The sequence below is a fragment of the Caretta caretta genome, chromosome 1, assembly GCF_965140235.1.
Source record: "Caretta caretta isolate rCarCar2 chromosome 1, rCarCar1.hap1, whole genome shotgun sequence".
NCBI classification, from domain to species: Eukaryota; Metazoa; Chordata; order Testudines; family Cheloniidae; genus Caretta; species Caretta caretta.
In genome coordinates, this window is record NC_134206.1 from 221,985,712 (window position 1) to 222,129,890 (window position 144,179).

The 144,179-nt window shown below is 43.7% G+C and overlaps 2 protein-coding genes across 10 annotated transcripts; both read left to right on the forward strand.

Moving 5' to 3' along the window:
* Nucleotides 1–31,105: 31,105 nt before the first annotated feature.
* Nucleotides 31,106–53,362, forward strand: LOC125630340 (very long chain fatty acid elongase 4-like). 6 transcript variants are annotated; one of them, XM_075120922.1, is made up of 8 exons: nucleotides 31,106–31,449; nucleotides 33,165–33,231; nucleotides 35,629–35,816; nucleotides 37,915–37,995; nucleotides 38,997–39,056; nucleotides 40,798–40,912; nucleotides 41,797–41,924; nucleotides 53,312–53,362. In XM_075120922.1, the coding sequence occupies exons 1-8, from the start codon at nucleotides 31,270–31,272 to the stop codon at nucleotides 53,354–53,356; spliced, it is 864 nt and encodes a 287-aa protein (XP_074977023.1). In that variant the 5' UTR covers nucleotides 31,106–31,269; the 3' UTR covers nucleotides 53,357–53,362. The 6 variants fall into 6 exon arrangements, with proteins under 6 accessions (XP_074977023.1, XP_074977017.1, XP_048692089.2 ...); XM_075120916.1 differs by lacking the exon at nucleotides 53,312–53,362 and adding an exon at nucleotides 43,561–44,938; XM_048836132.2 differs by lacking the exon at nucleotides 53,312–53,362 and adding an exon at nucleotides 43,561–44,938 and having other exon boundaries at nucleotides 39,000–39,056.
* Nucleotides 53,363–54,869: 1,507 nt separating this feature from the next.
* LOC125623865 (potassium voltage-gated channel subfamily A member 5) lies at nucleotides 54,870–85,539 on the forward strand. Of its 4 annotated transcripts, XM_048823866.2 has the most exons (5): nucleotides 54,870–57,069; nucleotides 57,788–58,485; nucleotides 81,576–81,707; nucleotides 83,715–83,771; nucleotides 83,967–85,539. In XM_048823866.2, exon 1 carries the CDS (start codon nucleotides 55,148–55,150, stop codon nucleotides 57,041–57,043), a length of 1,896 nt encoding a protein of 631 aa, XP_048679823.1. In that variant the 5' UTR covers nucleotides 54,870–55,147; the 3' UTR covers nucleotides 57,044–57,069; nucleotides 57,788–58,485; nucleotides 81,576–81,707; nucleotides 83,715–83,771; nucleotides 83,967–85,539. The 4 variants fall into 4 exon arrangements, with proteins under 4 accessions (XP_048679823.1, XP_048679804.1, XP_048679813.1 ...); XM_048823847.2 differs by having other exon boundaries at nucleotides 54,871–58,485; XM_048823856.2 differs by lacking the exon at nucleotides 83,715–83,771 and having other exon boundaries at nucleotides 54,871–58,485.
* The last annotated feature ends 58,640 nt before the right edge of the window (nucleotides 85,540–144,179 follow it).

Consider the following 144,179-nt stretch of genomic DNA (forward strand, 5'->3'; position numbering starts at 1 on the left):
TGCCTGAACAAACACTAAGTAAGGACTCCAGGATTTGGCCCCAGAATAATGATGATGGTGTCCTTCCTCTAGGAGGATCCCAATGAACTTTAGTTGAGTGAACTCCAGTTGAGGTCTTATCAGCTCTGAGTGGAGTGGAAGAATTATTTCTTGTATCTTGCTTGCAACATTCATGCTAATACATCCCACTATGATGCTCACTTTTTTTTTTTTTGCAACAGTGTTACACTGTTGTCTCATATTTAGTTTGTGATCCACTGTAATCCTTCGATCCTTTTCTGTAGTACTCCTTCCGAGGCAGTCATTTCCTATTTTGTATTTGACCAGTTGATTGTTCCTTCCTAAGTGTAGTAGTTTGCATTTGTCTCCATTGAACTTCATCCTATTTATTTCAGACCACTTCTCTGAGGTCATTTTGAATTTTAATCCTGTCCTCCAAAGCACTTGGAATCCCTCCTAGCTTGGTATTGTCCACAAACATTTTAAACATACTCTCTATGCCATTATCCAAATCATTGTGTGAAGATATGGAATAGAACTTGACCCACAATAGATCCCTGCAGGACCCCACTCGATATGTCCTTCCAGCTTGACTTTGAACCATTGTTGTGCACCCATTTTACAGTAGGTTAATCTATACTGTATATCTCTAGTTTTCTTATAAGAAGGTCACATGAGCCAGTATCAAAAGCCTTACTAACATTGAGATAGATCACATCTACTGCTTGCCCCCATCCATGTAGGTTTACAGCACCATTGGACTTGCCTACTTTGTAAAATATTGCCATCTTTGAACGCAGCTGTGAGCAATCTAGTTAGATCACACAAGGCTAAACATGACTTATCAATCAGGACCAAACCTATTCAGAATCATCCGCTAACTCTGATTAATACTCCATTAAACCTCCTATTGGCACACTCTGACTAGTAAGCCATGGCTTTGCTATCATATTGCAATGTAGATATGTCCACACAGAGAGAGAATGGTAGCTCTACTTCTGATTTAATTCTTTGCGTTACCAAAATTTCACTGAGATAGCAACACACTTGCGTGTAAAGTACATGACTAAAGCTGCCTGGAAGGAATGAGGCTGTGCTGAGTAACTAATGTACCTTGAGGTGACTCAACTTCACAGGGCATAATTTTCTAAATATAAACCCCACTGAACTGTCTTACATTTATTTTAATTTAAAATAAGGCGTAGGGGAGGTCTGTGCCCTTCCTCTTTCTGTAGGAGGGAACATAAAAACACTCCAGTACAGTGATGTGCCGGCCTTGAAGACTTTAGGTTCACATAACAGAGGCTTTACCTTGCTGCACAACGAACTGGGAATAATGAACAAGACCCCAGATCCAGGGCTCTAGCTAATCTGCACAGAGGGAAGTTGCAAGGTTGGCATGTAGCTCACCTTTACATTCCCCTGATCTTGGCCCTCTCCACTGACATGGATCAGCCAAGGGGTCAAAATGCAACCAAGCAGTGGCATGGTAATAGGGGTATCCTGGCCATGCCTCCTTCCCTGATACTCCTGCAGTAGTGAGGGGCAAGCTATATCAGTTTTTATGGATATAGCTACACCTGGAGCTGGGGGGTGATTCGAAGCTCATTTAGACACACACACGCTAGCTCTTGTCAAGCCAGCGTGCTAACAACGGTAGTCTATCTCAGTATGCCTGTGATACCATAGTTCTGCTACTCTGTTTAGTGTGCTAGCTCAAGGAGAGCCAGCGTGTGTCCACATGCTCTGGGAATCACATCCTCAGCTCCAAGTGTACACGTACCCTTTGTGTCTACACTACTCTTCCAGTGGGGTGGCCTTTCTGAGGACAGTTAAGCTGGTTTTAAGGCCAGTATATGGTAGTGACAAATTTAATCTCAGTTCTTCAGATAAAGTTGCACACCCAGTCCTTATCTTTCATTCTGTCCTGCAGAGTATTTCCAGAGCTGTATGGTGAATGCTACTGAATAACTCTGAGTTCTTGTGAACAAATATTCTCCGGTGTGAGAGAAGGCATTTTAAAGTTCTGCCTGCGGGACGGTCAGAGTCATTTTGGCGTGAGGCACTTTCAATCCTGCTTCATAGGGCAATCCAGAACCAGACACAACTGCCAAAACCAAGTGGATTGTGATGACCAGTTTGGGAATGCAGCCAGAGCTGATTTAGCATGTCGCCCTGGCAGCCTCAGCCTGTGTGGTTCCATCAGGCTGCAGTTTTAATTGGCCCTTCTCCAGCAGACCTCAGTCCTGGGGGTGAGGTCATGAAAACCCTGCTTGTCCTCCCCTAGGATGAATCCCCTCTGAGGAACAGCTCCCTCTTCTGGTTTACATGGGTGGTGTGCGTGTGTATAGAGATCACAACCTTTAACTATCTTTAGGGGTGCATCTATACTGCATGCTTTTTTTTGAGGCATGTAGAGTATGTACCCATGTAGGACTCCCCCACCCCCAGCACAGGTATAAATAGCAGTGTAGATGGTGAGGCAGGGCTTAGGTGAGTAAAGTGGAGGCATAGCTGAAGGCAGAGACTCCAGCATCAGGGAAAGGCTTTGTCAGCAGGGAGACAGTGGGGAAAGGCTCAGCTCCCCTGCCAGAGGCTTTCCTCACTGCAGTGAAAGGCTCTGGTTACGAGGAGCTGCTGACGCCTTTCCCTGCTGCCTTACCTCTGCCAGAGCCTCTTGTGGACATGTGTAGCTACGCACCACAATGTGGACGCAGCCTGCTTTTAAATGAGGCACGTAGCTATGTGTACGCTCCACACCGCCGAAGGTGCTGTGTAATGTAGACATAACCTTAGACCGCCCTGATCCTGGCGTCATACTGGTGCTGTGCTGGTCCCCAGCATAAATGAGGGCAGTCTGAAGGCTGTCCTAGTCTACACTCACTGCCAAGGGCCCCAAGAGGCCATTTTGGCATCTGGGGATCAGTTTGGCACAAGGAAGACTCCTCCATGCTCTCTTTTTCCCTGGCCACATCCTGGCAAGGAGTGGTAGCATAAGAGCCACCCAAGTTGTCCCCTACACAGACAGAATCTTCCAGTGTGATGTGAAGCTTCCCTGTGTGGCAGCAGGATCAGGGATATTATCTGCACAGTTGTAACAAAGGATGTTCCAGTGATTAGGGCACTAGCCTGGAATTTACAAGGCCTGTATTCAGTTCCTTGCTCTGCCACAAATCTCCTGGTGCGACTTAGGGCATGCCACATAAACCTAGATCCTCAAAGATACTTAGGCTCCTAACTTCTGTTGATTTCAATGGAAGTTAAGAGCCTAAATATCTTTGAGGATCTGGATCTAAGACACTGCCTCAGTTCCCATCTGTGAAATGGGGCTAACAACACTGTCCTGCTTCACAGAGGTGTTGAGAGGATACCTGTGCTAAAGATTGTGAGGTGCTCAGATACTGTGGTAACAGGGAGGCCATATGAGATAGACAGTTGGCATACAATCGTGCCTTGTGATTTCCCAACACTTTTAGTTTCCATGTGGCATTTTCTTACTGTGGGAAACAGTGAGAGCCAGAACTGAATGAGCCAGTGATGTATTGTCACAGGAACCTGATTCTGTACACTTGTGACTACACAAAATCTGTTGGGTGTTAACCCTATACATTACAGCATCAGAGAAAGCACAAGGGAATTCTGTTACAACGTGAGAGGATCGGTGTGTGTTAGAGAAACTGAACTGTGTATACTGTGAAGGGGACCTGTTTCATTACTACATCAGCCAAAGTCTCTCAGAATTATATACCCGTGTGAAGGGAACAGGTTGGGTTACAAGGTCAATAGAAGTCAACTGGATGAGCATAGCTACAGGAAGGGGACTGATAACATTACCATGTCAGTAGGAGTTCATAAGAATTGTAGTTCGTTGTGATGGGGATTAAGAATCCCTCCTGCAAAGTTTAACAGGAGAAGATTTGATAGACCCCTGTATTAGTGGAACAGGAAGAGGATTTGGTGGTGCAATGTACAGCAGAGTGATACGTTACAAGTATCTATGGGCTAACCCTCAGCCCAGCACATAGCCTGTGGAGGTGGGTTGGGCCCTGGGGAGATATGAGAACAAGCTATCCTTCCCCTGGGCTCTAGATCAGCTACAGAACTGATCTGTGGCTGCTACTGCAGCACTAAAACTGCATTAGTCCCCATGGTCCTAATGTGCCCCATCTCCAAGAGAAGACTGGAGGATAGGTATAGTGACTGATTCAGCATCCCTGCCATTCTCCCCCACCCTTGTGTGCAGATATGCAGGATGCCCATGTGGAGGTGAGCTTGGAAGCATTAGTGATGGGAGCTACATAAAACCATACATTCAGCTGGCATAAACTGGCATAGCTCCATTGGAGTTGGTGGAAGTATACCAGCTTAACACCTGCTGAGTATCTGGTGAATAAAATATAATAGACTAACTCTACCTCACACAGGGGATGCACAAACCTTACCACATTCTCCCCCCTTCCCCCAAATACTGTCCCCTCTTGAGCACTGAACGGCACCATTTCTTCTGCCAGAGGCATTCTGCACCAGCAGAGACTTGTCCCTTAAGCTGTTGAGGCTGTTTTGAGAAGAGGAGCATAGGGGAGAATTGTATTAAGATGAAAGTTTTTAGGACTAGAGCTTCAGCTGGTGTAATTCAGCTTAGCTTCATTGAGTTCCGTTTGGGATTCTGACCCTCAAACTATTAAAAACCAATTAGTCTCTTGCGCTTTGTGCAGCAGTGATGCATAGTGGATTAAAAAATAAGTCGTCTTAATTTTTTTCTGGATACAATTCAAAAAGATGCTCCAAAGCTGGTAGACCTATTGGCGTGCTCTTGGCAAAGGGTCTTGAACTTCATGCCAATAACATTTAACGTTCCTGACTCTCAGCTGTCTGCACGGTATATTGGAAAGTTTGGTTATTTTCACTTATTGTCATGTTAAAAGGGCTATTTCACATTAGAAGAAAAATCCTCAGACTTAGATTAACACAGTGGTGGCAAAGGGCTCCATGTTGCCACAGAAATCGTACAACATTTAGCACCATGGTGACACACAAAGACTCTTTTCTTTCACAAAGGAAATCCTACAGGCTTTGACACACAAATTATCACAACATATGGCTCCCTGTTGACTTATAAAGGAAATAACCTCTATAGGTCTATGCAGTTAATATTACACAGAAGGATTCCTTCTGACAATAACAGAAGCACTTGTCTTCTGCAAGAGTCTGTGAAGTGCTGCAGGGGGTTAGCACAGGAGTCTCTTATTTCTAAAGACAGAAGATTTCATTCCACCTACGTCACAAGTGCAGTGGGTCTCATCCCCATCCCTGTTCATTAAAAATCCACCAAAATTGGTTGTGATTGGCTGTCCCTGACCATGAGACGCCCTGGACTGGAATAGCTGGGGTCAGGTCAGGACTGAGGTAATAACAACAATATTTTGTTCCTAGGTGCCCAGGGCTGTGGACCATTGGGCCCCTTAGCAAATTAAGCTAAAAGTATCTCTTACAATAACTGGGCAACATGTCTGAGTAAATCTCAGAGCAGGAACCAGGTCTGAGGGGAAAGAAAATCATCCTCCCTCCTCCCCTCACCAAAAGAAACACTCATACTAAAATGAGAAATGAAAAAGGACTGGACCTGATTCTGCCTTCACTTAGACTAGTTTTACCCAATTGACTTCAGTGGAGTGACTCCCAGTTTACACGGGTATAAGGGCTTGTCTCGAGGAACAGTTAGTGCAGAGCAAGCTGGGGTGTAAATCTACAGTGCAGTAGCATGCCGCACACTAACTGCTCATGTGGATGTTGTTACCGCCACTTGACCTACTCCACTTTGAAATGGAAGTAGGTCAGTGCCCACTGAGTAGGTTAACATGGGCTAGAGAACTTTTAGTGCGTGGTAATAGGGTAACACAGCCAGTTAGTGTGTGGCATGATGCTGAGCTGTAGATTTACAGTCCAACTTGCTATATACTAGCTGTTTGTCTGGACCAGGGGTTTTCAACCTGTGGGTCAGGGACCCCTGGGGGGTCTGCAGACTGTCTAAGATTTCCAAAGTGGTCTGAATCTCCATTTGAAATTTTTAGGAGTCCTCAAATGAAAAAAGGTTGAAAACCACTGATCTAGACAAGCCCTAAGAGAGCTCAGAATAGAGACCATGGATTCTTGACCTGAAGGTTGACACCAAGGTACTTTTGCATCTCTTAGGGGTTGAAAATTCCACAGCCATGGTCTCTCCATGGAGAAGGCCCTGCCTTGTGAACTTGGTACCATGGGATCAAGAAACCATTCCAACCCCAGAAATCTAAATTGCTGCACGAGGACACAAGGCAATAACTGCTGCTTACTCGGGTATTCAGGGCCTAGACTGCTTATGGTCTTCAGTACTAATGATTAGTTCTTGAATTTTGCTATAGGAATTTCACTATATAGGAATGCAAATTGCAGCTCATCAGTAGTGTGGTGTAGGGGACCAGGAATGAAATCACATGGGGGGCCTGGCTGTCAATACGAGGTGCATTAGCAGAGCTGTGTGGGGAACACTGGACTGGAGTTGGGAGCTCAGCTGCAGGTCCAGGCTGAGATGCATTGGCGGCTCTGTGTGTGTGACAAGACATGGAGATACTGCAGGTCAGGACTGAAGCACGCTGGCAGAGCTGAATGGATGCTTACACAGCACCTGCCCATCTTGAACCTGGCTCAGACCAATGATACCAGCCCATGACTTTTTGTGAGGTCTAAATTTATCATCAATTTAAACAGTCTGTAGTAATTCAGTGTCAAATTTCTCCTGCCTCTCAGAACCCATCAGTATCCTATTTTTATGTTTCAAACCTCTCACCCCAGTGACTTTGCTGAATAGGTCTGGAGTGCTAAGTCTAGACCCAGGGGAGCAGAATGCTGCATCTTTGTTAAATACTTTATTTGTTGAAGTGAACAGGAGGAGATGTCCGCTCAGCAGAAATTTCTTTCTGCTATTCCCAGCTTCCACTTCCTCGGCACCTGGCAGATGGAAAGACGTGTGGGTGACCGACCAACCTGGTTTGCTCAACAGCTGTGGCCCTTCTATGCCTGCAGGCCAAATGCAAACCTGGTGTAAGTGGTTGCACTCCATTAACTTCACGGGAATAGCATCTGCTTCCATGAGACTGAACTATCCTTTTAACTTGCATGACTGAAATGTGAGGGGGCCGGTGGAGTAAAATCTGCAATTATATGCTATAGCCCTGGAAAAAATATCTGTTCTCCGACTCTTTACTATAATGTCGATAATTATAATGATGTGTGATGTGAAGCTGCCCTGTGTGGCAGAAAGATCAGGGTTATTATATGCAAGTAATTCCCACACTTTACAAGGCTGGTGTGCGTGTGTTTTGAGATGGTGTTTTTAAATGTGCAATGCAGTGTCTGCCTGTACACTTAATTCAAGAGCTGTGCAGTCTCTCTTTGCCAGGATGTTTCATGTGCAGGATTGTAAGGCTGATCCTTCAAAGAAAAAGATCTCATCATACGAAACGTTTGGTGACGTACTGACTACCAGTAGATAAACAATGGCTGAGTTTACGATCTAGGCCAGGTGTCACTCTGGTGCACTCTTTTATCTGCAACATACCACTCTGTCTGTTGACAAGCTTCTTTACCCAGAGTTCTGTTTAGTTTATGCTGGCCCTTCCCCATGAGCTAAGCACCTAACAAAAGGCCAACTTCCTACCTTTCCCCTCATTTTGTGACCTATAACTACCCAAAGCACAGGCATATGTGTAAACTGGTACAGCTTGTTCAGTGTCACTTATATCTCTGTAAACATCTGAGCAATGTTTCCTTTCTAAGACGTTTACAGGCAAGGAGCCTTTTTCCCCCTCTGCTGCTGGACATGTGAAGCAGGGTGGGGTAGGAGACAAGCACTGGGTTGAGAACCAGGAACTCTTGGACAGAGATGTTTAGTATGATGGTTAAATCAGACCAGAAGCAGAGAGATCTAAGATCTATTTCTAGCTCTGCCAGAGACAAGAGATCTAAGATCTATTTCTAACTCTGTGTGACCTTGGACAAGTCATCTAACTCCATGCCTGAGTTCCCATCTGTACAATGGAGACAGACACACTTGCCTACCTCACAGCATTACTGAGGATTAATGTTTTTTACTTTGAAGAGGGCTGATGTAAAAATGATCTTTTCTTACTGAAGAGATCTGCTTGCAGTGTGTGTTCAGAGCCAGGGCTTGTCAGGGCTGAGCCCCAGCACCTCTAGGCTTGGCAGTTCATTGCCCCTGCTCCTCTGTGCTTTCTGCCTCAGTTATGAAAATTTAAAAACAATCGCTTGAGCCCCAGCACCTCTTTCATTACAAATTAGGCACTGGCTCAGAGTCAGATCTGCTTGCCTGCTGACCAAAATAAGTTTTCACTATGCTTCGTCTCTGCAGGGACAACACAGCTCAGTGAGAGAGAGTTGGATTGTGTTTCTTACTGTGCATCATCAGTAGAATTGTTACCTAAGTTCCATTTGCAGGACCGATTAGTTCCACCTGTGCAAGCTAATGCAGGGGACAGGGGCAATGTTATTGTACAGGTGTCACCAAGGGCAGGATCTAAACTATAAAACCTTTGGCTGGTGATGATGTGCAAGAAGAAAGCCCAGTTTGACTCCCAGGCTGAGTTTGCAGGGTTGGCAGTTATTTTTTAATTTGTAAACTTGACACATTGATTTTTGGAGTCGCACACACAGAGACCATAAACATGGAGTCCCATGATACGACTCTTAGTCACCTTTCCAAGTAGAACTGCTTTTTAGTTTCTAAATATTTGTGAAGTACCTTGTGATCCTCAGATGAAGGGTCATATAGAATTATCAAGTATAGTAATTGCAGCTCCGCCACAAAGTTGCTGTACTGCCTTGGGGAAAAACACTCCACCATCTGTGCCTTAGTTTCCCCATCCATAATATTTGACACTGTAATGATCTCAAACAGGTGTTTGAGGATGAATGGTTAAAAAGCTCTGAAAGTGGGAAATTATGCTGAAGACAACAAACATGGAAATCATATGTTTCCCAAAGCATGAATGCAGTAACCTTGGGTATGTTTGCCTTGCGGTGCTGAGTATAAATCCACTTTAAACAAATAAGAATCAGATTTGGCCAGAAGATATTGTTGTCATGTAAGATTTTTGGGATAAAATGCTCAAAACTACCTAAATGAGGTAAGATCTTAAGAAGCATTTTCAAAAATTGCATAAGCACTTGAGAGTTGAGCTGGGTAAGAGATGGGTTTTCCCATCCCACAAGCATTTTTGAGATGTCAAAACATTTGCCCATCCTGAATCTGGATGAAAAGTTGAAATCTCAATTTTTTGTGAACCAAAACTCAGGAAAAAGTGTTGATTCGTGTAAATCAAAAGGTTTCCCTTTAATTTTTTTAAACCATAACTAGCTTTAAAATGTGAAATCAAAAGTGGTTTCAAACCAGATTTTTTTTTCATGTTGAAAAGGTTGACACATTTGGTTTTGACAATTTTTAACCTTTTTCAAAACTTTGTGTCAAAACATTCATTGAAACCAATCCTTTGCCATGTAAAGTTTGTTTTGATTAAAAGCATTTTCCGATGAAAACGTTTTGTCAAAAATATTCTGACCAGCTCTACTTAGGAATCTAAATTTAACCGAATGTCAGTAGGACTTAGGATCATGGGAGCCACATTATAAAGGTATTTGGATGCTTAAAAATGCAGATGGGCACTTTTAAGAATCTCAATAGGCACCAAGGGCTCAAAATCCATGGGAATTAGGCACCTAGGTGCCCAGTGAGATTCTCAAAAGTTCCTATTTGCATCTTTAAGCATCTAAATACCTTTAAAAATCTGGTCCTAAGTGCCTCAATTAGTTCTAAAAATGGGATTTATGTTCCTAAATCACCTACGTACTCAAGAAAATTTTTCCCATTGGCATCTCAATGTGCAACGGCAGTCAAGAAAGCAAACAGAATGTTGGGAATCAGTAAGAAAGGGATAGATAATAAGACAGAAAATATACTGCCTCTATATAAATCCATGGTTCACCCACGTCATGAATACTGCGTGCAGCTGTGGTCATCCTTCTCAAAAAACAGATATTGGAATTGGAAAAGGTTCAGAAAAGGGCAACAAAAATTATTAGGGGTATGGAATTGCTTCCATATGAGGAGAGATTAATACAATTGGGACTTAGCTTGGAAAAGAGATGACTAAGGGGGGAATATGTTAGAGGTCTATAAAATCATGACTGGTGTGGAGAAAGTAAATAAGGAAGTGTTATTTACTCCTTCTCATAACACATGAAATAGGGGGGTCACCAAATGAAATTAATAGGCAGCAGGTTTAAACCAAACAAAAGGAAGTATTTTTTCATACAACGCACAGTCAACCTGTGGAACTCTTTGCCAGAGGATGTTGTGAAGGCCAAGACTATAACAGGTTAAAAAAGAACTAGATAAGTTCATGGAGGATAAGTTTATCAACGGCTGTTAGCCATGATGGGCAGGGATGGTGTCCTTAGCGTCTGTTTGCCAGAAGCTGGGAATGAGCGACAGGGGATGGATCACTTGATTACCTGTTCTGTTCATTCCCTCTGGGGCACCTGGCATTGGCCACTGTTGGAAGACAGGATACTGGGCTAGATGTACCTTTGGTCTGACCCAGTGTGGCTGTTCTTATGTTCTTATCTGATTTGTTGGTTATGGGCCAAATTCTCCACTGCCTTGTATCTTGTGCAGTCATTTACACCTGTGCAAAGGGGAGGAGGAATGGAGCATCACCCTTGTGAGTTTAGCGTAGTTTACACTCACTGTGCATAGATATAAATGACTACACAAGGTTCAAGGGAATGGAGAACTGGGCTACACGTTTCTACCTTGGAGAAATCATGTCCCATTAATTGATAGGATACGATATTGCAAACTACTAGATTACAGGACAGTCAGTCTCTTGTTGGAAATGATGGAATCCCTAGCAATTTGTACACTTAAAATTTGACTTTGCAAATCTATGGAGACTCTCCCATACTCAGAATCCTGCCCAGGTGGTTGGACTAGATGACCTAACAGGCCTGTTTCACCTTTAGATAAATGCATGTAAATCATGTTAATAATAAGAGCTAGTACTTGTGCAGCATCTTTCAGGCCGGGATCCCAACATGCTTTATAAAGAGAGGGCAATATTATTAACTTCTTTCAATGAGAAGTTAGGGGATTGGTCAAGATCGCACATCAAGTTAGTGGCCAAGTTGGTAATAGAGCCCAGACCTCTTGGCTCCTTGTAGAGCTGGGTGAAATTTTTTAAAATTTTTTTGCTAAAAATGAAGATTTGGCAACACCAAAACATTTAGCTGATTTGTGTCGATTTTTGCCAAATTGTTTCGGCAAAAAAACCCACCCTTGATATTCTGAAAAATTGAAACATTTTCTAAATAAAACATTCTGATTTTTCAGTTTGAAATGATTTATTTCAAAATTTCATTTAGTCTTATTTTTAAAAAAAAATTAGAAATGCTCAATCAAAACAAAACATTTCATTATGGGTTGGACTAAATGTCTTATCCGACACAAAACAAACTTGTTTTCAACTTGTCAGTTAATTCCGAAATGATTTTTCTCTTTTTTTTCCAATTGCCAGCAAACTGAATAATCCACTATTCTCCTAACTCTAGCATCCAGTCCTTTGCTTTAACCATTAGACAGCACTGCCCTTTTAATCTGTGGTTCTTGTTTTGCAGTGCAAAGACATGAGAGGAGCAACTCATGACTGAGCAGTTGCATGTAGGTGGTTTTGTTTTAACCATCAGGAGGAGGATGATGATGATTGTTATATTGCCATAGCACCCAGGAGCCCTACTCATAGATCAGGAGTGCAATATGATAAGTGCTATATAAACAAAGAACAAAAAGACAACCCCTGCCTCGAATTACACTTTTTATAAATTACAAGGAAAGAGCTGACATGCTTATTTAAACCATGGTAATTTTGATTCATTGAATTACACAATGTATGTACCAGAAGAAACAATGGGACAGGAGTGGGTGGGTGAGGTTTTATGGCCTTCAGTGCTCAAGAGGTCAGACTAGACATGGGGTTCTCAAACTGGGGGTCAGGACCCCTCAGGGGGTCATGAGGCTATTATGTGGGGGGGTTGCGAGCTGTCAGCCTCTACCCTAAACCCCTCTTTGTCTCCAGCATTTATAGTGGTGTTAAATATATTTAAAAGTTTTTGTAATTTATAAGAGGGGTTGCACTCAGAGACTTGCTATGTGAAAGGGGTCACCAGTACAAAAGTTTGAGAACCACTGGACTAGATGATCATGATGATCACTGCCTTAAAGTCTATGAGTTTGTGAGATTCTCAGCTGGTGTCTACTGACTTCACTGGAGCTACACCTGTGTACATCAGCTGAGGATCTGGCCTCCTGTGTGCAAACCTAAGCTGTTTACGTAAAGGTGTCCTCTACCAAGCCAAAGAATTTTATTTTTGGCCTAGAGAATGGACGTTTCCGTACTTGCCACATATTTATTGTTGTGTTTACAGTAGGCTACTGACAAAGTCTTAAAAAAGCCTCCCCAGTGGTTCCACTGGTGTCCGCAGTCTTTAACCAGACCAGAGTGAGTACAGAGAATGCTGACCTTGCATTGCAAGGAATTAGAAGCTGATTAGCTTGCCAGGGTCATTTGTCCTCTGACTCTTCTACACAGGCAGAATATGTAGGTACAAATTGGTGCCAAGGATGTTTAGACTTAGATGCTCGCTAGTGAAGATGTACTTTTGTACCCCTCAGTTATCACACCAGATCCTCAGCAGTGAAAGACTCCATTGAAGTATTTACTTCAATGGAGCTATGTTGTTTTACACCAGCTGAGGATCTGGTCCCATGGGTTGGTTTATTAGGTATAAATTATTCAAAATGAAAATGCAACACATTAAAATACAACTAGAATGGTGCTTCATTTCAAAAGACACATCTACTGTGGGTGGGGAGCTAGGGCAAGTTATCTCAAGTGCCTATTCACAAATGTAAGAAGCCTGGGAAACAAGCAGGGAGAACTGGAAGTCCTGGCACAGCCAAGGAATTATGATGTGATTGGAATAACAGAGACTTGGTGGGGTAACTCACATGACTGGAGTACTGTCATGGATGGATATAAACCATTCAGGAAGGACAGGCAGGGCAGAAAAGGTGGGGGAGTTGCCTTGTATGTAAGGGAGCAGTACGACTACTCAGATCTCTAGTATGAAACTGCAGAAAAACCTGAGAGTCTCTAGATTAAATTTAGAAGTGTGAGCAACAAGGGTGATGTCATGGTGGGAGTCTGCTATAGACCACCGGACCAGGGGGATGAGGTGAACGAGGCTTTCTTCCAGCAACTCGCAGAAGTTACTAGATCGCAGGTCCTGATTCTCGTGGGAGACTTCAATCACCCTGATATCTGCTGGGAGAGCAATACAGCGGTGCACACACAATCCAGGAAGTTTTTGGAAAGTGTAGGGGACAATTTCCTGGTGCAAGTGCTGGACGAACCAACTCGGGGCAGAGCTCTTCTTGACCTGCTGCTCACAAACCGGGAAGAATAAGTAGGGGAAGCAAAAGTGGATGGGAACCTGGGAGGCAGTGACCATGAGATGGTCAAGTTCAGGATTCTGACACAAGGAAGAAAGGAAAGCAGCAGAATACGGACCCTGAACTTCAGAAAAGCAGACTTTGACTTCCTCAGGGAACTGATGGGCAGGATCGCCTGGGAAAATAACATGAGGGGGAAAGGAGTCCAGGAGAGCTGGCTGTATTTTAAAGAATCCATATTGAGGTAACAGGGACAAACCATCCCAATGTATAGAAAGAATAGTAAATATGGCAGGTGACCAGCTTGGCTTAACAGTGAAATCCTTGCTGATCTTAAACACAGAAAAGAAGCTTACAAGAAGAGGAAGATTGGACAAATGACCAGGGAAGAGTATAAAATATTGCTCGGGCATACAGGAGTGAAATCAGGAAGGCCAAATCACAGCTGGAGTTGCAGCTAGCAAGAGATGTTAAGAGTAACAAGAAGGGTTTCTTCAGGTATGTTAGCAACAAGAAGAAAGTCAAGGAAAGTGTGGGCCCCTTACTGAATGAGGGAGGCAACCTAGTGATGGAGGATGTGGAAAAAGCTAATGTACTCAATACTTTTTTTGCCTCTGTCTTCACGAACAAGGTCAGCTCCCAGACTACTGCACTGCACAGCACAGCATGGGGAGGAGGTGACCAGCCCTCTGTGGAGAAAGAAGCGGTTCGGGACTATTTAGAAAAGCTGGACGAGCACAAGTCCATGGGGCCGGATGCGCTGCATCTGAGAGTTCTAAAGGAGTTAGCGGATGTGATTGCAGAGCCATTGGCCATTATCTTTGAAAACTCATGGCGATCGGGGGAGGTCCCGGATGACTGGAAAAAGGCTAATGTAGTGCCCATCTCTAAAAAAGGGAAGGAGGATCCTGGGAACTACAGGCCAGTCAGCCTCACCTCAGTCCCTGGAAAAATCATGGAGCAGGTCCTCAAGAAATCAATTCTGAAGCACTTAGAGGAGATGAAAGTGATCAGGAATAGTCAGCATGGATTCACCAAGGGCAAGTCATGTCTGACTAATCTAATTGCCTTCTATGATGAGATAACAGGCTCTGTGATGAGGGAAAGTGTTGTTCCTTGACTTTAGCAAAGCTTTTGACACGGTCTCCCACAGTATTCTTGCCAGCAAGTTAAAGAAGTATGGGCTGGATGAATGGACTATAAGGTGGATAGAAAGCTGGCTAGATTGTCGGGCTCAACGGGTAGTGATCAATGGCTCCATGTCTAGCTGGCAGCCGGTATCAAGTGGAGTGCCCCAAGGGTCGGTCCTCGGGCCAGTTTTGTTCAATATCTTCATTAATGATCTGGAGGATGGTGTGGATTGCACCCTCAGCAAGTTTGCAGATGACACTAACCTGGGAGGAGAGGTAGATACGCTGGAGGGTAGGGATAGGATACAGAGGGACCTAGACAAATTAGAGGATTGGGCCAAAAGAAATCTGATGAGGTTCAACAAGGACAAGTGCAGAGTCCTGCACTTAGGATGGAAGAATCCCATGCACCCCTACAGACTAGGGACCAAATGGCTAGGCAGCAGTTCTGCAGAAAAGGACCTAGGGGTTACAGTGGACGAGAAGCTGGATATGAGCCAACAGTGTGCCCTTGTTGCCAAGAAGGCCAATGGCATTTTGGGATGTATAAGTAGGGGCATTGCCAGCAGATCGAGGGATGTGATCGTTCCCCTCTATTGGACATTGGTGAGGCCTCATCTGGAGTACTGTGTCCAGTTTTGGGCCCCACACTGTAAGAAAGATGTGGAAAAATTGGAAAACGTCCAGCGGAGGGCAACAAAAATGATAAGGGACTGGAACACATGACTTATGTGGAGAGGCTGAGGGAACTGGGATTGTTTAGTATGTGGAAGAGAAGAATGAGGGGGGATTTGATAGCTGCTTTCAGCTACCTGAAAGGGTGTTCCAAAGAGGATGGATCTAGACTGTTCTCAGTGGTAGCAGATGACAGAACGAGGAGTAATGGTCTCAAGTTGCAGTGGGGGAGATTTAGGTTGGATATTAGGAAAAACTTTTTCACTAGGAGGGTGGTGAAGCACTGGAATGCATTACCTCGGGAGGTGGTGGAATCTCCTTCTTTAGAAGTTTTTAAGGTCAGGCTTGACCCTGACCTTAAGCCCTGGCTGGGATGATTTAGTTGGGGATTGGTCCTGCTTTGAGCAGGGGGTTGGACTAGATGACCTCCTGAGGTCCCTTCCAACCCTGATATTCTATGAAACACCAAAGCATCACACACGACTGTTATAAAACACACACACGCTGGTGGCAATCCGAAATAACTCAGCTGAAGGTCAGTGAAGCTGCATAAGTTCACAACCAGCGTGAGTGAGATCAAAATCTTTAGAATGGCCCTGGTGATTAAATTAGACATCTCAATCAGATTCTCAGCTGGAGCTATGCCAACTTATACTTGCTGAGGACGTGATGCTTAACCTGACTGAATAAGTTAACTGCTGTTTGCTATTGTGAGATAAATGTTTAAGAAAGTTTTGTTCTGTGTTTGTACAACACCTAGCGCAAAGGAGTCCTAGTCCCTAACTACAGCTTCTAAGTGCTGCTACAATACAGATTATTATTTATTAATTATAAGTGAGCTTTCATATCCTAGTTACAAAATTCTGCTCTCAGGTCTCTACTGTGGTTTTTTTACTCCCTTCCTGTATATAAAGGTGTATGGGACTTCTACACAGGTAGGAAGAGCAGAATAGGGAAGCTGATCTCTGTTGCATAGATCTCAGAGCGGCATTTTTTCCGCTACATGCCATATCACGTGTGACCATTGGCCAGTGATTAGATCCCTGGACTGGGTTTCTGGACTCATGTGGTCTAACTTTCCACTACCTTGCATAGTCATTTACACCTGAAGCTAAATGGATAGAAACTAATGTTTCAATCCTACAAACACATACACATCCGAGTAATTTTAAATGATCAGATCCATTGATTTAAATGGAACGATTCAGGTGCCTAAAGTTACTCATGTGTGAAAGTTTTTAGTGGCTAAAAATTCTCCCTTATGAACTTGTTAAACCCCAGTATTTGACTTGGTATTTCAGTCTTTCTAAGTTTAAATTAAATGCACATAAAATCGTATGACTGAAAGTGACCTAGAGAGGTAATCTAGTCCAGTCCCCGGCACTCAAGTCAGGACTAAGTATTATCTAGATTATCCCTGACAGGTGTTTGTCTAACTTGCTCTTAAAAATCTTCAATTATGGAGATTCCACAGCATTCCTAGGCAATTTATTCCAATGCTTAACCACCCTGACAGTCAGGAAGTTTTTCCTCATGTCCAAGCTAAATTGCCTTTGCTGCATTTTAAGTCCATTGCTACTTGTCCTATCCTCAGAGGTTAAGGAGAATTACCCTTCTCCTCGTCACAACCTTTTATGTACTTGAAAACATGTCTCCTCTCACCTTCTTAGCTTATCTTCTCCAAACTAAACAAACCCATTTTTTTTCAATCTTCCATTATAGGTCATGTTTTCTAGACCACTAATAATTTTTGCTGCTCTTCTCTGGACTTTCTCCAATTTGTCCACATATTTTCTGATGTGTCTAGAACGGACACAATACTCCAGTTGAGGCCTAATCAGCATGGAGTAGAGTGGAAGAATTACCGTACTTCTTGTGTCTTGCTTACAACACTCCCGCTAATCCATGCTAGAATGATGTTTGCTTTTTTGCAGCAGAGTTACTCTGTTGACTCATATTTACCTTGTGATCCAAAGAGACTTCTTTGGAAATGCCACTTACATTTCTGCTAAGGTGCTGTTGTATCACTGACAGGATGAGTTGGGTTTTGCTGAATACACAGAACATCACAGTCCTCTAGTGGTAGAAAATAAAAATGTATAAACCGGCTATTAATGTAACTGTTCCTGGTGGTTATTATTCCACTCAAATATTGTACACTCTTTTAGTGGTTGGGACTGATATTTTAATTACTTAGGTAAATAGAAACTGAAACTAAATAGAAAACTAGATGTTTGGCAAAGTTTTCTGATAAACTGGAAACTTTATTCTTCATTTAAAAATAACATGATTTTAAAAAATATTGTGGATTATTTTGATTCTCCTGAATTTCAGTGACTATTATCACTATCCAGAGAAACAAGGGAAATTCACGGAGAACTGTATAAGAAGTACAGTCTACATATCACCAGATTGGCCTGCAGAATCTTAACACCCTGTCTAACATGCAGCATCCTCTGGTATTACAGTTTTGGACCATTCTCAGCACCGCCAATGTCCAAATTCTGGACCCAGATCCATAGTCATTCTGTGACCTCACGGGGCTTTGCCACTACATTTGAGTGCTAAACTGCAACTATGTTTGTTTTGCACGGGAAGAAATGACTGTACAAGGTACAAGACAGGGAAGAATCAGCCCCTCAATGATTTTGTGAGGTAGACAAATAGCCCCTAAATGTTAAGGATGACCAAACAGATCTTCACTTCTAACCTAAATCAGATGTGAATTCAGTGCTCCCTGGATGGACTTCTGTATTATCTCTGCTGCCTACTCTCTCTCTCTCCAAATCTGTATATAATAGAAGAGTAGAAATACAGCTGAAATACTCAAATGGAGGGAGTGAAAATAGCACCAATACAGTTCAAGAAGTTTCAGATTGCATTAAATGTGAATACCAGAACAAAGAGATGGGCATAATCTGCAGCACGGAAATTTGGCTGCATATGGTAAGAAACTATGTCTGCTAAATTCACCATCAGTGTAAGTAGGTACTACTGCCTTGATTTCGGTTATATGACCTCCTTTGGCTTCACTTCTGCCACAGATGTTGACCACGTATACCAATGGTGAATTTGACTTTAGAACTTCAGGCAATGGAACAAGCTGCTAAGGGAGATGGTAAAGGCCCCATGGGAAGAGAGATTTAAGACAGATTTTCAAATTCAGAAGGGATATATAGGGTGGTCTAAGTTAGACTCTCTGATATTCAGATTCCCTTTGGCATACTTACATCCACTTACCACTGAGTAAGGGAGTCTCTCTAAGCTGGGGTCATTTACATGTCAAGTAGATATAAAGGGGTAACCTACTTAGACATTCTGACACCCTCCTATAGTTTGTTTTCCTTGTTAATCTCCTCTCTTCTGGCCATTTGTAGACTCCCTCTACACTTAGCCTCACCTCTGAGTTCAGACACCGCCTGTAGTGGGATGGATGAGGGTTAATTAAATGAATCTTACTGCAATATGAATGGACTGGAGGTCCCTTCCAGCCCAATGGATTCCGTGTGAGAGTGTGGGAAATCTGCCTTACTATTAGAAAACATCCTGATGGGTTAAGATGCTTCCTCAGCTTAGTGTCATCCCTTGTGCTGCAGCCACCATACTACCTTTAAAAAGAAAAGGAGTACTTGTGGCACCTTAGAGACTAACCAATTTATTTGAGCATAAGCTTTCGTGAGCTACAGCTCACTTCATCTGTAGCTCACTTCATCTGTAGCTCACAAAAGGTTATGCTCAAATAAATTGGTTAGTCTCTAAGGTGCCACAAGTACTCCTTTTCTTTTTGCGAATACAGACTAACACGGCTGTTATTCTGAAACCATACTATCTTTGTTATGCCAACTCACAACCACTTTTTCAACACATGGCTGTATATCTGTAGAATCTTCACTCAGTCAAATATCTGAGTGGGGAAAAAGGGCAAAGCTGTAGGAAACGTGCTTAAATACTCATGTCTGCCATGTAAACAAATACTCTACGAATAAAGCTGCCCTCATGCTCCAGCCCTCTATTTCGCCCTGCTTTTGTGGCTGACTTCTGACTGGCACATAGGGAATGCATTTAGCACAATGCTAAATCTGTGTGGCAAACCTTAGCTCCAATATTCTGCTTGCCCCGCATGTTGGGAACTCCTTGGAAGTAGTTCTTTGGTACTGAAGTGGGAGTGGGGAAGACAGTAATTCTATTAAGAAAAGATCAAAGGGAAATGCACAGTGGCCTCCTTGTGAAAAGACTTCCATAATTCTGTACTGGTGCTGATTGAATTCCATTGCTGAATTGCTAGCTTCCCAGAATATTATGGCAGACACTAGAGTGTGAGTGTATGCTCTTAGCTCACCTTTTTTTTATACAGTGGCAGCAGTTGCTTGGCTGAGCTGCAGGCTCTAAGAGCTGTGAGGGGGAAAGACCAAGAGCTAGTAACATGAACTACTAACATGCTACCATGTATTTGAGTTGTGGGGGGAAGGGCAGATTAAATGGCTCTTAGGAGCCTGGCAGGGAAAAGTCACCCAAGAGCTCATTGTGTCAATGTACCCAAACAACGAGCCAGACTGGAAATGCTCTTCTTTTATTTATATGGCTTCTGCCTTTGCAGGGAGTGGAAGGGAGAAAACATTTATGCCTGTGCTTTCCCCTTACCCACTATTGTAGTTTAGGGCTTGTTGTTAGAGTTGGTCAGGAATTTTTTGACCAAGTCTTTTTTCATTGGAAAATGCCAGTTGATCAAAACCAAACTTTTTGTGGGACTGTGTCAGTTTTCAGAAAATTTTCATTAGGAAGGTTTCTTAGATCAAGGGTGGAATTTCTGGTCAAATTGGAAGGGATAGAGAGAGAGAGAGAGAGAGAGAGAGAGAGAGTGTATATGGGGTGTGTGGGGGGGAGGATATCTCTCTCAATTTCACCTGTTGGAGCTGTTCCACTTTGCATTAATAGAGAGAGAAGCTGGGTGAAGTAATAGCTGTTGTTGGCCCAGCTTCTGTTGGTGAAAGAGACATGTTCCGTTAAAGGATTTAAAGAGACTCTTCTTCAGCTCTGTGAAGCTCAAAAGCATCCTGGGACCAACGCAGCCACAATAGCACTATAAATATTCATTGGGTCAGACAGAGAGAGACTGGCTCTATTGACCAGCAGTTATGGGTAGGACACTTTTGTCTGGGATGTGGTGAATCAGGCAGAGGAGAGATTTGAACTTAGGTCTCCAACATCCTAACCACCAGCTTACTGGGTAGGGTGTCTCTGGGTGGGGTGTCAGTTTACTGGATGGGGTGTCTACTCCACCTATTCTGGTCTTGGTTTCATCCCCCTGCAGAATAAAAACAAATTCTAAAACCTCAAAGTTTTTCCTGAAACAGAAGTCCAGTTTTCTAGCCAGCCCTACTTGTTTTGGCCACCAGGTCCTGAGACAGAGCTTCAGCATATTATATTAATCTGAATTCAGATGCAACAGGAACTTACTGAAGGTGCATGGTCTCTTGGATAGGGCACTGGACTGGAAATCAAGAAACCTGTGGTTCTAATTCTGGCACTGGCTGACCTTGGGCAAGTCACTTTGCCTTTCTGTGCGTCTCTTTCCCTTATGTCTCGTCAATTTAAATTATAAGCTCTTCAGGGACTATTTGTTGCTATATGTTTGTGCAGTGTTTAGCACAAAAGAGCCGTAAAGTTAGAGCATCTAGGCTCTTCTGTAATAAAAATAAATAATATTTCAAAACAGAGGACATGAACATTACTGAGATGACACTGCCAGGGGCCTATTTACAAATCTTAGTGGCTCCTGCAGGAAAAAATGAGGCCCAGAACCTAGCATGGACACTTAAAAAAACATGCTGAAAACCGTTCTTTGCTTAGCTCCAGCAGGAGCTGTCATTTCCAGATACAGTCTGATAATGAATCTCCTGAGCTAAAGGGAAACCAATTTAACAGGGAGAAAAAAATTAGGGCAGCCAGCAATACTGATTAATAAATAGTTTAGCACTGGCTGTGATGCCAGGGACCCCAGAGGAGTTGTGAACATGATGGGGATTGAACCCTGGGAGTAAAGAGACGGCGGAGAACTGGTTACTGAGGCCCAGAGGTAAAATGTATCCCAGTAGCCAGTTCTCAGCTGTCTCTTTACTCCCAAGGTTCAGTCACCATCACGTTCACAACTCCCAGAGTCTGGTCCCCATAATGATCTCCGCTCCAGGTCTGTCTTGTGTCCTTATTGCTTTTGCGCTCCCTAGATTTAGTCCCCCTACAATGCTCTAAGCTCTGTGGACTTGTAGAAATCTGACATTTCCTGGCAGCTCAGCAACTCAGTTTTTAATTTCTCCTCCTTGCCAATGTAATGGGCTTGAGACTATTGTTTGCCAGATCTCCAATCTGTAACAAGTGTCAGACAACACAAGTAGCATGTAGCTCTATTGAGGTATCCCTGCTACTTGAATATTTCCTAGCAGCACTGAAAAGAAGAATAAAACAGTGCAAAACATGGGCACTCTCTATAGACAAAGAAATTCCCTTCCACTGTAGATCCCTGGGCTTTTTTTCCTTTTCCACTAGTTGCTGCAGTCATTTTCATACGCTTGACTTGTACAATCTTCTCCTGACAGAAAGTCATTTGAAAGGCCTCCTTGCTCTCTGTTAGACATGAAGGGGGCAGTCGTATGCAACCATTTCTCCAACAGACAAATGAGACAGAGGTATGCGATCAGCATATTAAATAATTAGCCATTCTTCCCAGTGTCAGTTACTGCTTCGTGTTGCACTGTGTCCTGTTACATGGGACAGATGAGTGCTTTCCTCTCTAAAATGTGCCAGGTTGCTTTCAGATTAGATACATAGTAGGAGTATTAGGAATGCCTTTGATTTACTAATAGAGACTAACATGGCTGCTACTCTGAAACTAATACATAATGACTTTTATCCCAATGAGTCATAGAATCGTGGGTCCAATCTGACAAGGTTGAGAGCATATGCAAACCCAGCAGAGCCAATGGGCCTCATACTTCAAGGTCCTGGGCACCTACTTCAGTAGGTATCAGGGATAGAAGGCACTCAGCACCTTGGATGGTCATGGAGTGTTGAGTTGAGTAAGAGTTACTGGTGCATAATTTCACTCAGGATTTGGCCCATAGACCATAGAGATGAAGAAGATTATGGCGCATCTAGTCCATATCTGAGTCACAGCAGAATTGTTTTCTACAGTATGCTATTTTATTCCAGAGGAAAGCACTGTCCAGTGGACACTTCAGCAGTCAGCCTTTTCCTGTGTGATACTCTGTGTAGTTTGTAGCCACTTTTGTGTGGATCACACTAGCCTACAGCAGCAGTAAAAATCATTCTTTCCACTTGCCTTTTATCTGAGGATCTTGAAGCATCTGTAAATGTTAATTACTTAAGGTGCCCACCCACCCTTGGATACGCTTCTGGAATGCACCATGGCAGCTGTTTAACAGCACACAGATAGACCATACTGGCTGAATTTGCCATTAGTATAAGGGGATGCAAATGCATAGAAGGCAATGGAGTTGCAGCCAATGACACCAGTAGCGAACTAAGCCCTGTCCGTGTGAGAGAGTAAATATATACGGCGGTATTGCTCTTCAGTGCTGGTTTCAGTACTGCTGCTGAAGTGTCATAAAGAAAATCCAGTTAAAATTCTCCCCATGAATGTGATCAAAGTTGCAGAGAGGCACAATGTCCCACTAGTGGACTCCAGAGAACCCTGCCTTCTGGTTCAGAAACTGCCCCAAACATCTCATCTCTGCTTTTTCAGCCAGTTACACAGCACAGGACACAGTCTGACCCAGGCAAAAAGCCTGGTAAACCTGTTTGCTTCTCAAAAGCAAATCTGGCTCTTTGATGTGAGTTTTATTAACATGGTGCAAAGCTTTCACACTTCCCTATCACGCAGTGCACAAATACATACCAGAAGTGGGACATCACAAAGCAGAATTCCTTTTCCTATTGAAACAGCCAAGGGAATTTTTGGGGAATGACAAGCCCTCTCTAAGTGGAATTTCACCAGCTGGCTAGAGAATGGAGCACAGAAGCCTGACTTCTAATCACAAGACCACACTGCTCATCCCTGGTTTGTGAGGATGGGGAAGATGAGTTGAATCATTCATTTCCTTCCTCCTATAAATATCAGCCATCTTCAGCTCCAGATAACTGGGAGCGTATGCACCAGAATTTCACTAGAATTTCCTAGTCCTATCATTTCTTGTTACGATAAGTGCTTAGGAATCTGGGTCTCTAAGATCAGTTTGTGGTGATCATTGTACAAACTAGTAACATGCAAGAGAGTCCTTGCCCAGATGGCTCACAATCTGTATGTCACACAGGATGCAACAGTTGGATGGAACAGACAAACAGGGTTGTGGTGGGGTGGGAGGATGTGATACTAAAGTGACCAGAGTTTAAAAACAAGTCAAGGCTTGCCACTTGCCCAACCAATGCCAGATGGCAGTGATTGGTAAGCATCATGGACAAGGTAGATTTTAAGGAGGGATTTTAAAGGGGTTAAGATGTTGGCTTTTATGAATTTTGATGGGGACATTTGCACGTGGGAAGGTGGAGGAAGCATGGCAGAAAGTACAATGGAGATTTACTTTATAGGGAGATGCAGGCAGGCCTGCAATTGAGGCTGGCATCATTGGAAGAGTGAAGATGGGAGGGGTTGTCAACATCTGCCATATGATCAGATAGGGGAGTTTTGTCTTTAAATTGTCAGGAGTATTCTACTGCAATACCTGCGGTGATGTTGGATTTATAAGTAATAATACTTTGTACTTCTGTAGCACCTGCTTTCAAAGGGACCCAGAGCGCTCTTCATATATTAATTGATTGATTAACCCTTGCAACATCCCTATGAAGCAAGTGTTCTCTCCATCTTATAGACAGAGAAACTAAGCTATAAGGAGGTTTAGTGAGTTTTCGAAGATCACACAGCGTATTAGCAGCAGAACCAGGAATAGAATCCAGGTGACCTGCCTCTACTCTTCTGCCTTAAGCACAATATTGTCCTCTCCACTGGGTGGAACTCACCCTATGCACAGAGCTTGGACAAGGTCTATGTGCCACATAAGTCTCATCTAAGCCTTCAAAATAGGGCCTAAGTGGGACTCAAGTGTTACATAGGTTTGGTGCATGCCATCTGCCCAGGGGTGAATTTCACTCTTACTGATAGACGAGGTAATATCAATTGTGAATGCATGGGATAAAAAACAATCTCCCTTTTCCTGGCTTCGAAGGATAAGCTGAAGATAATACATTTTGCTGTGTGCAATAGGAATAGTCAGTCAAAATTGATTTCTCAAATTATTTTCAGTGCTGATAGTGGTTAAGCTCAATCAGTTGTCCAGGAGGGAAATAAAAGGCGAAGATTCTCAGAATCATCGACAAGGTCAGATCTTCAGAGCTGTTCTTAGAGGCCTTGTGGCAAATAAGTCTATGATTCATTGTACTCCTTCTCTGATGCTGGGCAGCAGAACTATAGAGAGAAAGGTCATAGTTTTGATATTGTTACCTATCAGCTCTGTGTTCTTGAGGAACCAGGGCGCAGTATTCAGCCTGTCTGGCTCATGAAAGACCTTTCTCCCTCTCCCCCGCCCCCCCGCCTCTGTTTGAACCAAAACTGATCAGAAAAAAGACTTACCGAAAGCACTGCCTTTTCATTGTAAGACACACCTGAACCCCTCTGGACAAGGGTGACAGGATAAAGGAAACTCCCCTAGCCTCATTTGCATCAAGGGTGGGACAGGAAGGCATCCCCATTAGCATATTGAATGGGGAAGAGAGATTCCAAGGCAAGAACTGCACGGAACTCTGAGATCAGGAAACCAGGGAAGCACTGCATGATGGGGCATCTCTGCTCCAGATGTTAATGAACCCACGCCTGCACACACCCAGCTCAGTAGTTATCAGACCAATTCTAGTAATCTTTATTGGTATCCAAAATACTGAAGCTGCCTAATTTCCTTTGAGGGAGCTCATAATGCACACAGCCCATAGCCAGGAATGAGCAGTTCCTATTGTCAAGCCTGAACAAAGCAACTTGGGTACACTCCCTTGAGCCACCAGTTTACCCATAAACGCTCCTCATACCTAAGCTAAAGATCCCTGCAATGCCCCAAAATCCTGTGGGGTTTGCTCATCAAGTGGGTTACTACCAGAACAATTGAGAGAGAGAGAGAGAGAGAGAGAGAGTGTGTGTGTTCGTCTGATTCTGGGGCTGGAGAAACCCAGCCCTGGGGAACCTAGGTCCTGCAGGGTAGCTCCATTGGGAAGGGGACTTGCAGAAGGGAAAAGTGGAGCTCCATATGAACACACAAGTGACATAAGCAGTACATTGATAGAATTACAGAGCCCGCCCTGCAGAAGAATAACCCTAATAAATGAGCGTACCCCAAAGTAAGAAGCAAATCTGGTAACAATACTATGCCCTTATGTGGGTACTACACAAACTGCAATGACTAGACACGCATCCTGCTGCTGGCAGGTAAGCGAGAGGTGTACCTGAGATGTTCCGCTATCCAAAATGCTCCTTCTACCAGAGGCCTCCATCAATTATAGTTTAGTACGGTTAATATTCTCTGCTCTACAGAGCACTACGACGGAGACAAGTTTCTGGACACTTTCTCTCCTTCGGCTTCCCACATTTCTGGCAAAGCCACCGTAAAGCGCTGCAGCTGTCTTTAGGGAGCTGAGCTTTGAATATGTGAGGAATTTAAAATGTCACAGGACGATCACCCCGGCTGATCGAGTTAGATTTGCAACTCTTGGGACATGGGTGCTGAAAGGTCCAGGGAGTTAGAACTAGGTAGCAGGGCCTTTCTCTTCTAAAGTTACCAGTTAAAATCCAGCCCGGGAGCAAAAGTGATCAAAAACCATGCTGAACTGTCAGCTGTTCAGCAGCCTTTGTCAAATGAGTTGGTGATTTTGAGCTAGGTCCTACTGGAGTGGCATCATCATCTTCATTATTATTATTTTATTATTTCTATGACAGTAGTCTGTAAAGGTCCTGACTAAAACTGAGGCCCCCATTGTGTAAACACATAATGAGAGGCACAGTTCCTGCTCCAAAGTGCTGATAAGTTGAACAGGTAAGGCAGACCAAGTGGTTGCGGGGGGGGGGGGGGGAGAGGGGAGAACTGAGGCACAGAGCGTGATTCGCCCAATGTCACAAAAGTTAGTGGCAAAGATAGGAATAGAACTCATGTCTCCCATTCAAAATTGACTGAATATGACTGACCATACAGCTCCTTTAAAAAAGCATTACTCAGTAACCGTCACAATACCCTGGTGAGGTATGTAGATAGTATTATCTCTATTTTACTGATGGGGAAACTGAGGCACAGATCCTCAAAGGTATTTCGGTACCTATCTCCCATTGATTTCAAGCACCTGAATACTTTTGAAGATCTGGAACAGAGAGGTTAGCTCAGTGCTCCTCAAATCCGGCTTTTCTTGTGGCCGGAGCCTCCTGGGCAGTGATGGGGGAGAGGAGAAAAGCAGTGGCCCCTCCCCCTTGGCCACCAGGAGGGGTTGGGCCCTGCCCCCCTCTGGAGACACAAATGCTGAAGGTGCAGGCTGCTAGTGAGCTCCCCACCTTCCCTGGGGTGGCGGGCAACAGGCTCCGGACCTGGACACAACCCCCATCCATTCCCCCCTGGACTCCACTGCCTTCCCTGGCCCCTCATCTGGGGCTTAATTTGTCCCTGGGCTTGCCAGGGCTAAATAAGTCTGCTGCTGTGAAAAGTGATATCTGTATGTTTGTTAATATCACTTTTCACAGCAACACTTACTAGCTAGCAAGTCTTAAATAAAGCACCAAAAAAGCAAAATAAACAACAACAAAAAAGACAAGAACATGCAAAGTACCTTATTTGTGTTTCTATTCCATTTAGGTCCAGTAAAAAATAAAGAAAAGTGTACCTTATTTTTTTATTGAGTCTGCAAAAAATCCCAACATAAAAAAATTGCAATGATTTGGACATGTATATGGACATATTTTTTGTCTTTCCTAAACTTAATTAGGATTTTTAGTTAAAATTGTCACAGCTGTCACCAGCAAGAGTTGGTGGCCTCAGAGTGTGGCCACCAAAACTATTGTTGTGAGAATCCCTGGGTTAGCTGACTGAGTAAAGGCACACAATGAGTCAGTAATAAAAACAAGAAATAGAATCCAGGTGTCCAGATTCCCAATTCCCCCTTCAACTGCTAGACTTCACTGGCACTGACAAGAATAGGGCAAAATTGTTTTTCACCTGTGACTTTTTATTTTTGTTCCCATGGAGCAGGGATTCCTCAAACAGGGCCGGCTGAAATTGCAGTGCTTTCCATAGTTACTCAAATATTATTGATAGTTGTTTGCCTCCAAAAATCCACCTGAAAAATCTTGCTCCATTTGTATACCGTTAAAAAGGTTCAGGAGGTGATAATTGCGTATTAACATAACAAAATGAGTGTTTCAGCACTGGTTCTGTAGGAAATTGTATTGCTGTAAAAACATCTATTATTTAGTTACCAGTTGTTGAATGAAGACTCATCAAAGCAGCTGTTATTTAATTCTGTCATTAACAGTGTGATTATGAAAGAGTGTGCTAAACTGAGATCACATAACTCTACTACACACTTTCCAGAATATTCCCTTCCTGACAATTGGGCTTAGCAACCGTTTATGAAAACACCCATTACAACAGTTAAAAAATTTCCAAATAATATTCACTTATTTGCACAAGTCATATCCATTCTTTAGCTACCAATAGCACGAAGGGTCTAATCCAACTCTCACTGAAGTCATTGGAAAGACTCTCATTGACTTAAGTGGGAGTTAGATTAGACTCTGTTCTATCTCAGCTGTTTGTTGGCCTGGGTAAGCAGTAGCACCATGGACTAATTCAGTGGTTTAACCCCACTGGAGAACTTGATTTAGATTCTGTTTCGGGTGCAATGAATGTAATGATCTCATTCAAGTTTTCAGCGAACACTGGTCCATGTAAATTTGGGGAGATTAACATATCTGATCAGAAGCAATTACAGCTGCAGGTTAGGACTACCATGCTCTGACAGAGCGTTTGGCCAGACTCTCTGCTGGTGTATATCGGTATCGTTTGGTTGACTTTGGTGGAACTATGCCATTTTATGCCAGCTGGGGATCTGTTCCAGTTTACAGAGATTCACTTTCTCCCACTGCTGCTATAAGTACTTCATTTTCACAACTACCCGGTGCCCCTTAGCAATTTCAGAACTTAAAACGAAAGCAAATTGGCTTGGTCGCTAAACTGGTCTTCAGCTGCTGCTCTTGAAAATGAGCTAGAAATAAGGAGGCATTGTTGTTGCTTAAAGTGACATTAAACTAGCCAAGGAAAGTGAGGAGAGCTTTTGCAGATCCCCCACCACGAGCTTGGGCACCCAAGCTTCAGAAATGCAATTGGTGAATTAATTAGCTAATTGAGAACTGTGATCAGGTTCTTGTCCCCAAATGCCCTGCAAACACAGTAGGCAGAGTCCAATGTCACCCCCTTCCTGGCGTAGGGACTGACAAACAAAACAACATTAAGATAACAAAGGTCCACTCAAACCTTTCCCCAGGCTTGGCTGGTCCTATGGTTTCTCTCTAATGACTGCTCAGCCCATATGCTCTACATCTTCCTCCCCAGAGAATCACTCCAATTTGCCTTGTATCCGCTATGAGTCAGCAGAACCAACTTAATCCTTTCCCAACAGTGTCAGCATCAGCTAGCAAGGCAGGGTATTTCAGTCAAACACTACAAGACTCTTACAGGAGCTCATACTATATCCTAATTTTCATTTCTTTTAAAATTGAAGTAGGAGATTAGACTACATGTTTTTGCTCTTCCGAGTGGTTTGTGGTATGTCTAGTAATAAGCATGTGGAAGTGATATGGGGGTGAAGGAATGTTAACCTCTGAGATTACAAATTTGGTTGATACAGGTAATAGTGTAGATGTAATATATGTAGACTTCTATGAGACATTTGTCTTGCTAGCACATTACATTTTGATTTAAAAAAATCTAGAAAGATATCAAATTAACATGGCATACATTCAATGGATTAAAAACTGGCTAACTGATAGGTCTCAAAATTGAATTGTAAATGAGGAATCATCATTGAATAGGTATGCTTTAGTGGGATCCCGCAGGGATCAGTTCTTGGCCCTATGCTATTTAACCTTTTTATGAATGACCTCGAAGAAAACATAAAATCATCTCTGATAAAGTTGGCAGATGACAAAAATTGGGAGAGTGTTAAATATTGAAGAGGACAGAGCAATCTGGATCACTTGGTAAACTGGGCACAAGCAAACAATATGCATTTAAATATGGCTAAATGTAAATGTATACTTCTAGGAACAAAGAATGTAAGCCATGCTTACATAATCATAGAATCATAGACTTTAAGGTCAGAAGGGACCATTATGATCATCTAATCTGACCTCCTGCACAACGCACAGTGGGAGACTCTGTCCTGGAGAGCAGTGACTGAAAAAGATTTGGAGCTCAACATGAACTCCCAGTGCAACGCTGTGGCCAAAAGGGCTAATGTGATCCTGCAATGCATACACAATGAAATCTTGCGTATGAGGACAGAGGTTATTTTATGTCAGTATTTGGCAGTCTTGTGACCACTGCTGGAATACCATGTTTTGGCAAAGGTTCAGAGAAGAGCCACGAGAATGATTAAAGGATTAGAAAACATGCTTTATAGGGATTGAGTTTTTTAAGTCTATCTATTTATCTTAACAAAGAGATGGTTAAAGGGTGACTTGATTAGAATCTAAAGTACCAATATGGGGAACAAATATTTTAAAATAGGCTCTCTACTCTATCAGAGAAAGGTATAACATGACCCAATGGCTGGCAGCTGAAGCTAAATAAATTCAGACTGGAAATAAGGTGTAATTTTTTTCACTGTGAGATTAATTAACCATTGGAAAAACTGATCAAGTATCGGGTGAATTCTCCATGACTGCCAGTTTTTAAATCAAGATGGGAAGTTTTTCTAAAAGATCTGCTCTAGGAATTATTCACAATGTCCCCTTCTGGCCTTGGAAGCTATGAATCTCATGATATTACACATTCACTGGGAAAATCATAGATTCCAAAGAGTTAATCCTGCTCTCAGGAATGGAAGCTGGAGATCACAGAGGGGGAATTTCCAGCCAGTGCTCATTGGTGGTAGCATTGAACCCACCTTAAAACACCTGAAGAATGAAAGTTGGTGATTGTGCAGGGAGTTCTCCCTGTCTCATTTAAAGATGGTCCATGATGCTTCCCCCCAAGGATGGAGGCTGGAAATAATGAAGGAGATGCTCTGTGTCCCCATCCCACATCCCAGTGAGGGTTTATTTGCTGAGTGCTCTCAGCACTTTCTCCGAGATTTGGACGTGTAACTTTTGGAGATGGAAAATTCCATTTAACAAATCTTCCAGCGGGGTGGGGGTGGGAGGGAGCGCTCTGTAAGAGTGCTGCCAACAGTACTTTTTCCAGTTTTGCCCAATCAAGTCGCCCCACCCTTCCCCATCTCTCAGGGTTTGAAAAGCTGCCACAGCATGCCCCTGAGGCAGAATACAGAAGGCTTTCATGGTTCTGAACATGAAGACTTGGCATCATTCCCAGGCACGAGGCCGAAGGTCAGAGGTTCATTCCTATGGAAGCTCAGCCCAGTTCAACCTTTGTTTTCTCAGCCCTTCCAGTCCCTTAATCTGACAAAGCACGTGAGGAGCAGGGAAACGGGGTGGGGGAGGGGAATGTGATGTAACTCCAGATCAGGCAAAGTCAGAGACGGCCTTCAGCAATGGTGGTGCTTGCAGCTCACAGTCACTGGTGGTGAACATCACACCCTGAATCTTGTCAAGGAGCCAGAATTCAGAGCATCTGTGTGGGAACCCAGCGGATGAGACACCTTCTTCAGGTGAGGAGAGGGAAATATGACAAGGTGCCTGCTCAATGGCACAGACTCTGGCAGCTCTTTGTTCTGCTGTCTCTGGGGTGTGTCAGGCGGGACTACAAAGGTTTCTGCACCCTGACGGTATTCCTGGAAAAAGAGAGAAGTTACAGTATCTCCCCTGGAAAGGTAAGTCTGCTCTGTGTAATGGGGTTCTCTTTCACTTGGGGGTTCAGCTCTCTGTTGTGGAAGAAAAGGAGCTGGAGTGGAGCAGGCTGGGCTGTATGTAAAGTGTGTCTGTATATATATATATATATAAATAACCACAAAGAAATCCTCCTTGGTTTGACTCAGAGTCAGCTGTTAATCCCTTGACAGATCTCTGCTGGAGATTTCTGTCCAGGTGATGTGAGCGTGTACCTTTTGTGTCACGGTGTGTATATAAGTGATCGTGTCAGAGGGTATCAATGCCGGGGTGAGTGTGTGAGAATGACAAAATGAAAGTGGAGGTGCGTGTGATTGCTACATGTGTGGGAGAGAGAAAGAGTCTTGGGTGTGTCTTCGAGGGTGATTGCTATGTACGTTTTAGAGTATGATTGGGTGCCTGTCAGATTGCATCTAGGTTCTCAGGTGTTAGGAGCGCTATAAACACCTAAGTAGGGAGAGCCAAATTTGGCTCTGTTTCACCAATGTAAATCTGTAATGAGACCTTTAACTGTAAAGGTTTTCCTCCAGATTTGCAATGATGTAAATGAGAACAGTATTTGGCCCATAGTCTCAAGCCTGGTCTAGTCCTCGTTTTTGTACTAGTACACTATGTCAGTTAGAGGTGTCTTTCCTCACCCCCCACCCCTGAAATAGTTGCACCTGTACAACCCCTAGTGTAGATACACTTATACCAGTCTAAAGCACCTGTATGCAGATAGACCTGCAGCTGTTGTCGCTGTGGAACCCACCTCCACAGATAAATAGCAGTGCTGGGAAGGCTGGCTCTGACCCTGGAGCCCTGGTCAGCTGGGGATAAGCAGAAAGGAGAAGCTAGTCTCTCCACCCTCACCACACCACTGGTTGGCTAGAGAGCTGGCAGAAGATCCTGTGCCTACTTGCTTCCAAGGGAAGTTGTGATGGAGGCACCCAGTTATATCAATGCAATAACAACACCCCCAATAACGCAAAGCCAAAGTCTACCTTCTTCCATCCAATGTAGTGCTAGTGTAGACACTGAATTACCTGTGTCTATTCTAACAGTCCTCCAGCAGTTGTTCCACAATGCCCCTGTCCCCACAATAGTCGCCACTCCATTCTCTATTCTGAACTCCACTGTCCAGGGGTCACAGATGCCAGAATCCCCTCCTTCCCCTTTAAAAGAAAAATGCTGGTTTTTTTAAATACCTTTTCCCCAGTTGAACACCTTGGCAAGCATACCCACTAGCCCATATTTCAAGCATCCAACTATGCCTGCTCAGCACAGACAGAGAACTATACCTAGACACACTCCTGCCTGGAGCAGAGCAGAAGTCCTGGATCTCCTTGTCCTATCAGCCATCTCAGGAAGTTTTAAAGAATATGTTAGACAAACTCCTATCAGGGATGGTCCAGGTATATCTGGTCCTGCCTCAGGTGCAGGAGGCTACAGTAGATGGCCTGTCTAGGTCCTTTCCAGCCTAACACTTCCATAATTCTATGAAAATTTGTTGAAATTTCAACACAATTTTAAATTGTAATTTTTTTAAATTGCTAATTCTCTTTTCCCTCAAACAATTTTTTTTGACCAGTTTGAGTCCTGAACCTGTGTCTATGAGTAACCAGAAGGCTCTGCACACTGCAGGACTTGGAGCCTGGGGTGGCATAAATGGGATTAGGTGATCACAGACAAGTTAAATCTTATTTTGCTTTCTGTTCAGGGATCTGGGATGGCTTCAACTTGGCAGAAAATTCAAGAGTTCTACAAATGGGCCCTTGAAAATGGAGGTAGGTGGAGAAGCTGCCTTGCATGGGAATTGCCCAAGGATATCATTAGGTGGCACTATGGAAAGTACAAACCATTAATAAGAATTGTCCCCCACTTAAGCTCACTTTCTTTCCCTGGACACATGGAAAAATCTCTCTTTTCCCTACCAAGATCTTGAGCTTCTTTAGAGCCCTGAGCTATAGCACAGGGAAACACCAGCTTGTGGGGTGAGGGTAGGGATTTAAGCATCTTCATTCTCGCAAAGGAAAACCCTTTAACCCTCATCCACATTTGTAGGGTAATGTTGTGCACCACGAGCATACATGTTCTGATAATTCATGAAGTAGTGGTCCTCCAATTATACTGTTTTAGACTTTGTCACCTAAGCACACGTACACAATTCAATGAAAATTTTAATTTAGCATAAAAACACCTTTTCTGCATCAAAAAGTATGTGGGGTACAAGTGTACCCCAAACATGCTGCACTGTTATACTGTATTTTTAGTAGTTCTATGTATACATGTTTGCTTCCAGTGACAATATCTGTCTAGTATTGTAATACTGGTAACTGTCTCCACACTTAACAGGCTAGGTTTTTTTGCATAAATGTAACTTGCATGTTTGAACTGATGATGCATATGTGGGGTAATGTTATACCCCACAAGGATGTATGTTGTGACACCTCATGAACTAGTGGCTATCCAGCTATGCTGTTCTAGGCATTGCATATGCTAACTGAAAATGCATTGTATCAACAATGGTTACTGCATACAGTCACCCTAAGTAGAAGGTATTCCAGGGATGAGTGACTAGTGCATATTGGTTCACAGTGACTGCAACTCCTTTCTTTCAATTTGCTGTTTAGATAAAGTCTTTTCACCTAAAACTTTAAAGAATTGGTTTTGGTTTCTGAATGCATTTGGGGTTCAAACTACAGTTAATGTAACTTTTTTCTTGACACCGGATTAAGGTTAAAGAAGGCAGCCCTTTATGGGTTCAGCGCGGGGCTCTGAAAGTCTGTCCAGCAAGAATTGCACCTTGCTGCTTGTAAACTCTGAAAGTGACGTCTTAAAACGTACATAGGTATGTCATGGCCAGGCTTGATAGACCAGGTGGTTAGAGTTCAGGTTTTGACTGCTGAAGACCCAGGTACAATCCTACCTCGGGTAGCAAGTGAAATGTTGAGACAAACCAGTGAACAATGTTTGCAGAGTCATCAGGGTGTACTTAGGAGAGACCCAGGACTGGAATAACAGGAGGTGCTGCAGAGTAGCATGGCATGTCAGGAGTGGAATATGCTGCAGATCAGAATTAAGGTATATTGGCAGCTCTGTGTGCTGGCCCAGGATTGGGATAATAAGAGAAGGTTGAAATCTGGCTTCAGGAGCATTGAGTGGCAGAGTGGGGGCTCGAGACTAAAAAAGAGGGAATTCTACAGGCAAGTTGAGAGGCATGTTGCCAGAGCTGTGTGGGTCCCAGGACTGGAATAGCAGAAGGGCTTCTGAGTGGAGATTTAGGAGCACTGGCAGACTGTGGAACCCAGAAGTAGAATATTAGAAGAGTTCTGGCACCAGAGTCCATGGCAGGAGTAACAGGGATATAACAAGTGGATATCTGTGTAGACAGGAGATCTGAAGGACAGGGAGCTGAGAAGGTCAGTACTATGGAGCATTGCCAGCGCTGTGTAAGGAATGGGTGAATGGAAAAGAAAGGAGGTGATGAAACAAACTGGCTGTGTTGTGTGGATCTTCAGCACCGGGATAATGGGTGAGGGCTGACATTCATTGGCAGAGCTATATGTGTGGGGAGCCCAGGATTAGAATAGCAGGGGGGCTGCAGGGCAGGACTGAGGGGCATTGGCAGTGCTGTATGGGGAGTCCAAGGCTGGAAAATCAGGGGGCAGCAGGGCAGGATTGGGGGCCATTGGTAGAGGCTGCGTGTGGAACTCAAGGATGGGAAAGATAAGGGGATGCTGAGGCACATTGGCAAAGCTATGTGGACGGCCAGGTCTGGAAGAATAGGAGAATCAGTGAATGAGGACTGAGATGTCTTTGTGGACCTGGGTGTGGGTTCTATGGCTGGTGTATCATAGAGTGTTACATGTTAGGTTTAAGGCAGTACTTTTGGGGGGTGGCAGGGCTGTAATCCTGCTGAGCTACCTCCTCATGGCAGCACTAACAGAGAAGTGTTCAACCTTCTTCTGCCAAAACACTGTGCTATGAGATGGGGTGTAAGAGGAACAAAAATAGTGTGCGGGTTATCTGGGAGACAGAAAAAATATGGCAGACCCCAGGGATGGAGGGGATAAACTAAAACCAAGACAGGAGCAGTTTATTTAGATATAAAGTCTATTTTCCTCTCAAGGTCCACAAGCCACACTGTTCTTTGCATTTGTGCGATGTGTTTTGCCTTGCAGACCCAAGGACAGACCGCTGGCTCCTGGTTTACTCTCCTCTTCCAGTCACACTGCTCTTCACCCTCTACCTCGTATTTGTGGCATTGGGACCACGCCTCATGCGGAAGTGGGAGCCACTGAGGCTAAAGGGTCTGCTGACTGCCTATAATCTGACCTTGGTGGCTCTGTCAATCTATATGTTCTATGAGGTAAGGATAATGGATCAGCTCCATTTGGATAAACATTTGGGGGGGGGGGGATTTGAAGCAGGAGCCCTTTAAACTCCTTCTCTGATGAACAGGTTTCAGAGTAACAGCCGTGTTAGTCTGTATTCTCAAAAAGAAAAGGAGTACTTGTGGCACCTTAGAGACTAACCAATTTATTTGAGCATAAGCTTTCGTGAGCTTGCATCCAATGAAGTGAGCTGTAGCTCATGAAAGCTTATGCTCAGATAAATTGGTTAGTCTCTAAGGTGCCACAAGTCCTCCTGTTCTTTCTGATGAACAGGTGACGAGGATATGTTTTCATTCTGCCACTAGAGGGCACATTCTACTCTGTAAAATATGTATTGTGGTGAATCCTCTATGGCAGAGGCTCTCAAACTGAGGGGGCACGGAATGTATTCTGGAGGGCCGGGGGGGGGGGGGGTGAGAAGCTTTAGGGGAAAAAACTTACTGCACACATTCAGAGCTGAGTGGCTGGAGAGCAGCAGCTGCTGGCTGGGTGCCCGGTTCTGAAGGCAGCACTGCTGCCAGCAGCAGCGCAGAGGTAAGGGTGGTCTGGTCTGGTATTGCCACCCTTACTTCTGTGCTGCTGCTGGTGGCAGCACTGCCTTCAGAGCTGGGTGGCCGACGAGTGGCAGCTGCTGGACAGGTGCCCGGAGGGGGGTGGCGGTGGGGCATAAACTACTACAGACACAAAGAAGGGGGCGCGATCAAATATCTTTGAGAACCACTGCTCTATGGGTATTTCTACACTGCAATTAGACACCCGCGTTAGGGAAGGTTGCAACATGGGGCATGTCTATACTGCAGCTAAAAACCCATGGCTAGCCTGTGCCCACTGACTTGGGCTAAGGGGCTTAGGCTAAGGGGCTGTTTAATTGCAGTGTACATGTTCTGGTTCGGGCTGCCGCCTGAGGTCTGGGACCCTCCCATCTCTCAGGGTCCTAGAGCCCAGGCTGCAGCCTGATCCTGAATGTCTACACCACAGTTAAACAGCTCCTTAGCCTGAGCCCCGCACTCCTGGGCCAGCCATGGGTTTTTAGTTGTAGTATAGACATACCCTTTATGGCAAACACAATTTCTCCCATGTTTCAACCTTGCTTAATACACCATCCCTTCGAGTTTCGGAGAATTAATGCTGGTGAAAGGTTTCTTAATGACAAACCTGGAATATAATATCTGTTATGTAGCAGCTACAGAACACATGATGTACATTTGTCCCATACATTGTGCCTCAGCCTGACCAGGTCTATCTGTGAGGGTGTGAGAGGAATTTTATTTTCCAAACTCTTGCAATTATGTTTGCTGAGACCTCCAACAAGGGTGCAAATTAATGCCACTGGTAGTGGAAGGGATGTTTATTTTTATTGTTGTTGGGGTTTGTGGATGGGCAACTTTCCATTAGGAACCGAACTGAGATCTACCAACTCTTTTCATGTGCGTCACTGAATACCCATCAAATGACTAGAGCTGAGTACATTTGAAACGAATGATCTAACTAATGAACTTGGCTTTTTATTTACTGTTTTCAGAAGGATCATGACATTCTCACACTTATTCAGAAAGAATTGCAAATATATTTAGCAAACAGTTTGAGTCCTAAAGATTGCTCACAACCAGGTAAAAGTGAATATTCGCTTCTCATCCTTGACCAGTCAGTTATAGGGGCCATGTGGTGTGGTTTCAGCTCCCTAATTAGATGACAAATGCAACTTACCAACACAAAAGGAACGATGAGGTTTACAGTCCAATACGCAATTCAAAATTTGCTTTCAGAGAATTCTCAAGCTTATAATTCACTCTTCATTCTAGAAAAGCTCAAGAACTCAAATATCTGGGGCAATGGGTAACAAACATGATCATATAGAAATTCACTTTCAGGTTCTGACAGATAGAAAAAAAATCTGCAAATATTTGTAGCTGTAGTGATGAATTTGAATCACTATCAGCCTGTGCTGGATTGGGACTGGTTACCTAGCATTACAATGTAAATCTCCTTGAGACCAAGGGAATATGAAAGATGGGATAGATGCAGGACAGAAAATGGGTTTCTCCTATTAGTTTTTTTTTTCTTTTCTTTCAGTTCCTCGTAACTTCAGTCTTGGCCAACTACAGTTACCTGTGTCAGCCAGTGGATTACACCCAAAGCAAGTTGGGAATGAGGGTACAGTTTCATACAGAACTAGTCTTTGGTCCCTCTCATTCTTCAGAGATAGATGGGTTGCTTTGCTGGAAGAATGGTGCCAAACTGCACTCTGGCTACCTTTGCATGTCCTAAGAAGGCTTTTGCTCCTATTCCTCTACTTTCAAATCCATTTCACTAAAAGATTTGCTTCACCACTAAAGGAATCTCTCTAACTCATGGCACATGGATAAGCCTGTATTTTCTACCTGAGGTTCATAAAAGCCTATGGATTCAGTAATTTTCATTACAAAATCCATGATTTTTGTTGATAATTCTGTAATTTTGCCATGTTCCTATTTGTCTGCAAATACAGCCAGGCTTTGAATGAGTATAGGTGTGGATCTGGATTTGTGGCTTGGGCCCGCCTCCCATGCTGATGAGTCCACTGCTTTGCCACGAGGCTGAAAATACTTGGCAATCAATGAAATGATACTCTGCCCTTGTCCCACCAAAAATAAACAAGCAAATCAACTAACCAACCAACCAAAATAAATAATGCAGGCTAAATTTTTACCTGTGAAAAGGGAGATCCATAAAGTCCACTCGGAACTTCACTATACCTATAGATTTTATGTAGAAGACAATCAGATACAATGAAGAACGTCAGCCGTATAAGACCCTCAGGGGACAATGTACTGAAAACATACATCAGCATAGCTATGTCTCTCAGGGGTGTGAAAAATCCACCCTCCCCAGAGACACAGCTATGCTGGCCTAACCCCCAGTGTAGACAGTGCTTGGAAGAATTATTCCAAATGCCTTGATCCATCACTCGGGGAGGTGGATTACCTATAGCAATGGGAGAACCCCTGCCGTCATTGTAGTGCGTGTTTACACTGAAGCACTACAAAGGCGCAGCTGCGAGGCTGTAGCTGTGCTGCTATAGCGTTTTAAGTGTAGCTGTTCCCTCAGGCGGACAGATATGTGTTGAACAAGGATTTTTGTCTCGGTATCAGATGGCATTTCCTTCTCTTTTCCAGCAGATGGCGAGAGTGTGTTGGTGGTTCTTCTTCTCCAAAGTCATCGAGCTGCTTGATACGGTAAGGTGGGCCTGGCCAAAATAACGGGGCTGAGGCTCTGTAATAAACCGTTGGCTCTGAGCCCCCTCATGGGACAAAGACATGGTGCCAAGGCCAATGCGCTGTATTTATTCTGTATGTGGCTGATGCCTTTCAGTACACACTCACTTTCTCTCTCATACACACACGCTGTCTGCACGCTTCAGGGAATAAATCCTGACACTGTCATGGGATGAGGACACAGCTTCAGGGTAGTGTCATATGGAAACCACTTGCCTTCAAGCCTCTAGCCTTGCCACTGGCATCAGCCCAGTAAGTTTCTTTACAAGCATTGGCTGTGCCTTTTCTGTCCCAATGACTGCATACCTGACATCATATTCTCTGAGTGGACGTTCCCTTTAAATCTAGGATCAGCCCCCTTTACACAAACACACTTTCTGATGTTTAGGTAGCTCAGACTGTCAGGGGTTCATGCAGGGCCAAAAGGAGAAATCTGAACCTGAGCGGTGGGTGGGTGGGAGAGGGACTGGTGAGGTTACACACCCACACGCTGGGAGAGTCCACTCCCCAAATGTGGGTGCAAGGTTAATTTCACCAATTAGTCAAATCTATTGTAGCGTCTGCCTGTTTTGCAGGAGACCGAGGCTAGTCATTGTCCCTCTGACTAAAGTATGATATTAAGCTGAAGAGTAAACAGCCTAGGACTATGTAGGTGCCCCAGACTCTCCACTGCTGCATGTGCATTGACAAGATGAGATTATTCCAGGCCATTGATCCTGGGATAAGGGTTTGTGCCCCGGGTGAGTTTCACCTTGAATTTCCATCATGGAGGCCAACTGTTCCATAGTAATATACCAGACCTTCCCTTGCACCTCAAATGGCATACTGGATCCTATGGGGGAACTGGTCAGCAAGGGCACGGTGTTTGCTGGATTGCCTAGAACCCCTAGAACCGATCCTGGCTGGGGAATACTTTGACACCCTCTATGCCCAGACTTTATTAGTGTAGGGACTGCCTATGAACTGGATCAACTGGAGTGAAAGTTGCATGGCTAATGGTCTGGCCTACCCCTCTGCATTCTGAGTAGCAGATATGGGCTGTTCCCCCAGTCATAGAATCATAGAAGATCAGGGTTGGAAGAGACCTCAGGAGGTCATCTAGTCCAACCCTCTGCTCAGAGCAGGACAAACACCAAACAAATCATCCCAGTCACCACTGCCCAGAAAGCAGTTCTTCCTGGTAGTGACAAAGCAGCATATGATTGGTTGATATCACCCTCTTTCCTAATGGGAACACCATCAGAGCCTGGCTGCTCAATGTGATGCCTCCCCTGGAGATCTGTCTCCGGTGCTAGTAGACTATATGTAACTTGTGCTTCTGCATCGTGGACCTCAAACAAAACCCGGGATCCAGACACCTCCAAACTACATGGACGTTCAGGTCTGGATCCAGATGTTGTGTCTTGGGCCCATCTGTGTGGGTAACCACTGAGAGAGTCTGCAGTGGAATCCCAAGGTACAGATGGCTGAGGCTTTGTGGAAGGCCTCTCCTCTTCCAAATAGCATAAGGTCCGTGTGTGTGTTGGATTTGCCAGTCTTCAGCTTGGCTTCTAAGGGAAGGATGATATGTCACCAAGATGCAAGCGGAATGGAGTTGGGGTGCTTCAGGTCAAGTGCTGGCTACCCGTAGCCCCTTGTACTCCTAGGCCCTGTCTATACATACAGAAGAACTCAAGATTTTCTCTCTTCTGACTTCTTTCAGGTCTTCTTCATCCTGCGCAAGAAGCCTGAGCAGGTGACTTTCCTGCATGTGTATCATCATGGCACCATGCTCTTCAACTGGTGGGCTGGTGTCAAATACGTGCCTGGAGGACAGGGTAAGCTTCCCTTCAATGGGCATACTTTGTCTCCCTCTCTCTTGTTCTGGAGATAATCTGAACCCTGCATCTTGACTGGTTAGTGGACAGAAACCTCACTGTACATTATCCACTTTGGTAGTGAGAGACGAGGGTATCACCACTGACACCTGTTAGATGCTTTTTTGGACTGTCCTGTCCACCTTTAGACTGTTCTAATCACTGCCTCATCCAAGACAAGACTGCCCCATTCACTGCCCAGACAGAAATGAGAACACCAAGTTCAAAGCCTAAGTTTGCACCTACTTGTTTTCCTTCCCAGATCAGGACTGCCCTCATTCTCTGTTCAGCTAGGGCCTGTCCCATTCACTGCTGTGCCCAGATCCAGACTGTCCCATTCACTCTCTAGCTCATATCCTGACTATTCCCCACTGCCTGTCTAGCCTGACTGCCCCCTCTGACTAATCCACCCTAATGCACAATGCTAGAACTATAGAGCCAAGCTTGGCATAGGAATTCATGGTGCTTTTGCATGGGAAGAAGTTTTGTAAAAGGCCTTGGTATCTGAGTGATCTGCACTATCCAATCCAGCATTCCCTCCTCTGTCTTTGGACCTCCTGTCTGTTCCTTCTAGAAACCAGTTATGGCTCGGGCCCACACAGAGGGAGCAGGGTTGTGTAGGGTGCTCCTTGGAGGGTGTGAGATGGTATAGGATGATGGCTCATGTTTCTAGGGCATTCTTGGTGATGTTTAGTAAATGAAGGGTGTCACACATGTATGGGTCACAAGGGAACAATATTTTGGACATGTTACCTAGGGAACTGTGTCTGTCAGTACAGGAGGATGAATCTGATAGACTCTGTGTGCCTTGTTCTTCCTGCTTTCCTGTATTCTCTATCCCACAGCCTTCTTCATTGGGATGTTGAACTCCTTCGTGCACATCTTCATGTACCTGTATTACGGGCTGGCCAGCCTGGGACCACAAATGCAGCGCTACCTGTGGTGGAAACGCTACCTTACCATCCTGCAGCTGGTAATTAATTCCATACATCCACCTCCTCCCTCTCCAGCCCTGGGATAGGGTGGCACCAGTTTTCTGTCTGTCCCCTCCCTGGCTCTCTCATCCCTGGTCTAACCTACTGGAATGGCCATCTCCCTAGGTGTCCTACTGCAATTGATCAGGGAGAAGTCTGGGTTGAGTGGTACTCAGGAATAAGCCAAGAGACATTTCAATACTTACAGTGACTTTTTCCAGACAAGTTTTATCCCCACAAGGGGAAGAAAACAGGCAGAAGACTTTTACACGTCCGTTACCCTCCCCACCCCAATTTATAAAAGAGTTTTCTGCATCACAGCATAGTACATTTCAGCTAAGGATTCTGGGGGAAGATCATTCCACCACTGATTCCTCGTCAGAAAGACTTGACTTCTTGTGTATGGTGGCTGTTTCCATACCCCACCTCCCCACCCCCAAAGTCCTTAACAAGTAGTTTGATTTTTGTGTGTGGAAGTGTTGAGTGATCACTGGAGTTTGTGGGAGCTGTGGTTGTCCAGTAACTGTGGAAATCAGACCTCCTTTTATTTTGATTCCTTAGTGTGGATTTAAGTTGTATGTACCCAGGTTTAAAAAACAAAACACAAAAATGGTAGGCCTTATCTCCTAAATTGTTTTCTCTTGGCTTTCTCCTTTCCTCATCTCTGAGGATGTGGCAAATCCTGACATTTCAACCATGTGTTTCTCTGGTTGCTTAAGGCTACGACATAAATAGAAATAGTCCAGAGAAGGGCAATGATTACAGCCATGTGCCTGGGGGAGCGGGGAGTTAATTCCACATACAAAGAGAGATTAGGAAGACTAGGATTATTTAGTTACTAAAGAAGAGTAAGAGGAGATATTGTAAAGTTAAAATAATAAAGGGTGTAAAGAAGCCTGTTACAGAGCTCTTTTTTACCATGTGCTGTAATACAGGGACAAGAAGGCACTGCATGAATGAAAGATTTAAAAATACAGAACAGAGCAAAGGAAATACGTGTTTACACAACATACATTCAATGTATAGAACTCCATGCTGTGAGATATTAAGGCAAATGGCTTAGTAAGATAAAAAATGGATTGATGCTTACATGAATAAGAGTAATAGCTGCAGTTACACTGGCTAAGCTAAAATGTAAAGGGCTCTCAATCCAAATGTTTAAAGGTATAATCTGAACACCATCTGGTGAAAGGAAGGATTCTCCTTACCTTCAGACACCTATCCCAAAGCATCAGTTACTGGGCAGTAGCAGAGAAGGGACACAAAAGAAGACTGACTAGTGATCTGCTCTTGAATGGCATGGGGCAGGATACTAAACTTTATGAACTAATTTCCTGCTCCCCCCTGGCAGTGGGCAGGATCCAGTACTTCATGGACCCATGATATCCTTCAATATGATAGAAGCTGAATATTGGACTTGGTGAATAAATGGTTTCCTCCACTATGGTGGGAGATGGGATATCTGACCTGCTCCAGTCTAAAAGAAGGCTTGTTCTGGACTGAGTGGACCAATGGTCTGTTGTGATGTGGCTAGTGGAGGATGCTGGACTGGAAGGACCAACAGTCAGTTGTAGTTTGACTATTTTGCTATGTAGCATCTCTAATCCTGCTTCTGTTTTTTTCCCTCACTGGCAGTGCCAATTTGTGGCCATCGCCATTCACTCCTCCTATAACCTCTTCACAGAGTGCCCATTCCCCAAAGGCTTCAATATCGCAGTCTTCCTCTACATCCTCAGCCTCATTGTTCTCTTCCTGAACTTCTACTACTGGACCTACACCAGGGGGAAGTGGGAGAAACTAACATGAAGGAGAGGGACGTGGTCTGAGGACATTGCCAGAATTCACATATACTCCATTGCCTCTTCCTCGATTCCACTTAGAAGATGTATTTGGAGAGGGTGAGGGAGGATCATACAAGAAGATTCTTGGCTGCCTTATCATTATCAGTTGGGAAGGGAAAAGGAACTAGAGGGGTCAGAAGACAAGTAATGAGGTACTGATGTTTGCTTATTGAACATTGGTACAAATATAAGCTAAGCTGATAGATGATAGTCACCAACATTTGGTGGCCTGTGTGAAACTGGCTGTTTGTCTCAGGTCCAGTGCTAGTGGGTAAGTGTCCAAAGCACAGTTGACATATTTGTTACAAGTAACAGCAGAGGCCAGGAACTCACTGGGATTCGAGAATGTATTAGCTTGTCATCCCTCCATATCAGGGAGCACGTAGTCTCTCTCCATATTCTATCCCTCCATATCCGGAGCACACGAGCAGAGAGTGGACTTCATCCTGCTCTCTCTTTCACAAGCGTGTAACCCCACTGACTTCAGTTTACACCAGTGTAAATGAGAGGAGAATCAGGCACTAACCACAGGAAACTCGCTCTGCTGCTGAACCTGCTCTCTGGCTCAACAAAGGTCGTCGGACCCCAGAGCTGTCAAGACAGCACTGACTTTCACCCTAAGTAAGAAATTAATGTGATGAAGGAAAACTTATTAACATACCATTTTCTGCCTTGCATGTATTTATCTTTTGATTATTGTTGTAACGCTAAAGCAATAACTTTTTAGTAGGGATGTCAAGCAATTAAAAAAATTAATCGTGATTAATCATGCAATTAATCGCACTGTTAAACAACAGTGGCATTCTTATTGAATACTATTTATTTAAATGGAATAGAATATCATTTATTTAAATATTTTTGGATGTTTTCTACATTTTCAAATATATTGATTTCAATTACAACACACAATGCAAAGTGTACAGTGCTCACTTTATATTTCTTTTTAATTATAAATATTTGCATGGTAAAATAACAAAAGAAATAGTATTTTTCAATTCACCTAATGCAAGTACTGTAGTATAATCTCTTTATCATGAAAGTTGAACTTACAAATATAGAATTATGTACAAAATAACTGCATTCAGATATAAAACAATGTAAAATTTTAGAGCCTGCAAGTTCACTCAGTCCTACTTCTTGTTCAGCCAATCACTCAAACAAGTTTATTTACATTTGCAGGAGACAATGTCACCTGAAAGTGAGAACTGGCGTTTTCATGGCACTGTTGTAGCCAACAGTGCAAGGTATTTACATGCCAGATGCGCTAAAGATTCATATGTCCTTTCATGATTCAACCACCATTCCAGAGGACATGCGTCCATGCTGATGACGGGTTCTGCTCAATAACAATCCAAAGCAGTGCAGACCGATGCATCTTCATTTTCATCATCTGAGACAGATGCCACCAACAGAAAGTTGATTTTCTTTTTTGGTGGTTCAGGTTCTGTAATTTCCACATCAGTGTTGCTCTTTTAAGACTTCTGAAAGCATGCTGGGAGGGGTTGCAAGTGCTTTGGAAGTTAGGTTTAAAATTGAAAGTGGTCTGGACAAACTGGAGAAATGGTCTGAAGTAAATAGGATGAAAGTCAATAAGGACATATGCAAAGTACTCCATTTAGGAAGGAACAATCAGTTGCACACATACAAAATGGGAAATGACTGCCTACGAAGGAGTGCTGCGGAAAGGGATCTGGGGGTCATAGTGGACCACAAGCTAAATATGAGTCAACAGTATAATGCTGTTGCCAAAAAAGCGAACATCATTCAGGGATATATTAGCAGGAGTGTTGTAAGCAAGACACAAGTAATTCTTCCACTCTACTCTGTGCTGATTAGACCTCAACTGGAGTATTGAGTCCAGTTCTGGGCGTCACATTTCAGGAAGGATGTGGACAAATTGGAGAAAATCCAGAGAAGAGGGACAAAAATGATTAAAGTTCTAAAAAACATGACCTAAAAGGGAAGATTGAAAAAATTGGGTTTGTTTAGTCTGGAAAAGAGAAGACTGAGGGGAGACATGATAATAGTTTTCAAGTACATAAAAGGTTGTTACAAGGAGGAGGGAGAAAATTTGTTCTTAACCTCTGAGGATAGGACAAGAAGCAATGGACTTAAATTGCAGCAAGGGTGGTTTAGGTTGGACATTAGGAAAAACTTCTTAACTGTCAGGGTGGCTAAGCACTGGAATAAATTGCCTAGGGAGGTTGTGAAATCTCCATCACTGGAAATTTTTAAGAGCAGGTTAGACAAACACCTGTCGGGAATGCTCTAGGTCAGAAGTGGGCAAACTATGGCCCACAGGCCACAACCCTCCTGCCCAGCCCCTGAGCTCCTGGCCCAGGAGGCCAGCCCCTGGCCCCTTCCCCACTTTTCCCTCTCCCCCGCAGCCTCAGCGTGCCGTGCTGCCGATGTAGTGTATTAAACTGCTCCGCGTAGGAATGTGCCACCGCTCGCAGTTGCGGAGAGCAATTTACTACACTGCACTAACGCAACGCTCTGGGTGGTGCGGCTGTAGCGTCGCCAGCCGCCGGTGCTCTGTGCTGCGCGGTAAGGGGCCAGGGAGTGGCAGCGGGGGGGGGGGGTGGATAGAGGGCAGGGGAGTTTGGGGTGGTTGTCAGGGGGCGGGTGTGTGGATGGGGTCGGGGCAGTCAGAAGGCGGGGAATGGGGGGGTTGAATGGGGGCAGGGATCCCTGGGGGGGCAGTCAGGAAGGAGGAGGGGTTGGATGGGGCAGTCGGGGGGAGGGGTTCCGGGGGCAGTCAGGGGACAGGGAGCGGGGTGTGTGTGTGTGGATGGGGCAGAGGTCAGGGAACAGGGCGGGTTGGATGGGGCAGGCGTCCTGGGGGGTGGGGCTGTCAGGGGGCAAGAAGCAAGCGGGGGCGGATAGGGGGCGGGAGCACAGCCTCCCCTAACTGGCCCTCCATACAATTTCTGAAACCCGATGCGGCCCTCAGGCCAAAAAGTTTGCCCGCCCCTGCTCTAGATAATACTTAGTCCTGCCATGAGGCTGGGGACTGGACTAGATGACCTCTCAAGGTCCCGTCCAGTCCTATGATTCTATGCTTCACACCTCATCCCTCTCAGATTTTGGAAGGCACTTCAGATTTTTAAACCTTGGGTTGAGTGCTGTAGCTAACTGTAGAAATCTCACATGGTGCCTTCTTTGTGTTTTCTGAAATCTGCAGTGAAAGTGTTCTTAAAACGAACAACATGTGCTGGGTCATCATCCAAGACTGCTATAACATGAAATATATGGCAGAATGTGGGTAAAACAGAGCAGGGGGACATACAATTCTCCCTCAGGAGTTTCAATCACAGATTTAATTAACACATTTTTTTTAAGGCGCGTCATCAGCATGGAAGCATGTCCTCTGGAATGGTGGCCGAACCATGAAGGGGCATACGAATGTTTAGCATATCTGGCATGTAAATACCTTGCAATGACAGCTACAAAAGTGCCATGCAAATGCCTGTTCTCACTTTCAGGTGACATTGTAAATAAGAAGCGGGCAGCATTATCTCCTGTAAATGTAAACAAACTTGTTTGTCTTAGCGATTGGCTGAACAAGAAGAAGGACTGAGTGGACTTGCAGGCTCTGAAGTTTTACATTGTTTTGTTTTTGAGTGCAGTTATGTAACAACAAAAATCTATATCAGTAAATTGCACTTTCATGACAAAGAGATTTCACTACAATACTTGTATGAGATGAATTGAAAAATACTATTTTTGGTTTCACAGTGCAAATATTTGTAATAAAAATAATATGCACTTTGATTTCAATTACAACACAGAATACAATATATATGAAAATGTAGAGAACTATCCAAAATATTTAATAAAGTTCCCTTGGTATTCTATTGTTTAACTGTGTGATTAAAACTGTAATTAGTCACAATTAATTTTTTGAGTTAATCGTGTGAGTTAACCGCAATGAAACAACAGCCCTACTTTTAGCCCCATTGGGCATTACTCCTGTCAGTTCTTAGAGCAAGCAGAAAATCTTTACTTTCCCCATTTATAATTTTTGTTACTGATTATTATTACCATTACTTATTTTTCCACTCAGAATTGGAAGAGATTTAGACCAACATTGATAACTGCCTACACTATTAAATCATACTTCTACATAAAATCCCATATAAGGCTCCATCCTCAGTTTGTATAAACTGGCACAGATCCATTGAAAGTCAATGCTGCTATACATCAGCTGTGACATGTGGGTGGGGTTTTCTAAAAAAGACTGAATGGCTCTTTAGTGCTCCTAAGTCACTTAGCGACAGTTTCATTTCCAAAGATATTTAAGCACTTAAAGATGCAGCTAGTGTCTAGTGGGATTTTCAAAGCATCTAGATACTTAACTGAAAGTCATTTAAATGGAACTTAGACACCTTTGGAAATCCCATCCATAGCCCATAAATGACAAACCTGTATTTATTGCATTCTCATTTTTAATTTGGGGTATACATTTAAGTTGCACGTCTATTACGGTGTCTTTAAAAAGTTTCTATTCAGCCTGCTGGGATTTCACTTTTGGTGCTGTACCTTTCAATTTCTGTTTTACTAACTTCCTCATTTTTATGTAGTTCTCCTTTCTGAAATTAAATGCTACCGTGTTGGGATGTTGTGGTGTTTGCCTCACTACAGGGATGTTCAATTTAATTATATTATGGTCACTATTACCAAGCGGTCCAGCTATATTCACCTCTTGGACCAGATCCTGTGCTCCACTTAGGACTAAATTAGTGATCATGAACTCCTTATTTGCAGTACTCAACTTTTTTTCATTTAAACTGGGTGATCAAAGTTGTTATTATCAGACTTAGGCATCCTGTGAGGTGGCAACAGTTGAAACTTGACAGTAGAGGTATATCCTTCTTTTTTTTTAAAAAAAAAGAGCAAAAAATGTAAATTTCCCTTTAATGTCATATCCCTAGAGTTTAAGATTACATCACAGTAATATACTGTAAGTAGCAAAAGGATGAAGATTAAAAATATCAGGCATGTGTTTGCAAGTCGGAAAGATTCATGCTCTCTGGTGAAGGCCAAAGCTTTGAGAGTGGAATGGAAAATACTGTGTAACTGCCGGATTTGTAATAGTCCCTGGGCCCAATCCTGCTTGTTCTAAAATCAGTGACAAAGCCCCCACAGATTTCAGTGGGAGCAGGATGATATTGAAATATGTCCTATACACAAGATAGTACCTAGAAGCACCACTCTAGTCTAATAGATGGCCTGATTTTAAATTTTTTCTATTTCTTTTTTTTTTTTTAAGAGGCAGAGTGGGCCAGTGCGTAAGACACTGGATCAGGAAATCTGCATTCTATTGCCCGCTCTGCTGCTGAATTCTTGTGTAACATTGGACAAATTACTTCATATCTGTGTACTTCCATTTTCCCCTTTGTAAAATGGGGCTCATTAGGTCTTCCTTCGTATAGCACCTTGAGCTCTCCGGATGCAAATCACTATATAAGTGGATGTAAGTGGCCGGATTTCCGGAAGTTCTGGGCACTCACTGCTGCTCTTCAAGTCAATGGGAGATGTGGGTCTTAGCACTTCTGAGAAATCAGGCCACTTTCGTTCTGTGTGCCTAAAAAATGTCCAAGTTTAGAAATTTTGGCCCTAAAGCACCAAATTAACCAGGAAATTAGCCTAATGTTCAGTTTTAAGAAAGAAAATATCCCTGAGGGATTATAATCTTAATCAAAGCAAAATTCAGAAAATAAAAGAAATCTCGATTTTAAATCTTTTCCATATACTATCACAGATGCTGGTAAGGTGCTAAAGAACGTGTGTATTAATTCTAGGGAAATAGAAAGGATAGGAACACTTGCTGGCTTTGTTATAATTCTCAGAGCTTTTCAGCTATTAACAGTGTATGTGATGCAGTGTACAGTCCAAAAGCAAAGGGCTGAATCTCCAAGCAGTTTCTGCATCTCACTGGACAAAGCGGGTAATGTAGGAGATTGTCACATGAAATAAATAAAAAATCAGTGGTGCAGAAATACACATCTGCACAACTTACACTAAAATGGATCAGCCAGACACTATAGATAGAACAGTGTGAATGTCTTGAATTCATTAATGAATTTCTTTGTGGATTAGGCCTTGATGGAGAGAGTGCTCACATACAGATGTTTATTGTGATTTGTCAATGGCCTTGTACTTAATCCTCCTGAACAGGAAATAAGAGTCTGTACAGGGGACTCCCTCAGGGACTATGGCAGTTTGCAGAAACTCTCTCTCTCTCTCTCTGTGGCCTGAATCATCACAACACAGGATCAAGCTGCTGGAGGATTAGCAAAGGGAGGAAATGGATTTGCCTTTAACCCCTTCAGCAGCTTCTCTGCTTCAAATGGCATCCTGCATCTGATGAAGTGAGCTGTAGCTCACGAAAGCTTATGCTCAAATAAATTTGTTAGTCTCTAAGGTGCCACAAGTATTCCTTTTCTTTTTACCCAGGAGGGACATGTTATTTATAGATCAGCTATGGCATGAATGGAGAGGAAACAAGGGGGAAGATCTAGCAGATCCCCACTTCCACAGGTGGCTCGGCCCCCCATTCCACCTACCAGTGGAGGCCCATTATTAGCCCTACACCAGCTGAGGTCAATGGTAAAAGCTGATCAACATCAAGGGAGAGCTCAGCAGGGCGAGTTACAGCTCAGTGTCATATGTATTTCTAGGGTGATGCACCTTTGCAGCACTAGTGAGGATGGGATGCATCCAGGGGCAGAGCACGTGGGCACACAAATAAATGAAACTGGAAGCAGCTAGTCTCCCCAAGATGGGAATTTCTGAACAAAAAGTGGTTGTGCATCAACATTTTGACATCTTCCAATTAGAAAATGTCAAAACAAAATGTACTGATGTAAAAAACAAACAAACCAGTTTGAGACACAAACAAATTGGTGAAACTGACAAGTCGCTCAGTGTTTTGGTATGGTCAAATATGTTTTTTTCACTGCAAAAGGCTTTGGCTGAAAGATTTTTGCCCAGCTCTAGGTGGCACAGCCTGTGAAGCTAGTACATGCTTCCCATCCCCATTTCTACCACGATGGAGAATGTGGCCAGGGTGGAGGCTCTGGACCGACTGAAAAACAAGTAAAAATGGATGCTTGGGGGTGGGAGGGGTCCTTCCATGGAACATTGTGCAATTCCCTGCATTTTAGGAAATATAGAGGTTCAAAATAGAGGTTTGACAGTAAATCTATGTATGATTGTATTATTTATCTGTACCTGGGAGGGAGCTGGCGGAGGGATGTATGCGTGAGTATAGGGAGACAATGGTTGGGTACAGGTCTGCCTTTCTCAGGCACTGTTGCTATGGGAAGGCCTTTCTGAGGCACTGGTAGGAAAGGATGGGAGCCTCAGCCAGACACTAGCTCCTCTTCCTGTCCACACTTAAGATTCTCCTCCCTGGGGAGTCCTCATCTCACAAGCCAGTGGGAGGGGATTTTCCAGGGGAGCAGCACTCTTTGAAACCAGGAAAAGGGAGACATTTCCCTCTGCTCTTAGCAAAGGGGAAGAAGCTGTCCTTCCCTGTGCATCCCCCTGGCCAGGAGAAACCAACAGCAGTCAGAAGGGGTCTGTGCACCTAAAGAACCAGAGGAATCCCATTTACCAGCCAACCAACCACAAGAGGAGGTTTGTTACTCAGGCCACAAGCCAATCCACCTGCTCCTTCTGTGAGGAACAGGTAAGAGAGCCATGTAGAAGTACCTCCCTGAAGCAAGAAGTATGGCAAACTGAGAGTGGAAGTGTTGATCCCTTTGATGCATGGATGGTGCTGGAACGAACGGAATGTTTTGGTGTGGACGTGAGTGTGGTTGAGGTTATGTAACCCAAGGAATGTCACATGTATCACTGAGTGAAGTGGAACATTTCTGAGAAAGACCCTTGTTAAAGTATTGGCAGCATTACTACGCTATCTACAAGTCAGCCTATTTTCCATGCCTCCCTCTCTATCCAATGCCACATTCCTGGGGTTTCCATAGACACTACTACCCTTCAAGAAAGCATTCAGCCACACAGCCACTGCTCACTGCACTCAGAAACGTGGGGATCCTGAACAAGAGCTGCATTCATCATGCCCCCCTTCACATAAAACACCACATACACACAACCTGACAACCTGCCCTGTATAGAGGAAAGGGACACAGACTCAATCATACATGGAGGTGAGGGTTCCAAGGATGGTTAAACTGGGAGGCTGGTGCGGGGAGGAAGGGAGAGAGAGAGAGAGAAATAGTGGTATTCTACTCAAAAACTGCCCACAATCCCAAAGTAGTTGGATGTTTCTGCTAAAATGATCAGCAGGGCAAGAGGTAAGGAAGTTGCCATTTTAATTTCCTTTATTAGGTTTCAGAGTTAACACTCTACCTGAGCTGAATGAAGACAGCTTATCTCTCTTTTAGTGCTATAATTCCCATTTGCCTCCAAAAGCGGGAAAACAGCACTGCATCAGTTCACCTTCAGAAGGTTACCTTCACAACTGGTAGGGATAGGATTTTATGTCAAATGAAAGCTTAAATTCTGCAGAAACTCCTACAGGCATCAGAGAAATGCTGGTACAGTGTGTCACAGAGTGCTGAATCTCTCTCTCACCCTGATTGGGGCTAGGACAGAACACTCTGGGAGAGAGAAATCTGCCTGTCCTTTCCCAACTCTCTCCTCCCCCGGCTCTCCGAAAGAGGCAGTAGTATCAACCCCTAGATGCTGTGCCAGGGAAGGCTGTGATCTCCACCATAATACTGCACTATGTGTGTTAAGTGGGGCAGGGTGGCGGGGTGTGGGGAGGAAGGGAGAATTGCAGAGGGTGTTTCTGGGGGTGAGTATAGGTGGATGCTTCAAGAATATGCATTGAGCTGTGCATCCACCTATACTCACCTCCAGAAACACATAGGTGTGAACACAAATGCCATGCATGTGTGTGTGTGTGTGTGTGTATATTATGCAGGTTTGAATTATTATCTAAATAATTGGTATTGCAAAATAAGGGCCCTGTGTTGCAAACATACACAGAATTTTGCTCCTGGGCAGGTAGTCCCATTGGATTCAATAGGGACTGCTCATGTGAGTAAAGTCACTCGTTGGACCCTAGGTAATAGCTGCATAGCCTTACATGTCACTGATATTGTGTTAGCTCTGGGAGGCAAATTATAGAACAGTACTGTGTCGATGGGAAATAATCACTAATGACAACCATTTAATATAATTATGTTTTTTTCTATTTCAGGAATGGTTAATATGTGTAGGCATATGTTGTGTACAGAGATAACATTTTACATTAAGTGGAAATGAATTAATTAAACTAGGCAAATCATTATACAGCCACATGACTATAACAAAAGGATGCAATAATGAATAATGTTCCTGCAGTGGTGCATAGCAGAGGAAGGAAAATGGTTTTCCACTTTAATATTAAATATTTTACTCCTGATTATTTCAGAAACCCAGAAATCCACAGCAGTTAAAAAACAGGTACAACACGTTGTAAAATTCTGAATATTACAATATTCTTATATATATATTATATTCCCATATAGAAATTGAGGAGATGTACTGAAGATGGCAAACAAATAATATCTTAGTATTGATTCCACTCGGTGTGATAAGGTAAAACAGATTCAACCTGTTTTCTCGAATAAATTTGCATCTATTGACATTTACAAAGTTTTGATGTAGTTTAAGAATGGTATATGCTTGGATTATGTCAATGGAAAACATGATCAATGGTATTGATATGCTGAAATCCTAAATAGAAATTTATTCTGATGAAAATATTCTGTTTTCTCCTTTGGGAGGCTTTGAAACAGGTATAAGCTCGTGTCTTCTGCAGGCTAAACAAACTCAGAGAAGGCACCAAAACCCCATTTCTTTGTTCTGTCTGAACTTGGAAAAAAATCGAAAGGCCAAAAGAATCCCCAAAGTGTGTTGTGATTATGATTTCCATTATGTGTAAATGGGGTTTTATAGCCGGAGAGACTTTACAGACCTCTCTCTACAAAATCCCTTTAACGAATAATCCATGAATGGGGACAGGCAGTATAATCCTTTCAGCCTGAACTGGTTTCAGCCTGAACTGGTTGTGTGTGCAGGCATGTGGGAGCCTGTGTGTGTTTTGGAGTGGGGGCGATGTCTATACATTCACTGTAGGGCAGGCTTAATTGTATAGCTTCAATCGCTCCTGTATCCCACGAAGGGAAAATACCCTCTTGTGGTGCGAGATACAATTTGTCATGTCCTTTCTTGCATCACATTATTACAGCGGTTCTGGATTCTGTCTAGCCGACCTTTCTCACATCAACCCGTTTCTCCTGTTACACTGCTGCAAACGCACCGGCATCTCTGGATCTGTAACTGAAAGGAGACTTTCTCTGGGTCTGAGCTGGATGGTTATAGTCTCACTAAAGCCCACTGCGAGCGCTGCCCCACGGATCCTAGTGGGAACTTTGCGGAGTAAGGAGCTCGGGAATGGTCCCCGCTTTGGTCATATTTGCACTTCTTCTTCCCTGCCATTTCTCCATGCAGAACCCTTCCCCACCGCCACCCCCACCCGCACCCCAGGACCACAGAATCATAGAATCATAGAATATCAGGGTTGGAAGGGACCCCAGAAGGTCATCTAGTCCAAACCTCCGCTCGAAGCAGGACCAATTCCCAGTTAAATCATCCCAGCCAGGGCTTTGTCAAGCCTGACCTTAAAAACCTCTAAGGAAGGAGATTCCACCACCTCCCTAGGTAACGCATTCCAGTGTTTCACCACCCTCTTAGTGAAAAAGTTTTTCCTAATATCCAACCTAAACCTCCCCCACTGCAACTTGAAATCCAGATTCAGATCCCAGTGAAACCTGTGTGAACCCGGAATAGACCCACTGGGTCTGCTTGGGGGTGACTGAGATCCGAGGGGGAGAATTTCCACGGTGAAGTCATCTACCTGCCGTGCCCTTCTCCCCCGCTGCAGCCCCCCCACCCCGGACTCCCACGCAGGTCCCACCCCCGGGAGGCATGTGCCCCGGAGCATCCCCTTGTCCCCCGGGGGCCGCCGCCGCCGCCGCCGCGAGGGGCAGGGCTGGGCGAGGGGCAGGGCGGCTGGCCGGGGCGGGCCGTGCTTGCCAGGCAGGGATGCTGTAGCCTGGTAACCGGGGAGGCTGCTGGCTGTTTGCATTGGGGGGCGCGGGGAAGCAGGGATCCTCTTTGACGTCAAGCCTAATGCTCGCTCGTTCATATCCGGGTCCCCGCGCGGTTCCCCGGGGCTCGGCTGGGCTGCCTTTCGCGGCGCAGCAGGCGGCGGCCGGGGGCAGCCCGGAGCTGGCCGGCTCGGAGGGAGGGGAGCGCAGCATGCCCGCCGCCTCCCCTGCGCCTCCCGCCCGCCGCTGCCCATGGAGATCGCGCTGGTGACTTTGGAGAACGGAGGCGCCACGGCCATCGGGGGAGGAGGCGAGGATGCGGGGGGCGGCCGGGCGCGGCGGCGGGGGGACCGGCTCCACGTCCCCAACTCCGCCGCCGCCCCCGCTTGGCTGAACGGCTGCCGCGGCGCCCCGGAGCAGGAGCAGGAGCAGGAGCAGCCCCGGGCGGGCAGCGCCGGCTGCCGAAGCAGGAGCGCCAGCCCCGGCAGCGCCGGCCGGAGGGTGCCCGCTCCCCGGGGCGCCTCGCCGCCGCCGGCTCCCGCCGAGCCGCCGCGCCCCTACCCGGGCGGGGGCGAGGAGGAGGCGATGGTGCTGCCGGAGGAAGGCGGGCACCGCTTGGGCATGGGCATGGCCGCGGCGGCCGAGGAGGAGGCGGAGGCGGAGGCGAGCCAGCGCGCCCTGCACCACCAGCGGGTGCTGATCAACATCTCCGGGCTGCGCTTCGAGACGCAGCTGGGCACCCTCAACCAGTTCCCGGACACGCTGCTGGGCGACCCGGACAAGCGCATGCGGTACTTCGACCCGCTGCGCAACGAGTACTTCTTCGACCGGAACCGGCCCAGCTTCGACGGGATCCTCTACTTCTACCAGTCCGGGGGCAAGCTGCGCCGGCCGGTCAACGTCTCCATCGACGTCTTCGCCGACGAGATCCGCTTCTACCAGCTGGGCGAGGAGGCCATGGAGCGGTTCCGGGAGGACGAGGGCTTCATCCAGGAGCAGGAGAAGCCCCTGCCTCAGCAGCACTTCCAGCGCCAGGTGTGGCTCATCTTCGAGTACCCGGAGAGCTCCAGCTCCGCCCGGGGCATCGCCATCGTCTCGGTGCTGGTGATCCTCATCTCCATCATCACCTTCTGCCTGGAGACCCTGCCCGAGTTCCGGGACGAGCGGGAGCTGCAGGCCCCCCTGCCCCCGCCCGGGGCAGCCCTGAACGGCACCGCCGGGGAGGCCCCCCCGATGCAGCCCCCCAGCAGCCTGACCGACCCCTTCTTCATCATCGAGACCACCTGCGTGATCTGGTTCACCTTCGAGCTGCTGGTGCGCTTCTTCGCCTGCCCCAGCAAGCCCGAGTTCTCCAGGAACATCATGAACATCATCGACATCGTGGCCATCATCCCCTACTTCATCACCCTGGGCACCGAGCTGGCTCAGGAGCAGCAGGAGCCCGGGGCCCCCAGCACCGCCAGCAACAACAACGGGGGCCAGCAGCAAGCCATGTCCCTGGCCATCCTCAGGGTCATCCGCCTGGTCAGGGTCTTCAGGATCTTCAAGCTCTCCAGACACTCCAAGGGGCTGCAGATCCTGGGGCAGACTTTGAAAGCCAGCATGCGGGAGCTGGGGCTCCTCATCTTCTTCCTTTTCATCGGGGTGATCCTCTTCTCCAGCGCCGTGTACTTTGCCGAGGCGGACGACCCAGACTCCCATTTCTCCAGCATCCCCGACGCTTTCTGGTGGGCCGTGGTGACCATGACCACGGTGGGCTATGGGGACATGAGGCCTGTCACCGTAGGCGGCAAGATCGTCGGCTCCTTGTGTGCCATCGCTGGCGTGCTGACCATAGCCCTGCCCGTACCTGTCATCGTGTCCAACTTCAACTACTTCTACCACCGAGGAACTGACAACGAAGAGCAGCAGTCTGTTCTCAAGGAGGAGCCCAGCAGCGCTCAGGGCAGCTCAGCTGGGGGGGAGCTGAAGAGAAGTCGCAGTAAAAACTCTCTGAACAAATCTGTTGTGCACTTGGAAAACAGTGAGGGGATCAACAACGGCACTGGATCCTTAGAGAAAACCAATATCAAAGCTAAAAGCAACCTAGATCTTAGAAAATCCCTCTATGCACTCTGTCTGGACACCAACAGGGAAACAGACCTGTAAGGAAGGGAATGGATTTGGGTTCTGAGGTACAGCAGGATTTGTTGATGTTGGATATATATATAATTTTTTTTGTATCACTTAGTATTTTAAGTCAGCCTATATTTTATAATTGAACAGACCTCCAGGAGTACATGTTTTTATGTTCTTTTTTCCACCACATAAAGGGCCACCTATTTTTAAAATAGACTAAGAATAAGCTACACTCCATGATGCAGGAGCTGGTAAATTATTACAGTGCAAACTGGTGTTATTTGTAGACACTTACTTTAGCAAACTGTGATTTTAAATGCGTCATTTGTAACTAATTCACTTGCTCAAAGTTTAGTATTAAAAGATTGGGAGGGGCAGTTGTGTATGGAAAATGAATGGATTTTTTTGGTACTGTAGTTTCAAACTGAAATTATTCCACTATATTTTATATATGTGTAATTGTATTTAAGAATGAATGGGGTATTTATTTTCCTGTGAAATATGACTTCATTAAAGCACTAGAAACATTAGCTAAGAAACACTTTCAGATTTCTCCCTTGTGATCAATACAGATCTGGTTATCTAGTATGTGAAGTGAATTTGCTGCTTTTAACCCTTTAGCAGAAAACTTTTGATTTGTTGTTGAGAAAATATTAGGTTTTTGTGAGCCTTAAATGATTAAATATTGTAGATATATTTCTTTATAAGTACTTTTATTAACAACCTTACTGTTTCAGAATTGCTAATAATTCAGCCCTGTGCTTTTTATTCCAGAAAAAAATGGTGACGCTTTTTGTTTGTTTGTTTGTTTTTCTACCACTGGTATAATTTGGAGATTTTTTTATAGGCTATTGTCCGCCGCTCCTAGTTTTTATCCAAGTGCACAACAGATCAAAAACAGTGGGAACGGAAGGAAACAACTTGAAAGCTAATCATGTGTGCGGTATCTGCAAAGCTTTTTCGATTTACACTCCAGATTTCTTTAGCACATGAATCAGGCACATTGCGTACCCATGCCATTTGTATAAATGGCTTGCTGTTTTTCATGATAATATTTCCCAAACGGGTGGCACTTAGAGTCTGACATGGCACAGAGTGCTACTTAAATAACCATCATGTGGCTTATGTCTTGGACTGAGGAGGAAAGAACCATCTTTCATCAAAATGTTTTCTTTTCGTTATTTCAAAGCAAAACCGTCACAAAGCTCTGGATTTTACAGTTTCAATCTTCCTAAATGACAATGACAGACCATCTTCATTTTGATGACATGGCACTGTGCAGCTACCTTAATGAACACTGAAATGAAGTTGATTCGTTACTTCAAATCGAAACGCTACGTTATCATTTCTGTTGCAAAGAGCTTACAATTTTTTTTACAAACTCCTGTTGCACTGCTGAAGGATGTTTCATGCCTTTATCATGGCAAGATTAGCAGGTCATGGAAGAGAAGTCTTGATTGTCAGCGCTCAAGGTTTGTTTTTATCAAATTTTCAATGCACTTAATAGTTACTTAAGACAAGAATCTATTGTATGCAATACAGTATTGTATGCACTGTTAGTGTAAATCAACCTTGCAAAAATTTCCTTTAATGCTCCATAATCCATGCACAATATCTATCCACCCATCCTTTACCATGATTGATGCTAAGGAAAAAAAAGTGATATTTTTCCCTCCTGTTCCAAAAAATATGATTCATGCCAGGTGAGCAGGCAAGCAGAATCTTTTCAAGATGGTGTAAAGAAATATCACATAAGGCCCAACTCAAAGCCAGGGACAATTTGCCTGAGAAAGGTGTGCAGGATTCTCCCTGTTGGCATTAGACCTTTGTCTTTTAGTTTGGATGCAATGCTGTAGTCTGTTTCGAAATCATTCACAACAGAAGTTACAAATAAAGGGCCCGATCCTGATGCATTCCTGTTATAGGCAAACCTTTCTTTTTTTTCCAGTGGGAGTTCTGCCTCCATGAGAAGTGCAGCCTAAAGTGCAGGTTGAGCAAAAATGTTTTTAAAAATAGGTGGCACAGTCTGCCTACTGCAGCTTTTAAGGTCTTGATCCTTTAAGGCCTTATCAGAGTTGCCTTTATGGGCAAATAGTCCCACTGACTTCAGTTAGTCCTTTTTTGAGATACCTGAGTGGGGCTTGCAGGATCAGGCCTTGACTATGTCTCCCTGTCGCCATTACCCCAGTTCTCCCTCCCTCGTGTTCTCCATTGTTTGTTCTCCCACTTTGGTCTTGTATTCAGGTTAGCCTGTAATCTCTTCAGGGAAGGGACCTGAATGTCTCTATAGTGCCTGGCACACCAATGGGGTCCTGATCCTGTTTAGGTTCTCTGGCCACTAATGCAATAAAAATAGTACATACTAAATGCAGTCAATGAAGTAGCACTGGTTTAAAATTGGTTCAGGTGAGAGCAGAATCAGACCCAATGAGTTTGGGGAGGTAGCATAGAACTTAGTCCTGCAAGGTGCAAAGTGTCCTTAAAGTCCAATTAAGTCAATTGGCCAAATTTTGCCTTCAGTTATGCTGGATGGTCCCTGGGGTAATTGAGGGGAGCATTTCTCCGGTATGAGTTGTGGGTGCTCAGCATCCATCAAGATCGGGCCCTAGGAAAGCAAAGGAGTCTGCTTCTGCACAATGCTGTTTACAAGCTCATCAGATCATTCTTCATCCTTCAGTCTGAACGCTCAGATGGACTGTCTGATGCTTTCTCTTGGTGTTTGACTGTCTCACGTGCTGTGTTTTTCCCCAATAAAAGGAAAGAGCTGTCAAATAAAAGGGAAACCAATTATTCTTCAGATATGATTGAAAATATTTGTTTGGCTTGGCTTTTTAAACTGTCAATCACACATTTAGATTTCATGGCTTTTCAAGGACAAGAGATTGCTGGAGGCTTATTAGGCAGAAAGAGATAGAGCCTGCAAGGTGCTGAGGATTGGGATTCAAGAAGTGCTTAGGCCCTGGTTCATCAACACACTTAAGCACGTGCTTAAGTCCCATTGCCTTCAGTAACTATTCAGGTGCTTGAAGCTAAGTATGTGCCTAAATGGGGACTTAGAGCCCTTAGTTCCCATTGACTTCAAGGGGAGGAATTGGGAGCCTTAGTCCTTTTCGGAATGTGCTTCATGGGTTGCAAGACTGGGCCTTAAGTGCTGTGTGGTACACCAGGATCAGAACTCAGCTTTCCACGTTTCCTATCATATTCCACTATTCTTATTATAAATGAGTACCTGCAGCCCTTACTCCTGAGAGTAATCCTTCCTCACTCAAACAGTCTCATTAAAGTCAGCAGCACTAACCACTCTAGCAGGAACTATTTGCATGAATAAGAGTTGCAAGTTTGTGTCCTGACTGAGAATATCTATAAATAAATTTCCAGTAGAGAGGGCCTGGTTCTGCTCCCATTGACTTCACTGGCAAAGCTCTCATTGATTTCAATGGGAGCAGGCTCTGGCATTGATCACTCCTATATGCAGTGCTGAAGAGGTAAAACAATGAGGAGGAACAAATTGTTACCCAATTTACTGCTGCAAAAGAAAATCGGGGAAGAGGGGGAGGGAAGGAGGAGAAAACCAAAATTAGAAAGTTCACACATTATGAGTGAAATTTGGAGAGAGTTAATGCTGCTTTCACCCATTCTCCACCATTTCAGGAAGAAAATCTGCCGCAGACCATTATTGATTTTATGTTAGCTGACCTGGAAATTAACAACAAACTTAAAAACCTCTTTAATCCAATCCAAGGCACAAAATGTAAGAGTTTAGTAAAAAAGAAATCAATCAAAGTTTGAAAATAATAGTGGTTATTGGTCAGGACTTCTGGGCAATGTACTGCATCATGTGAGGTCTCAAGATCAACCTTCTTCAGTCACTGAAACATATGTAATGGTTATTAATGACTTGTCATTTGGGGCAGGATGATACAAGGTATTGAAAAGCACTAGCCTTTCATTTCTGGGATGCTGGCTTGAATCATACCTTGGGTCACCAGCGACACAAGTTTTGGTTGCTCAGCCTGATCACTAGTGGACATTTTTGCACATCAGAGCCTGTCATTCTACAAATGATAATACCATAACTAACAGTTCTAGAACCCCCTTTATCCCCAAAGTGCTTTCTGAACAATGGATACTGTATTCCTTTCCCACAGAGAAAAGTATAAACAGAAACACCAACTGAAAATGTCTGCGGAGAAAGGGAGCTGTATTTTCAATACAGCTTCGCTTGTGCACTGGGCCAGTAGTGCTCCACAAGTGCCACCGGGCAGGGCCTGACCTGATATATAAAATAGGGATCCCGAGACCAACCCTCCCAAAGGCTGAGCAGTTCACTCTCCATGTTCCTTTATGCTTTTCTGCACTCACACCCAGCAGTGGCAGCCTGGCTGGCTGGGGGGCAGTGCAGCCATTGGCTCTGAGCCAGCATCTGTGCTCGGTGACCTAGCTAGCCATCATTGGATGGATGGATTACCCTAAAGGCGATTTACCAAAAAATGTCAAATTATCACAATAACGTAAAAAATCTTGTAACTCCTCTGCTGAATCATCTGTCACCTCAGGTTCAGTATCACCAAGAGATTAGGTTCCCAAAGAAAGCAAGAAGGGTTGTAGCATTTGATGACATTCATGAGGTCGAAGTGAAAGACAAATCACAGCTCTGTGTTTTGGCTACAGTGTGGCATGAAGAATGTCACTCGCTACCTTGCAGAAAGCAGCTGAATAGCAGGGGCCAAATTCCATGCTGTTTTACACCCTATGCCCAGGTGCATTGATATACATTTGGCTCCACTGACATTTGCATCACATGCTTCTGTCCCTTCCCATATTTTGAGCACCTCAAACTTTAAAGCCCCACTTACTGACAGCTGCTCATCTCAAAAAGTGAGACCTTGAGCATCCTGACTGTGCCTCCCCTCACCACCCTCTCCCTTACCATCCTGAGAGCGCCCCACTTACAGACCTAATGTGTGCCAACCTGAGAGCCCTCATCTTTACCATGCAGCTTTACCTCACTTCTCTCTCAAATCACGCCCACCTGCAACCCAGATAGTGGGAGGCAGGGAAGCCCACTACAATATTATATATTCCATATAGGTGATATGATGATTTAACTGGGATTTGGTCCTGCTTCGAGCAGGGGGTTGGACTAGATGACCTTCTGGGGTCCCTTCCAACCCTTATATTCTATGATTCTATGATATGTACAGTGTAATCTTGCTGCTCCAGCCTTCAATAACCAGTACAACGGCAAATCCTCATAATCAGGTTTGTAGTTTGCTTGCACTCGGCTACAACAGGGTTGATGGGGGCATTAGAAATACGATGGCTAGGTAGACAGTAGTGCAGACAATTGAAGGTCTGCAGCTATGCTAGGAGCAGGGTCAGCAGCGGTGACATTCCAGGCTGTGTGTACAGTAGAATTTCATTCCCTGCACTGGTGTCATTCCAGCACTTGGTTATCTTCAGACCTCACAAATCCACGCCAAGGTTCTCTTTGCCCTCCCTAAAGTTAGTAGGGATTAGTGAGATTCTACTCTACTTAATTCTTTTGGGCAAGCTCAAGGCACTTTTAAATCTTTCCCTCCTCCCTCTCTCCCCTGCTGAATCTGCATATCCCTTCACATAGCTGGAAATGCATGTGATTTTTGTGGACAGCTGAAAAGAGATTTGCATGATAGAAAGAGCGTAGCCTTGTAATTTCTCTCTCTTGTTAAATGTTTTGGAAATCTGAGGGGGAGTAATTGAGGGAAGTTTTTAATGTGAACGAACTTTATGATTTTTTTTTTTTTTTGCTTTAGGAAACACTATAATTTTCAAGGCATAAAAGGGTTATTTAAAGATGAGAAAAGTTAATGTGAAAAATAGTTTGTTGTTATACAGTGAAATTGCTGAACGTTTCAATTAGATAAAGTAACCATTAGTGCAGTGGTAAGTTTCAGACTGCTTGCCAAATGATTAATTAGGAAGACATGATCAGTCTGAAAAGAGACCTTTAATGATAATAATAATCATAATAATAATAAACAACAAACACCCAGCTTTTGTATAGCACTTTTCATCTGTAGATCTCAAAGCCTTTTGTGAAGGAGGCCAATATCATGATCCCCATTTTACAGATGGGGAAACTGAGGCACACAGAGGCAACACAACTTTGTCTAAGATAGCATGGTCTGGAGGAATGAGCTCATGGGTGGTTCTGAATTCTAACTCAGCCACTGACTCATTGTGTGACCCTGGGCAAGGCACTTTGAATGTCTTGCTCAGTTTCCCCATCTTTAAGTGAGATTGACCCATGTACCTCTCTGGAGTGTTGTGAAGTGGAACTAGTTAACAGATCTCCATTGCTTGGAATAGGTAAAGCACCATGTAAGCACTAAATACTATTATTATTAAATACACAGATATTAAATATTATTAGTAGCTGTGGGGTTTTTTAGCGTATTCTGCTGATTTTATATATATATTTAATGCAGAATGAACTTGACTGAATATTAGTATGGTCGGAAGTGTCTCAGATTTTGGTTTTACCTAAATTTTGGCCATCTTGCTTTGCCATTGAATTCATACCTTGTTAAGCAGGTACTGTACTGAGGGGAATGGACAGAAATAGTATCTAAGAGATATGTGATAAAAGCAAGAGTGTAGGATCAAAAGTGGCTGGGTCAGAAGTGTGGGGAGAAATCGTAATGCAAGGCCTGGAAGCTCCATGGATTTCAATGTGGTGTTTACACTGACTAATGCCAGTGGGGACCTGTGTGGGTTCTATTCCTATTGAGGGATCTGGAAGTTTTGTCAAGGAGGAGACCTGAAGTCTCCTACCCATCCTGTGTCTCCCAACAAAGCAAACCTGTGCACATTCAGCTTTAGATGACAGAGGGGTGTAGATGCACCTGCTGTGGACCGGCAGTGGAGCAGAGTTCAGTGTCCATGGGAAGAAGCTGGATCCACTAGGAATAGTGGACTATGGGTCCCATATTATATTGACTCTGTCAACATGACCCTATTTTATATGTCGTCAGTTTCCATAGATTGGAAAGGGTTGTTGCTGTAGAGTCCAGTTTGGTTCTGGATGTCCCCCATCCACCCAGCGATGCCATTCAACAGAGGCCCAAACTGGTTGAATTCCAGGGAAGGGCTTCTGTGACTTTAACAAAGAGGGGAGGATGCTGCTGCTTTAGCTTATGTTCTACACTAACCTTCTTGTATCCCACCCACACAGCAACACTGTAGACTGGCTATTGGCATTTTAACCACCTGGTAGTTAAGCTGCCAATGGCCATTGTATACTAGCTGGAGCTTCGCTGGACTTAGAAATGATGGGAAATCTTGCAAGTGTCAGAAGAATTCTCTTGGAACCCTAGGGACATTCTCTTTGTCAGTAATTGCTATACTGTGGTCTATAGGAAATAAACCATTACTAGAACGCTCTTGTAACTCTGGGGGAAAGCGTAAAGTCCACTAGAACACCCCTCCTAACACAGGGAAGCTGACTCAGATCCAAACACAGCAGGAGGGGTTTGCCTTCACCCCTTCACAATTCAGGATGTTCGTTCAGGTCCATTGTTATTGGAAGTAACCTCAAATAGTCTATTATCATGTCTTAGTATTTTGAAGCACTTGGAGGAATGATATGTTTGAAACACATGCTTGCCTCAGAAAACAGGCTCAGATTTGTGAGAGGACAGAACTGCAGTTCATGGACCAGTCTCATCCCCGGTGGAAATGGACATAACTCCCATTGGAGTTAGTAGCAGATGTGCCCATTATGGAGTGAATTTATGCCTTTTTACTGATTCCTCTGCAGTGAGAAGCTGCTAAATATAGAATTAAAAATGGCAATGGACAATGAAGTGTAAATTTCAACTAGCTTAGGGGACAAATTCTGCTCTCAGGTCCACCAGTGTAAATCTGGAGTAACTCCACTGAAGTGAACCTTTGACCCTCCCCTGGGTCCTGCTCAGGTAGACCTGGGAATGGTCTGTTTTCACTTCATCCTTAATATACCTATTCAGCTGGGCTCTCACTTATATGGCTAGTAGGATGAGTGGACGTGTTGGTGCAGGGAGAGGGAGAGTGTGTGGGGACCCAGCCATGCTTATTCCATATGCTTGACATGCAAAATGGCTAGATTGCACATGCTTTGTATTTCCATATTTAGTTCACACCCTGAATAGGAGTTATAAGGAGACTAGTCCCAAAGTGATTATACCTGGTGGGGACCAAAATCAGGTGATGAAATCATCTAGGGTTGATGATTGGGGCGAAATTGACATGCCACGGCGTTGCACTCCCCTTTCTGGGGAGGACTCCTACAGCCAGATGCATGGCTGCTTAGCTGCCTGTTTTTAATTCCAGGATTGGGGAGTAGGCTTGGGTTTTAGTGCCTTATGTAGGATTTCCCCCCTATATTCGGTAATACAACCCTAACGTGCAGGCACCAGGTCTTAATAAAGGTCTCACGTAAAATCCATTCTTCATACATTAAAACTAAAGAGTTCTCGTTGCTAGTTTTCAAACTGTATTACCATGACTGTGCCATGGCAGGGTCCGAAAAATGGTTTCTCGGTATCATTGGAACAGGGTTGTAGACATGGGCCAATGTGACATACTTGAAATTTGTTTTCCTTTTTAAAAGTACTTTGGGATTTCCCCCCCCCCCCCAATCTAATGTACATCTGATGTCGGGCTTCCCATACGAGAATGCTAACAGTGAGGTTGACATTTTTAGAAATATGTGCGAATGGAAAATATCCCGGGAGAGCTGCCAATAGCAGATTCTGTGAAGTTTTAGTCTCCCATGAATAGGAAACATGATGCAGGTACATTTCCTGAAAAGGAGCCTAATTCATGAAGTTGGTTCTTTAGGTGTGTGTAGTTCTTGCCTTCTGTATTTAGGGAAAGAGTAGAAATGAATTCTGGCACATCTGATATAGTGAGGACACATTCAGTTCCCTTTTCTTACCAAAGGATAAGCAGCCAATCTTACATTTACTTCCCAGAAGAAGGAAAAATATCTGTGCTGCAAACGACAATGGTGAAAAGAGGATTTTCCAAGGTTTAAACCTGATGGCAGTGAAAAAATTGGTTAATACTGTTCTTGGGTCTAATTCACCACTGCATTACTCCAGTTTTATGCTGGTGTAATTGGAGTAAACCAGCATAAAACAGGGCTAGCACAGAGGTGAATCAGGCCCGGGGCCTTTTATTGTACACGGAAACACTAGAATTATAAGAACGAATGGGGCTGATTAATAGTACTGGGCATGGCAACCAGGTTTATAGGCTTCCCAGGGTGCTTGTTTTAATTACCTTATTAAATCAACTATGGAGTTAGCATACAGAAGTATTTTACACTGAGCAGGCCAACTTCTGCTGTCAGTTACAGAGGTGCAACCTGATTAAAGTTAATGGGGTTGCACGTGGGGTAAGTCAGCACAGAACTCAGTTCATGTGATTTGTACGGGTGCATCCTGAGAACAGATTTTGGCCCACTGTATGCTAATGCCCTCGTGCTGTCATTGCGATAGGTAGTATTGCTGAATAACAGGGGAAAAACATCACATTGGCTTTAGCTCGTGCTGATTTTTCTTTTTCGTCTCTCTTTTGCTATGTAACAAACAGTGATTAGAGGGAAATTACAAAATACCAGTGGGAAGTAGGGGTCTGTTATAACACTGGAAAATAATAACCTTGCATTAAGATAGTTCCTCCCATCCAGTGATTCCGGAGCCTTTTACAAACATTCCGCCTGCTCCACAGCCCACTGAAATCAACAGAGAGACTCCCATTGATTTCAGTGGGCTGTGGATCAGGCCTATTAAACCTCACAACACCCTTAGGAGGGAGCTAAATTATATTATTAGCCCCTTTTTACACATTAGGAAAATGAAACACAGAAAGATCAATAGTCGGATTTTGTCCAGCTGCACAGCTGGGTGGGTGGCTGCGTTACAAAGAAACTAGCTCTACCCCCATTTGCTTTTTGCACCCCCAGACAGCAGTAGGGACACAGTTGCAGCCCCTTTGCTTCCTGGACCTCCGGGATTGCTTATTTATTTTAATTGCAGGGGCACAAGACCCCCTAAATGGGGTTGGGTGATGCCTCCCCACGCCATGCATCAAGCAGCTATGTATGCTGCACCTCGAGAATTGGCATAGGAGTTGGCGTGCTCCTCCATGGAGGAAAAACTTTTCCTAGGACTTTCCTTCAGGTAGTGGAGCTCCACATTGTCCCCAATACAGGGCTTTGCTTACAGGGCACAACTGAGCCCTAAGCACCCTGCCCAAGGGCACACAACCTAAGGGCCAGGAGTAAGACACACAGTTCCTGAGCCTGAGTCTTATGCCTTAACTCCAAGGATTTAGGACCAGATTCTTGAAGGTATTTAAAGCCTACGGGTGCAGACAGAGGTGCCTCGTAGGACACTTTTGAAAATCCCACTAGGTGCTTATCTGCATCTTTAGGCATCTAAATACCTTTAAAAAATTTAAAAGTCTGGCCTGCAGTCACTCTGGTCATTTGGTATGTTACACTGCTTCATTGTGCTGCTCTTTTTTTTTTTGGTGCAGTAGCTGTATGGAAAGGGTTAAGAGCTCCCTCATTAGGGGTCTCTTCCAACACCCCTTGGAGTCACTAGAAACACTCCCATTGAATCAGGCACGAGGGCCTAGATTCGCAACGGAACTTAGGCATTGGTTTGCTCCGTGTCCCAAGAGCCAGTGCACTAGGTGGGGAGCCGCCTAAACTAGCCAGTGGGTGGTGTCAGTGAGAAGGGTGTGTGCTAAGCCCCACCCCTCTCAGAGAGACAGGTGCCTACGTCCCGGCTGCAGGGCGGCGACAATCTCAGCTAGCTATTTACAACCAGGAACCACTGTCCTGGAGTTAGGCGGTTCAGGTGCCTCAGGAGTTTCTCAGAAGAGTTGCTTACGCAGGCAGTAACTACAGGCAGAGGAGGAGGCAGCCACACCACCCGTCTTTTCTCCTCCCTATTGCTGGAGGAGAGGGTGGGAGAATGGATTTGAACAGGGCTCATCCACCCCTCTAACGACTGAGCTATGGGGTAATCTGAGGTGGGGGCTCCCTCAATCTCTTCTGTTCTTCTTTCGTATGGCAAGAGAGGTGATGATTAATGTTCAAATAACCAAGCCCAGATTAGTGAGCCAGTAGGTAGCTTTTGAAGCTGTTCCACTGTGGATAGATCATTATGGAGAGATTGGAGCAGGGACGAGGCACCCAGGATCTCCCACATGGGTGCCCTAACACTGGACCACAGAGTCATGCTCCCTCCTGCTCTCTCACACTCCCAATGACTGTTCCACTGTGGATAAATGCTTAAAGAGTCATTGGGCCAGAGAGAATGACTCTGTAGCCCAGTGATTAGGGCACCCACCTGAGAGGGCACAGACATGACCACCACCTCCTCCTCTGGTAGGATTTTGAACGGGACCCTATCTGGTAGATGGCCTCTGAGCATGCCTACCAGATCGGGCCCTGCACAGGACTAAGGTAGCCAAACACCTGTCTTCCCTGATTTGTGAATTGCTCTGGAGCTTAGGTGGAAGATAGTTCCCCAGGTGCCTAGAGTGAGGCAGCACTGCATGTACCCAGAGGTAGAAACTTAAGCCCTGTCAAGGCTGATTCCCCACTCTGGCACTTCGAGTGCAGAAGGTGGGTGCCCGCAAAGATTTTAACAATTAATACTGGCCACTCCAGGCTTATATTAAACTCCCAAGGTTACAGTTTTTCTCTGACCTTGGATGGATAGATGCTGCCACCACCCAAGTGCAGAAACCCCTTTGAGAATCCAGGAAGGCACACTTGGGAATTCCTTCCTGTGGGGTTCCCTCAAGCCCTTTCAGCCCACCTCCAGGGAAGAGCTGAGAAAAAAAAGAAGAAATCAGCTGTTGCCGCCAGCTAATTAAACAATGTGCGCAAACCTCTTAAGACACAAAAATCCAATTCTGTTCTTTAAAAAGGTAAAATTTATTAATTAAAAAAAAAGAAAAAAAATACACCTGGGAACTTAGGCATTTGCTAGATTAAAAAAATAAACAAGGACAAGGATTTAGCATCAAGAATAGCTTTCTTGAGGTCCAGCTTAAAGGTTACAAGCAGAACAAAAACACCTGAGGTTAGCACAGAGGAGTCCACAAGCCATAAAGAAATAAAAAGAGATAAACCTGATAGCATCCTCCTAGACATTTCCTGATCTACTTACATATCTGGGGTTTCAAATGAGTAGGTTATAGGTATGATACTGGGGATTTTTCATACTTGGCCCCAAGCTTCTTACAACATAGTCGTTGTCCTGTTCACTTCTCCCTGGGAGAACAACACAGACAGACAAAAGGGGTGTCTTGTTTCAATTTTTAAAAGTTCTAGCCTTTCCATTGGTTCTTTTGGCCAGGTGCCCACTCACTTCCTTTTAACGATGCATAGCAGTGAAACTTTTTAACCCTTTGTAGGTAGAGCAATTAGAGAACAGCTACTAAGTGGGATTTTATAGCTACTGGATGGTTGGGTGTCCATAAATGGGAGCAACCTCCCCCTTTCATTTATCACAGGCCCCTAGGGAACTTTCACTGCCAAAACTTAGCTGCTGAATGAGTTTATGTGCCTTCAGGGTTTGTCATGAGTTTTGTGGATCTCAGTGGAGCCTAAAAGTGCATTGTAGGTACCTACATACCTTTGTAATCTGGGCCTAAATGAAGAAGAGGTTGTTTCATATCTGGATGTTGACCACATAAACTGGCAGAAAATCTGCCCAAGGTCTTTTTTTGTACCTTCATGCTCCACTTAAACCTCTTGTTATAATATGGCCAGGAACTTTTGATAAACACTCTATTTGTTTCTGGGAAAACAACATTGCTTCCTTGATTAACTACTGTGAAAACAACACATTCATGCATGCCTCATTTATACAATCAGTTTATGCACTATATAACAGAATACATTTGGATGCAGCTGTGGTATCTAATGTGTGTATTGGGAGCCACTTACAGCCCTCAGGGATGTAAATTGTGACCCTCGAAGGTGACTGTTTCAAAAAGAAAATATGTTTTTAATGATCATTGGAAAGGAATTCTTTGAACCACACCCTGTGATTATTAAATGGAAGTGTTTGCATCAGTCTTGTCACTAGGGGGAAGGGATCAGGGTCTTCCCTGCTGAGCAATGGGACCCTCCAGGGAGAGCAGGATAGGAGCTTGACTGGCTTTGCCTAAGCCTAAGGGAGTACCTAGGAAAGGTTCTCTCCCTTTTCCCTCCTCGCCCCCTTCCCCCAATAGCCAACAAGGGCAGCTCAGGAGAAGGGAAAACTAAAGAGAAGATGAGAATCAACAACCAATTACACCTCTCAGGGCAGGTTAGAGCAACCCAGGCGCTGCTCTAAATTGTGTCTGGGAGCCAGCTATGTTTTCTTTGTGTCCACTCCCCACTCTGGGGATATCTTCAACAGAGGGCTTGTGAGTGGCTTCCTCTCCCTTTGTGTTCCCAGAACAGCGCAAAGTATCTCCCACTGGCCACGGTTCACCGTTCCAGGCCAACTGGGCCTGTGGGAAGTGGCGCAGGCCAGGCCACCTCTTCCTGCAGCTCCCATTGGCTTGGAACGGCGAACCACGGCCAGTGGGAGCTGCGATTGGCTGAACCTGTGGATGCTGCAGGTAAACAAACCGTCCTGGCCCACCAGCGGCTTTCCCTGATGAGCCACGTGCCAAAGGTTGCTGATTCCTGTTCTAGTATAACTATGCCTGCAATAGGGGTTGTACCAGTATAACTCTACTAGTACAAAACCCCAGACCACTATGAAATAGTTATACTGGTACAACTTTCAAGTGCAGACCAAGCCTTACACCTTTTGAAATCAATGGGAATTAGGTACCTAAATACCTTTTGAGTATCTGGGACTAAATCCCATTTTCAAAAGGCACATAGATGCTTAGGAAAGTCACTGAAAGCAAGTGGCACTCAGGGCTTGTCTACATGTGGGGTAATGTGCTCTACAGGGGTGTGATTTCTAACGTGCACTAACGTCTTGTGCATTAATTGGTCCACGTAGACCCTGCTAGTGTGCACTAATGGTTCCCTAGTGCACTTTAACATAGTGCTGTTTGAGCACACTAGCAGGGTCTACATGGACCAATTAATGTGCAACACATTAGTGTGCTTTAGAAACCGTACCCCCATAGAACACATTACCCCACCATGTAGACAAACCCTTAGATTCCTAAATCACCAATGAAATGTTACCCATCATCTATAGTCATCTATACACCTACACCAAGGCCCAATTCTGCAAGGTGTTGAGCACCTCCTGTTGGGTACTAAGTGCCTTCAATGCCCATTGAAGTCATTGGGAGTTAAAAGCCATCAGCAGTTCCCAGAATGTGCTCAGCATCCTGGAGGACAAGGCCCAAAGAAGGCACAGAGGCTGCTGCGGTTGCACTATAGTGCTTGATGTGCAAACGTACTATAGGTCTCATCAAGGTTCATGGGCATTATAGGCAAACACTGACTGGAGAGTAAAACCAATCCTTTAAGGTGTGAAAATTTCTGTTCTATTCCTGCCCGGAAGGCACACCGAGGGACAGAATTCAGGTCACACACAAACCTGCTGAAACCTCTTTGGTTTGTTCTATAACTTGAACCCCAAAGGCCTGGTTTTGCACCATATAGATCAGAGAGACTTTTGCCATTGGCTTCAATAAGAGCAGGATTGAGCCCCAGGGGCACGATCCTGCTCCCATTGACTTCAACCGGCATTTTCCCACTGACGTCTATGAGGGCCTCAGTGTGGCTCTGAACTAGCAGTGAGATGAGAAAGCATTTTGGAAAAGGCTGGAGGCAATATAATTATTATTCATTGTCAACTCTAAAGCAAAGTTGTGATTCAGTCTGCATCTAGACTGTCTAGAAAGACATCACATGACATTATATAAGGCCTGATGTCACTGTCAGTGCATAACGTTTAACCTGGAAAATAGAATTGCAGAAGGAGTTCTGAGTCAAGTGGTGCTTTGTATTTTCCCTCTGAAATCAATCTGAGAGCATATCACAGATGATCTGATATTGCAGTGCATCATAATACCACAGTATAAGAGGATGTTAAGAAGTATTTTGAAGGGTACCAGAAATAACTATTGGAGCAAACATGTCAGTTCAGATACATTCATTCTAAATGAACTCACTGCATTAAAAAATAAGCCTGGAATTTTTAAAGGCACTTTGTATTGCCATAACTGTGCTCCCATGAAGCCAGCGGAAGTTCATCGATTTCAGTGGTTGCAGTTGTGCTAATGCTGTATGCTTTTGAAAATCTCATCCTAAATATTTTCTTCTTTCTTGGCTTTGCAGTTATTTTCAGCTCTGGCCTGTGGAGCTCCCTCTGTCACAGCAGCGAAGGAAAAGTGAAACCGCTGGAAGAGATGAGGGGGCTTTATACTATCTTGTTGATGTTCTCCTCCACAAAGTAGCAAGACTCAGATGTTCTCGCTCTTTGTTCTTCCTAAACTCTTCTTTTAAAGTAGTTGCACCAATGTAGAGTTCCATCTGTCAGTCTTCAAGCAGTGATGCACCCTGCTATTTTTAGGAACTTCCAAGACTCTTAGGGTTTCCTGATGCTTTCTGAATAATAATAGTAATGAATAATAAATAAATGTCCATCTATTCATGTAGCATAGATGCCTCACATCTCTCTTTGTCATGCATTTCTTTGGTGTACATTCAACCATGATCCAATTTGCAAATGACACCAGAATTGAAAAGCAACTCATCTATGTCTAATTCAAGGGGTGCTTTCATGTTTGTCTTGAGATGACTGACTACTAAAAAAGGTTAAGTTCTATTGCTATTAGATTTCATTCTATTTAAAATATTGGGTTGCACAGGGCCTGATTTAGGAACATAAGACTTGCCATATTGGGTCAGACAGTGGTCCGTCTAACCCAGTGTCCTGCCTGACAGTAGCCGTTAGGTCTCATCCTGGTCTCTAATAGTTAGAGAATGGCATAAGCCCTAAAGCACAAAGTTTAATATCCCTCCCAAATTTTTATTGTCATTTATGATAACTCTGGGTATTCGTAATATCCATATAAATAGCCAATCCCTTTTTGAATCTGGTTAAGTTCTTGGCCTTAACTACTTCTTGTGGCAGTGAGTTCCACAGCTTAGTTCCCCGTTGTGTGAAAAAGTATTTCCTTTTACTGATTTCAAGTTTCCCACCTCTTATTTTGATTGAATGTCCCCTTGTTCTTGTGTTATAAGACAGAGATAGCAGAAGCTTCCAATCTACCTTATCTATACAATTCATTATTTTATAGACTTTTATCATGTATTCCCTTATTCATCTCCTTTCTAAAATAAATAATCCCAGTCTTTTCATTCTCTTTTCATATAACAATATTTCTAGGCCTGTGATAATTCTCATTGTCTTTCTCTGAATCCCCTCTAGGTCTGCAGTATCCTTTTTGACATGGAGTGACTGGTGCTGCACACAGTACCCATATGACGCTGCACCATTGATTTGTACAATGGCATCATAATATTTTTTTAAATTATTCTCCCTCTCATTCCTTATGTATCTTAACATCTTGGTTGCTTTTCTGAGTGCAGGTGCACATAGAGCAGAGCTCTTCATTGAGCTGTTTACAGTGATGCCCCAAATCCCTTTCTTGAGTGGATACAGTTAATTTAGAACCCTTAAAATGTAAGGGTGGTTTAATTTTTCCCCCCTGAAATATTCACTGGCCATTGCCCATCATGTTGTCCATTCCACTAACTTGTTTAGATTTCTCTGAAGTTCCTTATAGTCTTTCTGGTCCTAAATAACTTTGGGCCATCTACAAATTTAATTGCCTCACTATTCATCCCCTTTTCCAGATCATTATAAATGTTTTAAACAACATGAGACCTAGTACAGAAGCTTGAAGCACACCACTACTAGCCTTTTGCCCTGATGAAAACTGATGATTTATTCTCAAGTCTGCACTAGTGAAAGTTATTGATATTGGTCCACCCAACCACAACACCCACCCAATCTGAATGTACCCTTCTGAAAACATATTCAGATGTCACAGGAACAAATTACTGGGAGGCTATTGAAAATGAATCCCTTGAATACAAAATGGTATTTTTCAGTCTCCTAACAATGTGTTATTTTCACCATTGTGCATGTGTTTTCAAATTTTAGGAGGCAAAAGTAAGGTTGGTAAATGGTGTTTATCGGGTGGATGGTGAGTGATGAAGGATTATAAAGCCATGAGGAACTGACTGGACACGTTAACTTTTCATTGCCATGTATTTTAATTATTGTATTTTTTAAGAAATGCAGAAGTTGTATGGCAAAAGTGTAATGTTGTAGTTTGGCTGTTCACTGGACTACAATGAAACATACTTTCAATCTAACAAATTTTGTTTGTGTGGTATATTGGAAACTGGCTAAAAATGACTAGCTATCATTTTAAATGTGAGCCATTTCCTAGTTCTGCTTGCAGGAATGAGGGCTCTTACCAAAGCCATGTGATCTGGGTCATCTTAGTCAGTCAGCAGACAGTCAGTCTGGAAAAAGCCAGCTTAAAGCAAGGTGGGGTCAGCTGTACCTCATTGCCTTAGGGACCTACCTGCTTTTCTCTCTCTCTCTTTCTCTCTGTCTCTGTCTCTCTCTCTCTCTCAATCTTCTTGGGTTCTTATGAGTTCTTGTTCTGAATTCTGTGAAATAAAGTAGTGTTATATTGCAGTCTTCCAGCAAGTGTATTTATGTTTTTATCTAACTTTTCTGGGGCTTGGTCTATACTTGAAAAATGTAGGCTGGCAGAATTACCTCACTCAGGGGTGTGAAAAAACCACAGCAAGATGAATGCAGCAAGGTTAACAGAAAAATGCTTTCACTGATCTCGCTAACATCGCTAGGGGAGGTGGTGTTCCCACACTGCTGGAAAAAAACCCTTCTGTCCGTGTAGACGGTGTTACACTACCAGGTTATGCCAGCATAGCTACAGTACCATAGCTATGCAAGTATAGTCCCTGTAGTGTAGACATACCCTATGTGTATGATGAGAACATAACAGTTTGTTTATGAATGACACCGTTTTTTGAACAAGCACCAATAATTTCAATCAAATTGGTTATAAAGTCTCCAGAAGAGGAATCTAGCTCTGACAGACTTTAAGAGGCTCATCAGAGTGGAGGTACCTTCCTGTAGTCCCCACTGTCCCAAACTCCGTCTTTGTGGAGGGGCAATTGTTAATTGCATGGTGAAGGACACCACACTTTGTGTTGACAGGATCGGTATTATTTTGCTTGGGTAATCCCTGCACGTTCTGGGAGGGTGATGCTCCAGTTCTCCTTTCTGATTCACAGAGAGAGTACCTTCACCATGGAGTTTCCTCAGGACCAGGGAGAGGGACAGATGATGTCACAGAGCTATTACTCCCATCTTTCCCTGTATGCCAGGTCAGATCTACTCAGTCTAGTTCTCTCCCATGCTTGGAAGTGAAAGGGATAATCTAACCCTAACAAATTTGAACAGCTAACACATGCAGGTTAGTTGTGAGTCTCTGTATGGAAAATAGTGGGCCCAGTCCTGATTCCATGGAAGTCTCTGGGACTTCGCTATTGACTTCATGGAGTTGAAGAGTAGGTTCAATACTGTTACATTTTATAAAGAACACCTGTAAAACACTTGTCAGTGACTATGATATTGAATGCAACAGAATGAAATCAGACTCTTGTACCTTTCTGAGGGATGCACTGTACAATCCTAAATATCAGCATCAGGTTTCAGTGATATATATGATGACTTACTCTTTCAATGGAAACCTGTAATAAGAAAGACTGTTGGCTTCCTCTCTGTAACTGATCTTACTTAAATTCCAGCAAGATAACCAACTAGTTCATGTATGCATCCGATGAAGGGAGCTGTAGCTCATGAAAGCTTATGATCTAACAAATGTGTTAGTCTCTAAGGTGCCACAAGTACTCCTTTCTTTTTATGGATACAGACTCACACGGCTGCTACTCTGAAAATAGTTCATTCAGGGTCAGATTAAATATAAATGTGGCCTAAATCAGCCAAAAAATGCAGAATCCCACATTTGCTCATGGATTTTTGAGGGCAGATAGTCAGGGAAAACACACACAATGTCTCCTGGAAAAGAAAATTCCAGCTCCAGAAAATTGAGCTCTCTTAATTTGGAGGCCTCGACACAACATGGAGAAAACATAAAATCTCAAAAATCAAGGGACATGTCTGATGCGGATAAAGGAGGAGAATAAAATGGCAGTGCTAATTTCTTATGGGATTCCTTTCCTTCAACTGTCACACCAGCTAAATTACTATACCGAAATGGTATCACTTTATATTGGGGAAGATTTCTGCCCCTTTAAAGAGCCTATTCTGTTCTATTAAGTCTCTAACCCTGCTCCTATTACTGTACCTTTCAATGATGCATTCAGCAAAGCGACTAGTGTCTCTACATGCTTCTTATTGAAATGTTTTTCTTCAGTGCATCTCAAGCCAAGCCAACATTTATATTCTAGTGTGGTCCTTCATGTACCATGAAGTTGCCGTTGTGTGGTACATGGAAGACAAGTGACTTGGTCAAAGTCAGCCAATGAGATATAGCAACTGAGAGGGTTAGGAGTCCAGACCCCCTAGGTGCCCGTTTCTTTGCCTTAACATCTAAATTAGGTCGATTTTATAGAAGTCGGTTTTTAGAATTCAATTTTATACAGTCAATTGCTTATGTCCACACTAAGTGCATTAAGTTGGCAGAGTGTGTCCTCACTACCATGGCTGGCATCGACTTACAGAGCGGTGCACTGTGGGTAGCTATCCCACAGTTCCCCCAGTCTCCGCTGCCCATTGGAATTCAGGGTTAAGTTCCCATTGTCTGATGGGGCAAAAACATTGTCGCGGGTGGTTTTGGGCACATGTCTTCAGGCCCCCCTCCCTCCCTCTGTGAAAGCAACGGCAGACAATCGTTTCGCGCCTTTTTTCCGGGGTCCCGTCCGCTGGCCCCACTCAGCCCCTTGCCTGTCTGGATGATTGGAACCCCAGGCAGACAGTGGGCTGAGCAGGGCCGGTGGACAGAACCCCAGACCAGCTGCGGCCCATCCCGCTGCTGGTCTGGGGCTCTGTCCACCAGCTCCTGCCAGCTGGCATCCCGGCCGTCAGCCCCGCTAAGCCCGCTGCCATGCTTGCGATACCATGGCAAGCATGGAGCCTGCTCAGCTCACCATCACCGTATGTCTCCTGGGTGCTGCTGGCCTACAAGGTATGGCATTGCTACACAGCAGCAGCTCCTTGCCTTCGTGGCAGACCGTGCAGTAGGACTGATAGCCGTCGTACGTCTCCTGGGTGCTCTTGGCAGACCTCGGTGAGGTTGATCAGGGCACCTGGACGGACATGGCTATCCTCCTCTTAGAGCACCGAATAGGAGTGACTCCAGGTCATTCTCTTCTTTAAATTTCATCTCATGGAGATTCAGTCCTGCCTGGAATATCATGTGAGCTGGAGGCTTCTGCCTCAGGCTGCTCTACCAGCCAGCAGCACCACGCGGTAGCACTTACCCCAGCCTGCCCCTTGCTCCCATGGCTCATGAAGCCTGGACTGTAGTAAGGAGCAGTTCAACTTGTGGAATGACAAATCCAGAATGAAGGGTTGCACTCTGTGGGCCACGTTAAGATTATTTCAGAGTCCTAGATAGCATTTAGTCCCTATAAAAGGCTTCATGAAAATTTCCCCCCGCCCCTAACAAAAATGTTAATTTATCAGAGCAGCTGAAAGGGTAAGGAACCCAGGACTATAACTTAGAGAGAGCTTCCATATTATTTAACTCATAATTCATATAATTTAAAGTAAAATTTCACAGGGCGGTCTGTTCTAAGACTAAAAATGCAGGAGGGGAGTCAGAAAAAGGTGAATGTGATAACCACTACACTATGCAAAAAGAAAAGGAGTACTTGTGGCACCTTAGAGACTAACCAATTTATTTGAGCATGAGCTTTCGTGAGCTACAGCTCACTTCATTATCCGATGAAGTGAGCTGTAGCTCACGAAAGCTCATGCTCAAATAAATTGGTTAGTCTCTAAGGTGCCACAAGTCCTCCTTTTCTTTTTGCGAATACAGACTAACACAGCTGTTACTCTGAAACCTGTCACTACACTATGGAAACCCAACTTGAACGTATCCCTTGCGTGTTCCCTATTATACCTTATGTAACGTGTGGTTGTGTATTATTAATAGTTTGGTGTGTCACGGGGCTTCTCCTTTTTTGCCCCAGACTTTGCCGAATGCACAGGACTGTTTTCTCTAGCTACAGAAGCTACCTCATGCAATGTCCATATCTATGGCCTTCCTGCTCACACAGCGGTCATGCCCCCGCCCAAGTCTGACACAGCGACCTGGCTCGGGCAGGATTGCTAGCGAGGCATGATACTTTTGCTGTTAAGCAAACACAGCAATTCTTTCCCGGCCTCTGCCACCGAATCCCTCCATGCATTAAGCCATGCCCTATCAGTGCAGGAGGACTGCATGAGCTTGGAAAACATGTCATCGCGAGTGCATTTTTTTCGCCTTCTAATCTGTGATAACCTCAGGGACGGAGATGATAGGGGGAGCGTAGAAATATTCATGGGGGACTGCATGGTGCTGCTGAGTGCTGCTGAGTTCGCCATGCTGGCCAAACAGGAAATTAAATTCAAAAGTTCCCGGGGCTTTTCCTGTGTACCTGGCTAGTGCATCGGAGTTCAAAGTGCTGTCCAGAGCGGTCACAATGGAGCACTCTGGGATAGCTCCCGGAGGCCAATACCGTCGAATTGCATCCAGACTACCCCAAAATCGACCCAGCGATGTCGGTTTCAGCACTAATCCCCTCGTCAGGGAGGAGCACAGAAACTGATTTTAAGAGCCATTTAAGTCGACAAAAATGGCTTCGTCGTGTGGACGGGTGCAGGGTTAAATTGATCTAACGCTGTTAAATTCGACCTAAACTCGTAGTGTAGACCAGGGCTAAGAGACCGACTTCCTAGTTACATCTTTCCTAGGCTGCCTATTTAAAGCCTCTTTTCAAATGAGAAAGACAAACCAGTTTGTAGATTAAGAAACATCTTTGGTATCAAAACTAGGAGTGAGGGAGCTACCTATAGGTCTTGCACTAAAATAGGAGTTGTCCTTAAGGAACACATTATTTTCAGGCCCTGATGACCCAGAATAATTTATTGTCAGGCCCTGATGGCTCAATGTCATTGCGCTTCCATTTGACTCAACAAAAGGGTCGGGGGGAATAGGAAGCTGATTATGGCTCCCTGATTCTCGATGACACTCTTGCACAGGTGAGAGCAACCTGGGGGTGCTCTAACTGTTGCCAGCTGGCTATGTTCCCTGATGGTCCATACATCAGTTGAGTCACAGATAAAGCACGGTGTATTTCACCCAACCTGCCTCCCTCTCGCTATGCTGGGGTTGAGTGGATGGGATGGGTCTAGCACAAGGCCTCAGTACACAGCTCTGTGACAATGGAGAGTTCCCCCTTGCCAGGCGGATTCACAGCAGTGGCCAGACTGGCTGATTTCCAGCACCTTTGCACCTCTCAGATGGTGGGAAGAGGCTGGGGTGCTTGGGAGAATCTAGCAAGATATTGTCAGAGTCCCACTCAAATCAGACAGTTAGATGTCAGAATGACCTAGATAGGATGGTACTAGTTCAAGTCAAATGAGCTACAAGCTCAGGAAAAACGTAGGCTCAGGACAAGAGGCTAAAGCACAGGACAGGTGTTGCTGAACAGTGCCTCTGAGCAGGGTTTGACAAGCACAACCTGTTACTGATTTGATTCAGTAATACCAGGGTACTGGGATACTGCAGCTGGGATCGAACATTCACAGGTGCTGACAGCAGGATGCTGCACTGCTTTGAGAGCACTGCTTCTTCTTTGGTCCACTTTGATTCCCTTAGCTTTCCCACTAAAAAAATATCATTAAAATGGCAATAGGTTTCATTTCAGGTCAGTAACCACAGCCTCTTCAGGCTTCTGCTTCAGGGTTTCTACAGCTGGGAAAGATGGTGAGAGGCAATGACATGACTGGTGTGCTAAGGACATGTTTCCACATTCAGGATGTCCTGCTATTTGGACTGATGGAAGGCCCTGACATTTGAATCTGGGGAGTATGAGTAAGCCTTCAATCTTCCTTCCCTCTGCTGCACATCCACTCCCTTCCAGCCAGTTAGTCGTACTCTAGCTTTGGGCTGGGTGAGAGAGTAGAACAGAGGACACAACGGGTGACCTGACGTAGCATCAGCTTATAGAGCAGTAAAATGTCTCTGGCAATGGCAGGCCACTTGGCACTGCTGTATGACTGTCTAGCTCACCATCAGCAGTGGACCTAGAAGAACCTGCTGAAAATTGAGCTGACAGGAAATTAAGCTTGCTACAAAGCTAATGGATCTGCAGAGAACATAATGTAACTTTCATGGGAGTGCATCATGCTTCGGCGTCTCCTTGGGAAGGTTTTGGGGGTGTCTGTCGGACCAGGCATGAAAGACTGAGGGAGAACAGAGGGCCAAGGGATCCGACTGGGAGTACTGGAGAGATGAAGAGCTAGATTGTGCCATTAGGCACGGCCCTGTGTAAGGGTCAGTGCATATGTGTGCAACCGCAGCAGCAGTGCAGGGGAGGAGTTGTAAATCAGAAAGTCCAAGTGCCTCTCTGTTCCCCCTTGCTGCATGGGCAAGTCATCTGTTGAGGCCCCAGAACAGGGGCAGATTACTTCCTGTCCATACCAGCTCAGTTCCACAGGCTCACACAGAATGTGGAGTGGAGCCAAGGATTCTCCCTCTTCCTGTCCCTCTTTGCTCCCATCCGCACCCATTTGATTGCCGTGGGAGTAGTGGCCATATGGAGCTTGCTTTCCCATTTACATCCTAAGCAGCGATGTGGGTTGGAGGGAGGTTGGAGGGAAGGGTCCTATGCCCCACTGTAGCCACGAAAGGTTGGACCACAATCTGGTCCTAAGAGAGTAAGAGGTCATGGATTGAGAAGGAATGATCAGAACTTCACATGCTATTCCTGACCAGGTGGCATCACTGAATAAAGGCATTATAATATTTTCAGTTTGATTCCCCATCTCATTCCTTATGCATCCTAACATTGTGGTAGCTTTTTTTCTTAATGCAGCTGCCCATGGAGCACAGGTCTTCACTGAACTGTCTCAACTGACACCCAGGTCACTGTCTTAAGTTGATACAGCAAATTTAGAACCTTGTAAGGTTTAGGAGTCATTTAAGTTTTTCCCTCCAACTTGCATTATTTTGCATTTATCCACACTGAACTTCATTTGCCCATCTCACAAGAGCCTTCATAAAGGCTTCTGAAATGTAGGTTATCCATGCGATGGTCTCTCTGTATTTGTATTATCTACCTGTCTTCGGTGTTTCTATCATCTAGGTTCCTAAGTGTCGACACTTATGTAATAAGCTAAATCAATGCCATATCCCCACTGAATGCTAAAAGCACTTTGCTAAATAGACCGCAGTAGCCACAGTAATTGTGATACACTTTTTTGTTCTCTAGAGTGACCTGGAGCAGAGACAGTGGTGCTGTTCTTGAGAAGGCTTCCCGGGGCATAGCAGTCCACAGCACACCCAATGAGACACAGTACTGGGATGGAAATTCCAGTCTGGGAAGGGTGTGAGTCATGAGTTGGTGAGTGAAAGAAACAGCAGGATAAAAATAACAGAACGAAGTATGATGCTGAATGTTAATCTGCTACGTTGCATTATCCTTGCTTGCATTACCCATAATAAAATAACATGTAGTGTGCACTGCAGTGCATAACACAGATTGTTGTATACTATTCTGAAAGTATATGGTTTAGGATGCTGGATTGGCTATGCCTTTAATTCCTCTTTTTAGGACTGACTGAAAATTATTAATCACATTTTTTCAATGAAAAATGCCTTTTCAAACAGTATGGACATTTCTGTATAAAATTTTTGCATCATTCAACATTTCCAGATTTTAGACAAAACAATTTAAAATGAAAAATTTTCATTTTAATTTGAACTGAGTAGAATCAAAATGATTTTTTTTTGTTTTCCTTTTTTTGTTTCCTTCCTCCATCTTTTCTATCCCCTTTCCAGGAGTAAATAGATAGAGAGGAGGAAAAAGCCTCAAAATTGAAACATTTTCATTTTGCTTCTATTTGATGTGAATCAATATGAAAACGTGTTCTTCTGGATTAGTTTGAAAATTTTTGTGTGTTTGTTTTGAAGTGTTTCATCAGAATATTTTGGGAAAAAATTTCAAATGCAGAGTGGAATTTTCAGTAGTTCTCACTAGGGTGGCAAACTTTGGTTGGACGAATTCCTGGAGATTTCATCACATGGCATAATCTTTAATTAAAGATTAATCTTTAATTCCTGGAGATTCCAGGAGAATCCTGGAGGGCTGGCAACCCTCACACTCATTGGCTTAACTCTTCCTGGGGTCAATGTTAGGCCACTGCTAAACATTTCTAAATCCCAAACAAAGTCTCTGAAATTGAAAAATAATTAAATCAGATTTTACCAAACATCTCTGAGACCTTTTCTGCACTGAAGCTTATCCAGATATTTGAACTTTGAAAAAGCACCCAAGGTGATTCTCAAATTTTCCACCCAAATTTATGTTTATGTTCCATCTAAGATAAACACCTGTAGGAAAGTTAAAGGTCACTGCATATAGGCAGTAAGAGCCAGATTTTAAAAGGTGTTTAGGTGCCTGACTCCCAATGGAATCATTGGGAGTTAGAGACCAGATCGGATTTTGAGAGAGGAGTTAGGCCAGCACTGAGTGATATTGAAAATCGACCCTTTGCTTGAAAATTTCCCCAAAATATTCTGTACTTTTGATTAAATCAGTGGGAGTTAGGTGCCTAAAAATCTGTCCCTAGGTGCCTTACACCCATTGATTTCAATGGGAGTTAGATGTCTGGGTGCTTATCTACATCTTTTGGATTCTAAATACCTTTGTAAATCTGGTCCTTAGGACTGAGCTAAATCTCATTGAAGTTAATGGAAAAACTCCCATAGACCTGAATGGACTTTGGATCAAGCCCTTATGCTGTATAGCCATTTTTGGTTGGGAAGGGTAGATGCCATTACCTGCCCTGAAAGGACAATGGGGTCTCAGCAACGGGAATGTCATGGGGATTTGCTCCCCAGAGCCTCATGGGAAGGATTGATGGAGGTCTGTTAGGGTTTAGTCAGGCATCTAGGCCCTGCTCCTGCACCATTAAAGTCAATGGGTGCTTTCTCTTTGACTTCAGTGAGCACGGGTTCACACCCATAGACATCTTTGCAGGCTACCGCATAGACAGCTCTTAGCATTGCAGGGAAAAAACGTATCTTCATTTTTTTAAGTGGGAAAAGGGATCTATTTTATTCTAGTCATTTCAAGTCATTTCAAAACCCACTAAAGTGTATTTTACTTTAACTTTCTTATCATCATTTGCCTTTGGGCTCTGATGGGAGTGTGGGAAACAAAACATAGAAGACTTGCTAAAAGTGAGAGGCTAGTGAAAACAGGAGTTTATAACGCAAGACTATGTGTATTCTTATCCATCACATTCTCTAACTGTGAATGCCGTAAGCACCATTCACAATGCTACATTATTCAAAATGTAAATTACTTGTCTTTGTAAATATTCTCCTCCCTCTCCCCTCCGCTTAGGTGCCTCATGGGGCTGGGCACTTACCCTGCCTCTGAGAGATGCTGAAGTTTAGCCAGGTGAGAATCCCCTTTGTCTTGCAAACACTGATGCATGTGCTTAAAGTGAAGCACGTGTGTATTTGTATTTGCAGGGTCGGGGTTTGTGAGCAAAGTATTTTTCTTCCTTTCAGATCTTGTTACAAATGGCTTATGTGATTCCACTAAGATGAAACCATTTTGACTAATCCTTTATATTTCTATTTTCTCTTTCAGAGGCTGCTTGAGAAGCTATTTAGGGCATCTTTTTTATAATGTTTTTAACTGATCTTGTGTTGCTTTTTTAATTTATACTTACACCTACGTAGCTCGTCATTTTTTTGTGTATTACGTATTTTTATTTCAAAATTTGTAAAAAAAAATATTTTTTAATTTATATTTATGCAGGAAAAAGGAAGTCATTGTAATTGTGGTTTGACATCTTTGGCAACAAATTTTATTCACTACTCAGTGGCCACTGTTTTGGTTAAGACACCATTTCATTAATCATATCTGTAAACCCAATAGGGTGCTGAAGGTAACTCCCTGGGAGAGGACATTTATGGTCCAAATTTTCAGAAAGGGAGGTTGGAGGTAGGAAAATACACAACTGCCCTTGAAGTCAATGGAAATCTGTCCATTGTAAATGGTCATTTGGCCAAGCTAACTGGTGATTTGCATACGCAAATACCTGATTTGCAGAGGTAGCTGTATTAGTTGCATGCACGAATGTAAGCATGTAATTGAGCATACAGTCCTGCAAGTGGATTTACCTACTTTTCTGAAAATGTTACACTTAACGAGTGTAGGGGAGAAAAGTAATTTCTTTCTTCTGTGAAATCTGTCTATGCAACTGTACTGAATTAGAAGAATTGTCCAAAAGGAAAGTCAGGAATGATTTCCGGAGGCACTGATACATTACTGGTTTGCTCTAAAAAGTTAGGAAAATAATGGAACATTGTAATCTGTGTGTCTGCCACTCCTGATCTAAGCCATATGTCTGTGTTTGGTATGTATCCTGAAGGCTGCACCTGCAGTTGCTTGGTAGAGGACTGGCTGCTTTTCTCCTGGTGTCACGCTGCAGTAAAAGGACATTGGGAAGAAATTCAGAGATTGGAACTGACACAGGTAGCCAGATTCCTTTCCTCCCTGTTCCCATACTTTCTTGGGATATGAAACTCTATCAAAAGCCTTTCCCTTGCATACATTGCTTTGGAGTTTCCCAGCTTCTTCTCCGCCGTCCCCCCATCCCCCTCACATGGATGTGTTCCCATCGGTTGGATTCCACAATTTGGATGTTTAGGAATTTGTTCTTTTGGGGGTTTTCTCTTACAGAGAAACTGTTCTGCATTCAGAGCCCAGTTTTGAACTCGTTCTCAGACACAGCGAAACACATCAGTGACTCTGCTGTTTTGGATTTTGTATGGAAATATGTGAATGATTGATTCTAATTCTTTGCTTTCCTTCCACTAGTGCTGTTCTTTGTCAAAGTCTCTCATAGTTTAGTGAGATTATTAAAGTACCATTTATTTCTGTCTTTTTTGACATTCATTTTCTTTTATTTCTTTTGTATTTTTAAGATGTGAAGTCTCCGGGGTTAATATTTCAAATCTTAGCATCAAAGTGCTGTGCATACAGGTCTAGTACACACCTGAAGGTTAGTCTTCGTTTTTGTGTGGCTTTGACTTGAACACTTTTCCATTTCTCTTTCTGTTAATATTGGTATTTGGGAAATGTGCACTGCCTGTATTCTTTCTGCCTTTTGCCCCATCCCTTAATTCAATAAAAAAAAATGTTTTCCTCAAAACTATGTTATTTATATAGTACAGAAAGTCTTTGTAGGTGTGCATTGGATATATCTGGCATACATAGGAGATCTTCTGATGTGGGGTTTGAGAGGGTGGAACTATACCAGTAAAAGGGCAAATTAATCCCTGCAATAACTACACCATATTGCTTACATTGAGAAGATTTTTTTTCAAAAGCATCTATTTCCTAAAACATTGCACACCATGGGTTAGAATCAGAGCTTGTATAAGCAGATGCAAATCAATGGAGTTTCACCCATTTACACCAGGTCTAATTTGGCTTCATGTGTATATCATGTGTTATTCCAGCTCAGTGGTGAATCTATGACTACAATAAACCCTTTGTCGTGCTCATGAGGGTGTACATGCCTTTTAGGGATCTTAAGAGGAAACTTTTGGGGGTAGTATTACACCACAGCCTCCCTGAGAAGAGAAGAAGGATGGTCCAGTGGCTAGACCTGTAGCCTGCAAATTGGAAGACTTGGCTTCAATTCTGACTCTGCTGTAGGCTTCTTGTGTGACCATAGGCAAGTCAGTCTGTGACTAAGCTCCCATCTATAAAATGGGGACAATAGTAGTTCTCTAGCTAACAGAGATGTCTTGAGGAAAAAGACATTAAAGATTGTGAGGTGATCAGATGCTACAGTAATGGCATCCATATAAATACCTAAGATACACAGAGGACACCAGCAGGGTATTAACCAGACACAGCTGCTTTAAATTAGAAGCAGAGAGCTCTCTTGTTACTGTGGGATGAAGAAAGACAGCTGTGTGTATCCCAACTGCTGCTCAAGCTGAGCAGGTGGGTTCTGTTCCTCAGTTTAAAGGAGTGATACACAGCAGGAGATGAACTATAGCGGAAGGTACAAGAAAGGTTTCCTAGAATGGATGACTCTTAAAAGCTTGGGTGAGTACAATGTTTTTCTTCTGTGAACCCTGTGTTGCTTTTTGAATTGAATATACTCATATGTGGTACTGGAAAAAGGCTGGCTCACCTGTTTCAGACCCATTGAGCCATTCGCCTAAGCTGGTGTAAACTAACATTGCTCCTTTCACATTATGGGGGCTCGGTTAATTGACACTATCTGAGGATCTGGCCATTTATTGTTTAGTTGAAGTGTGTTGCCATAAAACCCAGCCTCCAACAGGGGATTTTCTCTGTTTGAGATAAAATGAATGTTGTGACCTGAGGTGCTATTGATCAGACACAAGCCTTTAGACCCTCACAGTCTGAAAAACAAAGAGCTCCTCAAATAACACTAACTTTCCTTTCCATGAGAAACTGCTACTGTGACTTTCAGCACTGCTCTTTCTTGTGTGTAGGGTCAGAAGTCCTGATCATGCAGCATGCTTAATTTTATACATGTGAATAATCCCAGCTGATGTGAATGAGACTATTTATTTGCGTACACAGATGTCTGCGGGTAGAGGCCTTTTAATTAGCATTTTTAAAAACATTGTCAAATAGTGCTTGATCTCAGTGTGAATCTTTAAAAAAACTTTCAGAGGAAGGACATGAAACACTCCAAGGTCTCTTCTGCTTTATGGAGATTCAGCTTCTTTTGTCAACTCTATTAGATCGCTAGCAGGAGAAACTCAAGGCCACTGTTACTGCTGCAATATTCCTTTGGGGCCTGATGCAAAGCCTATGGCAGTCCATTGGCATTTTTCCACTGACATCAATGGGTTTTGGTTCAGGCTCTTGCTGCCATACATGAGTTCATTAAACCAGGATATTTACGAACCATTCTCAAAATTAGAGATGCTTTTCATCCTTGCCCATGTCAGACTTTGTATCAAGTCAATGACTGTTTATAATAATCTAACTCTGTCAATTTAAAAGTGTCCATAAAAAGAAAACTCTTGCTGGAGTTCCCCTGAGAACTTTTCCACTCAGTTCCTCTCGAACTCTATCTTGTCAGTCAGCTTTCTTTATTTGGCATGCCCCCCTAAGAGGGTGTGCCCCACAGTTTGGGGACCACTGCCCTAGGCTGTGGTAAGAGCTGCCCAGGGAGCCTGGGTAGCTGTGGGGAGACCTGGCCCTGCACCTGCCTTGGGCAGGGGGCAGGAGTGCTTGAGAGTAGCCCCCAGCCCTTTTCGCTGCTCCCTAGGGTGCACTACACAGGGCAGATGGAGGGTCCAGGGCTCCCCACAGTAGTACAGGCTCCCTGGGCAGCTTTTATCATGACCCGGCTTGTGGCCAGATCAGGGGGCAGGGCCTTGGGGGGTAAGGGGAGGAGCAGAGGTGTAGCCTCATGGCAGGGGTGAGGGATGTGGGGGGCTCAAATGTTCTTTGTGCCCAGGGCTCCAATATATCTTAATCTGTCTCTGTCTGCTTGACTCCCATTGAGTTTTGGACATGGAGTATATACACCTCTAGCAATGTCCAATAAGTAGTATGATGCATCCACAGAAACAAGTAGTTGGGGCAGTGTAGGTTAGTTAGAATTACCATTAAATGAAGACTTTAGTTTGGATTAACTCATTTCTACATTGTCATTTTTCCTTTCTACCTGATCGTAATTATTAGAGGGTGGAAAGCCATTCTGGCTTCCCCATGTGCTGGTTCCTCTTAACAAACTGCTATTATCAGGCACAGCTACTCTCACTTCTCTTGATTCCTTTTATATTTCCTCTATTCTGATGCATGCTCTGAACACAGCTGCCACCTCTTGAGCAATCCAAAGAGAGAACACTTTTCTTCATAATTAATTTACTACTGTAACTTTTGTAGAATTCTGACAAGTGCATGCAACTGTATAATATTATTCTATTAAAACCAAGGACTTTCTACCCCTTATAGATTTAATAAAGAAATCAAAGCACACGCTGGATATAAATCCCAAACTAGAATCCAACGTACTTTGAATCCCTTATGGCAATGATTGGTTCCAGCATACTTCAGAGGACAACAAGAAAAACACCTACTTCTGAGCAGCTGCAAATTGAGCAGTGTAGAGTCTGTAGACTGCAGTAATGTCAGTCCTCCTATGTTCACTGCTCCTGTGTTGAGATTGAAACTATGGGGGTACTGCAAGTCAGGATAAAACAGCATCATTCATAGGGCTGGGTAGGAAGTGGGTTTTCTTATCCCCAGAGAATTTGTGAGATTTCAAAAATCTTCCCCCTCCCAAATTGGAATGAAAAATTGAAATCTCAGATGTTCATGAATGAAAATTTCACCCTCCCCTGAAAACAACAATAACCAGATTGGTTCTACTTTTGATTTTAATATCTTCTACTTTTTTTTTACTATAATTAACTTAATTTTTAAAACAAAAATATCAGTTTGACCTGAAAATCTGAAGTTTTTGTTTTTAAAATGTCAGAATGAGACTTGTTAACTTTTTTAGGGGCAGGGGAGGGGGGATAACAGGAAATTCATTGAAACCGACCCTTTCCTGTGATCCGTTTTGGTTTTGACATATTGTCATTCCCATATGAGAAAATACTTTGTCAGTAAATTCCCAACCAGCTCTAATCAGTCATTCTGTGGGTGGGCTCAAAGGCTGGAAAATCAGGGGGTGATGCAGGATGGGAATGGGGTATACGGGCAGAGCTGTGTAGCATCCTAGAGTCTGAATAGCAGGAGATGCTGTAGGTCAGAAATAATGCGCCCTGGCAGAGCCACGGCTTGAATATCAGGGGATGTTTCCATTTGGTATTAGAATCCACAGGCCTGTGTATGTTTGTGGCAAGGGAAACTTGCACAGCTCATGCCCACAATGTGCCTGGCTAAAATCACTGCCAACTCCATCTATTGGACACTAATTCATTTTTCTTTTTTTAAGAAGGGAAGATGAGCAAAAGGAACATCAATTTCTAACAGATGGGACTAGAGTAGGGCAGCTGCAGGTATACAGTACATTACACACAGCATTAAAGAGTATGTAGAAACCTTTCCAAACATTGCAGAGACCTCTCTCTTTCCCTGACAATTGAGTCAGGTAACTGTATTTTTCCAAGGTCACACCACAAATCCTGTTACTCTCTTCTGCCCATTTGAAAAACTGGGGGGACTCAGGGGAATGCTCATAGGATCTGGGTGTTGGGCATCAATCAAACAACTTGGTGTTGTCCACGTGAGACAGGTGAACACATTCCTGTAAGGTCATCATTTGTTTTGCATTCTGGGTTGAAATCCTCTGTAAACAAGATTACAGAACAGGCATGTAGAAAACAAAACGACAGAAAAGACAGGAGTAAACAAGATTACTAGGCCAAATGGTGCCGCTAAGCACATTATCCATGCTGCAGGAGATGTACAGCTGGGGCAGGCCTGGAGGAGCTCTGCCTATGCAGGCAGAATACATTGGGGTGTAGAGAGCTCAAGAGAAGAACGCTCATTAGTGTTGCAATAGATCTGAGAGAACTGGCAAGTCTCGCGATAGCTGGTGTGTGGGTTTTGTTTTGTTTTTCTTAAAGCCCCAGCAGCTCCTGAAATCCTGTGATTATGAGAGAATCTCAGCTTTCAGATAACAACAAGAAGCACATTAGCTCTCAAACCTGTAGAAAAGCATAAATCCTAATGGCTCAAAACCAGAGGTCAAATAAAAAGAACCCCCAAATTATTTTTTTTTTTTTAAATATCATGACATTTAAGCCAACTTCCTGTGTGTGGGGGTGGAGGCAGGGAGGCAGACTGGCTCATGAAGGTTTATTTTCTGTTCTGGTTTTTTTTTTTTTTAATGCTTGATGTTGCCAATGTTGTTTGTGTGGGCCCGATTCTGTCACCCTTACTCAGACCAAGTAATCGCTTACTCAGAACAGCTAGTCCCATTGAAATCAACAAGGTTATTTTCAGGGTAAGGAACTAGTCTCTATGAGTAAGGGTGGCAGAATTAGGCTATATAAGCTGGAGTGAGCGCCACACCCTCCTGGTTGCTAGCAGAAGGCAGAGCCCTGCACACGCTATCCAGCACTGGCACCATCATAGCAGTCCATCTCCTGTCTCCGGGTGTTCGTGGATAGATAGCAGCAGCAAGTCCTCCTTGGCCCTGTGGGGATGCACAAAAGTGGAGGAAGTTGCCCTCCTCAAGCATTGTGCAAAAAGAATCCACGTTCGGCTCAGGTGGGGAAAAGGTGATGGGTTTGAATGTTACCCTCCTATTCCTGAAAAGAGAGGGCCCAATTCTGCAACCCTCACTTGGCCTGAGTAGCGTTCACTTGTGACTGACTAGTGCTCTTAAAGTCACTTGGCGTACTCCCTCCCCAGTCCTGTGTGGCCAGCCAGCTCTGCTGGTCCGCACATGGAAGCAAAGGAAAGGGCCATGGCCCACCTCTCTTCACAATCTTTTCAGTGAGTTGCTTCTGAGGATGAGCAACTTGATAGCAGCGCCTCACTCGCTATTCATGTGGCCTCTAATTTAATGCTTACTAGGTCCAGATATAAGGCTGGCTTAGGTACAGCACAGAAGGTGTTAACTATGAATGGGTTTTAAAGTTAGAGACCCATGTTAGTGCTTTTCACAATAGAAGTGGCATATTCTGGACCTAAACCTGACAAAGCTTGCAATGGGAAGGTAAATCCAGTGTGCAGGGATCCTCCTGTGTGGTAAAAGTTGGTGTAGTGGCTTTTCTAGCATACATGCCCCATCCCACTGGTCAGGGAAAGGAGGCACTGTCGGGACTTCCCTAAGTTCAGCTGAGTTTATAGGGACTGTTTGGGGCTGTCTGTAGCCAGTGTAACTCAGAGCTGCCTTTTAATGTGTAAATAGATTTGAGTTTTTAAAACTGAGGTGGGGGGGGGGAGAGTGAATTTCCCAGTGCAAGCGCTTTCTTCTGCACTGAAATCTGTCCTAACCATTTCCATGCAGAGACAGAATACTGTGAAGTGTGGTACCTACCTGGAGTATGCATGATCTTTCTTTATCTCCCTCCATTAAAAACCGTGTATGCTCCAGCAGATAGTAAAACATGAATCGCTACTTCCCATATTGCTTTTTAAAGGACAGCTGGGTCACTGTTTTTGTGCTTTGTCATTTCTAGAATAGATCTCCAGCCTGAGAAGTGGTTTCAGAAATCTTCCTGTTCCATGAAACATCAGGCTTAGTTCTGCTTTTAGTCTCACTGGTTTAACTGAGGAGTAATTTCCAGTGAGGTCAATAGAAAACTAGCATAAGGGAGAGCAGAATCAGACTGACAGACTTTGTGGGCTGGCGGGGTAGCAGTCACGAGGGATATCTATAGCTAAAATCCATTTACTAAATGTATCAAAGGCATCATTCCTCCTCTGTGTGGAGGTTATGGATCTGTAGGAGGGATATCTAGCACATGGGATTATTGTAAACAAGAGAATACATTGGGAAAACAAGGATGTGAAATGACCCCCCGAGGAACTGGCCTCTGAGACCTAAAAGGTTTTGAAATGACCTAAATGGGTTTGAAACATGGCCAGATAAAGATGCTTGCTTTTGATATTGTGATATAGTCTCACACTACCATTGCAGCTGAAATGAACACAACTACTCATAAGAGGAAAGAGAGCTGAGTTAATTCCTGTAGATATAGTCATTTGATATCTATCCTGTCTAGGATGCTCACCTCTTCTTCTTGTGCTGAACAATCCTTGTTCCCTGAATGCTGCCAAACCTGGGCAAACAGCCCCAAAAAGCATCTGAGGAAAAAAGACCCCACCAATTCACTTTAGCCCCTCTCATTTTCTCTTTGCGAACATTCATGTGACTCAAATTGTGTGGAAAGCATAAAGGTTGTGACAATGGACCCCCATTAGGCTCTCCACTGGAAAGGTTTGTGCGACTATCATGAAAGGTCTTTGAGGATTTAGGAGTCCTCCAGTCAGAATGGAGATGATACCATGTGACTTAGGTACCTGGTCATGTAACATGGATAGTGAATTACAACTAGTAGCTACTCTTAACAACAGTAACACATAGTGTATCACTCTGTAACTTTAGTCTGAAATATGTTTGTTTGTATAAATCACTCATCAAATGTTACAAGTCGCAACAAATTGGTAAAAATCCAAATATAATAATTCACAAAAAATCAAGTAAAATTTCTTGATTCAATTGTTGGCTGGAACAAATTCTCCTCTGTCTGCTCACAGGTCCCTTATAACTTTCTTTCCTTTCTCTACTATTCTGGCAGAGATTCAAACAACTTATACTCTCAAAGCTTTTAATTCACGTTAAAAACATTGCTGCATATCAGCTATTCCAACTCTCACAGTGTCATGTTCTTCATCTCAGACAGGGCACACCTGAGCCTTCTTGGCAATGCCTGACTGTGCAGGTAGAGAATTCCCAGGCTTGGCACCAGTCCTGTGGGAACTACGGGGTTGCTTAGTGTTTACGTGGTTTTCTCTGTACTTTTGCTACTATTTCATCAGCACAGTAAAAACTGCTTTGCTCCTTATTGAAATTTGCTAAGTAAATACAGAGTAACCAGCAAATTCATCTAGATAGTGAGGACCAAATTTTCTGACACAGGCCTCCATTTCTTTAGCATCCAGAATGCAGGTGCAATCTGATGCCCACTGTTTAGTGCAGAAGTTCTCAAGACCAATGTTTTGGTGTCCTCAGAGTGCGGCTACCAACTCTAGCCAACACAAATACATGTCCAAATCATTGTAATGTATTTAATTGCTAGCTAGTAAGCCTGTTGGGGGAAAAGTAACATTAACAAACATACAAGTGTCACTTTTCACAGCAGACTTACTCAGCCCTGCCAAGCCTGGGTTAAGCCCTGGATGGGGGTTTGGGGGCAACAGCAGGGGTCTGGAGCCCAAAGCCCTGTGGCCAGAGCCTGCCACCCCACCACTCCAGGGCTGAAGCCCAAAGCCTGAGCCCTACTGCCCCTGGGAAGGTGGGGAACTCACTGGCTGCCAGCTCCTACAGCACTGTGCCCCAGATGTCTCCAGAGGGGGGGCACATCCCAACTCCTGCTGGCAGCCCCAGTAAGCAACACCAAGGCTTTGCACCCAGGAACAACGGGGGTGGGCTGCTACTTTGCCCCACCCCCAATCACATCCTGGGAGGCTGTGGCCACAAGAAAAGCCCCCCTGGTGTCCACATGTGGCTACACTGGAGAAATGCTGAGTTAGTGTCACTTAGAGATCTACATAAAAATGGAGGCCAGTGTCTGAAAATCAGACCCTCAAAAACAGTGGGAGAAGTCCTTCAGTTCATAGTTGGGCAAAACTTTCACTAACTTCAATTAGGGTTTCATTGAATAAATACTGCAGGATTTGACTCCTTGCTGGAGAAATCAGCAGCAGTCCTGCATTCAAATAAAGACTTTTTTACAGGAACACACCACAGAGCATTTCCAAATACCTTAATAGATGTAATTTGTCCCCCTTATCTGTGTTCCTCATATAATCTAATAGTCTGTTGCACCAAATCCAAACAAATAAGAGACAATGGAAAAAGAGAAGGGACACATAATGGTTAATTACATTTTAAAACTAGATGTAAAGCAGCCTAACCACAAATAGGTTGCACTTTTGCATACATATCTATGTTACAGTTTTCCAAATCTGTCTGAATTTCTGGTGTTTAACTGGTGAGATTGAATATCTTCTCACACTGAGCCCAATTTTTACCTCCGTTTTACTGGAGGTCAATCCTGAGTAACTCCAGTGAAGTCCATGTAGCTTCTAAGGATTTACACCAGTACAAATGAGAACACATCTGGTCTTCATGGAGATTCCCTTAGGTCCAGATTCCAAGCATAGGAACCAGCCTTGGTGCTGCTCCACCTGTAAAAGACAGAGCTCAGTCTCTAAAGTGTCTTTTCTTTCATTTGTTGGGTGGTCTGGTGATGACTCTCCCAGTTACAGTTCCAAACACGTATAGGGTAGGCACAAGTGCAGACCTCTTCAGGATCCTCTTTATTCATATGAGCTATATAGCTTGTCTGTTTCCCAGATGCCATTAGGAGTTAAAAACAACTGGTCCTCTCTGCAGTTATGAAGACTCTGGGCTAAGAAGTTGGGATGGATGTGCAGTGGGAAAGGAGGAAGAAATGCCCTTCTAGGCCATGGAGAAACTGCAGAGCTATGCTGTAGCAGCCATGTCAGTCAAGCTGAAGCAGCATTTTATAGCTGTAATGTACACACTCCTCTGCCCAAGGGAGTGAGTCCCAGAGGATCTGTATAGTCAGATCAGCAAATTGCTGGATTAGATTAGATAGAATCTCTTGACTGACTGCTAAATGAAGAGATTAAAAGTGTCTACAGGAATGTGAAGCATATAAACACTTGGGAGAAAAGGATTTTTCGGGGCTGTACAGCAGGGTACATACACAAGTAATGGGATAACTTTTTTTTTTTAAGGACAACTTCGGCCCAATAGAAAGAACCAGTTTGGAATGGGGTGATGTATTTCACTCTGGAAGTCTCCCAAAGGGAGTGGGGAAAGCCCCATCATTCACATTTTAAAGGGTGACTGGTCAAAGTACCTTGGGAGGGAGAAAACCCTGGAACAGCACTGCAGGGGATGAATTCCAGTAGGTGACCGAAGAAACCTCTTCTATCTGTAACCTGGGTGATTCTAATAGCCAAGGAATGGTCTGACCACGTGTGCCTCTGACAGGTTGTGGCAGCACATTGCCCCAAATACCACTAGACTGAAGCCCTGGCTCTGCCGTGAATCAGAGGCCGCCTGCTTAACCAATTGCAGTACCTGAGACCCACGCCTACTTATGTAATTATATGGTCCTCATCACTGTAATATCTGAACATGCATGGGGGGCAGGTTAAGGGGAGGAGAAACAATCTCCCACTGCAATACTGACTTGTTCCAATCATGCTTCTCTTATGAACACTCCCTTGCACAAGACTCCCGCTAAATGAGGCACAGCTGCACATAGGTATGCACTGTAATTAGAGCTGGGTTTTTCTCATCCTGTGAAAATTTTCAAGATTTTCAAAACGGTTTGAACAGGACAAAACTGTGACCTTTCAAACTTTTTCACTAAAAGCGAGAAAGAGAATAATCTATAGCCCAGTGGTTAGAGTACTCACCTGAGATGTGGATCCCCCCACTCCAAGTCCCTAAATCAGGTAGAGCAAGGACTTGAGCCTGGATGTCCCACTTCCTGGGTGAGTGTTCTGCCCACTGGGTATTCTGGGGTGGGTCTCTGTCTCTAGTTTTAACCAGAAATCCCAGATCGAATTTCTTCCCTATGAAAGTCTAGCTGAAACTGGTACAATCCCACAAGCCCCCCCCCCATTTTGACAAATCAACACGTCCAACAAAAAGCAGGTGAGTCATTACATTCCCAATCAGTCCTAATTGTGATAGCAAAGAGGCAAAAAAAAGTTGTTGTGTTTTTTTTCCCACTAGATTTGTGTGCAAGCAGAACTTCGTATGAACTGGAGAACACACCGAACTTCCTCACTCTACATTTATTGTTCCACTGTAGTTCATCAATATCCTTTACAGTCATAGGATGGAATGAGCACCCTCTGGTGGTTGGGTGTTTTTACTTGGGGAAAAAAATGGAGTGGTGTTGTAATATCTTTTGCATAGTCTAATGGTTCATATACCTGGCTTGTGGCTTGAAGGTTGCAAGCCCAAACCCTGTGGGGTGGTGTTACGCATTCTGTAACATATATCTATTTTAATCTAGATTACTGTACTCATCCCATTGCTGCATTAATTATCTTTGCCTTTAGACACATTGGGTCAGATCCTCCCTTAAGGGTACATCTACACTGCAGCTGGGTAGCTAGCACAGAATCGAGCTAGTGCATTAAAAATAGCAGTGTAGCTGCAAGTGCTACGCCTGAGGGCATTCTTCCCCCCCAAAATAAAAAATTCTGTGCACAATATTTTAAAATTCTGCAAATTTTATTTGTCAAATAAATGTGGAGGCTCCAGCATGGCATTGGGGCACACAAGCCACTGGCTGCACAAAGGTGAGAGATCAGTGAGCACCTCCACCCCCGACCCCTGGGACATGGACTCAGTGGTGAGGCTGCATCCAACCCTGACACAGCACAAGGACAGGGCCTGCCCTAGAAACACCACAGGGGCCTGCCCTTCTGGGCCAGGTGCACCAGGTGTGGGAGGCAGGCTCAGCAAGGCAGGATCCAAGTGTGGATGGGCTTAGTGTTGGGGGGAATCCGGGTGTGGGCTGAAAGGGTTCTTTGGGGCAATCTGGGTGTGGGCGGCTCAGTGGGGGATCCAGGTGTGTGTGTGGGGGATGTGTGTGTGCACACTGGCCTGTTGGAGTAAGGGGGTCTGGGTGCAATGATAATGGGACTCTGCAGGGGGGTCCCAATGAAGGTGGCTGGGGCTCAGCGGGGATGCAGGGTCTGGATGTTGCTGGGGGGGATAGAACTCAGGTGTGGGAACTGGGTGTGGGAGGCTCTGGGGGCATCCAGATGCTGGGGGAGTGGGCCTCAGTGGGGTGGGGATCCAGGTGGGGGTGGGTCATTGGGGCTGTGCAGGGGGAGTGGGACTCAGGGCTTGGTGGGATGGTCTGGGTATGAGAAGGTCTGGATGCATGGGGGTTGGGCAGATGGGGGAGAAGCTCCCTGTACAGAGATCTCTTCCCCCTCCCCCCGTGCAGCTGAAGAGCAATAGGTGCAGGAAGTGTGTGGGGTGGGGAGAGTTTGCAGAGCTTCCTACAGCTGGGGGAGAAATCTGGGGGTGGGTTTGACCCAGACCAGGATGCCGTGCAAGGGAAGAAGTCCCGTCCTGCCCAGCCTGGACTAGCAACTGAGCCTGGCGCAAAATAAGAGCCACTAGCCCAGTCTTCCCCAGTCCTGGCCCCTGCCCCACAGTGATTTACCTCCTTGCCAGCTGCCCTGGACACCCAAAACATACTGCTGGAGAGGGTCGCATGGCCACTCTTGTGGTTTCCCTTTGCTTCCCAACCAGAAAGTCATTTTTCTACAGGTAAGCAAAGAAATCTGCAGGGGACATAAATTCTGCACATGCACAGTGGTGCAGAATTCCCTAAGGTGTAATGTGCATTGGGATGGGCTAGCTGCCCAAGTGCAGTCGTGGCCAAGATCCTAGGCATGTACTCGGGCAGCTAGCCCATGCTGCTGTGGCCACACTGCTATTTTTGACGTTAGCTCAAGCAGAGCTAACAGGTATATCAACTTGAGCTAGAAATTGCACCGCCCAGCTTCAGTGTAGGTGTAATTACAATGTAAATTAGAGCATCTCCACAGAGTTCAATGGAGCCCCACTGATTTACACCACCTGAGAATGTGACCCATTATTACTCCTAGAACAGCATACCCAAATAAAACTGAACTCGGGAACAAATGTAAGATCCTCTCCTCAACACCTTGCTTGGAAATAAGACTTGGACTTTATCTAGGATGTCATGACTGTCTAAGTGCTCCCAGTCATAAAGGGATATACTTTCAAAAGGGCCTCTACTGGGCCTTCATGTGTGTGATGAGCACATACAGGGTTGCTCATACACATGTGCCTCATTTATGAGGTATAGGTGTCTGCTCAAACACTCCGAAAACTCTAATCCTAGTGCACATGCTTTTAAGAGTAACACCTGGGCTGGAGCAATTGTTTGACTATTAAAGGGATTCATCCTGGCGGTGGAGCATACTCAGGTGTTTGCACCTGACAAGTGTGAGTACATGTACATGCAGGTGCAAAAGTGGCAGCCTGGCCTCTGTAGACTTACCCAAAGGAGAGGACTCCAACGATGGAGGGGCAGGCAGGCAGGCAAGCCGTTAGCAGAAACAAAATAAATCCTAGAATGGATTGTAGTAACAGTCTGTCAGGAGAAAAGTGGCAGTCAGTGAATTAATCTCTAAATTCAGGGGCTAAGACTGATGTAGCTTTATCTTTTTGATGTGAGATGGGCAGATTTTTATCAGCTTATTCTTTCCCTCAGTTAGTCCTAGACTGCAAGTATCTGTGTCTTTTAACTAGAGTCTGCTGATAATCTCTCTAGGGGAAAAAGTGGTGTTCAGACAGGGGTAGTTTCCTTTTCTTCATTGCTTGGAGTAGATCAACTACCATGTTATCTAGGGCTTTATCATGGGTTCATCTGAAAGATATGACCAAAAAAAGGTCTGATCCAAGCATGCTTTGGGCTGCCCTGTTACTAACGTAGAGATCTTATAAGCAAGAGATTAGAAATGAAGCCAGCAGCCCGCTAATATTCAGGTACTGAGATTTCTTCATTAGATGGGCTGCATCACAGCTGATTTGCCTTAGGACATATACACTGTGCTACGTTTTTGTCCTGAATCAACTTTAATCTCTAAATTTCTCACAGCAGAAACTCTGAAATTATTCTATTTTGGAAACATTAAAATGAACTTACTGAAATGACCAATTTAATATTTAACATAATACAATATTTTCTATGTTTAATATTTTTATCATTGTAACAAAAGAGTTGCCATGCAACACTCCAATTAGATTTCAATTGTTCCAAATTTTTTCCGTCTACCATTTTGACAAAATTGATATGAAACATTTCCATCAGAAAATGCTGTTTTGTTGAAACTGAAAACTTTTCAACCTGGTCTCATCCTGTCAACCCCTCTCTTCCTCCTTGTATTTGCATAGACTCGCATTTGCAATCATATTAACATTCTTGGGGAAACTCTAGTGGTTGCTTAGAGTGGAAAAAATTATATTCGCTTCTTTTAATTCAATCTACCATGGAAGATGAGCTGACATGATGTGACTAGCAAACTCCATGAATCACAGTTTGGAAGCCACAGCTGTAAAGAACGCAGACATTTTTTTTTATGGGCTTCCTTCCTGTCCTCAGATTCTCAAAACGCTTCCAGCAGAAGATCTGCAACCATGAGGGAAAGCCATGTCAGAATTAAAATGTCATCTTTCCTCTTGCTGAGGTGCAACACACTCATGTAGAAGTTTACTTAAACTGCTGCTCTACCTGTTGTGGAGATAAAAGAATAATTCATTTTCCATGACCGATAATTTGGCACCACTCCCAAATTCTTTTTTAATGTTTCATTCTTTGAAGCCCCTTGGTTTGTCTAACAACATGGACTTGGGAGGGGAACAGTGTATTCTAAAGGCTCAGCTGCTCTGTAAATTTTAAGTAGAATCAATTAAATGTCACACCTGAAGACTCGCAATGCTACTTAATGGGACACCACTGTGTTGCATTGCTGATGTTCTCCATACAGCTCTAAGAGCCATGGGGAAGGATAACCACATAGGTGAACGTAATGGTACATTACTTTCTGTTGTAATAGGCACGATTCATTAGATTTCTCTCATTTATGTGAGATGTTAAAGGATGTAACTTGTGGAAAGGAAGTCAATCACTGCAATGAAAGTTGGTCAGCAGTCTAAATTTTGATCATGAAATTCCAGTATTTCAAAATTGATCCTAAGTGGGACATCTCTACAGAGAATTCTTTCCTGGGTATCTGGCAGGTGAATCTTGTCCATATGCTCAGGGTTTAGCTTATCACCATATGTGGGGTCGGGAAGGAATTTTCCTCCAAGGCAGATTGGAAGAGGCCCTGGGGGGTTTTCGCCTTCCTCTGTAGCATGGGGCACGGGTCACTTGCTGGAGAATTCTCTGCTCCTTGAAGTCTTCAAGCCATGATTTGAGGACTACAATAGCTCAGACAAAGGTGAGAGGTTTATCGCAGGAGTGGGTGGGTGAGATTCTGTGGCCTGCGTTGTGCAGGAGGTCGGACTAGATGATCATGATGGTCCCTTCTGACCTTAGTATCTATGAATCTCCGAATAAAGATATGAAAAAAAATCAGTTCAGAAATGTCAGTGTGTTTTGATTGGGTTCATTTCTGTCCTCATGAGCCGTCAGTTCCTCATGGGGATTGTAGTTCAGATGCCTCATGCCCCCATTCTGCTCCGTACCACTCTCTGCAGCTGGGTTGCGTCTTCTGGGATACGCTGGGGTCCTGTGGTGCACCGCAGCAGCTCAGCCAGAGAGGAGACTGTAGTGCAACCAGGGATCCTGGCCCACAGAAGTATGGGGGCATGAAGAACCAAAACTACAATTCTCATGAGCCTTGGCAGTAGCTCTGGTAGACGCAGTAATGTCAAAATGAGAAAATTCGTTTTGATTTTTCTTCTAAAATAAAATTCTGGATTTTTTTCATCAAAGAAACCATTCCACAGAAAATTCCCAATTTCTAGGAGACCAAATATCCCTAGAACATCACTTCTTATGCTCTTTTCATTATTTAAATAGTTTATTTAAAGCCACACATTACAAAGTTAACTTTTCCACATGAGATAAATTCAGTGGGCCAGATTCTTCACTACCATGCACTCTGTGTACTCATAACTGTGAAAACAAAGTAGCAACAGCAGACTTCTGCACATGCGTAAATGATTGCACAAGGTGTGGGGCAGTTGGAAATCTGGCCCCCTCTCTGTGATTATTTCAATGTGCTGGAAATTGAGGACAAGATCCTCATCTGGTGTAAACCAACATAGCTTCTTTAACTTCACTGGAGCTATGCTTATTACCACCAGCTGAGGATTTAGCTCCTTTCAGATTTCTAGCATTTTTCCCTTAAGAAAAAATACAACTCTATTCTATAGTAATTGTACAAAACACAATGGCATGCAATAGTGATATTGCATTTTTTTTTTTTTTACTATTACTGTGGTATTCTTAAAGGTTGAGAAATGCTAACACTCTGAGCCACACCCTGACCATGGATACATTGCGTGAAACTGAAATGATTTCATTGCCTTCACTTACACCAGTATAACTGCAATTGTCACCCAAACCAGTTTCTTTCCCAATTCACATTTTTTATTGTAGTGTGAGCTGAAAATTAACCACCAATTTCCCTGGCACTCAGATATATAGAACCCGATTCTGATCTCATGCCAGTGTAAACTAGGAGTGACTCCATTGATGTAAATGGAGTTACTCCAGTGTGGAAATTGGTGTAAGTGAGATCAGAATCAGGCCTCTTAATCTGTGCTGAGTTACATTCTGAGCTACCCCACTGGAGTCCATAGGCCTGATTATCCTCACTTACGTGTTTTTGACTCTGACTTCAATGGAGCTATCCCAACTTACGCTACAGCAAGTGAGAGGAGAATCCAGTCCATTGAGGTTCCACAAGCTGTACCTGAGAGCAAATTTCATCCAACAGAGCTGAAATCTGCCCTTGAATACAGCACCATCAGTGATCCTAGTGGCCTCTTACCAGTGCTTTGTCCCATCTTCAAATGAGCACTGGTTTGGGTATCAGCAAGCACAGCACCAAAAGATGAAGAAGTATATAGTCCTGACTCTGAGTTGACCTGGCAGAGTAACGACCTATGTTCTGTCATATACTTAAACTCAAACATGAAGGGCCTTAGGGGAAAAGTGCCACAAGCAGGTATGTTTAGATCCCTGAATACCTCTTTCATTTGCAATTTCTTTCCCTTCCCTTCCTGCTCTCTGTACTGCGCCCCACAGTGAGGTCAACCAGAAGCCAGGCACTTGACAGAGCTCTAGGTGTTCCTTGCCAGCAATGGGAATGTTGCTTGCAGTTGATGCTCTCCTTCCTCCATTCTTTGTCTTGCTTGAGGATGAAAGCTTTTCTAAAAGCTGCTGCCTTACTAAGAACAGGAAATCAAAAGCTGCAATTCTAGGGATTAAAGTGTATTTCCCTGTTCAACACACATGAGCAGAGATGACCCGTGCCCGCTGACAGTGCGGGGGCAGAGTGAGGGCAGCTGGCTTCAGCAGTGTTACTAAGCATGTTCAGCACAATCTAAGCAGGGATGTGACCCGCATCTTCTCCGTGTGCTCCCCCCCACTTTGCCTCTACAGGCCATTCTGGTTACTCCTCTATAGAATCCAATGAATAAAGCTTTCAGAACTAAAATGTAGCTAATATACAAGGAAAAGTTACTTTTCAATAATGATTCTATATTAATTATATCTTGTTTGTCAAGCAGTAGCTCATAGTAAACCCACTTTAATGCAGGTTTTCTTCTTCTTTACTTCTGAGTTGTATGTTTCACCAGGGAAAACTTCATTTTTTCAGCTGTACTTACAGCTCTGTGTTTTCTCTTTGCCTTTCAAGTAAACAAGCTCCTGAAAGGTCCCTGTCTAGCAATCCTGTGTCCTCCAAAAGAGCTCACCACAGAAACAGAAAGAGCCTTCAGAGTGGGAAAGACAACAAAGACATAAGTCAACTAGTCTTTGACCTCAAAGAAGGAGGTGGAGCCCCCACCATAGGAACAGCCGTGGGTGGTGTGACAGATGTTGGAATAGCATGCATTATCTTTAGAAATCATGGTATTACATTCTGTAATAGTTTTAGGTATGACTGTGTTCTACTCCATGGGGGAAGGTTACAGCAAGTTCTCCAGAAATAAAAAACAGAGGGGTGTGCTGGTCGCTTTGGGAACCATGCCACGCAAGGTAAGCACCGCCCCCCTGACCCCTCCTGTACCCCAACCCCCTGCCCCAGCCCAGAGCCCAACCCCCCACACCCTCTCCTGCACCCCAACCCCCTGTCCCAATCAAGGTACCTCACTTTATTTTTACTTACTTACAACATAGGAGGAGGATGAAGGGCCTTCTTTCTGATCCTTCAAACCATCAGGGCCTTCTGTCCAAGAGAGGCTCCCCAACCCTCGTGGAAGGGTTGGAAAGACTCTGATTTTTGCCTTAAGAATGAATGTGCGTGCTTAGAAAAGGCTGTGTGGTAACTTGTAATTGCTGGCAATACACTGTTTGTAGCCCTTGGGGAGAGAAAGTAATGCACAAGGGCTGGCTTTTAGGCAGACTGGCTTGCTGGGGACATCACAGTGTAAAGGCAAGGGGCTGTGATCCCAGTTAGAAAGTAGTGTGAATCCCTGCCCAGAGACAGGTGATCACTGGGGGAGACCTGGCTGGGAACTCCTGGAGTGGATCATGGCATGGGGGAGTACAGATGCAGTTACCCTGAAACTGTGACAGTCTCCACCTCAGAAGAGTAGATGCCACAGACTTGGAAGCCAGTTAGCCTGTTTAAATCCTGATGGTGGGCAATGCGCCCCCCTACCCCACCCCAAAAGCAACAAATGACCTGTTCCCTCAAATGAGAGAGGGGCCATAGAACCCAGAACTTAACTGAACATGGGGGCCAAAAAATGAACAACCAGGGATAGGTGTGCAGGTCATGGGAGTCAAAATGAGGAAGCCAGAAGGGGACACCAAGCAGATACCTCTAGAAAATGCCCACTGCTCTGAGACAGAATCTAAGTCCACTTTAAAGGGACTCTGTCTAGATGTGTGAATGGATAGGGGACTGGAAAAGGGCCCTGGAGTCACAGAGAATTCCACCCCCCCCCCCGCCCTTTCACAAGGATGCAAATGTTCCTCTCTGAATTCTGAGGAAGATGAGCAGAGCCCACCAGCTAAAGGCCTGTCCCCTATGTGAGGGAGGAGCCACAGGGTTTGAAAAACAGATAACAAGACAACAAATGAAAAACCATTAAAGTGTCAGTTTTAAAATCAGGGAATACCAAGCAAAGAACCCCAGACAGTGCCTACTTCTCCACAAAGAAATCTAAGGAATCAGTAAACACTATCCAGAAGAACTATGCCAGGATGTGTGAAGCAATGAGGGAATAGAAGTGGGCCCCACAGTGGCTTATTCCTTCACCCACTTACTCCCCTGGTCCTTCTCGCATGAACAGAGAGCAACAATACCCAAAGTCCAAAGGTGCAAACAATTCGATGTTTATTGGGGTGAACTTCCAGGAAGCATGATTGCAGTTTCCTTCCTTAGTGTCCCCCTTCCCAGCTCTGACACCACAGAGCCTTACACCTGTGTCCCTGTTCCCCTTCCTGCCCTTAGCCAAACATGATTCCAATTTCCCCACCCCCATTCCCTGTTCCCATTTCCCCCCTTTACTTCCTGATTGACTGAAGACTATATAGTAAAACTTGAGTTCTGCTTAGCTATACCTTAACAAATCATTTTACTGAAATTTAACTAACCACTCCTAACATATTGTAACATGATTATTTTACCAATTATATCCCACAACCTTAATTAGTTTACACCCAGCAAAATTAATTATACAGCAGACAGAAACAATTACAGAACCAGACAGAGACCATGCAAATAAACAATAGCAAAGTGGCAACTATAATGACAAAACAATACAGAAGTGAGGATTTCACAACTACATCTATAAAGACGTAAGAGTTTCCCAGCTGTATCTATTGATAAGTGAGTTCTTACCGAACAGAAAACTATCAAACTAAACTTCCTTTTACATCCTCTAGGCTCTTCCCTTTCTCTGGAGGTGATGGATCGAATCACCCTTTCCAACAGCCCCAGATTGCCTTATTTCAATATGACTAGTTTGGAATGTGAGGATGTGACCGGTCGCTTCCCAGCTTATGGCTGCCTCTGCTGCTTAGCCAGAGATCTTAGCCTAAGAACAGGGCCTCAGACTGTGACAGTAAGAGAAGGCCGTTACACCAGAAGACAGTGATTTTGATTCTTTCTTTTATACCTCTATAACTAGCTAAGTGATAAGAATACACCTAAATTCTTAGAGTATAGGCCTTTACAGTCAGGCCTGAATATCTATATCCTAACGCACAGTTGCAGAGAACTTCCCTACGGAAGCCAGCTAAACAGACTGCCCTGGAGACTGAAGTCCTCTTTCTTCACACAGCAGGTACAAAGTACATTGGAAATTTCCTATTCACTGACCTCTCCTACCCGTCTCCCATTGTCATTTGTTAACTAGAGCAGGCTGAATATTTTTTTAATCTTGAATAATTCATTTGAACATGATATGAAACTTGTTAGATAACTTAGAACTGGGCTGATAGATAAATTAGACTATTACTCTTGGTCTACGCTGTAAATGAGAAGCAAATCAGCCCCACAGACTCTCAGGCTGAGTGTGGGAAAGGAATCTGTATCTGTTTTTATATTTTTAATTTCTTGGGTGTCTTTTGTTCTTATTAGTTTTAAATAATGGTCTGACTATGGCATTTTGTATAATAGGTGCACAGTATTAATAGTTAGAATGGAAAGTGTTAGTTTTAATTTTTCAGTGCGTGATGAAGCATATGCCCCACACTGGCCCATAGGGGTTAACAGAGCCTTAGGTAGGCACGCAGGAGGCAGTCAATTTGGAGGAGCCTTAGGTAGGCACCTGAGGAACAGCCAATCAGGGCTGGCCCATATAAGAAGGGCTGCAGGGCAGAGAAGCTTCAGTCATTTCCTTGAGCTTAAGGAGGGATGGGGGCCTGGCTGCCTTGCAGACTGAAGGCAGCAAGCACCCTGAACAAACCACGGCTGCAGGCAGAGACTTGGGGAGCTGAAGGCAGCTCCTGGTAGGCTGCAGGGATCTTCAGACTGAGACCCTGAGGCAAGGGCAAAGAGGGTGCTGGAGCCAAGGGAAGTGGCCCAGGGAGATCTACAGAGGAGTCGGAGGGGACGCTGCAAGCAGCAGCCTTCTACAGGGTCCCTGGGCCGGGTTCTGGAGTATTGGTTCAGCCCCGGTCTCCCCCACTCGCCACTGGGGAAGTGTCTAAACAGTAGACTGCAGTCACCACTGAGGGAAGTGCCTGGACAGCAGACTGTGATACTGTCACCCAGAAGAGGGGAGCACAGAGTGCGGCATAGCCAGAGGGTTGCGTCACTGCAGAGGAAGCCACAGTCCTGGGAGTGACGTGGGTATCTGGAGAAGAAGTTATGGTGGCGAGATGCCACCAGAAGAGGCTGCAATAGCTAGCTAGCAGAGCTGATCCTCAGGACATTCGGCAGGAGGCACTGCAGTGGTGAGTCATGCCCCGTCACACAGTGCATTAACCACTTTAAATTTTTTTTAATGTTATGACCAAGGAGATGATCCTGGAATGGGAGCCCTTTGAGCAGACCCTCTGCCCAGTAGGGAAAAGTTCTGCCTGAATGGATCCAGCTGGTGGATTAGGGTCTCAATTGCATGCAGCAGCTAAAGTCATTGTAAAAAGCTAGTAAACCTGAACTTCAGTCACAGATTTCTATTTTTTAAACATATATGTTTTATTGAAAGAACAATACCACTTGTTCTAATGGTGGGAACCAAGGGTGTGTGTGAAACAATTCTAATGGTGGGACCAAGGGTGTGTGTGAAAGAGATAAACAAAAAGGAGGGTGGGGGGGAGGTTCATTTCAGATGAAAATCTTATGAATATCCTGTAGGTTCTAGGATAAGGCTAGGTTTCTTCTCAGAAGTATTCTTGTGTTGTGAAATCTTGTCTTGTTCATTTCACAGCTGAATGCAACTTGGAATTGTTGATCATGCTCTTGAATATCCATTGTTGCAAGAACTGTAACATAAATGAGTGTATCAAAGTACAAACAAATACAATGTGGGCAAAAATAGTCTCACAGCTACATGGCATCGGTGTTAAGGATTAGCTTCAGCATCAAAAATCGTCAGCTTCAGTGCACATGTAAGTTTATCTGGCACAATAGAACCTATTACATAAGGAGAAGTCACATTTTAAACCAATATGAAGAGGGCAAAATAAATGTGACTGAGGACCGAATCATAGAAGATTAGGCTTGGTAGAGATCCCAGGAGGTCATCTAGTCCAATCGCCTGCTCAAGGCAGGACCAACACCAACTAAATCATCAGCCAGAGCTTTATCAAGCCAGGCCTTAAAAACCTCTAAGGATAGAGATTCCACCTCCCTAGGCAACCCATTCCAGTGCTTCACCACCCTTCTAGTGAAATAGTTTTTCCTAATATCCAACCTAGACCTCCCACACTGCAACTTGAGACCACTGCTCCTTGTTCTGTCATTTGCTACCACTGAGAAAAGCCAAGCTCCATCCTCTTTGGAACCCCCCTTCAGGTAGTTGAAGGCTGCTATCACATCCCCCCTCCCTCTTCTCTTCTGCAGACTAAACAATCCCAGTTTTTTCAGCCTCTCCTCGTAAATCACGTGCCCCACCCCCTGATCATTTTTGTTGCCCTCTGCTGATCTCCCTCCAATTTGTCCTCATCCTTTCTGTAGTGGGGGGCCAAAAACTGGATGCAGTACTCCAGATGTGGCCTCACCAGTGCTGAATAGAGGGGAATAATCACTTCCCTCGATCTGCTGGCAATGCTCCTACTAATGCAGCCCAATATGCCGTTAGCCTTCTTGGCAACAAGGGCATACTGCTGACTCACATCCAGCTTCTCATACACTGTAATCCCCAGGTCCTTTTCTGAAAAACTGCTGCTTACCAGTCGGTCCCCAGCCTGTAGCGGTGCATGGGATTCTTCCTTCCTAAGTGCAGGACTCTCATCAGATTTCTTTTGGCCCAATTCTCCAATTTGTCTAGGTCCCTCTGGACCCTATCCCTACCCTCCAGCATATCTACCTCTCCCCATAGTTTAGTGTCATTTGTGAACTTGCTGAGTGTGCAATCTATCCCATCATCCAGATCTTTAATAAAGATGTTGAACAAAACTAGCCCCGGGACTGACTCCTGGGGTACTCCACTTGATACCGGCTGCCAACTAGACATCGAGCCATTGATCACTACTTGTTAAGCCTGACAATCTAGCCAGCTTTCTATCTACCTTATAGTCCAATCATCCAATCCATACTACTTTAACTTGCTGGTAAGAATATGGTGGGAGATGGTATCAAAAGCTTTGCTAAAGTCAAGATCGATCATGTTCACTGCCTCCCGCATATCCACAGAGCCCATTATCTCATCAGAGAAGGCAATCAGGAAATCCTGCTCTTAATATTAGATCCTGGTCCCACTACCTTCAAGGGCCAAGAGAAAGTAATTCCCTCTCACACGGGCTTGTAGGTCTGACTCAAGGAGGAAGACCAGAGTTGTAGCTTAGTTTGAAGATGCTTCTTGGTTGGAAAAAGCACTTCAGCCTCTTATTAACATTTAGCAAAGGAAGTTATGAGTAAGTCATAAGTTGGTTTAATCAATATGGGAAGATTGGGAAGGCCTGGAAGACAGGATGGGGGTCACTAAAGCAGTGGTTTTCAGACTCTCTAACACAGCTATTCCCATACCATTTTTTTCCTACAGTCATGAACCCTCCTTCAAATATATTTATTTTGAATAAATGGTGGGTTCTTCTCATCCCTCTTTTGTGCTGCTGGGTCTGATATGGGGGGTTGGGGAGGCTCTAGCTGGGCAATATTCAGTGCTGAAGTAGCAGATGTGCTAGGTGCTGGATGCATGTGCTAACATTTATGTGCATTTAATTGCAATGTTTTGGCATAAACCCTTCTAGCTCTGGAGCTTACAGGAATTTAAAAGGGAAAAGAGACTCTCTCCTTTCCCCTCTAGGAGGAAAAAGCCAGCTCAGATAAGATTTGCTTATAATAATTTATAACTTTTGCTTACCCATAGTTCCAGATGGTTGTGTTTTATGAATGATAATAGCTTGTTAACATAATTGTACAATTCTATGCCCTTTCATCAACACAAGGTAGACCCTTTAGCCAGTGGGTCACCCTGACCTGACAGCTAGTGGGTAGGGAGTACAAGACCAACAAGTGGAGTGAGGGGCTGTATGTGAGAGAATAGCTTTGTTGGAAAGAGCAGGGACTCTGGACAAGGACTTAGCCTTAGGTTCCTAACATTCTGGCACCACTGAGATCCTCAAAACCCTTACTCAGCTGCCATCTAATCCTGGAGGTGCCTAGGAAATGTCTGTCAAGTTTCTGCCAGTGAACATGTGTACAGCCACCTCAGTCTGGGCACCTTATCTCATGCCTAAGCCCTAGTGAGATCCTTGAATGAGGTGTTCCCCCACCTATCTTGCCTGCTTGGCCCTACCTGGTAGGTGTTCTGAGAGCCTCTTTAACCCCCACACAATGGCAAGCAGCAAGAGGAGGTGGTAGTTTCCCTTAGCCCAGTGGTTGGGGTACTCACCTGGGGTGTGAGAGACCAACGTTCAATTCTCTCTTTCTCCCCCCCCCCCATCCTCCCCACACTGCCTGATGAGAAATTCAAATTCTTTCACCTCTCATGTAAATGCCCTAACTGCTGAACTAGAGTAATTCTTTCTGGCCCAATGAATAATTAATTGGAGTGGAACTGCTTCAACAAGAGAAATGCAGAAACATCCATCAGAATATCCCATAGCCCCAGGAAAAGGACACTCATCTGAGAGGTGGGGGACAGAACCTCTAGACAGCCCTTATTACTGCTACAAGCCCTAATAGGAATATCCTTATTTGAAGCCCTTTTGCTAACAGTTATTTTTTGTCTCCATTCCTTTTTTTTTCTTTTTCTCCACCCCACTTCATTCTAATTCCACAGCTTTGCTCCTCTTCCCACAAGTCTCCCTTTCCAGAAGATACCTTCTTCCCCAAGCCCCTCAGTTGTGCTACCCCTCGTCCAAAGCATAGATAGCACTCCTGGGCTCACTTCAGAGCAATCCCTGGAGCCTGTAAACATGGCTGCCATCTCCCAGTGTCAGATACAAACATCCTCTAGCAAAAAGGTAGTAGAAGTTACAGAGAGTGGAGCACCCTGACTCTGTGGCTAGTGCACCTGAGTCTGGTAACAAAGCTCAATTGAGAGAAAAGAGCTCTGTCCAAAAAGCTAGAAAGTCTACCAAGAGGAGTAGGGAACCTTTCCATGAGTCCTATTTTGCTCTAGATTGCTACCCTAGATACAATGCAGCCAGTATGTCAGAAATCTGGACTGGCAGGTTTCTAGCTCATATTGTTGTAGAGGAAAGCTTGAGAATATGACCAGAGTACACCCTAAAGCCTCAAACCATAAGGCAACCTCCCACTCTCATATGTATTATTTTTAAGCTAATTTCATGGTTTTTGAATGCTTGAATACTATGAACCCTAGGAACATTCAGGCCTGAGGGAAATTATGTTTATGGCACATACACAGACGTTAGATGGAAAAACATAAAATGTTTTTCCTGGAAGGCTGTGATGTAACACTATTTTATTTCTTAGAATCTAGAACCCAAATACACAAGAACCAAAAAACAAAGCAAGATAAAGCAGGCCAGAGCTGGTCTTGAATTTATATTGAAGGAAGGCAGTGGCTAGGGTACTAGCCTAGGCCTTGGGAGACAAAGAGCAGGTCTTCACTACTGGGGGTAGTGATCTATCAGGGATGGATTTATTGCATCTCATCTAGACGCGATAAATCAAACCCTGAACGTGCTCCCTGTCGACTCTGGAACTCCAACTCGTGAGAGGCGGAAGCATAGTCGACGTGGGAGTGGCAGCAGTCAACTCGCCACTGTCCTCATGGCCAGGTAAGTTGACCTAAGATACGCCGACTTCAGCTATGCTATTCACGTAGCTGAAGTTGCGTATCTTAGGTCAACCCTCCTCCCCAGTGTAGACCAGGGCAAAGGTTCAATTTCAATCTCTACCACAAACTTCCTTGGTGACCATGAGCAAATCACTTAGCCTCTCTGTGCCTCAGTTCCTCATCTGTAAAACAGGAATACTACTTCCCTACCTCCCACTGATATTGAGGATAAACACATTATAGATTGTAAAGTGCTTTGACATCTACTTGTAAGAGCCAGGTATTTTGAATTACCTTGTTAACAAAGGTAAATCCCAAGAAGGGAGCGATCTGACAATATACAGTGTGTGTAGACTTTTTTATTGGAGCAGGTGGGAGTGCCAACTGCTTACAAATAGGATGATCCTAGAGATGCCTGCATTGCTATGGAAATGTACTAGAAAAGTATCATGGTAGTAGTGTGTACCAAGATTCAGTGTGTTCCAGGAGAAGAAACCATCAATACCAAATCTGAAGGTGCTTGACAAAATATAAGAGAGATTTCTGCTCTCTGTCCAGAGCAAACCGCAGCTTGAAATTTGTCAAGGCTTACAATAGACACTACAAAAATGTGTTCTGGAGGAAGAAAGTTCAAATGCTGATCGTCCATGTGATTTCATTCCATTGGTTTTAAAGGGAAATAATCTCTTGCTAGACTCCTGCTTTCATTCAAATAATAAGCATTTACAAGCTCAAGATCATAAAGGTTGCAATCTTCTCTGCAATGAAAACCATCTTTAGTTTAGTGATGAAGGGAAACAGATGTTCTCTCCCTTACGCACTAATCTTTCTGTATGCTCCAGAAAATTAAGGTCCATGTGTTCTTGTTTTGTTTTTTTCTCTCAACAGAGCAATGGCAAAAGAAAATCACATAAAACAACATAAAGCAAAACTGATTTGGCTTTTTATGTGTTAGAAGCCACAGGCATGTTGCCCAATTTTCCAGAAAATTAACAGCTTGTTTTAATAGCTCTCCACAATGCAGCCCCTTCGCTTCCCTCCCCTCTCGTGCTGTTCTTGATTTCATATGGGACACAATGTGTCAAAGCAACTTCTCTTGGCTTCCAAATAATGTACAAGATCTATTGTGTTTTGCTGCCAAGCTTTCTTCATTTTGGGGTGAGGGATTCAGATTCTTATCTAATGTCTGAGACTTACTCTTATCCCTTTTCTTTCCCCACTGCCCAATTTAGTATTACATGCATTTTAGATGTAAGCCCTCTGGAATCATTTCTCCAGATATACAATTTCTGAAAATCAGTCAATTGTCTGCTAATGTGATTGAATATTTGTTCTCCCCATATAATACTGGATTTGATTTATAATATAAATCCATGTAATACTGGATCTGATTTATGCAGAAGCAGACTACTACAGCCTGATCCCATTGATTTCAGTAGGAAGCTTGGCTGTGGAAGGAGTAAAGGATAGAGACTTTTGTTTGTATCCTAAGTTTATTGCTGATTAAGAGTTCCCTTTTTTTCAGATTTTGAGAATTAGTTGTTAGCCTTCTAGGGCCTTAGTCTCATCTGGTATAAAATGATGTAGTGCTGACTTCAGTGGAGCTCTCAGTTACACCATCTGAGAATCTCACCCAGTATCAACATAAAGCTATAAAGGATATCTAGGATCACATAAAACCCATAAGATATAGACCAGAGAATTAGAGGCTTCATGTTCCCCTATATTACTCTGAGTGGAAGGGAGGCTGCACATGCAGATCCCAGCTGGGGGAGCATAGAAAAGAGGGTCTCCCCTCCCTCCTTACCATGCCAACCCAAGGGGGCCTCTCCATTAGGGGGAGGGAGGAGGAACAGACAAAGTTTCAGGGCAGGTAGAAGCACGTCCTCTCCAGATTCTTTTCCCATTCTTTCACTCAGGATAAAATGGCACGAGTTCGTGCAGACTAGGATTGCCAACTCTGGCTGGGCACATTCCGGGAGCCTCCCCACCTCTCACCAGCCCACACTCCCACTGTGATCAAAAGCACCCCTGTATTCATATCCTCCATACTATTGTAGTAATCTTTGTGCAAACTATGCCTTGTGAGGTATCATTTAAAAACTAATAACATGCTGATCATCAATAGTCTTGTGTAATGGATGCATAACATGTGTAATAAGAGTTATGAAAATAAGCTGAAATGATTACTACAATATGTTTTACCACATATTGTACCACAAGTCTAGATGGGTATAATCTGGTTTCTCCAAGGCAAAGGACAAACTGATGGCTCTAGCCAAGTGTCATCAAAGTTAATTGGCAATCACCTATCAAGTGACAATTCTTTTGCAACAGAGGAGGGCAGGAACAGATCTATCTGCATTTTAGCAAATAACAACATGGAACTTCTTTTACCATGAGACTCCATGTCTCCGTGCTCACAGCTGGAATGAATTTTATCTAGGGGTAACTATCAGGAAAATGCATTTCAAACGGTGACTAGACTATAAAAGTAAGGGGCAAAACCACCCAAGGTATTCTTTCACCTAACAAGACAAAAGAATCAGTCGTTTGAGTCTGGGGGGAGATCCTCAGATGAGAATTTGGTCCGCCCCATTGCTGGGGTTATGTGGTAAGGATTTGACCTTGAACCAAGTCTAGTTTGTTACATTTTAGATACTAGAAAGTTTTTATCTTGTAACCATTTCTGCCTTTAATACCCGATTTCTGGAATTCACTTACAATCCTATCTTCTTTTGTTAATAAACTTATTTTTTTAATCTAAACAATCCAGTGCTGTGTTTAAACAGAACTGTTTAGTAACTCCAGTTAAAGGAGCAAACAGTTGAATATTGACTCTTCACAGGGGCAACAAATCTGAACGGTCCAGGAGAGGGCTGGACAGTGCAAAACACACATTTTTGGGGAAAATTTGAGACCTGGGAGTGTGTTGGGGTCACCTTGAAAACCATAACCAAAGCCTGGTAGAAGTCAGAGTGTGACTGGTGTGTTTCTGACAGGCTGCTGGGGGCAGATTTACTGAACCAGGGCTGCACGGATACACAGACATTCAGGGTGTGACCTGCATGATGTTAGGCTGTTTGTGAGTGGCCCTGGTTGGGACCTACAGCAGCAAAATGTTGTGAGGCACCCAAGGTTGTGGGGCAGGTTGTTACACAACCCCTCACTGGTCTAGATTGCACACTGGAACATGACCCCCACCCAGAGGCAGAAATGAATGGCTGTCCTGATGACAGACTGAACCAATGATTGAGCTGAGTCAGGTGCCTCCACCCTATGGCCCAAAAGAGTCCAAGACAGTCTGATGATCCAGGTAGAGGCAGCTAATGGCCAAGGAGGGCCTGAGACAGAGAAGCAGCTGATGCCAGAGTAGTGCTGCTCTTTAACTCACTAAGATGCTGGGATATTCATTCTTAGAATTCCCTATGGTTTTTCTCCAAGCTGCTCACAGTAGTATCCAGGGGGCAGGGAGTGAAGAGGGAGGGTGTTTTTCTAAAGGAAAACATTGGTATATTTCCTCCTCACTCCCTGCCCCCTAATAATGAACTAGATCCAATATATATTGGTACATTCCTTATATATATATTTTTCGAGATAGTGATGTGTAGGTTTGATTTCAATTGTAATGTGAGAGAGTTCTGAGGAAGTATTTGCTTTTATGGCAATATGTGATTATTTTTAAAATGTATTTATACCTTGCCAATTGCAGTGATGTCTGAGCACCTTGCAATTTAGTTTAAGATCACTACATACTGACAGGATGAGTGAGAAGCTCCCTCTAAGGCCATGTCCTCCTGCTCTTAGTGAAAGTGAGAGACCGAAAAGGCACTTGTTAATTCAGACCCTCTGATATGACATTGTTATGATGCAGCATTGCAATCTAATCGTGTTTCATTAATATGTTATGGGATGAGGCAGCAGCACCATGATCTTGAAGCCAGGGCATAATACAAAGATGGCAATGTGATAACTAGGGACTTCTTTTTGTGATAGTTCAACGTGGTTTTAAGGGCCTTCAGAATTAACTTCACTGGGATCCTTCCAGATCCTAAAATCAACCCTTTGTACTGCTCTGTCGTCCATTATTACTGCTGATTCTGACTAAAAGCATTTGGAGTGATACATGATGCAGCCTGCTAATCCTGGAGAGGCACAAGCCAAATGCTGGTGTGGGATTTCAGCTAAGTGATTTAATAAATTGACTTTAATGTAACCTGTAGCTCCAATGTCACATAACAGGTTGGCAAATGAAATGGAATATGTATTATCTGAAAGATGAAAGCTAGTGTTAGCATCTGAATGGGGTCTGTAAACCTGACTTGAGTGCTCATTGAACTTCAGTCTTGTTATACTTCCTTGTGAATTATTTATGTAGCACAGATCATTGTTTCACCACCATGACAATCACAAAACTAGAGATGAGTCAAAACCAGAGATGTTTATCTGGCTCCCCTTCCTATCCCAGACTTTGGGAGTTTAAGTAAAATGTGTTCCAGGGAGACTTGTTTCTGGAGTGTTATCAATCCAGAGCCCATATGACACAATCTTATCAGTAGGGGCTGAACTGGGAGTCAAATCAGATCCTGGCTCTGTGACAGACTTTTTTGAGAAGATAAATTCATTGTTTGTGAAGTGCTCAAATACTCTGGAGAGAAGGGCCATAAAATTACCTATGTAGGCAGTAATCTACCTTGTGATGGAGAGGATGAGAGGCTGAGCTGCAGATTTTGCTTTATATGTATAGTATTATCTAGAAAGGGAGAATACACATGAAAACGGTATTTGGTATGCATCACCATAAACACATTTGAATCTGTGACTTATACTTTTTCAAGTGAATTTATTACTAACACACATAGCTCAAATAGTTGTTCCACAAATTTTCCTCACAACATCTTGCCAAGAGGCCTCAATCTTGATTTGAAGGGATCATGCTTCCAGGGTGAAGAGGACAACATTTAGATACTGGCATCTCTGCAGAGTCTGACAACAAATGTGTCCACAGGTGTGGAAAAATTTGTGTGCTAGGAACTGGGCTCAGGTCACGAATTCTTCCAAAGCAAGCAGCAAGACCTTATAGTTGTTGCAGGTCTCCAACAGACTACAACCAGCTATCTAGATGTGAAAGGGACTGAAGTACCTGATCAATCCAGTGAACTATCCAGACACTTAACTTGATGTATCTTATTGCAACAAGAGTATTGTTTTCTGGCAATTGCTTAACAAGGATTATTGAATGATATATTCTTAAACAGATGAAGTAAGGAAAATGCAATTAAAATGTATGAATAATTTATTTTCCTCTCCTAAAAATATGCTCTGAAGCTGACACAGAGCATTCCTGAACAAGGTCCCTCGTTCAGAGTGAGAAATGTCAAAGTAAACATACCTCTATTGATATAGTTTTAGAAGAAGGTGATTCTACCTAGTTTTTGCCAGGTTCAGCAGTTATAAAAGAGATGCAGTAGGTTAAATGGCATGAATGACAGCCGTTCTAAAATACTTGCTCTCTGTGGGAGCAGGACTGTTTTACTCAGTTTAAATTTAGATTCCAACCATTGGAATCCAAGAAGCAACACCAATTTAAACTAGCTGACGATATGGACCAATAAAAGCCCACAAGCGAAAAGTGACAGTAGTGGTGAGTAAATTTGCTGACATGTATGTACATTGAACAGTTCCTCAGAAAAGAGTTAGGTAAACTTTTAAAGGAGCTGTATTTTGGCTTCTAACTATTGGTAGCAAATCCACCTCTTGCCTATTAGTGCCCATGGGTTTGGCCACTTATAATGCTGTTGAAACTCCTGTGATATTTTCTGAATACATGAGGGCCATAGGCATGAGCAGAGAGTTGTCAATGTACGTACCAAACAACTGTTATCAGGAGTTATGGGCTGGTGGGAGGAATTCCTGGGTGAGGTGCTATTGCTTGTGTTACGCAAGAGACCAGCCATGATGATCACAATGGACCCTTCAGGCATGATGACATTGTGCAGTGCTATATAGAGCTGACATTTTTGTTGAAAACAACTAATTAGCCCAAGTCCAAAGCATTCCTTTATGGATTATTCCTACATAAATTACTAGACTGTGAACTCTTTGGGGCAGTGGTAATCTCTTTGCACTGTGTCTATACAGTGCCTTGCACAATGGGGTCCTGGCACATGTCTGGGGCTCCTAGACACTACTGCAATATAAATAATAGAAACTCAAATGGGACAGATTCTGAGCTCTGTTCTCACTCTTAGTGGCAATTCATCACAGAGAGGAGCAGGTTTTAGCAAAGAGGAGTGCAAAAAAGTCTCCAAGGAAACAGTAGGTATTAAATCTGTCCAAACAGAGTAGGTCCATTTGAAGTTCATTGTGGGGTCAGCTTCCTCATGAAGCTTAAAGAGCTGGAGTAGAAATTATTGCCAAAAGGGATACAAATTATTTTGTGTTAGATTCAAAGAATCATTGAAGTTAGAGATGGAAAAGACCTGTTAGATCTAGTTCTGTAGTTTTTCAGCCCAAGGGATATGACCCTGAAATAGTTTGTGACACGGCGCTTATGGGTTGCACCAGCGATCTGAGAGGGGGGAAAATACCTGACACAATCTAGGTTGCTAGGACCTGGCAGAAACAAGGTCAGGTCAAGGAAGCAGCAGCTTGCTGCTTCCCACCACTCCTCAAAAATCGCATGAGGAACATAAGCCAAAGATAAACAGTTAAAAATGCCCTTTCTTATATCTCAGCAAGAGCTTAAATGAATTTAATGGAATGAAGAAAAGGCAGTTCTAGCCCTCTGCTGAATATCAAAGGCCTTCTGCAGACAACAAAGGTGTGACAGTTTCTCAAAGATAGTGTCACCAGAACCTGTTGTTAAAAGGAAAGTTTCCTTTCCCCTGCTCCAGTCATACTGAAGCTAACAATGTACCTCCTGAGTCCTCCACCCTGAGGTAGAGAGAATTTTTGCTTCTAAAATCTGAGAACACTGTTTATTCCTTGGACTCCAATCCCCACAATCTGTTACAAAGGATTGTGTGACATTCTGGGTTGCTGTTTGATTGTGTGGTGGTAAATTTGCACATAATAGAAGATGATTTAACTTTTTTTTCTTTTAGCCCCCCCATCCAAGAAATGACGTACAAAAAACTACATTAAAATACCGTTATTTAAATTACAAAATCAACCACTCCAAAGTTAGCAAATGCCAGATTTACAGTTTCCCAGGAGACTTTAATTTGGCCCCCTTGTGAGTATGTGTTATGATACAGCCTTTAATTACATGGTCACATGCTTCCCCTCCCTACCACAGGACCCCTGATAGGATGGGTACACAGGGGGCCAAATGAAGGTTTCACAGCCTTTAATTACATGGTCACATGCTTCCCCTCCCTACCACAGGACCCCTGATGGGATGGGTGCACAGGGGGCCAAATGAAGGTTTCACAGCAACTGTCAATCAAGCATTTCCTAATTTTCAAGGACTTGATTCTACAACCTTCATAATCGCTCAATGTACTTTTTGTATGTGATTCATATTTATCTTACAGTAGCACCCAGCAGTCCCAACTGTGATCGTACCTCTACTGGGCTAGGAAATCAAATCAGGAGCCTGTAGGGGAGAGTGCCTTCCTATACAACCACAGTCTCCTTTAATTCCACGTTATTCAATGCTGAAATTTACTGTACAAATGAAAAATTCTTTAAATAGAAAGGTATGTAAATATCTGTGTTTTCCTTGGGTAGGTCAGTTTGGAAAAAACCTGCATATCTGAAGCAGTTACCTACTTCTTCCTATCATTATAAACATGATTTCGCTTCAATATCTTCAAATATTCATTGCCCTGTGCCAGGTCACATCAAGTCACTTTGCTTTGTGAGACATAACATAAGCCTACTCAATATGACATGCTTGCTGCATCATGTCACAAATCTTCAAAGATAGCACAGCCTTTTAAAAAATGAATGTAGACGTTACCATGGCTACAAAATGCCCTGATTCTGTTCATATTTGAAATATTTTTAAATATTGAAAAGCAAACAAAATATTATTTAATTTCCATGAACAACACACTGAAACAATTAAAATGCGTTCATTGGAAAAATTTGGGGAGCCAAAGAATCACACCAGGTTTTTGTATTATTTAGTAGCATCAATTTTTGCTCATTGGGGCATGTGTCAAGTAGCTTCGAAGAGAGAGATTATTTTATTATCTAATTTATTGGCATCTGTAAATCAACAAACATGATAGGACCAGATTCTCAGCTAGTGTAAATTGGTGTGGCTCTATTGGAACCATGCTGATTTACATCAGTTGAAGATTTGGCCCCCGGTACCTAATTTTTGTGCAGACCTTATAAAAAAAAATACTGTGAGAACTGCCTATAAGGGCAGTCAGTCAGTTCTCCATCCTGTTCCAGGTGGAATCATGGGCCATCAGTCTCTGAGTGCTATGGTGGTTCTCATTCCTGCCCCAGATTTAATCATGGGCTGTTAATTTTGAACATGGTATCAGAATTTCTTCTGCTTTGGCTCTCTGGAGAGTGTTATGGCAAGGGGGAGTTTCTTACAGTTTGATGCTAGGAAGAGTAGGACTCTTCCTGATACCCTGTGGGAGGGTGTTCAACAATCTCTACCTCCAGATCCTTCTAATGGTAGTATCAGAGCACCTTCAAAAGAGCCAGATCTTCAGATGGGTGAGCTCAGTGGAGCTTTGTCAGTTCACACCATCTGAGGATCTGGCCCAAAGTTGTACAATGACTTGAGGCCTATTTTATCCTCATTGCTGCTTCTGAGGCAGTCTTATGAACATGGGAATTGCCCTGCTAGATCAGACCAGAGATTTATCTAATCCAGTGTCCTGTCTTTGACAATGGCCAGCACCTGATGCTTTTGAGGAAAGTTTAAGAGCCCTGCAGTAGGTAGAGGTAGGGTGATCTAGGCCTCATCCTGATCGCTAATAGTCAGTGACTGTTATAAACCCTGAAGCATGTGACTTAATACAAATAAAGTGAAGTTTTCAGATTAGTTTGTCATCCTCCATTCTCTTTTCTCTTTGTCCTATTCCTCCTCTTTATGATCCTCCTCCATTTGCTCTCATATGAGGGGAGATTAAAGAGGCTAGGACTTTTCAGCTTGGAAAAGAGGAGACTAAGGGGGGGATAGGATAGAGGTATATAAAATCATGAATGGTGTGGAGAAAATGAATAAGGAAAAGTTATTCACTTGTTCCCATAATATAAGAACTAGGGGCCACCAAATGAACTTAATGGGCAGCAGGTTTAAAACAAATAAAAGAAAGTTCTTCACTCAGCGCACTGTCAACCTTGGAACTCCTTGCCTGAGGAGGTTGTGAAGGCTAGGACTATAACAGGTTTAAAAGGGAACTGGATAAATTCATGGAGGTTAAGTCCATTAATGGCTATTAGCCAGGATGGGTAAGGAATGGTGTCCCTAGCCTCTGTTTGTCAGAGGGTGAAGATGGATGGCAGGAGAGAGATCACTTGATCATTACCTGTTAGGGTCACTCTCTCTGGGGCACCTGGCATTGGCCACTGTCGGTAGACAGGATAGTGGACTGGATGGACCTTTGGTCTGACCCCGTATGGCCATTCTTATGTTCTCCATTCCACTTTCTCCTCTTTCCTGACCTCACCTCTTTCCCACCCCCCCCTTCCCAATTCTTTTTTTATCTCAGTTATTATGTTTAGTAGCAGCTGTGAGAAGGTAGAATCAGAACTTGAGTGTTCCACTCCCTTCTGACAGCAGGGAGTTTTATGGAAATTCTGATTTCCTCTACTAATGAGTCCCAAAGCTTTGGCTTTCTTGCCAAGAAACCCTGCTCAGCCTCTCTAATGAGCCTGTAGCTTGAGGTTGGTTGATTGCTTCATAGTTCTTGAGGGATGTAGCTGCTGAGGGAGACCATTGTTGCAGAGCAAGAGCAATTTTCTAAGATACATTGGTCCAATTCTACACAGAGGGCCTTGAAAATTAGGACTGCAATTCTGAAAACAATTTGATCCCCCCTGGCGAATGAGGAACCAATCCAATGTGTGAAGCAATGGAAAGATGTCTTGACAACTGACAATGATAATGGGGGGAGGGGGCTGTTTCATTCTGACCTAAAGGAAGACTTATATCTGTAAAAAGAAAAGGAAGACTTGTGGCACCTTAGCGACTAACACATTTATTTGAGCATAAGCTCTCTTCATCGGATGCATACAGATGCATCGGATACATACAGAAATCCAGCCTGGAGGTCATACTGTCCGAAGTATTTTTCACCAGCCATGATGGGCATGGGTCTGAATCACAGCAGGTGATCTGGATTTCTTCCAGTGCTCTTAGACTGTCTTGTTCGATGTATATGTTGAATTCAGTGATGGGGGTTGTTGATGGTTTGGGGAGGGGGGGGTATGTTTTGTTTTTTTTCCTATTTAGTCTCATAGTATGGCTGCTGTTCTCCAAAGAAGTCGCAGACATGGGAAATCCTTTTCCTAGGAGCATGGTGACATTTCCTCATACTGAGCAGAGCTAGATTCCAGGCTGCTGTAGAGGCAGCCTCTGTTGAGAGAGGTTGTATAAGGTGGGATTTAGCTGTTGTAATTAGCAGAGGAAAGGGAGGGGGAAGAAGTCTCAGTGACAGCATAGGATCTCAGGAAAAATTTGTCCTGCATTTTAACTGGCTCTGATCAGTTTTATTCCAGGGCCACTAGTTTCTTCCTTCCTGTTTCGCCTTGACCTGCATGTCTGAGAACTACGGAAACAGTAAGGGTGATGGACACATTTAGGCTGTGTATCTATAGCAGACGGTGGGCAAACTGTCCTGCCCTGCCCTTGAGCTCACCGCTGGGGAGGCTAGCCCCCGGCCCCTCCCCTGCTGTCCCCCTTCCCCTGGCTGGCTCTGACCAGGTGACAGGGCTGCAAGCTCCTGCTGCTCTGAGCTGCATGGTAAGGGGGCAGGGAGCGGGGGGTGGGGGAGGGAGGTTGGATAAGGGGTAGGGGTCCCAGGGGGCAGACAGGGAGCAGGGGGTGGTTGGATGGGGCGGAGGCGGTCAGGAGACAGAGAGTGGGGGGTTGGATAGGGCGTGGGAGTCCCAGGGGGCCTGTCAGGGGGCGGGGGTGTGGATGGGGGCGGGGCAGTGAGGGGACAGGGAGTGGGGGGGGTTGGGTGGGGAGGTTCCGGGGGGCATTTAGGGGACAAGGAACAGGGGGGTTGGATAGGTCAGGGGTTCTGAGGGGGGCGGGAGGTGGGAGGAGGCGGATAGGGGGTGGGGGGCCAGGCTGTTTTGGGGAGGCACAGCCTTCCCTACCCAGCTGTCCATACAGTTGCACAACCCCGATGTGGCCCTCAGGCCAAAATTTTGCCCACCCCTGATCTATAGCAATGACCAGTGTGTGACTGTACAAGTACCTCACTACCTCTTCCACTCCCTGGGTCTTTGGCTGGGTATGATTTTGCTGCTGATCCTCTAATTTCACTGCGTCCATTTAGTTGACGGTGTTAAGGGTATTGTGATGGAAACTTTTTCCTGCCCAGATACCAGAATTCTCATTTCAGCTTGAAGCAAGCAGTGGTCTGATGTGATCCTAGTATTTCCTATGTCTGATTTTAGACTGATGTGCCAATATATATAGGTTGGTCCTGAGGTCACCTCTGAACTATTGAAGATGGGAAAGAAGTTTTGACCCACTGTGTCCAAGTTTTCCAAGTGGATGTTAGTCTCCTAGGATGATGAGCCTTGGACTCCACCACCATGTGAGTCGGTCAAACTATCAGCATACTTTCATGCAAATTTCTTCAAGTGTAGCTGGCCAGATTCTGAGCAGATCTTCCTCCATCAACACACCAGCATCCTACAATCACATTGCAGCTGTGTGAGTTAGCACAAGAACACTAGGCTGTGTGCAGGTGGTGCATCAGTTAGAGATGTTTAGGGACCAGGGTGTCAATTGTTGACAACAAGACATTCTAATGTTTTACTAGATCCTCAATACCTGGCCCATGGAGGGATAGGGTGGCATGGGATAATCTTCCTTGCAATAGAATTCCATGCATTCTTGGTTGGGGTTGGGGGTGGAGGTGAGGGGAGACAATGTGGCTCATCTTTCTGCTGGATGGAAAAAGGCAAGGACTGGCCTTCTTTGGTTGTCTTTTTAACTTACTGAACAGCCTTCCACTTTTTTTTGGACCAAAGGCATTTTTTTCTTAACTTGGCTTAAATAAAATTTACTTTTTCTTTATTGGCTCTCATAATTGTACTTTCAACCAACGTAGAAACAGAGCAAAGGAGCATTGGCAGGGGACTGACTAGATTACTTGAATGTGGTCAGTCTTTCCCACCTAAACTCCATAATATACAACTATGATCCGTATGGAGAATCTAGTGGATGGTCCCGGCTATTTCCAGAATTTGGATTTTATTATTTTTGCACAAATCTGGTCAGTGACATCACATATAATATATACATAAGTACATGCTTCATGGAGACTTTCCTAGCAAAAGATTGGGAGGCTCAGCAAGGGCAATGGAGATTAAAGACATGTTTTGGCACCAATGTGTCTATAGCTAGGACACTCTTGTTCTTTGCCATCTTCTTTATTTGTTGAAGAAGCAAAAAATACCAGGACAAATTCATTCTTCAGAAACAATTGCCAGTGAATTCAGTGGGCGTTGCACATGCATGTTAAGCACAAAATTTGGCCGTTAGCAACCAAGTCTGACTTGCATGATTTTACACACAGAGAACTAAGGCTCTTGCTGTGTTTGAATTCTGTAGCCCTTACAAAATCAAATTTAACGTATTCATCATTACAAGGGGGGGGGGGGGGAGAACTATGCTTCTATTGTATTCAGTGAACAGTGGGGGACCATTCCTGTGGCTAATATCTGTGTCTAACCCTTTTTTAAGGTGGCTCTTTTTGTAGCCATCACATCATTATCTGGCTGAACTGTACTTTGTCTAAGTCAATGGAAGCTGATGCCATCTAAAAGTAGGTAGATGAAAGTGATGCACATAGCTGAGCCAATTTAAAATGCCAAGTAAGGCTCATTAATTATCTTATTTTTCTCCCTCAGCATTTCCTCACAGCAGGCTAGGAGGGGCCATTTTAAGTTGATTCCTATCTTGTGTCAACTGCACCATTGTGATTTGTCACCTGGGACCTTTTAGTTCCCACAGTTGTGCTCTCAGTGCCAGAGGGGAACCAAGATGGGCCAAACCCAGGGGTGATACATAAGGCAGTGTAAGCTAGGCTATATCTACACTATGAGCTAGGGATGTGATTGCCCTGCTTATGTACCCATATGCACATGAGCTTGATGAAAGCTGAGCACGTACCCACCTGTTTCACACTCCTAGCGTGCAGTGTGGATGTAACTTAACACCCCATGTAGTCAAGCCGTTAGATGCTGAGGAAACATAAAGTAAGGGATCAATTTCAAATTACCCCTTCTTTAGTTGCAGCTCTTGTTTTCATGTAGATGGAATATATGGGTCCAAAGAGTCAAAGATGTTAACATGACCCTGTCACCATCCAACATTAAAGACTGTTAAACAAGGTTCAGAGTTTGGAATACAGTGCTTAGTACAATGGCAAACACTCCATCAAAACTCCTTTTTATTAAAGATCCAGAAAAGAAGGAAACATGGTTCAAGCATTTGAAATGTAAAGTATTAACTAGGCTTTCATTTTAACATCCCTTGTTCGCTTTCCCTTTAGCTGGAGACTCTTTAGAAGGCTTAAAAAAAAGAATGTGTTTGACAATGTTTTAGGTGGTGATAACTGTCCTTTTGGAGGGGGGACAAGGAAGAAGTTAGCTGAGAAGGGCTGGAGCTGTTGTTGAAGTCCAATCCCATTTCCTAAGAAGACAAACACACAAAAGATGAGAGAGAAGAACAGCAAAGAGAAAAATGCAGCTCCTGTCTCTGGGGTTGACTTTCACTTGTAACGTCACTGCTAGAAAAAAAAAAAACCACAGCCCAGCACGCAGATTTACCAGCCACTCTGAGACCTGGCAAACTTATATAGCCCCATGCTGGTACAGGGCATTGGATTAACTGCCTCTGTCTGGTGACAGACTTCCACCACTGTTGAAAATACAGTCTTGGCTGGGTAAGCCAGCCTCTTATTAGACAGGAGGGAAAAAGGAGAGGGGTAGATGGGGAAGGAAAAGGACACACGGAGGTGAGGGAAAGACAAAGTCTCACATCCCAGGCAGTGTTCAGGATTCAGCTGGAGCTGGTGCCAGTATTAGTGTCCTTAGGCTCCCTCTCTTTGGTTTGGTCAGGACATCTTTCAGGATTAGGACAAGATCATGGCTGCCACACACCCTGGCCCTGTACCACGGATGGTGGAGCTCTCTCCTTCTCCTTCTAGTCACCAATGTCACCGTTACCAGATTTTCTCCTTTACTAATTTTCCTCTCCAGGTCTCTCTCTCTCTCTCCTCCTTTTTTTAAGAACCCCCCAAAAGAGTGATGGGTGGAATAGTCCATCTCATCATTATTTTGTCCACCAATTAATCCTAATTTTAGACACACCGATTTTGGTTCACTTATTTCTGATCCCACACTTTTCTTGTTTACCAGGCATGATCTTAACACAGTCCTTAAATTATATCAGTAGGCTTATTTGGACTAATTCCAGCTTTCTGTCTCACTTTTACAGCTTTCCCCCATCAAAACTAGTAGGGTAGGTTTTTCATGGTATTTTATGAACTTTCATTCACTTTTTCACAGCTGAGCTCTCAACTATGGTAAATTTTTAGGCCTGATTGTTACAACACACTTTTCTCTGGCTCCTTGGTGAATGAGTTAAACCAAATTAGTCTTCTTACACATCATTAGAGAGGGTGTAAGTAGGTCTAACACAGTGTGATTACACGGGATCTAAATTGGTGCAAGAAGGTCTAATTGACACCACCTTGAACATCTGTCCTGAATTTGGTCTTCTCTCCCTGGTATCTCTTTACACAAATCTTGTGGTTAAGTTTGAGCATGGTCCTAAGTCCCCAGCTAAATCCTAGAAGATGGAGGTTTTCAAACTGTGGTCTAAGAAAAACCAGTTGACAATGTCCCAGTTGCTGGTGGCCTGCAGAGATCTAGCTGGTCACATGGAGGAGCTGACACTTCTTTATTTCCAGCAGCTAAATTGAAGCCAAAAAAAAATTACATTCTTCCCCGACATCCCTTTTCTGTGTAAAACGTTGCTGTGGTTGCCACAGAGACATTACATGATTGCGAATGAGGGAGGATATGGCCCCAGCTGTTATGAATGGGAAGGGAAATGGACTGTTTGACAATCTCAGTATTAAATTGCCACCCACACTGTAGAAAAGTTTGGGAATCCCTTCTATACAGTGATTCGTTTATTCACATCAATACCGTGTAGGGTCCATCCACAGTTTTATCTGGTTTAATGTTCCTATTCTTGATTCTTCTTGGACTATGGTATCAGACCACGTGCTCTCGAATAAATTTACCCAGATGCCATTGCAACATAAAATCTTTCTGAAACTTATCCTATGGAGACACAAATCTTGTAGGAGTTATTTTCTTTTGCTTTCCAGAGTCTTGAAAATCAGAAAGGATTGAATCCCCAGTTGTGGACATGATTTTCTCTTGTCACCCCAACCTCACAGCCCTTTGTCCTCACGGGGTAAAAAGGGGACATAAGGCACACACTGGATAGACTATCTGCATTGTGGCTCACTCCATGGAGGGGAGAGAAGTCTCCATGAGGTTGCTGCTCCTCATCTTCTTAGGGGGTGGAGAGTGAGAGTGAGCAGGCAGGATAGGGGAATGGGTGGAGCTTTGTCCGTGCTCCCCCAATATGCTCGCCAACAGAGCTAAGCTGGCACAAAGAGGTAATTAATATTCTATTGGGGAGCAAGGGAGGGAATGGATTGTGACCATGAGGCACAATTCACTCCCTGAAGAAACAGCTGGTACTGCCCCAGCCGCTATGTGCTACCCCTCGCTGAGTGCAGGTAGTCATGTCACAATCTAGCCCTCGATTCTGTGTCTTTCCAGTTTTCTGCTCAGTTGTGTTCTGGATTACCAACCTCCATGTTGTTGCTCATTCACAGCTTTAGACAGCCTGCTACACAAACGAGCAGGGCAGCCTCATAAGATGTGAACAGTGGAATATTACACATAGTTAAACAATATCAGAATAACCAGCTCTGGCAGCTTCATCAGTGGTGCTGGTGGCTTTTTTGTGTTTTTTTAGGAATGGTTATTTTTATGAGCAAACAGTCTGCATTGAACATATATTTAGAAGAGGCCCTAACACAGCAACAATCTATTTTTTTCTAACACTACACTGTGGATTATGGCAGTGTACATCTGACAGGACTATTTAATAGTCGCTTTCCTCATTGGAAGCTGCTCCAAGTATGATATCATCATTACAGATCTTAGCTTGGCAACCATTTGCCTCTAACCTTGCTCAAAGAAAAATCTGGTGATTGAATAATGTGGTATAGAGGAACCGGGAAAAGAAGGGGGAAATTTGTCTGCACAAACCCTCGACTGGTCCTGGCTATATGCAGCAGTTTTGACTAGACACTATTTCTGGGCTATTGGAAAAGGTGTGAGCTTTGGATTGTGCCCTAAAACTTCTGTTCCCCTATCTGTTGCCATGCAGCTTTGAATCTTCATGGACAGAAGCCAGCTGATGCTTTTTTGGGCAGGCTGAACCAATGAGTTGCAAAGCATCTCCTGAAAGATGAAAAGTACTTTCAACTCCCATTCAGGTCCATGGGAGCCAAGGTCACTCTCACCTCCTAGAAAGCAGCCAACACCATGGCCTCTGCTTAAATGCTTTTGCTAGCAGTGGCTCTGGCCACTTCATACAAGCAAACTACTAGCCCAGTATACTGAGGGTTGCACACAGGTCGGTACAGAAACTTCTGTCATCTTAAACAGGTACACTGAGTTACAGAAACATGAGGCCCTTTCCACAGTGGTGTTAGGGCAGCTTTGTGCTTCTTCACCTGAGAAGCTGCCCATAAGGCAGAGCAAAGGGCATCCTTGAGAAGGGGGATCATTGGGTCGCCTCAAACTGTTGCGGTGGCTCCTACATCATTACCTTTCCTGCAGCTGGTGCGAGGGGAGAATGGCCATGGGATGAGTCAGGACATGGCAGAGTGCCCCAGGACAATGCAAAGGTGACTTAAAACCATATTTGCACATACACACCCCTTAGCTGTGCTGAACTCAGGAGGTGGCTTATGCTATATTTGTTTTCTTTTTATATTTTAATTCATCTGTCACTCTGTTTGTGACCTTATAGCTTCTATAAGGGAACATCACACTGCCCATGTTACCCGATAATGCCTGCTCCTAGATACGTGGGTGCTGCCTTCCACGACAGGCAACATCCATACCACTGAAGTATTAGTGCAAAGAACCTTTAACAATGAAATAATTAGCTAGTGACATTGCAGAGCTACACTATTAAATTCTTGTCTTGTAATCAAACTCCTTGAGAGAAAAGATTTTATGGAAGTGACTAAAGCTTGATCAAATTATTATTTGTGTTTCTGGTATTTCTTAGATGCCTCCATCAGGGATCAGGCCCCATAGTGCTAGGTGTACATACACATAGTGAAAAGACTGTCCCTTACTTACAATGTAAGTACATGATGAGAGACAACAGGTGTATTCCACAAGCAGACAGGAGGAGCAAAAGGTATTAGTGAGCTGATTAAGATTAATATGATAAGCTGTGGCCACAGCGCACTAGTTGCCTGGTCATTGGCAAGTGTTTTGTAATATTGCAGTAAAGATAAGTCTTAAGAAGAGAGATGGAGGACAATGTACTGGCTTGGCAGCTTTTGGCAGGGAACTCTTCACGGGCATGGGAGAAAGTGCAAGGATGTGTGTTGGGAAAACTGGACTAAAGGGCAATAAAGACCAGGATCAATTAAATTTATTATGAATTTACCCTCTTTTTTTTTTTTCTTTCGTAAATTATTCTGATCATCGCTTTCTTTGAATGTGATTATATGCACTCGCTAAGGATGAAAGATGAACAATTTCCAGTCTGTGGATTGCTTGTGAACTATTTGGTGAAGATCTTTGCTATTCATTAGTTGTTGTTGTGTAAATCACACAAAAATTTTTCTCTCCCCTGCTTGGATGACTGAAATGTCTTTTTAAACAGACCAAAAACCAAATAGCAAATGACACACTTTCTGGGACAGCCTTTCAGATGAATAATCATTCGTGCTAAAAATTTGCGAAACTTATTGGATTTGCAGATATTTTGACATATCTAACTGTCTGAATACTCAAATAATAAATATTAGGTCTATAAATTTATTCCACACCATTAATAAAAATATTTTTTAACTATTTGACCAGGTCTAGAATTGATTGTATCACCATTCCAAAAGACTGTACAATTCATTCCCTTTACATTGAGTCACAAAACTCTGGGCCACAAATAGTATAAATGTCAGTCTATGAAGAATAGTATCCAATGTGAAGTTAAACAGTGTTGATCTGTCAGTCAGCTATCCAATTCCTTGGTTGAGCTAATGGGTTCAAGATGGGTCTTCTGTTATAATGATGTGGTGGTTCATTGCCAGAGTTCAAGTCTCGTAGATGCTAGGTTTCTTTGGTAACTACAGTTTGTTTCCCGCCAAAATATATTTGCTTTCTTCAGTGGGAATAGTCTGTGCTCTATTACCAGTAATTTTCCTACAACTAAAATTAAACTCTGCCACATGTTCACCCAGTGCACTTGTATTTGCTCCTATTTTCCGTCCTGACCAGCTGGCTGGTATGAATAACTTTCATCTTCTATTTGTGCTTGTAAACTCCCTCTAAAGTTAGGTTTATGTATCCTTTTAGACACAAGAATCTTAGCTTTTCTATTCTCTTGTGAGATAGACTGAAAGCTTATCTCTTCCCATCTTCATTTGGTAGTGACAAGGACTTCTTTTTGTGTTTGGTTCCTGTGAAGGGTTCCAACATTTTTTGGATTTGAAGTTATAGCTTGGGATTCAAGTCTTGTCTCTGAAATATCCACTTCCTGGGTCAGGTAATGACAGCCACAGTAGTGCATAATATATTGCTATCTAATGGAAACTCAATGTGACAAAAAATATAAGCTCAAGCAAATTCAGAACAAGGCTGCAGAGACATGAGCCTCAAAGCAGTGTCAGAAGGGTCTGATAAGATAATGAATATGTTTCTGTCCACAATATGTATGGTATAATTTTTTAATAAAGTCAGCTTTCAGTGACTTTAGAATCTCTACTTCTGAAGAAAACTCCTCTTTGTCACTTCCTAGGGGAAAAGCACAGAGGAATCAAGAGGAAAATCAATATCCAGGAGGAGACCTCCACTAATTGCTCTTTGTGGAGCTGTGTGAATAACTGCTTTTCTCCTTGCTGGCAATTCCAAACAATCTAAGAAAAATATCTTTCAGGTCAAATGGTCAACATAAAATTAAACATTTCTAGGGTTGTTAAGTGATTAAAAAGATTAATTGGGTGATTAATTGGGCTATGAATAATAGAATACCATTTACTTAAATATTTTGGATGTATTCTACATTTTTGGATGTTTTCAAATATATTCAGTTACAATACAATACAAAGTGTACAGTGCTCACTTTATTTTTATTTTTGATTGCAAGTATTTGCACTCTAAAAAAGCAAAAGAAAGAGTATTTTTCAATTTACCTAATACAAGTACTGTAGTTCAATTTCTTTATCATGAAAGTTGAACTTATAAATGTAGAATTATGTACCAAGAAACTGAATTCAAAAATAAAACAATCTAAAATTTTAGAGCCTGTAAGTCCACCCAGTCCTACTTCTTGTTCAGCCAATCACTAAGACAAAAAAAGTTTGTTTACATGTGCAGAAGATAATGCTGCCTGGTTTTTGCTTACAGTGTAACCTGAAAGTGAAAAGAGGCATTCTCATGGCACTGTTGTAGTCAGTGTTGCAAGATATCTACATGCCAGATGCACTAAAGATTCATATGTCCCTTCATGCTTCAATGGAACATGCGTCCATGCTGATGACGGGTTCTGCTCGATAACAATCCAAAGCAGTGTGGACCGACATATGTTCATTTTCATTGTCTGAGTCAGATGCAACCAGCAGACGGTTGATTTTCTTTTTTGGAGTTTTGGGTTCTGAAGTTTCTGCATCGGAATGTTGTTCTTCTAAGACTTTTGAAAGCATGAGTCACACCTTGTCCCTCTCAGATTTTTGGAAGGCACTTCAGATTCTTAAACCTTGGGTCAAGCGCTGTAGCTATCTTTAGAAATCTCACATTGGCACCTTCTTTGCATTTTTTGTCAAAGTCAAATCTGCAGTGAAAGTGTTCTTAAAACGAATAACATGTGCTGGGTCATCATTCAAGACTGCTATAAGATGACATATATGGCAGAATGTGGGTAAGACAGAGCATAGGACATACACTTCTCCTCCAAGGAATTCAGTCACAAATTTTAATTAACAAGCGTCATCAGTATGGAAGCATGTCCTCTGGAATGGTGGCCGAAGCATGAAGGGGCATATGAATGTTTAGCATATTTGGCATATAAATACCTTGCTATGCCAGCTACAAAAGTGCCATGCAAATGCCTGTTCTCACTTTCTGGTGACATTGTATGTAATAAGCAGGCAGCATTATCTCCTATAAATGTAAACAAACTTGTTTATCTTAGTGATTGGCTGAACAAGAAGCAAGACTGAGTGGACTTGTGGGCTCTGAAGTTTTACATTGTTTTGTTTTTGAGTGCAGTTATGTAACAAAAAAAATCTACATTTGCAAATTGCACTTTCATGACAAAGAGATTGCACTACAGTACTTGTATGAGGTGAATTGAAAAATACTATTTCTTTTGTTTATCTTTTACAGTGCAAATATTTATAATAAAATAATCACTTTGATTTCTGTTACAACGCAATACAATATATATGAAAATGTGGATTAATCCATGATTAATTTTTTTTGTTAATCACATGAATTAACTGTGATCAATCAGCAGCCCTAAACATTTTCATTTTTATTTGGGGCATCTTTAACTGTTTATTAATAAAAACAAAGGAAATGAAGGGCTAGCTTCACAGGAGTACTCCAATATTCATTGTGGCAGGGACTGGAACCTGGGTGTCATCCTCCCCCCACCATGTTAGTGCCCAAACCATCAGGCTATAGAGTCATTTTCACTGTGTGAAAAGGTGCCACACATACATCTAAAGGTTGCCTCCCCCATTAATGCCGCCATCCCTGCAATGTACTGCAAAGGAATTCTTTGAGTATATTACTTGCTGTGATGCCTTAAATGCACCTACAATCCACCTTTAGTAAACACCTTCCCATGGACACCACCCATCTTAGAAGACTTCACAATCAATGGGCAACATTGCGAACAGACCTGACCCCACTAATTACATGAATTAGGGTCATGCATGCATTTTACTTCATGTAATAGGTATGTAATTGCAACCATTTGTGAAGCTTTTCAGATCATTGACATCCATCTACACACTTCTTGTGGGCTCATTTTTCTCCCTTTCATAGGGCAGTAATAAGACCTCATGTGATTCCCTGGCATCTGTGGCCAATATGTGCAGAACAGATGAGGTAAAGGTCCATATCTGGCTTTTGTAGGTAAGGTGGAATCTTGAAGCTGTACTGGGAGAAAGAATGAGGTTCATATGGCACAGTGGAGTTTCTGTGCAGCCAGTGGGGGATGGATTAAGTATACTGGGTTCTGTGGCTTGGGGTAAAATGCTAGATAGGGAAAGGCATTGTCATGGGACTGTGTGCGGAGGGTTAAATATAAAATACTGCAATCTCTAGATCAGAGCAGTTGTGAGAGGTGTGAAAGTTTCAGATCTTTCGGCTATATATGGAGAGTAAGGTGTCAGATGTTCATATATCTGGCCCATAATGAGCTAGTAGACTGGGGGATCGGGGCTGTGATTAGTTTGTGACATTTGAGTGATTGTTCACAAGTTATTGTGTGGGATGGGGGAAGCACTGTGGAAATGTGCAGCTCATATAGGAAAGAAAGATGGAATAGCAGAAGTGCAATAAGGAAAATTCTGGTCTCTGAGAAGGATGGGCTGGCTTACAAGGTCAGAATTAAGGTTGTCTGTGAAACAGTAAACATTTAAAAATCTCCAAGTTCTGGTTAGGCTCTTTTTGCCTATGTTGAGGGAAGAGTGCGTGTGTGTGTGTGTGTTGTTTCTAACTTTAACTCTATCCTCCTAATGGAGATTGTCATCTGGGAATTTCCTTACAGATTTTAGGTTGTGTTTTTTTTGTTTTGTTAAAGAAGTGTTAAAAACATCTAAAGCTTTATTTTTTTCCCCTTCTAACACCATTTTAAAGTGTAAAGGTTTAACAATAGAGGAGTTTTCTTTTGTTCTTCATCCTTTTACTATCTTACTGTTTTCACACTTATGGAAACAAAAATGAACCAGGCTCAGCAGAACTCATCTTAATGCCTGTGGAGGAGTGGGGAGGAGAAGCATGGGCTTAATTATTAAGGACCCAGGTTTGCTACCTTTACTCGTTTTGATGATGGAAGTGCTCCTCTGCATGAATAAGGGTTACAGAATGAGGTTGTTAATAACTGCTTCTCTCAGAGCAGTTAGGCCAGGGCTTCCTTGCCTCTTCCCCCATCCTTCCTAACCTCCTCTTTTTGGTGTCCTGCTCCTCAGTAGAAATGGGTGGTCAGCAGTCCCTGTGTTCCCCAAGCAAGGGTCTGTTGCTGGAAGAGGCCCTGGGCCTAGTGCACAAATGGATGAAGGTTATTGTACACCCCCGCCCTCCCACAGGCCAGCACAATGGCCTCTTTATGATTTGGCCAAAACAAACCACCAACAACAAAAAATCGGCAACCTCACTTGTTTTGCCATCAGAGCATGTAAATTTCAATGAGCTGGAGATATTTGGCTCATGGGAACTTATCACCTCCACTAGGTATCTCTGTCTACAGTGCCTGTATAATCCTTGAACAATAACTATTGGGTCGTAGCGCTTAAAGGATTTGCAGGCATTACCGTGTGAACCTTGCAAGGTTCACAGACAGGGAGTTTCTAAATAGGTTTCCACGCTCTGCCTTGTAAAGGTCACAGTGGGGCCATAATGCTCAGCATGGAGCTTACAGCCAAGGACCTCCTCACTCTGCAGACACACACAAGCTTAGTAGTAATAAGCAGCAGGTCTCTTGGGGTAAGGAAGCCAGTATAGATCCTGCTGTGTCTCCAGAAAAAGAGCTTGCCTGGCCCCAGTGTCATACAGAAATGGCTGGGGAGGTGCTCTGTGCACCCATTAGTGTGAATATCCCCATTTCATGTGCTTATGTGCAGGCCATGGGTGGCACGTGAACTGCCACCTTTTCCACCTGAGGCCCCGCCCCTTCTGTGCTCCCCCCCGCTGGAGCCCAGCCTCCCCCAGCCTGTGGTACCTGCCACCCATGGTGCAGGCACCTATGTGCTAAGCTTGAGCACGTTTCTGTACCTGCACGTTGTTTGTGTTGCTGAAGATGTAAACAGCAGATTTGTTCAAATTACAGAAAAGTGTCCTTCAGAACGTTCAGGTTAACTTACCTTCACTGAAGAGAGGTCCGCTTTGGAACCTTAGCAGCTAGACTGTGATCCTTTAATTAAACAGGGTCCCTGATTTAGAAGATGAATCAGCAGAGGCTTCACTCAGCACTCAAGTGTAAATGACACAGATCTGTTGAAAACACCCAAAACATGCCTGAAATAATTTGTATTTGCTGCACGTTTTGTTTTGCACCACTCACAACATCTCTAATGTGCTTTTACTCATGGATAATAAGGAGAAAAGCTATATGAAGTACCAATTTTACAGCTCATTTTTGACATTGCATTATCTTACACTAATCCAACTTCAAATCTACGCAGAGTCAGTCCATTCATAAGTGTAGCAGTGGCACAATCCCTCATGCTCCCAGAGCCACTGAAAATACAGGGCCATCTGTTGTTTTAATGGAGGATTAATTTCTAGGAAACTCCAGTGTCTAGTATCAAAGCTAACACGCTTACATCCCTGTTTGGCCTGTTTTCTGGGCACTAGTTGAATCCCTGTCTCAGATAGTAACCCACATACATATCTTGTGCTTGGGGCAGCATGTGGGTTAGCAGAATAATATATTTCTATATATGTTTCTCAACTTTCCAAGGATCTAGGCAGGTTCAGCTCCTGAATCTATTGTCCAGGTTACATGCATGTGTGCGGAGCTAATTGGATGCTGCTTGTCTTTAGGGGGGGAAATGTACAAAAATGTTACAATGTGATGTCATAAACAATCCAGTTTAAGTGACAGAAGAATATTTGACCAGTGATTGTTTATGAAAGACACACACACACACGTACACTGCTGTGCCCAAATGACTTCAGTATGGTTCTATGAGGGCACAACAGTCCACCTGCATGCTATCAGTTGCTGGATTGAGGCCTTTGGTCTGATCCTGAAGACACTGATTTTAAGACTTGGGTGGGCTGAAAATGCTCTGTCAAGGTTTTGACAGAAATTTGTGGGGTTGACTTAAATGGGAGTTGACAGGCCCTCTGTGCTTATTACTGTACTAAGTACTTCACCCACTATCAAGATTAGCAGGATCAGGCCCAAATGACAGTCACCAATAAGGGAAGATGTGACAATCATTCAGAAGTATTTTAATGTCACCACAATTATGTAGCTCTGAGTCTGGTAAGTAACTAAATATATTACCAATGGTGTGCTATTCAGTGGCCCATGTAAGTGATTCTCCAAAGTCTTAAGCTTGGGAGAATAATAATAAAGTTCTCCAAAATTCATAGATACTTCCTCTCACACAGAGCTGTGTGACATTGTGCTCCATATGTTTAATAAAAATGTTTATAAGGTGTGGATATGATGTAACTGGAATATGCTTTATGCAAAAGGTCTCTTGCAAGGTGGTATTACAAAGCTTATGATCTACTGAGTGTGTTCACCCTATTTGTATGAATGTATCATTCTTGTATCTGAAACTAGAAATATGAAATATGATTCTGAGGTCCTATTGTAATTATGCAAAGTGTGGGCCGTTAAAGGTGGTTTAGAATCTTGATGGCTCCCATCGTCTAGGACAATTGACTGTAATTGGCTCTGTTTACCTGCAAGTCTCCACTGCATATTGTAGGCCAGTGCTGGAGGAATGGAGGGGGGCTCACAGGACATGTGATCATGTCACATGAACTGGAATACATCTTTAACCTGGTGCTTTTCCATTTTGAAGGAGGGGTCAGAACCCAGAGTGAGACAAAGGATCCCCACCTTGTGCCAAAGCTATAAAAGAGGGTGGAACAGAACAGTTAAGTCTGCAGCTTTGGGGGCATGGTTCAGACTTTGGGTCTGTGTTGCAGCAGGCTTGCATGTCTGGCTCAACAAGCAGAGTTCTGGAGTCCCAAGCTGGCAGAGAAAACTGACTTAGAGGTAGTCTCAGCAAAACAGGTGACAGTTCCAAAGGGGTCTCTGTGACTGAACCCATCGCAAGCTGGTCAATTTTTTTTCCAAGAACAGTTTTCTGTCTGAAACTGCAGTTTAATCAAAATCTAAACATTTTATGGGAATGTGTCAACTTTGAAAAAAACTTTCAACAAAAATGCTAAATTATTTTGACTTTTTCTCATCTCAGTGAGGTAAATAACTTTATTTTTGTGTTTCATTTCATTTTGATTTACAATAATTTCTATTTTATACCATTTTGACATGTTTAAAATGAAGCACTTCAATGTATCTGGATGAACACTTCTTGGAATTTCTCTTCTGTGAAATATTTTAACTTTTTGGTCTGATTTGGAATGAAAACAAGTTTTCAAATCTTGGAAGTTTCCCATGGGACGGAACTTCAGTTTCTGACCAACTCTACTCTCATCCCAACCCCATTTCTCAATCTCTTCCCCCTTCCCAACTTAATTCTGCTGATGCAGCACTGTTGGCTCGGGTTCTAGCTTGGCTGTGTTTTCAGGGCTAGACTGATGGATTCAATGTGGCCGGGGTAAATTCCTGTGATGAGCCTCCATTGTATAAAACTCGGGATAATTTGCACAAGGAGAGAGAGGGTCTTGTCTCAGCTGCAGGAGGTAGCTCTCTCCACACAATGTTTATGAAAACACTTGCTAATGGTGTGTTCCAAACCGCTTTCAGTGTACTCCCCCATCTGCCCCTCTGTATCCATCTGTTTCTTGTCTTCCCTTGGGGGCCGGATAGAAATTTACTTAAAAAAAAATCTGAGGCTCTCATGCAATCATTTGACTCCAGAAGCTGGGGCTTATAATAAATAAATAACCAAAATATCAGAAGACTTGTGATAAAATTGTGGGGGTTGGCAACACTGCTGCGGCATGTGTTTGGGTAAATTTTTGCTTTAGTATTTCTATTAAATAAAATTTTAAAATGGTAACTTATTATGTGCCTCTTGCTTTTTTCTCTGTCTTGTTCTGTCCCTTCTTCCATTGATCTTCTTGCTCCCTCCCAATCTCTTCTTCATTTTCTAATGTAATCCCTCCTCCTGCTCCTTCTGTCCTCTCCTCATTTTCCAAACTTTTAAACTCTCTCTTCTTCTTTTTCTTGAACAACTCTCACCTCCCTAATCTATTCTCCTTTTCCCTGCCTTGCTGCTACTCCCCTCACCTACCTTCCTTTCAGCTCCAGCTCTGCCCCTTTCCAACTTCGGTATTCACCATATCTGTGGCTCATATCATTGAAGCCCAGGGAGCTGGACAACATGGTTGCTAGCTGCCCTGCTTGAGAACAGAGATGACCTCCAACACCACTCATTCCATACCTCAATGGAAACAGAAGCAGAGAGGATGAAGCTGACATCAAGACACTTTTAGCAACACCCATCTCTCCTCTTTCTTTGCAATGAGGAGCAGAAGAAGGTGTAGCTGCATGTGGACCTACTTTCTTTCAGAAAAGGAAGCCTGTAGTCATATTTACAGGATGTTGAAGCTGCCTCTATTTGAAAGGCAACAGAGGAAGCTGCAGGGAGTGAATGAAATGACAGACACCAGAACAAGGGGGGAGTGAATGAAATGAAAAAGTGGCATATTCAAAACTGATAAAAGAAAATGCTTTTTCATAGAATGTGTGATTGAACTGTGGAACTCATTGCCACAGGAAACCATTGAGGCCCAAGAACTCATCAAGATTCAAAAATGGATTGTCTGGGCACTTATGGTAACAAGAATAGCCAGAGTTATAATTAATTACACCAATAACAAAATTTTGGAAGGGATATTAAACTTCATGCTTCAGGATTTAAATCAGTCTCTAACTACTAGAGATCATGATGCAACCTAATGTGGGCTGCGGATTATCCCACATCTGACTACTGGAGGGTTCTTATACCTTCCTCTCAAGGATCTGGCAATGGGCCACTGTTAGAGATAAGATACTGATCTAGATCAGTGGTTCCCAAACTTGTTCTGCCGCTTGTGCAGGGAAAGCCCCTGGTGGGCCAGGCTGGTTTGTTTACCTGCCGCATCCGCAGGTTCGGCCGATGGTGGTTCCCAGTGGCTGCGGTAAGCTGCTCCAGGCCAACAGAAGCCGCTGGAACCAGCGGCCAGTACGTCCCTCGGCCCACACCGCTTCCCGCAGCTCCCATTGGCCTGGAGCAGCGAACCACAGCCAGTGGGAGCTGCAATCGGCCGAACATGTGAACGCGGCAGGTAAACAAACCGTTCCGGCCCGCCAGTGGCTTTCCCTGCCCAAGCGGCAGAACAAGTCTGGGAACCACTGATATATAGATGAACCTTGGGTGTGATCCATTATGGCATATTCACTATTTTCCCATCTTTGAGAACTCATGGCCTATGGAAAATTACAGTCGCTGGGCTCAGTCCAGTTGGACAGACAAAAAATCTGCTCTCACAGTTGGCTTTAATTGGCACCTCTGTTAATAGTGAAGCCAAAGAGTGAATGGGCTGGAGAGTGAACTATCCTCTTAAGTCCATCCGGGTCAGTATTGGAGCACACAGGTGTTGACATGGGGTGGGAACTAGCCACTGCTGCTGCGTAGGCTGAGCTTGTGCTGTTGGCCCACATTCACCAGGCCTGTCAATCTGTCACCTTCCAATGGCACTACACTACATGGGAAAAAAAAGCAGAAAAAATCTTTGACTAAGGGTTCAGGTGATCAGCCTAGCCTGGTGTAGATACTTCAGTCTAACCTGCTCTAAGCAGCTTTTCTTCTCCAGCAGCAGTCCCCCTTAAGACTAAATTCTTTCTCAACATATCTGAAGAGTAGATTAAATCTGATACAAATATCGCTTGATTTTTAATGGGATGATTTAGTGCTGCATGAATTCAATTAGTGAGGAAATCAAATAAAACCTGTAAATCAGGAGTGAGATAGCGAAACAGATTTTTCCTGGCTTGATGTCTATTAATCTCTCTTATGTCTCTTAAATGTATAAGTACAGTCTCATCTACTAGATGAGATGACAAGCAATGGAACTGAGATCTCGAATTACTGGTTGTCCTGTTGTGCCTGGTGGAGAGGGGAAGGCAGTCTTTAGGGTTACATGACATCATACATTGCTCTGAGGCTCTAGACCTGGACACCATGACAAAGAAGAAACAGAAACAGTTGGTAGTATTTGTTGTTGGTTTTTCTTTACTGAAAGAATAACCTCCACTCCCCACACCATAGACAAGGCAGATTTTTGTAGTTCTTGCTTCCCTCCCCAGCCCCAGGTATTTCTCTTACACCAATGACACCAGAGTGTTACCAGGACAGCCAGGAAAATGCAACCCTATTTTGTCAATGGTGATTCTTGCATACATGATCCCCAAGTTAACAGGCTGATTATGGCAACTCACTGTAGGAATGAAACTGGCTACCTTAAAGCAGCTCCGGCTTGCTCAGAACACAACCTGACACATACTAAAAACACTCGGGCTAGTAAACTACTGGCCTACTGCTCTCCTCTAGATGCTGACTGTCCACTGAAAAATAAAACAAATTCAAGGTATCTGTCCTTCTCTTCAACACCCTCCACAGGGCTGGCCCATGTTATTTTAGGATTTGTCCACATAGCCAGCAGCAGCGAGCCTCCGAGCCAGGATTGACTGAATTGGACTTTAACAGTTATTTTTAGCATGGTGGTGCAACAGCCATTTTAAGTTGAGGCTTGGGCTTTGAAGCCCACCCCCCCTCCTTAGCTTCAAAGCTCAAGCTCCAGCCTGAGCTGCAATGTCTACATAGCTATCTTTAGCATAGCAGCACAAGCCCTGCAAGCCCAAGCCTGTCAATCTGGGCTGGGAGGCTTTCTGCCCAGGGCTGTGTAGACATATGCTAAGGGATCACCTCAATGTTTGTGATCGTGACCTCTACATTCCATTGGAATGATTGAACTGTCACAGTCACGGCTGAGACTCAAGAGCAGAGGGGAAGGGGATTCCCTGAAACTGGCCCAGAACTGTGGCACTGGCTTCTGAATGAAGCTGGAATGACCTTGAACCTCAGTGTGGTCGGGATGTGTGATAAATGAAGTGGGGGGGGGAGCTCCCTTTTATGGACCCAGCCAGCCAGTTAGCTATAAAATCCCACTTCGTAGCTGTTCTCTACTTGCTTTACCTGTAAAGGGTTAAAAGTCACTGCATAGGTAAAAGGAAGTGAGTGGGCACCTGGCTAAAAGAGCCAATAGGAAGGCTAGAACTTTTTAAAATGGAAACAAGACTCCCCTTTTGTGGGTCTGTTGTTCTCAGGGAGAGGCAGACAGGGCTGCAACTATGCTGTAAGAAGCCTTGGGCCGGGTATGAAAAATCATCAGTATCATACCTAGAAACTACTCATTTGAAATCCAAGATATGTAAGTAGATCCGGAAATGTTTAGGAAGACACAATCAGGTTTATCTCTTTTTATTTCTTTATGGCTTGTGGACTCCTCCATGTTAACCCCAGATGCTTTTGTTTTGCTTATAACCTTTAAGCTGGACCTCAAGAAACTATTCTTGATGCTTAATCATTGTAGTTGCTCTCTTTAAATCTAGCAATAGCCTAAGTTCCCAAATGTATTTTCTTCCTTTTGTTTTTTTAATAAAATTTACCTTTTTTTAAGAACAGAAGTGAATTTTTGTGTCCTAAGAGGTTTGCACACATGTTGTTTAATTAGCTGGTGGCAAAAGCTGATTTCCTTTGTTTTTTCTCAGCTGTTCCCAAGAGGAGGGGGTAAATGGGCTTGAGGGTACCTCACAAGAAGGAATTCCCAAGTGCGCCTTCCTGGGCTCTCAGAGGGGTTTTGCACTTGGGTGGTGGCAGCATTTACCAATCCAAGGTCAGAAAAAGCTGTAAGCTTGGGAGTTTAATACAAACCTGGAGTGGCCAGTATTAATTTTTAGAGTCCTTGCGGGCCCCCACCTTCTGCACTCGAAGTGCCAGAGTGGGGAACCTGCCTTGAAAGGATGACATGTAAAAGCCAATCCTTTCAGCTAGCGCAAATACAACTGCACCACCTAGACACAAAACGCAACCACCCAACCAAAAATTCCCACAGACTGGGGTATGGCAAAAGCCAAATAGAGAATTTTGTGTATTCACTTTAACAAATAACTGTGTACGATGCTCAGATTGCCATGATTAAGGATGGTGAGTAAAAACCTAGCTAACTAGGTGGTGTATCTGTGCTCCACAACACACTTTCAAAAAGGGCCTCCGCAAGATGGGGAAAAAACTCAGCTGGTGTAAATTGTCATAGCATCTTTGACATGAGAGATTACAACAGCTGAAGATCTGATCTTTAAAAACATACAAGGCTTTGGATCAAGATTGGATGATGTCCAGGGAGAGGGTGGAGACTAATGCCGGTTGGAAAACAGGACTTATCCACAGAAAATGTTTATTGTTTCATCAAAAATTTCAGAACATCAAAAGATTTTGGCCAATAACCAAAACATTTTGATTTGGAAATGCTGCTGCAATGTCTACTGGGGGTTGTAGTGTGCCAAAGTACATCATGCTCCCATTCTCCTCTGCAGGCTGGGCTCCCTGATTGAATTACATCTTTCACGAGAGGAGGTGGTGCGGCATGGGAGTCGATGAATATGGTACATCATGGAAGATGTAGTCCAGCTGGGGAGCCCAGCCTCTAGAAGAGGAGGGAGACATGAGGCAACCAAACTACACTGTCCATGAAGCTGTGCAGCAGCATATCAATTCTTGCCCCTTTTTTTCTGTGGCAGGCAGACACATTTCATGAAATGTTTCATTAGTTGAAAATCCCATTTGTTCATTGAAAAACAAGTTTGAGGGAAAACCTTTGATCAGCTGTAGTGGAGACACTAATAAAGAGAAATGGGCCTGAGCCAAAATCAAGCGGTTTCTGAGTTTGGTGTAAGGATTCAGGATTGGTCCAGTGGATTAAGAACTAGATTAGATGTAGGTAGGCAGAGCATCTAGCCTTGACTTTGTCACTGATTTGCCTTGTACGCTTCAGTGTGGGCCTCAAGCCCTGGTGCATCTCTGTCCCTCCTATTCTCTGCCTGTGCCACATAATCGTCCTGTTGTGATCATGGTGCCTGGACAGGCCACACTGAGTGTGACATTCAGGGCAGACTGCAAGAAATAGGGCAGGCAATCCTCCAAAGTGGTGTTTTATTCTATAATTAGATGCACCAAGCCAGTAATAAAATAACTTCTGCCGTACCACACTGGTTAACAAGAAGCCAAAGACAGTCCCCTTTAAGCATTCCAGCCCTTGGCTCCCATCTAGACTGCCAAATCCCATATAGTGGGGGATTACAGACAACCTAATTCACCATGTGTGAGGTTCACCAATCCCAAAGGACCAGACACTTATCCCCAGGTCAATATGAGTCTCAGATTTTACTCAATAATCACGCTGATGTCAGTCTTTTAGTAACTAAAAACTAAATGTTTCACAATAAAAGGAAAAAGAAATAAGAGTTACAAATGATTAAAAGATTGATATACATACAAGTGACTTCTAGTGTTCATAGTCAGGATCACAGCAGTGATGGAATAAACTGCTGGCTTGTAAAAGTCCATCTGGAATCATCCCAACAGGTCAGAATTTAAAGGCAGCTTAAATGTAAAGTCTGTTAGAGTCATTCCATACATTTTCCAGGGTATTCAAAAGAATTATTTGGAAAATCTCCATTTTATTACTTACATTTTCTCTGTTCAATGTTTAAACAAACTATAGATGGTAGGATCAGGCCCAGGCTCCTCTTTTATAGTTCTTTTAGCAGGCTGAGAAGTCTCCTCGCAGAAATTGTCACAGCAGGTCCTTCCCCCAAGTAAGAATAGGCAACGTGTATCATTGCTTTGAAGCTAATCTTCTATTTCCTACGCGTACACGTGTAAACTAGTTATACTCATTCACATAAGGCAATTAACCGGTCCTCCATTATGGCAGAGATAGTTAAACTGAAGACAATGTACATAATATTATTAATTTCCTGCAGTATCTCACATCTTTGATCTAAAGGTTAACTGGACACAGTCGCGTAAAATAGATATATTTAACGAAGGCAATATTGGCAGCTTTTAAGGGTAACAACTGAACCCTAATCTCGTTCTCTGTTGTTGTTCTTCTCTTCCTCCTCTTTGTCCATTTCATGTCCAGTTTACATCTTGCTTGTGGCTCTTTATCGTCCAGTCTATGTGTGTTATTCATCTGGTGTTTCCTTTTTCTAAAAGATCCTTTTTTCAGCCCTAATAAACTTATGCTCCTCTCTGTTCAACCATGAAGATTTTATCCAATCTTTTTTACTTGGTCTTTTTCACAGGCCATCTGTGCCTCCAATATGGTGTTTTGTTGACTTGGTTCACTTTTGTGTTGTCCAGTGTAACTCCACTGGTTCCAATGGCATTACACTGGAGTAAAAGTACTGTGATGAATCAGGCTCTAGGTTTTTACTCTACCTTCCAGTCTTTTGCTAACCATCTTAATCACAGTTATAAAATCTGTATCATTGTCATTCATCTTCTATATTGCCTCTGGGGAGTCACCCTCAAGTTTCTGAGAAACTATTAAAAAACTAATGCTTCATTTTCTTTCACGGGTTTTCTCGGAAGAGGGTTGTGTAGTACTGGGCTCTGCAAACTGGAGGACTCTCAGCTACCTGCTATACTGGAGCTAACAAAGAAATCAACAGCAGCAAAGTGAAGATACCTTCAATCAGCCCTCAGAACATGAAACTTCCTTTTGGGGTGCACAGATTTTTCAGTGCCCCCTAGAGGGAACTCACAGTTATGACACATGCTCTTCCAATGGCCTCCATATGCATCATTTCCATCCCCAAGCAATCAAAAAATCATGATTCATCCCACTCCAAAATCATGAGATTTAGCTAAAAAATATGTTTTTTATTAATTATTAATTATGATTAATAATACATTAAAATGCTGGGTTCTTGTTGTATGCCTTCTAATTTTTGAGCCTTTAGGGTACATTCATTCTGGTCA

Bases quoted from the DNA above. Each gene is read 5' to 3' on its own strand.
- LOC125630340 (XM_075120916.1), top strand. From the start codon at position 31,270: ATGAGACACCTTCTTCAGGTGAGGAGAGGGAAATATGACAAGGTGCCT. The intron at 35,817-37,914 runs GTAAGGATAATG...CTTTTCTTTCAG, and splicing joins CAATCTATATGTTCTATGAG to TTCCTCGTAACTTCAGTCTT. The intron at 39,057-40,797 runs GTAAGGTGGGCC...GACTTCTTTCAG, and splicing joins TCATCGAGCTGCTTGATACG to GTCTTCTTCATCCTGCGCAA.
- LOC125623865 (XM_048823866.2), top strand. From the start codon at position 55,148: ATGGAGATCGCGCTGGTGACTTTGGAGAACGGAGGCGCCACGGCCATC.